Here is a 142655-nt window from a genome sequence, read left to right as displayed (position 1 = left end):
CCCCCTCCTCAGCATGAGAATACCAGTCCCTCTCCTTCTTAGCCCCTGTCCTCCCTCCCCCAATTACAGATACACATTCCTGTGTGGGAGGTAGGATCGTGTGTAATTTGAAAATAGTTTTGGTGATTACCCGTTGTACTTTCATCCCTGTAGAGGACCACTGTTTTCAAGCCTCTAAGAAAAGATGTGCTTTAATACAACATAACTTATTTTATTTCATCCCCAGTTCATTCTTTCCTCCTCCAGAGTCAGTCTGTTCTAGTATTGCTTACCTCCTGCTTGTGGTTTTAGGTCTCCAAGTAGCATCGGAGGCCAAGAAGCCTTCTGATTCTAAGCCAGGCAGGTTGCTCTTTGGATGATGACTTCCATCTTCATCTACCTCTGGAAAATGTGTTTGAAGTACCAGGCTTCTGTTAATTTTCTCAAGCATGTTATGTTTCCTATAGATCCATTTTTAAGACTTCTGAACTCTGACCTATGTTACTTATTCGCTATGCTGAGAATAACCTAGTTGCCAAAGCAGCTATATATGTACTCTCAAGATGACTTCATTTTCCAGTGACGTCTGTATTTTTGACAAAGAATATAGAGTAAGAGCTAGACAGGATCCTCATGTCATCATGCAAACTAGTTTTAGAATGACTCCAGTGTCTAAATAGGTTGTGATTATTTCAGTGGTTTGAGATTTAAATTGAGATCATGAAGTAGTTTTGTCAGTTGTTTAGAGTATGAAAAGTGTCCTGCAACTATGTAGGCAATTCTTATCGCTAGTATGTAATAATCAGAGCAGTAACCTGAAGTGTTTCAACCAAAGGAAAGGGCATCTGGAGGTCCTAGTGGTCATCTCAGTCTAGCTTGGTGACCATGGTGCTCAATTGCTGTTGGGTTTACTTTCTTCATTTTTGTAATGATTCCTTCCCACTATGTAATTTTGTGCCTCTCTCATTAAGCTTACCATTAGTTCACCGGCAGTGCTTTGGGATGCTAACATTAATGTCCCTGTGCCTCTCCTGTCCCCTCTCCTTTTTTTTATTTAATAAATTTTATTTTTCAAAGTGTACAGTTGGTGGGACCTGTTTATGCATCTTTACTAGCAGTAGGGGTATCTCCACCTTTGGTATTTCTGGCGTAAATCACTTGAACACCGTGTTTTGAAAACAGCTTAAGGAGTCCTTTACTACGGAGTTCCTGAAGGGGGCTGCCCTGGCCAGGGAATTGTGAATCTTCAGTTTCTCAGAGACAACAACTGAGGTTACTAGCTTATAGATGGGACCTTCCATGTAGAGTTTGTCATATGGGGCCCTTGTCAAACAAGACCGGGTTATTATTGATCTTAGGTTCCAAAATCTGCCTTTGGACTGTTCCTATTTGGTTTTGGCCCCAGATATGTTCACTGGGTCTTTATCTTTCTTGGCTGACTTTCCTGCGTCTGTTTTCTTCTTGTCGTCCTTGGGTGACATCAGGAAGCTCGGAGAGCAGTTGTTACCCCTGCAGCCTCGCTAAGATGATGGACAAAAAGGATGACCACCAGCAGCCATAGAGTCCCTAACATTACTTAGTTTCTTGTGTACATTCAAGATGTTTTTCTTGTGAGGTTCTAATTGTTGAGCTTGGGCAACTAAGAGAAAATGAAGGTTAAATAGATAGAATGCCAAGTCATCTCTCTTTATTCCTGACATTTTAAAAAATATGATAATTATACTGCTTCTTGAAATTATAAAGCTGATTTTATATATATATATATATATACATATATATATAGTGTGTGTGTATATATGTGTGTGTGTATATATGTATATATATATGAATAAAACCAATTATAATGTATTTTTTAAGTGTGTTTAATTTGTATTCTTAGCATGATTAGTTAATTTCAAAGTCTATAAACCATTTTAGAGTAGATGGTATCATAGTAACTTAACATTTTTATTTCCGGATATTTTATCTTGGATCTTGAAAAATCATCTTATTCTAATTTCTGACTGCTGCCTATTGTCATCAGGTTGGCTGGCTTTAGGATTGGCTATCTTTGCTCAGGTGATTCTCAGATAAGATTGCTGATAATTAACACAGTTTGGATTAGAGTGAAAGAGCTTCTGGTTGAGCTATAGTAAGTAGCTTCACTTATAAAGGTGCCGTGATTTATGTCAAATCTTTGGAGTCCTCTATTTTATTTCTAAATGTCTTTATAGATAAAATTACTAATATCCACATCTGTGTTACACATACATTAATAATAGCGTATGTACAGTATATTTCTGTTGTGGATGACAGTTTTCTGTATTGCTCCAGCACTGTACATGATGTTTTAATGCCAACTTGCTCTTACGTCACAGCTGCTGCTGCGAGCCAATGTACATTCATGTTAAAATGAAGACTGTTAAGAAAGAGGAGAGTAGAGTGGAGGACTGTGTAGTGAGTAGCCGCCGTGTAGTTGTGTTGAAATTTAGTGCACTTACAGCTGAGAATGCCCGGTGGTGCAGCCCTTGTCTCCTGTGAACTAACAGCCAGATTGTTTGTAATTTCCCGTGCTATTTAAAACAGGGTTCTCATGTATCAGCCATCTTCTGTAAGGGTGCCCAGTGTGACTTCGGTTGATCCTGCTGCTATTCCGCCTTCATTAACAGACTACTCAGTACCATTCCACCACACGCCAATATCAAGCATGTCATCAGATTTGCCAGGTATGTGAAGAGTTCTTGTACTTTGTTACCAAGTTTTATTTACTTTTAATCTGTGGAGCAAATGTAGTGTCAAAATTTAAACAGAAATACTAAGGAAATTTGAAGGCTTCATTTAAAGGTAGTATCTGTTTCAATGCATCACGTTCAATTCCTATCATTTTAACTACAGACCAATCTATAGATTCCTGATGATTGGAAATATAGTAGGATAGTAGGAAAATTTTATGGACTTTACTCTCCCTCCTAAGGAATATTTTCTTTATCATAGAAGCTTCACAGGTTCAGGAGATTATTTTCTCATGATCTTCTTGGTAGTCCGTCACAGCTTCAGAACGTAGTGCTGTAGAATGGGGTTAACATTACCCATAGCTTTACCCTGTGGGCTTTTATCCCTCTGTAAAAACAGGATCTACCAGCTGTTTCCTTAGAGCACTGCTTAATATTTAGGGATATCTCTTAGGTGTATATTAACATTTGAAAAGTTCAGTGCTGCTTGAATTACCTTAGAACCAAGGCCATATTATAAAATTTGGAAACCCCCTCAGCCTGTGCCCCCCACTTTTCTTCCCTCCGTAGCCGTTGTTTTGGTAGACATTTTTTGTCAATCAGATTTGAGCAAGCTGAAACCAGTGCCTCTTGTATTCATGACTTCCCTTTTTTCTGAGGGGCCCTTTTGATGGAATACAGTTCCCTCCTCCTGTTCTTAATTTTCTTTTCTAGATTTGTGAAGTTAATTTTGACCTACAATTTATTTTTCTTACCCTCTTAATGAGGTCTTTATTTTAAGCACAGTGTATATTCTGTTGGGCAAAATTTGTGTTGTTGAAACAGTCGATAGTTGTGTTATTTGGCCTAGTGTAATCTTGCCACTTGAAATTTATTTGGATTATTCGAATAAAATTTAATCAAGACAAATAGACCAATAATAGTATCTATCAAAAATTTTCAAAAAGCCAACTTAACTGTGTTTACTCCATATGTACTTAGGAAATTGGTATTTTAAAACATTGTTAAGCCCAGTCGGCACCAATTAAAACTTATTTGTTGTGTACAAAACTTGATGCCAAGATACAGGGGAGGTTTCATGGTCCATAAGACTGACAGAACTCAGAGATACTTAATTCCTAACTGCCATGTTTTCCTTTAACTTTGTCTAGTTTTAAATGAGGTTGTAGAGTGTCCACATATCGTCTTAGTATGTGTTATAAATAAGCATTCCTGAAGAATTTGTGTTCCTAAAAACCTTGAAATACAAATTAATGCTGAAAAACCTTTTTGTTTACTAAAGCGACCCTGGCCATCTAGGAATAGAACAGCCACAATTTATGAATCACTTGCTCTGTTTTCAAATTATGTGAGTCTTGAGAGAATTTTTAATTTTAGGGAATTTACGTTAATTCAGAATTTGGGCATAAAGTGAGACTATTTATAAAATGTGCAGATTTAAGAAGCAATAAGTTATGTTAACTGTGTATTTCGTAAAATACATTTCAAGTTGGTATTAAGGACCTAAGACTAATATGCAGGGCTGATATTTGGCCGGTATAAACCAGTATGGGGATACTGGTTATTGAGGTGTTGAAGTGCTTTCTTACCAGTTGATAAATTGATCAGAATAGGATCTATTGTATTTTAGAAAAATTACCAGTTTAACGTCATCTATGAATTATGTAGCAATTACTATATCTAAATAGTTCAGTTTTTACTTTGGTTTTATATGTTAATGTGCTCTTTTGTAGTTAGCAATTATTTTGGGGTTTTTGTGCATAATTTTTATGTAATTAGTCCTATTGTGCAAAGTTTTGATATTTATAAATTTAATAATTTATAATAAAATATTAAATAGAACATCAAGAATGGAGAGATGACAAAGTTTTAATACATTTCTTAACATTCCTTTTAAACATCATAAACATGAATCTTCTGAATCTGCAGGAGAACAAAGAAGAAATGATATTAATAATGAACTGCAGCTTGGAACACCTCCTGATACTGTGCAACAATGAATGCAAAATAAAACAAATAATTTGTATTTATGGAATGGAAAACAGCTTGATTATTTCAAGAAAAAATATGACTGCCTTATTATTACTAGTGCCATATTGTCAGGTGCGAATGGTGCTCAAAAGTTGTATCATTAAAATTGGAAAGTGCTAAACATTTACATATTTAATCATGTAGCAATCATGTTTTGTTAAAGTTCATGGCTCAAGGAAAATGTGGTGTTATTAATAAGACATGTAGAGTCAGTTTGACATAAGCACTTAAAATCTAAAAACTACAATTTTATCAGTGTTAATAAAACAATATTTAGAATGTACCGTCAGAATTTTAACACTGCCTGCTTTTTAGTTAAAAATAATTGAGCATTTTCAACCATGAAATACTTAGGTGGGCATAAAAATGTATCAGTACAACATGCTGCAGTTGAAACTTACGGTGAAATAAGAAAACAGCATTTTACTAAACTACAAAACAGGGCAGTAACATTTTAATCCATATTCATGAAACTATCTATTTCATATAGGAGTTTTAATAAGTATACTTAAAATGTGAGATGCAAGACTTTGATGATAGTTTAAAGTTTCTTGTCAGAAGAAATGACATCTGAAATACTGTATCAAACTTCAGTGTTAGTGTTTGAGAAAAATGGTTTCAGTGAGAAATATTTGACTTAAAATATTGACTTTGTGTGGAGAACACCTGTGTAATGCTAGGGACACAGTCAAGAGTTTCAACCAATATTAGAAACATTTCTAGTTGTTTTATTATGGCATATTATAAGTCACCGTATTCCGTTATCCTTGGATAAGGTGTCAAAAGATACAGATGAAGTAAATGTCTTAAATCTTTTATCAGTATATATTGACTGGCACACATGAAATGATCATCAAAGAGAATTAAAGTACATCTGAAGAGCTGGAAATTGAAATAATGAAAATACGAAGAATCTTTGCACCTTGATGGGCAGCCTCCAGTGCTGGAGCTGCACAGTTTGAAAATTGTATCCGGCCTGTATATTTATTTAAATTGCAGTTATGAAGTGGGGATAGTTAAACATTTAGAAAATGCGTATTTTTGAGTGATTTGGCTTTCATACACAATATTGCAAGAGGTAATACTTTCTTCAGCTTTATAAGAAAGGTTTAAGTTATTCAAATGGACCGAGTGATTCAACAAACATTAAAAGTGATTGAACATATAAAATTAAGTAGGCTGTAAAAAGCAGAAGCTATTATAAAAAGAAAAATGTTACACCATTTGAAGCAAAACCAAATTAATAAAATTAAGCCAATTAAAGGACATGCTAATAAACTATCTTTGTGACTTAGTCAATAATATAAATGTTGAATATATAACATTCAGAAGGTATTTTAAGGGCTAGACAGATTTTGAATTATTGTTCAGCAGAAGCAGAGGATTTACTGAATAATATCAGTGAGAAGAGAAACTCTCAGCTGACTGAGATAATGTCATCTACTGATTATGAGTATAATGGGGAAGTCATTGGAAAAATTGTGATCCCCTTTGTCCAGTGTTGGCTCAGACTCCCTTGTGTCATACAGCTAGTGACAGCATATGGAGTGAAAAGCCGTATCAACAGTTTTTAAAAATGTTTTAGAAACTGATTTCTTTCAAATGACTGGTGCTATAGCTTGTATCACTTGATAAGCCTTTTTATCATATCCTTACAGATTATAAGGGAATAAATAGACTTTAAAAGAGGTATAAATTACTCATACTGGTTATTAAATATTTTAAATATCATTTCCACAAATTTCTCTATTTTGAGTAACAGTCTAATATCAGACTTTTATTCTGTTTGATTGTTATATTTGAGGTGACATTGAATGCCAGCATATAAAAGTTCATAGAGAATTAAACAGAAATTGGCCTGTCTCACTGACCTATACCTAGTAATTTTTTTTTAATGTTTTAAAATTCAGTCAGAGAGGTTTAGGGGGACTGATTTTGAAGTTTATTGCTAGACTTTTCAGAGCTGAAATTTTTTTTATTATTTATTGTTATAATTTTAATACTTCAAAATTGTATTACTGGGCAAACTTTTCCACATTCCTGTTTCTAAAGCATAATTGGAGAATCCCAGATCTTTGGTTTAGAAAACTGCATTAGCTTATAACCCAGTAAACCCTACTAAGATTTGACTTGTTAGTGAGCAGCAGGTAACCAAGTGCTTGCTTTGTGCAGAGCGTTGAACTGTGTACGACTCTTGATGTGGGGACAAGGTGACAGAGAGCGATCCATGAAACAGACATCTGTTTGAGAAGTGCTATTTTAGATGAAGCTCAATGTGGTGTATTTCTAAAAAATAAATGTGAAGTATCTTAAGAGCCTAAGTATGTTTTTTTTAATGGTCCGAATCCAGATCATTCTCTCATCATTTTTATTGCTTCTCATTCTGTTAAGTGATGAAGGGGAAAAATTTGCTTTGACTACTCTTATTTCTTTGGAAATTTTTGGACTGGACCCTTAAGTCTCTGGGAGGTGGTTTTTCCAGTTGTGTTGTGAGGGAATATGTTCATTTTGGCGTTTTATGCACTTTAAATATCACTGATTGTGGTATTGAACTTCTCTATGGTAGAATGGTAAGCACTTACCCAAATGTTTAATGACTCATGATAAAGACAAAATGGTTTTGGGAAATAATTCTTGTCTCCAAAATATGAGACAACTATTAACAAAGCATTTTTGTTTTAGGTTTGGATTTTCTTTCCCTTATTCCAGTTGATCCCCAGGTATGTATCCTGAATTTAAGCAACTAATTTGTATTTGATTGTTGGTTATGTCATACTAACTAAAAATGACCAGTTGCATAAAATCAGGACAGTCAACTTTCAGTTAACTTGATGGAAAGGAATTGCTATATAAATATTTCACAATTTTATTTGGAGGAATAAAGTTGCTGTTTCTAAATTTATGATATTTTGACTTAATACCTGAATTTTTAATTATATTTTATTTAGTTTAATATAATCAGTTGGCATTTTTTACAAATGCTTGAGTGATTAAAATGAGGGGAAGCAGTGATGCGCAGAAGTTAAAACTTCACAGAGATTATTTGTGAAACACTCGTTCTATATGTAGAAAAGAGCGGAAGCTGGTTCAACAGGCTTGAATCATTAGTTTGATTCTTCCTTGTGTTTAGAGGCAGTCAGATTCAGACTTTGGGGATGCCTCAATCTAAAGTTCCTATAAACCAGTCATTCCTGTTTTTCTGCCAGCCATAAGAAACTCGGTAGCCCAGAGTCCCAACATGAAGACCTGCAGTAAGCCTGGACTGACAGGCATATAGCAGAGGCAGAGCAGAGGAGGGAAAGGCACGGGAGAAGCAGAGGGGGAAAGGGCACCAGAGAGACTTGGAGAGAATTGCCAAGGGTAGGGAGGGCCGGAAGAAGACCCACAGACCACTGCTTCGTAGGCCACAGAGGTTGCTAAATCTCTTGTCGACCTCCTATGTCAGGGTTCTGTATCTCATCACCAAAACAGCACTGGAAATTTGGGCCTAGGGTAACACGTATAGAATGAGGAATTTCTTCTCACCTCGAGTTGACTTTGTTACATCAGTAGATTCTATAGCAGAGGTAGCTATATGTTTTTCTGGGAAATGGAATCTTCAGGCTTAAAATATTACTGATTTTTATGAGAATCATCCTTTAAAAAAGTGACATTGGAACCCAGAGGGTTTTGATTTCATAGTGCTATTTGGCATACTTAGTGTCAGGCTAACTTCTTTGTTAAGCCAGTGGAAGGGTGAGGTGGTGCCTTCAGTTTTCCTGAGAATCCTTAGATTTGTTCTCCTTACCTCCATAGTGCCCCCTTAAGCCCTCTTACCTTCGTGCTGTTATGTGCCAATTACGCATGAAGACTACAGAGTTGGAGGTGAATTGGCTGCAACTTGAGTATTATAACTTACAGGGCCTATCGGTAGCAGTACTGTGGTGTCTAGCATTCGTCTTATAAATAAGAGAGTACCTTTTTATTACCAGGCAGTCAAAAATGGCCTGAGAGGAAATAGAGATAAAACGTAAGTTTCTGGGCTTTTTTCCAGACTGTTTCCTCAGTATTAGTGGAAAATTAGAATTGATCTGATTTGAAAATAGTTTAGTGCCTTACGATTCTTCGAACTTTAGAGCTTCTCAGAAGCTTTTTAAGAACTATTCCTTCTCCCCCCCCACCCTTAACCAATATCCCTTTGATCTCTTTGTGCATGACGTTCGTTTTATTGATGAACCAAGACCACAATCCATCCTAACCACTAAACTGCTTTTTTTTGGTAAGGCAGCCTGAATGTTAGTTGTTGCTCTTCCACTGACTGGCAGTGTAAGCCTGGGGCTGTCGTTGCCATTTTAAGATCTTTTGGAAAATCATGTAGTTGAAACAGCTTCAGTTTTAAATTCCTGTTTGGTGACTTAGTATGTCTAATGATAGGCTGAAAAGTTTATAGAATTGATGATACTGATAGGATATCTTTACTGATCTTCTTTGATACAGTTAATCTAAAGACATACTTTTAGGACTTCTCCTCTTGTATATATTGGACCCCACTTGCTTTACTGAAGTCAGTGGTGCTGTTTCTCACATAAAATATTCTTTGGTGACATAAAATAAAGCTGTTAGCTCCTGTCTTCTCTACTTCTCTTGGACGACATTAGAGTATTAAACTCAGGTCTGAATTTGGGAGTCAGCGATCAAGATGGTAAAGAAACTTGAAATATGAATTCTTGGAGGGCGGGTATTGAGTCTCACAAGGAAGATTAGATCAGATCTCCTTTAAGATTTATTCCAAAATTTTGTTATTATGTGGGATACACCTTTGTTCTGAACATCCTGTGATAGCTGCCATGAAGTCTCTATTTTAGAATGAATGCTATGCTCCTGATTACACAGGTATCATTTCATGTATGTCCAAAGGATTCAGATGGCACTATTGAGTTGATCAGTCTTAACATTATTCCTAAAGGTTCTGATTGATACTAAATTTTGAAAGAATTATTGAATTTTGCATTGGCATTTTTGCTTAATACCATTGGAAATAAGTATTTGCTAGCCTTTTTGATATGATTTAAACCAAGTGTAAATACATTTAGTGAGCAAATTCTTTTGGAGGTTAAGTATGAGTCATAATTGTGGTGCCAATATTTACTATTAAAAGTTTATTGTTGACATTTTTGTACTTGTACCTATATACTTGGTCAACAAACAAATCCTACAAGATTTGAGAAAATGAAAAATATGCTGCACTCACTAAACAGTAAACTAGCTAACTAAATTCATGCCACCTTCCATCCAAAGATGTGAAGTTTTGAGAAATTTCTAAATCCCACTGGGATTTAAATATGTGGCTATCACTTGTGCATATCTAACAATTTCTAGTCTCTTTATTTAAAATCAATGTAGCCTCTTCCTCATCGGCATCATTGTTTGTTTCAAGCAGTACTGTCCTCCTATGTTTTTGGATAGTCTCACCTCACCCCTAACAGCAAGCAGTACGTCTGTCACCACCACCAGCCCCCATGAAAGCAGTACTCATGTTAGTTCATCCAGCAGCAGGAGTGAGACAGGGGTCATAACCAGCAGTGGAAGTAACATTCCTGACATCATCTCATTGGACTAAAGGAGGACTCACTCGGTTCTAGGAATCATTCATCAAAACTGTTCTTTCTTGGATCTCTGGTCCATGGAAGCTATTTTTTTGGTAACAATTACTTTGATATTTATTGAAACGTCAGATGGATTCTTTTGCTTTCTGAGAGATGAGCACAGATGACTGCAGCAAGAACCAAATGACATGCAAGGATTTTTCTTACTCATGCTGTACTCTGAGCATCAGATACATTCAGCCATAACTGTATCTTCTCCAGAGACGGATTTCAATTTCATATGTTACTGGATGGATTCTATACACATCGGTTAAAATTTTTTTTGTTGTAATAAACAGCAATAAAATTATGTAAATATTCAAGTAAACTTTTTTTCTAACTAAAAGATGTAATCAGTGATTCTAAAATGACAGCAACTTTTGTTTAACCTGATGTGAAGGAAAAAATACATGGAAAGAAGTCATGTTTGCTGAAAGAGTCCTTTCCACGGAGATTTGTCCTGTTTCATCAAGTAACGAAGTCTTGCTAAGTGTCCAGAGCTTGGCTCCACTTTTCTTCCTGCAGTTCCTCTTTTCTTCCTGATTCCATCAAAGAAAAATGGCCTTTGTGTTACTTATTTTTCCCTGGTTGTCATTTACACTTTGATGTTGTTTGCTAGTAGTTGCAGAGGGAAGTTCTGGGATTCGGCTGCTTGGTATCAGTGATTGTGCTGAAGAACACTATGCAGATTCTGCCCTGACATAATGTGTGTTATTTTTGGTAATTGTACATTCTCATTCTAGAGATTTCTACAAAATTGGGCTTGCCTTCTCAAAAAAGAAATTCTGTGCAGCCATTGAATATTGAATGAGATGTTTTTGGAGCAACCTGTGGCTAGAATGTTCATTAGCGTTTTGTTTACACTGACCAGAAACATTGAGAGCTTTGAGGCAGTAGAATAACAGATTTTGGGAAGGTGGGATTAACAAAGTTTAATCTCTCCCTGGAAACTTATTTTGCTCATTTATTTTATAGAATAATATACAAATCTTTGTTGAAATTTTTCACATTTTAGTGACACTAACAAAGTAGATATGATTTAGAACTCTGGTCACATTTCTCACCAGTACAGTCTCAGTGATGATTTTCAAACTTAATTAGAAGACACAAACAACGGCAAGGCACGGGGACTGCATCGGATTTCCTGTTCCTTTTTTTACAAGGAAATCTTTCCTGATACCATGAAGGACATGCAGAGTTAGAAATATGTGAATTTAAAGTAAGGAAGGTCTGGGGAGGATGGGCCTGCAGCCTGTCTTGAAAACCGCTCGCTCAGAGTGTGTTTGATTTTAAATCCCTCAGGAGACCGAGTTTTACCCTTAGAGGAACATTTCTGTCCACATTTTATATTTCCCTTTGTTTCATTTGGCTCCCTAAATTTTTGAGTTCTCAAGGAATTAATACTTCTCTAATGTTTATCTTTCTCTTCCTAACTGTATCTACTTTAAAAATAAAATACCCTTTTAAAGAAGGACTAATCTAACTGATTTCTCAGACTGAAGCGCCTAGATGAAGAATACCAGTTTCAGCTAGAGCAGGGACACATCACATTACTTGAGGGTTGGTGTAACTCCAGGAAGCTGACTTGTCACCGCTTGGGTGGTTTTTGTTTTTAAACACCTTCTCAAGTTTTTATGGCTGCTGTGCTCCTTTTGAACTGATTTAATTTCATGTGATTTTCTACATCATCCCTCCTTTGGCAACATCATCCCTTAAATTAATATATTATTCCTTTTGGAGAGCTGCTTACTATTAAAAACGTGGAAACCGGAATCTTCTTGCAGTAGTTGCACCATCGTTGCCAGTTTTACCTTCTTAGTCATTAGATTTCCAGTCCATGTTACAGGACTTTGGTCCACATAGGGAATTTCCTCCTCGTCAAATTTTATGTTGCTGCTCTAAATACAGATGCAATCTCTGTTAACTCTGTAACCAGATAGAAAACGTAACTCCGATTTGTGTGGTATAATTTGTTAATAAATAAATGATGTATATTTGTTACCATTTTGTTACCCTTTAGATTTTCAGACTCCCCCTCCCCAGTGTAATCAACAAAGTTTTATAAGGTTAAATGAAAATATATTCACAGAAATTATTTACTTGGTTCTTGTAACCGATACCTCTGTGCTTTTATAGTTGTGCTTTGTTTCCTTTTTACTATTTTATGTGAACAGTTTTAGTGTTCATTTGTGGTGCTTTATACTGAAATTACATAAAATTTAATTTATACAGGTGACTAACATTTTTAAAAATACACGTTTAAGTTTGTAATCTTAACATTGGGGTTTTTATGTATGTATCTTTGAAGGTGAGTACTCTTCCTTATGCTTTTGCCTTACAACAGCATGATCATTGAGTCATTATCCTTTTTTTTTTTTTTTAAAGCACAGTCACCAGATACTTCTACTGAGACTGTAACTTTTTAGTAGTTTAGTTTGCTTGCCCAGATTTCTGCTTAACCTAGTGCAATGCAGTTTCAGAGGAGGTGGTCTTAGCGGTTACGTAGATGTCAGCCAACCAGTGATTATGTGGAGTATCTTGTTTAAGGAAAGGAACTGCATACTGCAGCTACTAGTTAAAAACAGAGGCACACTGTGGTTTTGATCCTTATCCGCGCAGAAATGTTAAGGGCTTTCCTTGATTTGGTGACTCCCGCCATAATTGGTGCTGAATATGGCTTCACAGCTAAACTCTGCTTACATTCGCTAGCTTTCTGACCCTTAGGTGAGCCACTTTAGGATTTTGTAATTTCCATTTCTGCCCAGAAGGTAAAAATACTTGGCATCTGTCATAGGATAATTATAAGGCCAAATGAAATAATAGCGTTAAATTTAGGTTATGTGGCATTTATCTTATAATGTGCTTCAGGAAAGCTAGAATGAAAATACTATGATTAGTGGAGGGTTTTAAGTATAAGTAAGTTGAGCCATAACTCTTGACATAAAGCAAGTTTCCCTAGGGTAGAATCTTAAAAAAGTTTGAAGAAAGATTAAAATGTTGGATTTTAGGTGAAGTGGTATTCAACAGAGACTATTCCTGATGTTAGACCTTTCAGGCCTTCTGCCTTCAGGCCAGTCCTGGACACTAGTCACTTATAACCAAGTTTGTTTTTCTTCTGCTAATAAAGTATTTATTAGTTACATTTTGTCTTTTAAAGTAAATTTGATTTTTACAAAGCATTAGTTTAATTCTCAGATATGCTTTTTATTTCTCTTTAGCCCCCAATTGGTACAAAAGCACTTAAACTATGTACTCCCCCCCCCTTTTTAAGTTAGCACTTGTTTTCCTATTTTTTTTCATTTTGAAAAATGCAGAGCTGTGCGCCATTTAAACTTGGGTGTGATGTGTTTTGTGGCCCTGGATCCACGTGCTGTGGGAGCTTATTGTCAGTAAGATCAGTGATTGCTCATTCAGTCTGATTCACCATTTTTTCTGCTGCAGTTCTACATGAATATGGTGAAACTTGTGGAAAACAATTTAAGAATTCCTCTGCTTTTTTAAGAGTCCACTACTCCTGTCAAATGAATGACTGGTTTGTAAGCCCCCCTTTTTTTGTTATTAGGAGCCACGGTCCCAATTCGTAACAGAAACAAATAAAGCTATATAAAAGTGCCCACTCTTCTTTAATGCTTGCCTGATTGAATAATGTTTTTGTTTTTTCTGTTTATGTCAGTAATACATGCTCATTGTGGAAAAATTAGACAATACAGAAAAGTATAAAGAAAAATAATAAGCACTTCGATATTTTTGTGCATATTTCTTGGCTGTCTCTCTGCTCCTTGTGCGTGTTTTTACATAGTTTTATTTATTCTCAATATAATTTGTGTCTCGGTTTTTTTTCTCGGTCTACATGTCAATTAAAAACTGTCAACTTTTATTAATTGCATGATAGTCCATTGTATGGATGTGCCATGATTCGTTTCACCTTTCCCCATTGGACATTTTAGATTGCATCTCATAAAGTTAAAGTGAATGTCTTTGTGTATAAATTATTTCCTTAGGATGGATTACTAGAGATGGAATTTCTGGGTCAAGGATACAAACACTTTTGTAGTTCTTGATTCACTTATCCAGACATGAATTTACTGATTTGTATTCCAACCGTATGCTATGAGAAGAACTCTTTAACCATATTTTCCAAAAATACGTACCTTTCCTCTCTCTGCTGGCATCAGCACTAAGACCCTCTACCCTTCTGACTCTGGTGAGCTGGGCTGATTTGGAAGTACTTGGCAAAGATTTTCCTGGGCTGTCTCAGTTTCAGCTACATCTCTTTGACATGTTCCAGGTACACCTACTTAAGGGTATCCAAATAATTTTTCACATAGTTTTACTAGCCCTGTGAAATAGCCTGTTGTCTATATTTTCTATTTTTAGTTAGAAGATTTTGACTTTTTTTTTTTTTTAAACCATTTGTACCTAGGGCCAGCCCTTAGTAGCCAGCTTTCTTTTTTCCTCTTTCTGTAGGCTCCATTTTGGGCTTTCTGAGCTCCCCACAGCCAGTAGGATCTCCTGAGCCAAAGGCAGTGCACCCAAATGGAAGAGTGGTAAGGCTGACCAACAAAAGCAGGGCTGAGCTTTGCTTGTTTCACTTTGTATTCTTTTGTGTTTCCAGTGACTTGGCATCCTAAGGGCAGCTCTGTGGCAAAAACAAAAAACAGAAAAAAACCCGCAAAAACAGATTGCTATCTCAGATGTTCAGGGTGTATTATTTTTTTGATTGGCATATCAATTTCCCAGACTGCTTTTTATTTCAGAATGGCTTTTAAAGCTTCTTCATTCTGTGTTCTCAAAGCTTAACTCTTTCAAGTGAAGAAGAGAGTTGTGTTATAAAACAGAATATGCCTCTTACTTTGGCCTTCATCAAACTATTCACATGTCTTACAAATGTGTGTGGGATAGAGTAGAATAGAAGATTTGGTCCCAGGCTTCCAAGGGCTCCTAATCAGCTTTTCAAAAATCAAGGATTCTTACCTACTAACAGGCATTGTGCTAAGAATTTTACAAAAATGTCTCATTCTTTACAATTGCCCTACAAAGGAAAGTGGTATAGTTCTCATTTTACAGATGAAGGAACAGATTTAAGTAAGCTTCTTAGTGGACTTGGGAGTCTGAAACAGACCTACCTCAAAAGCCCTCTGACTAAACGGAAGTGATATTAATCAGCTAGGCTATCTAGACCTAAGATTATGAGAACTGATTTTAGGTGATGGCCACAGGAATAAGGAAGGAGTGGACCCTGGAGCCATTCCAGAGGAAGACTCCAGATTCAGTGGTGTGAATAGGTAACAGGAGTGAGGGGCTGAGTCCATTTCTCAAGCCTGGGTAACCAGGATAATGGATATGTTTACAGAGAGAGGATGCAGTTAAAATGGACATTAGTCGTTTAGGAGAGGCAGTGAGGAGTTTGATGTTAAGCATGAGATTTCAAAAGGGAAGGGCCTGTGAAGCTCATGTTTGTTTTTCTGCAGTCTTTTGAAGATGTGCAACCTTCCTTTGTTGTCTGTTTTTGCTTTCACTGGTTCCCATTCTGTAGATCTTCCAGTCCCTCCCAGTTGCCCATCCACTCTCTGCTAAAGCATGCTCGCTGCATCTCCACCTTTTCTCTGGATTTTTCTCTTCCCTGCCTTGTCACCTTAAGTCTGGTCATCCCCTGCACCTCTCACCAGTGTGGCCGTGTTCACATTCCGCATAACTTAACAGGTGGGTGGTTGCTGCCCTTACTCTTGTAATTTCTAAATAATTTCTCCCCAGGCCTCTGACGAAAATCTGCTCCATTTGCAGCACGTTCTACTGTTAGCTGCTTTTACTCTTAACCAAGTAACCTGACCACGTCCTTGGATTTGCTGAAGGCTTCATTCACTTCCTGACTCAGTGTTTCTTGCCATCTCTTAACTTTTTAGTCATTCTCAGTCTTCAGCATTTTGGCAGATGATCCATCCAGCAGTCTAGCTTGTGAGATTTTTGGTTACCTCTGATATTTTCCTGCACTGAAACACCCAATCAATATTTAGCCCCTTGTATTTTCTCTGTACTTCTCGTCCACCTTAGACTGCTCCTCCATTATTACAGCCTCAAAAGTATCCCAGATCCCTCCTCCAGGGTCACCCATCCGTCCTTTGATTTGGCATCAAAAGCTCCTTTTGCCCATTCTTGTTGATTATTACAAATGTTGCTCCTTTTCAAACCACACCTGTCTCCGCAGATGACCTTGCTTCCTAATGCGCTCAGAAGATTCAGTTTGTCAGCATAATTTCTCTCCACGTGTGCCCATCTTCATTCTTCAATCCAGTCTCAGGATGAGGTGGGCCCGAAGGCCAGTTTAGCCCCATGGACTTTTGACTCTTGTCTCCTGCCATCTTCAGGACCTTAATTCATCACGCTCCCTCCTTTCTGAATGTCTTTCACCTCTCTGCTGCTGCTTTTGGCTTACAGAAGTCTTAGTCATCAAATATGAGGTCCTGTGTTACATGCCAGGCATTGTATCAGGCATTCAGAACACAAGGTAGATAAATACCTACCTTCACCAAAGTTGTAATTCAGTAGAATAAAGATGAGTGAAATAGGGAGATGACAGTGCAGTGGTAAAAGGCAAAATAGAGGGTGTTACAGTAGCTCACAGATGAGGCAGCTGATCCCGTGGAGGTGTCCAGTGAGTAGGACCGTGGCAGTTGATTAGTTGTCAAGAGAACTGACAGTGTTCAGAATAGCTGCACATTTGCTAAGGAATAGGAAGAGTGTGAGAAATCATGCAGGGCCTTAGCAGTGAGAAGACACTGAGAAGTTCTCATGATCATTAACCGTTGATGAGCAGCATTGGTTGAGTTTGGTATGATTGTCTCCATTTTACAAATGTGGAAACAGCCTGAGAGGGAGAGTGACTTGCCTGTGGCCATGCAGCTTGTAAGTGGCAAGGTAGGCTTCAAATTCAGCTTTTAACCACCTCAGGCCGCCTGTGGTCATTCTATCTAAAAAGTAGGTATTTCCTAACTACCCTTTATCATGTCACTATTTATATTTCTGTATGGCACTTATCACAACCTGTGTTTATTTTATGTGTTGGCTCACCGTGTATTGTCTGTTTCCCTTACTAGATTGTAAGCTCCATGAGGGCAGGGGTGGTCTCATTCCACATGCATCCCAGAGCCTAACAAACAAGGTGTGTGGTGCATAGTAGGTGCTCAATAAATATTTGTAAATGAAGAAGTGGTGGATAAATGTTTGTATTTGACTTGTGTTGACAGGATAAATAATTTAATACCTGAGAAACAGGCGTTCACCAAGAGAGGAAAACGAGGAGATACATGTTTGGGGCAGATGGTAGAGGTGACACATGCTTGGGATTTGGGGGGAAGTCAGTATACGGACCTAGACTCCAGAATCTTACAGGGACAAGCACCGGGAATGGGGAATTTCAGGGTAGTACACACTGAGGATAATAATGTATAAGTAGGTATTGTATTTAAACCTGAAAGCCTAAATGACCCCCTTACAGACTTGGCCTCCCATGTGCATATATGCCTGGGAAATTCTGTGGGTAATCTATATACATAGGACCACTCATCTGGGTCAGGTACACCACACTGAGTTACACAATACAATTGTAGATGGAATTCTCCTGTATCAGCCTCAGTCTCTCAAGGCTAACAACTTGACCCATGTCGTCATTGGAGTCTGTACTTTGGAACTGGAGCAAGAATTCATTAACGCAGTGTTTCTGGAAATCATGCCCACATGCCATTGGAGGAGCAACAGGCTTATCCTACAACGTATGGGTAGTATTGAACCATGAAAAGGCAAGAGCCCAGCCTGTAAAGTCAGTGAGTGAGAGAAGAGCTAGAAAAGGAGCACAACAAACAGATTGAGAAGGAGCACCTGAGGTAGAATGGAAATCAGGAGTGATCTCACAGAATCCAAAACAGTAGAGCATTCCAAGGAGAAGAGAGTGTCAGTGGATTTAAAAGCTTCTATAATACAAAAAGTATTCATTAAAAGAACTAATTTCAGAAATACCATGTTTGAATCTATACCTGCTTGATTTTAACAGCTTTGTATAAACAAAACCTGCTAATCAAGTTATGACCCATTGTTTTCAGTTGCACTGATTGTAAGATGAAACTCATTAAAATGGGGAGGAGTGAATATGCATCCTGGAATTTAAGAGTTAAAATAATCTGTATCTGCCTTTAGTTTTCTCAACCTCGCCGTATCTAGTAATTTCACCAAGAACAAGTTCAGTGGAATGATGAGGGTAAATCTAGGCTGCAGTGGGATGAGGACTGCAAGTACAGAAATGAAGTGTGCAAATATAGACAACTCAGCTGGCTCAGATGAAGGGTGAGGCTGTAGAAGTAGAAACTCATTATTTTTTTTCAAGATGGGAGAAACTCCAGTCGCATGTTTCAATGCTAATTACACAGATGCAGTCTGTAGGAGAGGGGGAGGTGAATGTGGGTAGTGCAGTAGGGGTTGGCCAAGGTCATTGGTACATTTAGTTCCCTGAGCAAGAGGGGGAACTTGGGATCCATATCAGAGGCAGATGAGGGATGGATATGGACACAGTTGTGTCAGTTAGCTGAGTGTAGTGTTTTCATCTAATGGTTTTGCTTTTATGTTTTTGAGAACCAAGTGAAATGACCAGTTCAAGAAGTGGGAAGGAGATGAGAATTTAGGTACAAAGTCAACAGAGATAGAAATAACAAGTGTTAGGCTGTGGAGAAAGGGAATTTTTGTGCACTGTCTGTGGGAATGTAAGTTGGTGTAGTCACTATGGTAAACTGTATGGAGGGTCCTCAGAAAATTAAAGAGAGACCATATGATCCAGCAATTCCATTTCCGGGTATTTACCTGAAGAAAATGAAAACACAAATTCAAAAAAGTTATATGCACCCCTATGTTTGTTGTAGCATTTGCAATAGCCAAGATATGGAAGCAACCTAAGTGACCTTTGGCAGATTGAATTGATTCAATAGATGAATGGATAAAGATGTGTACACACACAATGGAATACTATGCAGCCGTAACAATGGTGAGATCTTGCCATTTGCAACAAGATGGATGGACCTAGAAGGTATTGTGCTAAGTGAGATAAATACAAATGCCGTATGATTTCATTTGTATATGGAATCTAAAAAACCAAGAAGCAGAAACATATCTATAAATACAGAGAACGGACTTGTGGTTGCCAGAGGGGAGAGGATGCAGGTATGGGCAAAATACGTGAAGAGGATTAAGAGGTACAAACTTTCAGTTATAAGTTAGGGATGAAAAATATGGGGAATATAGTCAGACATACTGCAACAATTTTGTATGGTGACAGATGGTGGCTATACTTATGAGCATTTCATAATATATGTAATTATTAATCACTCATTTTATACCTGAAACTAATATTGTATGTCAACTATACTTCAGTTAGAAATTTAAAAAGAAAAAAAAAAAGACAACAGAGATAGTTTGAAATAGTCTTAGAATGGGAAAGAGAATGATCTAGAACAGCAATGAATTAGACACTATAGACTTAACAATGGCATCCATTTCTCTGTGGGACTTCAGCAGTGCTCATCGGTAAAGTCTACTTATTCAAGGATGGGTTTTTGTAAAGGTGCAACAGAAGAATGACAGGAATGACATCTTGAGGATGCTGGCAAGTAGTTGACACAATGAAAGCTCAGCTGCCATCACACTCCTGAAATTCTTGCTGAAGTCAAAATGTACACATAGATTGTCACGTTCTGTGCACTTGACTTTCAACTTCAACGTCTGCATTTGACACAGTCTCTTCCATTCCTTGCTTTTTATGACAACACAATTCTTTTTCTGACTTCTTCAGGAGCTCCTTTTCTTCTCTCTGCCCTGGAAATGTATATGTAGGTGTAACTTGGCTTGGTTGGCTGCCTTTCCCAGCCACTTCACTCACGTTCCTTGTTATACTCAACTACTCCGCTAGAATATAAGTTCCACGAGGGCTAAGTTCTTTGTTTCTTTTGTTAATCACACTATTGCAAGTGTCTAAAATAGTTTTACTTTTAACCTATGCCATTATATTTGAGGCAACTTTCTTATAAACAGCATATGGTTGGTGGGTTTTTTTGTTTTTTGTTTTTTGGTCGAACCTCTATTGAGCTATAATTCACATATAGTCTTCGTTTGCGAGGGCTGCAGTAAAACCGGTGTCCTCAGGGTTGGTTCCCTGTGAGGGCCTTGAGGAAGATCTATTCCCGGCCTCTCTGGCTTGTAGATAGGTGGTCATCTTCACCCTGTGTCACTTCACATTGTCTTCCCTCTGTGCCTGTCTCTGTGTCCAAGTTTCCTCTTTTAATAAGGTCACTGTTTATATTGGATTAGGGCCCGCCCTAATGACCTCATTTTAACTTGATTGCTTCTAAAGATTCTCCAAATAAGGCCACATTTTGGTGTTAGGACTCCGACATAACTTTTTTTCTGGGGGACACAATTCAACCTATAACACACGTACAGCTCACTCATTCAAAGTGTACAATTCATCGGTTTTTGGTATATTCACAGAGTTGTGAAACCATCACAACTTTTTTAGAACATTATCCTCACCCCCAAAAGAAACTCTGTACCCATTAGCAATCACCCACCCCCGGGTGAAGGAAGAAGTCAAGGCTTTCCACACAACCTTTGCTGATGGGTAGCCATGGTAGCCAGAGTTTTTCCTGTGGTGTTTGACTAGAGTGATTATTGTCTGAAGTATTATTATTTTTTTTAAAGATTTTATTTATTTATCTGACAGAGATAGAGACAGACAGTCAGCGAGAGAGGGAATAGAAGCAGGGGGAGCGGGAGAGGAAGAAGCAGGCTCACAGCGGAGGAGCCTGATGTGGGGCTCGATCCCAGAACGCTGGGACCACGCCCTGAGCCAAAGGCAGACGCTAAACCACTGTGCCATCCAGGCGCCCCTGTCTGAAGTATTATTTAAAAAAAACAAAAAACTAAGATACCAAGAGTGTTTTGTTTTCTCAAAAGGCCATATAGCAAGTGTTGGCTAATAGAAATCTCTGAGGAAAGAGCTGCAAATTGCTAGAACTACTTTTAAGAAACATACAGTTAAAAATGATGGTTAATCTCAGGTTGTGTGAGATGATTCTGTTAATCTGTTCATATGACATTCCTTTTTTTTTTTTTTTTTTTGCAAAGTTCTCTAAATTTCAGTGAGCGCCATGTTGATTACAGACTCAGAATAGATAGATAGTCTTGGTGTGGTTTTGTCATCCCCTTGTCCCTGGCAGCTCTGGCAGAACAATGTCAGAGAAGGATTTCACAGGTGGAGGAGCAGGAGAAAGCAGTATGTGTATATCTTTTCTGAATACAGAAGTAATACTGTTTACCAAAAAAAATCTGAAATTATGATTAAAGAGCTATTTCACCCAGAGAGAATTATATTTTTAGCCTCACATTTGTTTACTTTCAATTTGCTGCCGATTTGTTAACATGAAACCTTCAGTAATAGGCATCTCAAGAGATTATAATTGTTTCAGGCTTAATTGTTTCCTAAATCATATTCCTGTACCTCTCAGGGGAGAAAGGACAAAAAGTCTAGCAGAAGCTCTGGCCACTGGTTTTGGTGATGTGGAAGGCATCAGGGACCCTCACAAAGTTTCAGTAGAGTGGTGGGAACAAGATTCTGACTTGGAGGGGTTCATGAGGCAGCGGGGGAGAGGAAGTGAAGGCAGTTGTTCCTGACCACTTGGGCAAGAGTGCAGTGATTTTTAATCCTGAGGCCTAAATTATGTTTGTAGAAGGGGTGCTGAGGTCAGGGAGGAAAGGCAAGATTATTAGAGGATGTCGAGGAACTGAGAGGCCAGGGTTGGAAGGGCCATCCATGCAGATACTGAGGTCACCAAGAAGTGCAACAGGAGTAGTATTGGGCAGAGGGACTGAGCCAGGGGCTGGCTTCAGAGAGTGTGGTGAGTGACCTGCCGGTCTGTAGATGACTGCACCAAGGAGGGGTGATATCATCTGATCATAGGAGCTGGAGGCTTTCAGGGAGGTGAAAGGGAGACTCATCTGGATGCAGTAATTGGTCTCCTGGTGGGAGGAATGAGAGAAAGTATATCCACTTGAGAGCGTTGCAGGGTAAGCAGGGTCCTCAGGGGAGAGCCAGTGTTCTGCTAGATCAAGACATTGAAGGGAAATTTCAGAGAATGATTGAGAATATAGGGGATTTTGTTGATAATGGATGGACCCTAAGTAGCAGAGGGCACACTGGAAGAGTACAGAGGGTTGAGAAGTAATGGGGGATGTTAGATTGGGAAATATTCAGAGCTTTATGGGATGAGAGTCTAAGTGGATGTGGGATTATCTGGCTTCATGTAATGACATATTAACAAGGATGAGGGCATGATGACATTTTTCTTGCTAGTGTCTTGTGTAGCTTTAAAAAAAACATATATAGCAGCTTTATTGAAATACAATTCATATGCAGTTTACCCATTTAAATTGTACAATTGGTTTCTAGTATATTCAGAGTTGATGTGTAACCATGACTACAATCAATTTCCGAACATTATCTTCACCCCCCAAAAGAAACTCCATACCCGTTAACAATCACCCATCCCCACTTCCCCATTCATCACACCCCCAAGCACTAGGCAAGCACTAATCTACTTTCTTTCTATATATTTGCCTATTCTGGACATAAAATATGTGGTCTTTTGTGACTAATTTCTTTCACTTAGCACCCAGTGTTCTAAAAATTCATCCATGTTGTAACATGTACTACAGTACTTCATTCCTTTTTATGGTTGAATAACATTCCGTTGTATGGACGTATCATACTATATCTGTCCACCAGTTCATCGACATTTGGGTTGTTTCCATCTTTGGCAATTATGAATAGTGGTACTATGAATATTTGTGTATAAGTAGTAATGCGGACATATGTTTTTGTTTCTCCTAGGTACATACCTAGGAGAGGAGTTGCTGGGTCATATGGTAACTCCAGTTTTAACATTTTGAGGAACTGCCAGACCGTTTTCCAAAGTGGCTGCACCATTTTAAATTCCCCCCGACAAAGAAATCAGGGCTCTGATTTCTTCTTATCCTCACCAACATTTGTTTTTTGTTTATTATTTGATTTTTAATTATAGCCTTCCTGGTGGGTTTGATACGTTACCTGATTATGGTTTTGATTTACATTTCTCTAATGATGTTGATGATCTTTTCACATGATGATTGGTTATTTGTATATCTTCTTTAGAGAAATGGCTGTTCAGATCCTTTGCCCATTTTTTTTAAAAGACTTTATTTTTTTTAGGGCAGCTTTAGCATCATAAGAAAATTAAAAGGAAGGTACATGGATTTCTCATATAACCCGTCCTCACATGCATAGCCTCCCCCATTATGAACATCATCCACCAAAGTGGGACATTTGTTAACAATTGATGAACCTATATTGAGATATCATAATCACCCAAAGTCCATGGTTTACGTTAGTGTTCACTCGGTGTTGTGTATTAGATGGGTTTGGAAAAATGTATAATGGTAATGTATTCATTACTGTAGTATCATGCAGAGTATTTTCACTCTCCTAGAAATTCTCTGTACTTCCCCTATTTATCTCTCTCCCCCAGCCCCATCCCTGGCAACCACTGATCTTTTTAACTGTCTCCATAGTTTGCCTTTTTCAGAATGTCATATAGGTTTTTTTTTTAAGATTTTATTTATTTATTTGAGAGCAACGGAAAGAGAGAGAGAGCATGAGAGCGGGGAGGGTCAGAGGGAGACGCAGCCTCCCTGCTGAGCAGGAAACCGGATACAGGACTCGATCCCGGCACTCCAGGATCACGACCTGAGCTGAAGGCAGTTGCTTAACCAACTGAGCCACCCAGGCGCCCAGAATGTCATATAGTTTTGAATCATTCCGTATGCAGCCTTTTCAGATTGATTTCTTTCATTTAGTAATGTGCGCTTAGGGTTCCTCTACTTCATGGTAAGAGTGTGTTCGGTTTTGTAAGCAGCTGTCGAACTGTCTTCCAAAGTGGTTGCACCATTTTGCATTCCCACCAGAGGTGAATTGGAGTTCCCGTGTTCTCTACAGCTTCGTCAGTGTTCGGCATTGTCAGTGTTTTGGATGTTAGCCATTTTAATAGCTATATAGCGTATCTCAGTGTTTTAATTCCCAATTCCCTAATGATGTGTGATCTCAAGTATCATTTCATATGCTTATTTGCCATCTGTACATCTTCCCTGGTGAGATGTCAGTTCAGATCTTTTGCCCGTTTTTAATTGGGTGGTTCATTTTCTTATTGAATTTTGAGTTCTTTGTTTTGGAAACCAGTCTTTTATCAAATACATGTTTTGCAAATATCCTTAATGAGTCTGTGGCTTATCTTCTCATTCTCTTTACAGTGTCTTTTGCAGAGCAAAAGTTTTTAATTTTATTGAAGTCCAGTGTAGTAGTTTTTTTCTTTCATAGATTGTGGGGGTTTTTTTGTTTTGTTTTTAGATTTTATTTATTTATTTGACAGAGAGAGAGAGACAGCCAGCGAGAGAGGGAACACAAGCAGGGGGAGTGGGAGAGGGAGAAGCAGGCTCCCAGCAGGGCAGGGAGCCCGATGCGGGGCTCAATCCCAGAATGCTGGGATCACGCCCTGAGCTGAAGGCAGACGTGACTGAGCCACTCAGCTGCCCCAGATTGTGGTTTCTGTGTTATCTAAAAAGTCATTGCCCAACCCAATGTCATCTAGACTTTCTCCTATGTTACCTTCTATGAGTTTTATACCTTGCATTTCACATTTAGGTCTATGATTCATTTTGAGTTAACTTCTGTCTGGATGGTTTTTTTCTTGTGGATGTCTATTTTAGTACCATCTATTGAAAAGATTATCCTTCCTCCATTGAATTACCTTTGCTCCTTTGCTAAAGATGAGTTGACTATATTTGTGTCAGTCTACATGTAGGCTCCTTATTTTTTCCATTGATCTATTTGCCTATTCTTTTGCCAATACCACGCTATCTTGAGTACTATAGATTTAGTTAGGTCTTGAAGTCAGGTAATATCTGTCTTTGTTCTTCAGTACTGTGTTGGCTGTTCTGGGTCTTCTTCCTCTGTATATAAACTTTAGAATCAGTTTGTCGACATCTACAAATAACTTACTGGGATATATATGAGTCATTATATGTATGTATAGATCATGTTGGAAAAAAACCTGACGTCTTAACAATATAAAGTGTTCATACCCATAAACATGGACTATCTATCCATTTATTTATCTTCTTTGATTTCTTTCATCAGGGTTTTGCAGTTTTCCTTACATAGATTTTATACATAATTTGTTAAATTTATACCTAAATATTTGTTTTCCTTTGGTGTTAATGGTCTTGTATTTTTTTATTTCAAATTCCAATTATTCATTGTTGCTGTATAAGAAAGCAATGGACTTCCACCTCATAGCCTGCAACCTTCCTTAATCACTTATTAGTTCCAGGAGGTTTTTTGTCCACTCTTTCGGATTTTCTACAAAATCATGTCATCTGCAAACAAAGACAGTTGTATTTCTTCTTCCCAATCTGTACACCTCTTACTGTCTTACTGCATTCACTGGGACTTCCAGTATGATACTGAATTGGAGTTTAAGAGGTGATATTCTTGCCTTGTTGTTCCTGATCTTAGTGGAAAGATTGAGTTTCTCATCACTAAGTACAATGTTAACTGTATGTTTTTAGTCAGTGTTCTTTATCAAGTTGAGGAAGTTCTCTCTTCCTAGTTTTCTGAGCATTTTCATCATGAATGGGTCATGGATTTAGGGAAATGCTTTGTCTGCATCTATGGATGTGATCGTTTGTTTTTCTTCTTTAGCCTGTTGATGTGATGGATTATGTTAATTGATTTTTGAATGTTGAGACAGTCTTGCGTACCTCAATAAATTGTACCTGGTCATCGTGTATAATTCTTTTTATACATTGCTGGATTTGATTTGCTAATGTTTTGTTGAGTATTTTTGCAGTTGTGTTCATGAGAGAGATTGGTCTGTAGTTTTCTTGTAATGTTTCTGGTTTTGGTATTAGGGTGATCCTAGCTCATAGAATTGGTTAGGAAGTACTCCCTCTGCTTCTGGTTTTTGGAAGACTTGATAGAGAATTGGTATCATTTCACACTTAAATGTTTGGTAGAATTCAGTGAACCCCTCTGGGCCTGGTGGTTTCTGTTTTGAAAGCTGAATAATTACCATCTCGGGTGTTTTTTGTTTTGTTTTGTTTTGTTTTTTTAGTAGATAAAGGCTTATCCAGGTTATTTATTTCTCCTTGTGTGAATTTTGGTAGTTCAGGAATTGGCTCCTTTCATTTAGGTTATCAGCTTTGTGGGCATGGAATTGTGCATAGAGCTCCTTTATTATCCTTTTAACGTCCGTGGTATCAGAAATGTCCCTCTTTCATTTATGATATTAGTTATTTATATCCTCTCTCCTTTTTTTCTTACTTAGTTTGGCTTCAGGTTTATCAGTTTAACTGATTGGCAGGGGGGCTGTGTTCATTGGTTTTTCTCCTCTGATTTCCTGTTTTCAATTGCATTGAATTCTTCTTTAATTTTTATTATTTCTTTTCTTCTACTCGCTTTGGATTTAATTCGTTCCTCTTTTTCTAGTTTTCTAAAGTGGAAGCTTAGATGATTGATTTTAAATATTTCTTCTTTTCTAATATGTACATTCAGTGATATAAATTTTCCTCCAAGCAGTGCTATTGGCTATATCCCATAAATTTTGATAAGTGGCATTTTCATTTTCATTTAGTTAACAATATTTAAAAATTTCCCTTGAAAATTTCCCTTTTTGGCTTACATGTTATTTAGAAGTATGCTGTCTAATCTCCAAGCATTTGGGGGGTTTCTGCGTTCTCTCTTACTGCTTTCTAATTTAATTCTATTGTAGTCTGAGAGCATATTATATGTTTTCTGTTCTTTTAAACTTGCTAAGATGTGTTTTATGGCCCAGAATGTGGTCACTCTTGATGAGTGTCTGTGTGGGCTTGAGAAGAGTGTTGTTGGATGAGGTGTTCTATAGATGCCCCTTAGATCTGGTGGACAGAGCTTGCTGTTCTTACGTCCTGATTTTGTGCCTGCTGGATCTGCCCATTACTGGTAGGTGTTGAAATTTTCAGCTGTGTGGTGGATGTATCCATGTCTCCTTGAGGTTCTATCTGGTTCTGCCTCAACTATTTTGACTTACTAGTAGGTGCAGACGCATTAAGGACTGCCCTGTCTTCTTGAAGAATCGACCCCATTATCATGTATTGCCTGTCTTTATCCCTGATAGCTTTCCTCCTTCTGAAGTCTTCTTTGCCTGAAATTAATAGAGCTATTCTGGCTTTCTTTGATTAGTGTTAGCATGGTACATCTTTCTCCATTCCTTTACTTTTTATTATCTGTGTCTTTATGTTTAAAGTGGGTTTCTGGTAGACAGCATAGTTTGGTCTTGTTTTTTTTTATTCACTCTGGCAGTCTGTCTTTTAATTGGTGCATTTAGACCATTGACATTTAAAGTGATTTTTGATATAGGTGGGTCAATATGTTCCATATTTTTTCCTACTTTTTGTTTGTTGCCCATGTTATTTGGGTTTTTTTCCTCTTTTTCTGCATTTTATATTCCATTTTTTCTTTACAGTATGTCAATTCTACCTTTTTCAAAAAACTTTTTTTTAGTGGTTGCCCTTGACTTTGCAATATACATTTACAGCTAATCCCTGTCATCTGTCAGGGTACAATACACTGTACTGCTGCACGGGTAATGTAAGTATCTTATACTGAGTATTCCCAATTCCTCCTTCTGTCTCTTATGATACTGCTGTCCTTCAGTGAACTTATCCATAGCTATAATCATGGAATATTTTGCTTCTATTATTCTGAACAAAGTGTTCAAATAAGAAGAATAAATGATTTTATTTTACCTTTGTGTATTCCTCTTCTAAGCAGATCCGAGTTCCTGACCTACGTCATTTTCCTTCTTTCAGAAGAATCTCTTTTAACATTTCTTGCTGGATAAGTCTGCGGTTAACAAATTCCCTTTATTTTTGTTTATCTGAGAGAGTCTTTATTTTGCCTTCACTTTTGAAGGTTAATTTGGCTAGTGACATAATTCTAGGTTGGTAGGTCTTTTTTCCCCACCACTTTAAATATTTCACTCCACTCTCTTTTTGCTTATATGATTTTTGAAGAGAAGTCCAATGTAATTCTTATCATGGATCCTTTGATTTTCTGCAGTTTGAATATGATATGCATGGTATGGGCTTTTAAAATATTTATCCTGCTTGGTGTTCTCAGAGCTTCCTGAGTCTGTGCTTTGGCGTCTCATTAATTTTGGGAAATTCTCTGTGATTATTGTTTCAAATATTTCTTTGGTTCCTTTCTCTTTTTCTTTACCCTCTGGTATTCCTACCAAGTATAACTTACACCTTTACAACTGTCCCACAGTTCTTGGATATCTTGTTCTCTCTCTTTTTTTAATTTTTATTTTTCCTTTCCATTTCCATTTTGGAGGTTTTTATTAACACTTCTTCAAGCTCACTGATTCTTTACTCAGCCATGTCCAATCTGTTGATGAACCCATCAAAGGCATTATTTTTGTGACAGCGTTTTTTTCTAACTTTTATTTTTGATTCTTTCTTAGAATTTTTATCTTTCTGTGTTATCTGTCCTTGTATGGTGTCCTGTTTTTTTTATTGGAGTCCTTACCTTATTAATCTTAAGTTGTTTTAAACCCCGATCTGGTAATTTCAGTGTCTCTGCCATATGTGAGTCTGGTTCTAGTGCTTGTTCTATCTCTTAAAACTTGTGTTTTTGGTTTTTTAGTATGCCTTATAATTTTTTTGTTGGAAGTCAGACATGATATGCTGGGTAACAGGGGCCCACTGTTGGTTCCTGTGATGGTTTCTCCTCTGGTTGCTTGTGACTCTCTGTGTCTGCCTGCCCATCTCTCCAGTTTGGGGGACAGCAGTTTACACTGTGATACTAGTTCTCTGCTGGATCCAGAAGGGTTGTTGGTTTTCAGTTTGAGCTTTCTTCCTGTTGCTAGGGTGGGAGTGACAACTTCCAAGCTCCTCTCATGCTGGACTGGACTCTTCAACTTTTGAAAGGGACTCTTGGCTTCCTCCTGCATTCCCACTGCTTGCCCTGTGGCCTGAAACATAGGGCTCATCTGGCTTGATTCCCCATCTCTCCGATTGCTTTCTTTCATTGCCATACATCCAGTACCTGGGAGAACTATTTTTTCACACATTTTTTCATTGTTTCAGGTAGAGGGGTAACTCTGACTCCTGCTATTCCATCTTGGCCTCAAGCAGAAGCGGCAGGTTTTATTTTCAATAATAATACTTAATGCTGATTTTCCTCCCAAACGTGCTCTCTATATAGCTTTATTTCTTGGGCATGTCTACCACTTTAAGTGAATAAGATGAGGGGTAAAGGAAGCACCACTTTCCCTCCCCAGTAGAGCTGTGGCTAAGCCAAATTTGGCAGCATTTCCCTTGGTCATGCCAGCTTCCCAGCTGTTCTAAACTCTTTTCCTCATTGGTTGTACCTCTTCTTGCCCAGGATGTGAGAGCCCACAGCCTTTTCTCCCCCACACCCTAACCTCTGAGTCAGCCCTTTTCTTTCATGCCATCGATGGTAGCTTGATTCAAAGCATCCCCACTCGTGTCTTCAGTTAAAGAAGTAAAGCTGTAGCAGTAGGATTAGGTCCTTAAAGACATTTTATTTTAATGGGGGAAGACATGGTAGTAATAGCATTCTAACTTAAACATAATGTAGAGTTGTATCTCCCACATCGTTATTTCATCTGAACCTCATAATAACTTTGTACTGCAGATTGGACAGGTTGGACTGTGTGCACGTATTACTCATTTTAAAAGATAAAAGACAACTTTGATCTAAAAAATGTGAACATGAATCAATACTGGCTTCTCGGTGATTAATACAATGATTTGGAGAAACTACATATTTTCAGAGTTGATAGGTTGTCTCTCATTCATAACAGCTGTGTATGAGGGATACAGAAGCCTAGGTTTTTAATTCTTGAGGAAAACTTCCTTCTGTCTCAGCAGGTAATTACACAGTCTGGCTGCATGGCGGGGTGGAGGGGGCGGTCATGCCGCATATATGTCTTTTTCTTACCTGGACTATTGTAATTGTAGGAAGCATGTCTTGTTGCTTTCCTCCTGGCCTTCCTACAGCTATTTCTCATAGCAGCAAATTTGTCTTCTTAAAATACAAATTAAATCCTGTTACCGCTCAGCTTACAACCCTTCAGTGTTTTCCCGGCTCACTCAGGGTAAAACACGACCGTTTTTTACCATGACTTACAAGGCTCCCATTAGTGATTCTAAGCTTTCACTTGTGACCACAGTAAGAAATATATTTTACATTATGTCTTAATCTACACACTTTGTATGTACACATATTTTTTTATTTTATTTTTTTTAAGTAGGTTCCATGCCCAGCATGGAGCCCTATGAAGGACTTGAACTCATGACCCTGAGATTAAGACCTGAGCTGAGATCGAGAGTCAGATGCTCAACCAACTGAGCCACACCCAGGAGCCCCTTACACATATTTTTTTAAAGAAAAGTTTTGAGAAACGTTGTTGGTCCTTAGGTAGCTAAGAAGCATATATGACTTCATTAACATTTAAATACAGCATGAGTGATCATCTGGTAATTTCATTCAGTATATTTTTCATCTCTGAAAGTTCATTTGGATTCTAGTTTTAGTCTCTTCCAAGTTGCTATTCGATTTTTGAGCATATAGAATAAAGTTACAATACCTGTCTTACTGTCCTTATCAGCAAACTCTAATATCTGGGTCGGTTCTGGTTTGGTTTTGATTGATTGATAATTCTCCTCATTATCGGTCATGTTTCCCTGCTTCATTGTACGCCTGGTAGTCTTTGTTTATATGCCAGAGATTGTAAATTTGACCTTGTCAAGTGCTGAATGTATTTGTATTCCTATGAATGTAGTTGAACATTGCTCTGGGATACAGTTTTGTTACTTGGGAACATTTGATCCTTTCAGGTCTTGCTTTTATGATTTGTTAGATACTCCAGAACAGTGCTCTTTCTAGAGCTAACTATTCCCCACTACTGAGGCAAGATCTTCCTGGTTTTTGTACCCAGCGCCTCTTGAATTATGAAGTTTTACACTCCTATATAGGAATAGTACCTATATCCTGACCCTGTGTGAGTGCTAAGCATTGTTCCCCCCTAATTCTTCCAGGTGATTCTTCCACCAATCTCAGATCATTTCCTTACATGCACTTACTGATAACCATCGGGGTGAATTTCTTAGGGAGTGCCTCTCTGTTCAGCTCCTTGTCTCTGGTAGTGTGTCTTGCAAATTCTCACCACCTTGGTCTCTCTGGGCTCTTGGCTCCATTTCCTTAATCCGGGGCTCCACTGGGCTCTGTCTGGGTTCTCTGTGCTGCAGCTTAGAATCTCTCTAGACAGTAGGGCGCACCCCATTTGTTTCCTCGCTCCTGGGGATCACTGTCCTTTGCTGCCTGATGCCCAGTATCTTAGAAGCAATTGTTTTACATATTTTTTGGATATTTTGATTGTTGCAGGCATAAGGATAAATCTAGTCCCTTCTTGGGCAGAAGGGAAGTCACTAAATTTTTTTTTTTTAGTGTTTCAGATTTCTCTCCTGGAATGTAATGAGTAAGAGTTTGTGACAGAAAAATGAGATCTAATACCACCTCTATTTTTATTTCATTCAGACCATTGTCATAAAAACATTCACATTCTTAAGAATGTTAGGAAATATAATAGAGTGATAACTTTTAAGTCTTGTTTTCCATATGAAAAATGCTACATCCTTGATAGTATTCTTTCTAAAAAACGAACTCAACATAATTGAACAACTGTCAGAGTATTGACGTGTTTACCAGCAGTGGATTATAATACCAAGAGTGGAATGTGTTAATATAAAACTTAATACTGGAATGACCCCGCCTGTGCCAGAAAATAAAATGGAGTGCCATTCTACAAAAAGAGGAAGTGACCTATTCCTTCCATTTCATCTGTTCATCACCTGCCCCTCACTATTTTTCCTATACTGTTTGTCTCGGCCATAGTGTTTATTGAGACATGTCTCGTTCCTGGGCTCTCTCCCTCAGGTACTTTCTATTCTAATATCCATTTCAGTAGGTATTTCTGATATTTCTATTTTTAAAAAATTGCTGATTGTGACCCACTGCATCGATTTCCTGACACATGAAACTGTGTCAACCAGCAGTTTAAAAAGCATTGCCTGACAACACTGGATATTGTCCAGTTGGCTGGGTGCAGACAGGTGGCTGGCCAGGTTAGTGCCTCCTGCTAAAACAAGCAGCTTCCAGACTTGTAGGGGGATAAGCAGGATGTAAAATAGTAATACTACTACTACTAGTAGTAATAATAATTCAAATGATAGAAATAAAGGAGAGAAACAGAAACATCAAAATTGTGTGATAAATGGAAAGCCTGTGTCTCAAAAACTACATGAAGTCAGTATGGACTGAATCTCTACTTAGGTGACAAAGACAGTCAGATATGAGAGAATATGCTGTTTACAAAAAAATCTGGAACACAAGTGTGCAGAAATACTGAACTTAAAAAGATAGCAAAATATACACTAGGCAAATTCTAATCCAGAGAACATTGGTGTAGCTGTATTAATATCAGAACAGCCACAAAATTATCAAGATAAAACAATTTTAAAGTTACATGCACTTAGTAACATAGCCAAAATATATATTGCAGAAAATGTCAGAACTGCATAGAGAATAAAAAAATCCAGTTGCTGGGGATAATAATACACCTGTCTTTGTAATGAATAGAACAAGCATATTAAAAAATTAGAAATGCACAGAATTAAATAACATGAAAAACATGGTTAAATGAACATATATAGAATGCTCTTTCAAACAACTGCAGAATACACATTTTTTGGAGCACAGGTGGGACAGGTTATAAAAACTGACCAAAGACTAGGCCATAAATTTCAAATCTCAAAGGGTTGAAATACCAGAAGTATGTTCTCTGACCACAATGCAATTAAGCGAGAAGTCAATGCAAAAAAAATTCTGTGTCTGGAAATTAAGAAACCTACTTGTGAATAACTCCTGAGTTCAAGAAGAAATCATATTAGACATTAGGAAGTATTTAGAGTTGAATGACAATGAAAACATGGTGTATCAAAACTTTTGGGATGCAGCTAGAGTAATACTTGAAGGTTTGTAGCCTCAAAGATGTATATTAGAAAAGCTAAGGGTGCCTGGGTGGCTCAGTCATTAAACATCTGCCTTCTGCTTAGGTCATGATCCCAGAGTCCTGGGATCGAGTCCCGCATTAGGCTCCCTGCTCAGTGGGAAGCCTGCTTCTCCCTCTCCCAGTCCCTCTGCTGGTGTTCCCTCTCTCGCTGTGTCTCTCTCTCTGTCCAATAAATAAATAAAATCTTAAAAAAAAAAAAAAAGCTAAGCTGAAAATGAGACAAACATCCATATAAAGTTAGAATAAGACTAACATCCTAAGTCAAAAAAAAAAACCAAAAACTAAGAAATAAAATAGAAAAATGCAATGGAGTGATCAGTATGTTTTCATTCCATCCGTTCACCCTCTTCACTTTGCTGGCTTACCCTTCAGATTCCAGTTTGGCCATCCCTTTCTCTAGGGCAGTGGTTCTCTAAGTATGTACTCTGGGAATCGGTCAGAACTGGGACTGAACCAAGACTTTGGGGGTGAGGCCTCTGGGGCTCTGCAAACCAAAATGTATTTAAAGGAGTCCTCCAGGCAATTCTGATGCCTGTTTAAGTTTGAGAACCACTGTTCAACCCACTGCTCAAACTTGAGTTTGTGCTAGAATCCCCTGGAAAGCTGGTTTAGTAGATCTGGGATGGGATTTCTAACAAGTCCCCAGGGGATAGGAATGCTGTTCTTTTAGAGGCTGCTCTTTTAGGGGCTCTTTAAAAATTGCCCAAGAGATTCTGATGGATTAGCCTGGGCTGTGGCCTGGACTTGGCAATCTTTTAAAATCTTCCTGGTGTTTCTAATATGCAGCCAGGGTGAAGGGTCACTTCTCCAGGAAAACCCCAACAATCCCTGCCCTTCCAAGCTTTGGGTCCAACTCTCTCTCAGGAGCTCTCCTGGCACCCTGTGCTTCCCTCCTCTGGAGCCATTATCCTGCTGCCAAGGACAGACAACTATCTACCTGTTCTCTCACCAGAAGGTAAACATGTTGCAGGCAAGGATCTTGCCTCCTTTGCTCTTTTACCCTCAGTGCTTTGAAAGGCACTCAGTAAGTGTTTGTTGAATAATTAACACAAAATACCTCTATTAGTAGTGCTCGCCAGCATGGGGAACGATGCTGTCCTTTGACATCAGTAGAAACACAAAGAAAGGCTTGTAGTTTGCGATGAGGTCTCTGCAGAATGGGAGCTGCATGAGATGCTTCCTGTCACTTGGAACTGAGCAGAGTCTGGCCAGATCCTCAGGTAGTGGTGGTAGTGAAGAGCGTCGACTCTGAGGCTCGCCTGGGTTCAAATTCTGTGTCCCTCTCCACCACTCGCTACTTGTATGATCTTGGCAAAGTTACTGAAGTACTGTCTATCCCAACTTCATCCTGTGCAAAACGAGGATGACTCGAGTACTTTACCTTTGAGTTTGTCATTTTGGAGGATTGAAATACAGGTAAAGCCTCAGAGCAAATACCCAGGACCCACTAAGAACTATTATCACTCCCTTTCAGTTTATGGAGGTGAGCGGAATTACCTGATTATTTTAATCTCAGGTTAGAATAAATGGTTCTCATTTGCCAGGCCCCTAATTAAGCCCAAATAGTCACATTTTTTTCCTCCTAAAGAGGACCACAAATGTAAGCAAAATAAGTAACAGTAGTGAAGCAACAAAAGCTGATAAAATTATGAAACCAAAGCCATTCAAAGTATTTGCTAGCATGAGCTCCTGTATTTCAGTTTGGTTCCCTCATTTAAAATCAGTTTGGTTTTAAACCAAATGCTCTTTAGCATATTTTTTAATTGGATATATTTGGATATACTAAGGCTATTGCATTTTTCTTATTTTGTAACTAGGACCAGGCTTACATTTTGTTGCTTTTATTAATCTGGCAAAACCACCACCAGTTTCTTTTCTTTGCAGTTCTCAGAGCTTAGAGGTAAGATTGCTATAAGCTCTGGGGAGAGGTAAAGATATTAAAACATATTTCCTGTGTTAAGGTACTGACTTTATTGGGGATATATAAAAAAATAGCCTTTTCTATAACTTTTTTATCCCCCAAAGGGCTATATCTCATAATCCCATGAGGCATACAGGGTAAAATCTATTTTTTTTTCCCTCTCTCTCATTTTCCAAAGGGAAACTAAACTACAGACAATTCACCAAAGGTCAGACAGGACTCCAAACTGACTTCCAACCCAAGACCTTTCCCATCGGGCCCTGCTGTCCTGGGAGGAGCAGTAACCATCCTACATAGCGCTTGGGAGGAGGTAGTGGCAGGTGGGCACCGAAGGACAGTGCAAGTTCACCCTTTTCATGCACCAGCTCCAACCCTGTGGTTCCCAACCCTGGCTGCACATCGGAGTCTTGGGCAGCGTTTAAGAATTAACCTGTGACTGGCCTCCACCTCTGACCGATTGATTAAGTCAATTTCTGGAGAATGGGGGTCCAGCATGGGCACTTTTTAAAAGCTCCAGGTGGGGGGGGGCAGCAGGTAGAGGGGGGATCCCAAGGGGGCAGCCGGGGCTAAGAACCGTAGTGCCTGGAAGTAGAATAAGTGTCTGGAATGAGTGAGTAGGTGAGTGGACCTGCAGGGTTGAAGGAAGTTGCAGCTCACCGAGGCCCAGTCACCTGCTGTAGGGAAGGTTGATGAGTCCCGGGACCCCCATGTACACGAGAGAGCCCTAGCTGCGGTGGAAAGCCTGCGGCAGCAGGAATGGGGGAGCAGGGGGAGTCCACACTGAAGCTGTAGTTCCTTTTCCTTCTCCCTTTACTCCATCTTTCCGTCACACCGCAGCAGGTGCCAGCCTCTGGGCGTTTGTGCTAAGTTAGGAAGCTACCTAGCCTGCAGCCCTTTGTAGGGACTGTTGCTGCAGGTTCTTGGGGTGGTCAGGATGGTTTTCCCACCCAGACTTAAGACCGCCTTCCAAGCCGGGGAGAGAGGACAGTGGGTTTCTGATGGTGACCCAGTACCCCTTCATGGCTGCTGCCCAAAGGGTCAGGTGGGACTGCCAGGGACCACCAAAGTCATGTCAGGAACTCTTCCCAAGCGTGTCCAACGAGCTTGCACTCTGGAGTACCCACAGGAGCCAGTCACTGGTACCTGGAACCTCTTCTGACCCCAGCACCTCTTGGGTATGGGTGCTGGAGAAGCTCTCCACATGTCTGAGGCTGAATTTCCTACCTGTTCCATGAGTGGGAGTGGGATGGAGGCACAAACAGGATCATATTTATTTAGAGGAAATAAACACAAATACCGGAGTTTGTGAATAGATTTATTCTTTGTTGTGCATGCCACGAAAGAGAAAGGAATTAGCCTTCCTTGAGCATCTAACAGTAGCTCAACATTTACTGACCGCTTACTACGAGCCAGGCACTGGTTAGCTCGCTTAATCAGCACAATGACCCTGTGAGGAAGGCACTGTTGTCTCCATTACACAATGGAGACATTGAGGAGGTGGCCAGAGTCCCGAGCCAGTAGGTGGGGAAACTGACATTCGAGTTCAGGGCACCTTGTTTCAGCCTCGTACTCAGATTGCTGGCTGCGTTTTCATCTGCATCTTCTTACTCTGTGCTCAAGATGGCCTTTCAGGCAAGTGGCACGTCACCCATTTTCCATCAAGGAGAGTGGGACGCTGAGAGAGGTAAACATGCCTGACCCCTCACAGCTGATAAATGGGGGTTGGGGGGGCTCAAGATCTATCTGGTGATAAACACAAATTCTAACTCACCACATTACCTCTGCCAGATCCCTCGACTCATTCTGTCTCCCCTCCCTTCCAGAGGGAATAACGACAGAGCCAGGCCTTGCCCGGCCTAGTGAGGCAGACACACACGCATCTGTAACGTAAGTAATGATGGTATGATGGCATGCGTACTAAAACAGAGTCATGTGTGAGGTGTTAGGGGCATGGCGGAGGGAGGGCAAGGTTCTGGCCCAGAACTAAAGGAAGTAGGAAATTTCCAGGTGCCTTGGCTCAGCTGACTCCTCCCCAAGTGAAGGTGTTCGCATGAGAAAAGGCCCAAGACAGGCGAGAACGAGGACTCAAGGGTAGACCCACATTTTGTAGAGTTTGAACATTATGCAATTTTGGGGTCCCTCTTTGGGAAAATACAATATCAGGAATACAAGATTAGATAGGAAAATAACCATGGAGAATGAAAAAGATCATAGCAGTTGCAAATTCGAAAAGCTGACTGTTGGGGGTCTGCAGGACCACCCCTCGGGCTCCATGATAAGCTAAAAGGACTCAGAAAAGCAGTTATGCTCCTGTTTGTGGTTTATTACAGTGAGAGGGTGCAGATGAAAATCAGCAAAGGGGAAAGGCACGGAGGGTGGGGTCCAGGAGAGACCAGGTGCAGGCTCCTATTCGTCTTCCCCCAGTGGGGTTGCACGGACAGCACCGAATTCTCCCATCCAAGATGCATATCAGCGTCTGCGAAGTGTCACCAACCAAGGGAGCCCTCTTGAGACTTGTGTCCAGGGTTCATATTAGGGGGAAGTGTCAGTCACATGGGCAAGCAGCTCCCATGCAGCTGACCTTAGCTACTCAGTCTCCAACCCCCTAGAGGTCACACTGATAGGGTACGGCCCTGGGCTTTGGACACACAAAAGCAGGCATTCACCATCAGTCTCACTATTAGCCTAAACTATCTGTTCACACTGACAGAATGTGGCCCAAGGCCTCAGGTATTTAAAAACAACCTCTTCTCAGGGTATTCCAAGGCTTAGAATTCTCTCCTAGGAGCGCTTAAAGGGCCAGTCTTTCTTTGGAATGTGCAGGATTTGAACAATCTCAATCTGTTGAGTTAACCCTTTACTGCACACTGATAAATACCATAAAACGTCCAGAAGAAATTTTTTTTATTAACTGCTTGACGTGCCTCTATAAAACATTGTTCCTACATTATTGCATATGCTTGTCTTTTCACAGTTTGTAAGATTTTCTATAGAGAGAACAGAAAGTTCGGTTTTCTAGTAGTTGGTCAGAATTTATTGCTGATAGGATGCAAAAAGATTCAGCTTCACGAACAGACATACCCACTGTAATATTGCTCACTACAGGTTTGTGTTTGAAAAACACTGTTTCTCACAATTCCCATTTAAAAACGTATCATGCATTTATAATTGCATAGGTTGCATTATCTGCAAATCTTACAAATACCTGTGATGGGTGAACACATGACTAGGGCCCTCGTGGGGCCTTTAAAGGGGTCCCGGGAGCTTATGGGTCTTCAGCTTCATAATAAAGCCGCCTCTGGGTTAGAGAATTAGTCACTGGCAGCCTCGCCTGTACCCAACAAGGTGCTGAGTTTCACGGGGGCACGTGAGAAGGGGCTGCCCTGGTCCCTGCTCACGAGTGTGCACAGGCCTGTTAGGGAGAGTAAGGTGTAAACTGCACAAATGAGGAACGTGGACACAGTCTCAAAATTGACATCCGGGCCTAGGAGAACTTAGGCGGTGTCTTAGTTTGGGCTGAATGAACAAAGTAGCAATGACTGGGTGGCTTACAGACAACAATGTGCATTTCTCACCGTTCTAGAGGCCGGAAGTCTGAGATCAGGGCGACAGCACGGCTGGGTTCTGGTGAGGGGACACTTCAGTCTTGCAGACCGTTGACTTTTCATTGTAGCATGCGGTGCAAAGAGAGAGCTCTGGTCTCTTCGTCCCCTTATAAGGACCCTAATCCCATTCTTGAGGGCTTCAGCCTCATGACCTCATCGCCTCCCGAAGGCCCCACGTCCCAATACCATCACATGGGGGGGGGGGTGGTTTCAACATTGGAATTCTGGGGGGACACAAACATTCAGTCTAGAGCAGAAAGTCTGGGAAGCTTTGTCCTTGAGGGCCCCTGCCCTGGGGTCCCAATCTTCAGATTTAGCTCTGACCCAGGACCACGGAGGACCAAAGGGCAGACTGGGGATAATTGAATAAAGTGACGAATTGGGAAACTGCTTTATTACTAACAGTGAGTTTTCTAAGAGATTCAAATCTAATCGCCTCCTTCATTTAGCATATGTGGTAGTTTTTAACCAAAATTATTTAATAAGTAAGATTGAAACTTATAAAATTCAGTGTATAATTGACCACTGGTTTATTTGTATTTAACGGGTAAATGAAACAAATTATGGATACCAAAGTCGACTATTATGAAAAAGCTTTCAACAATAACAACAGAACCAAAAAACTGACATGTGAACTACTGAATAAAAATAAAGGGCTTATATATTTTTAAAAGTTTTTATTTTAATTCCAGTGAACGTACAGTGTAGTATTAGTTTCAGGCATACAATATAGTGATTCAGCACTTCCATACAGCACCCAGTGCTCATCACAAGTGCCCTCCTTAATCCCCATCACCTCTTTCACCCATGCCCACACCCCGTCCCCTCTGGTGACCAGCAGTTTGTTCTCAATACTTAAGACTCTGTTTCCTTGTCTCTCTTTCTCTCTTTTCCCCCTGCTCATTTGTTTTGTTTTTTAATTCCACACATGAGTGAAATCAAATGGTATTTGTCTTTCTCTGACTGACTTATTTCACTTGGCGTTATACTCTCTAGCTCCATCCATGTCATTGTAAATGGCAAGATTTCATTCTTTTTTACGGCTGAGTAATATTCCATTGTATATACGCCACGTCTTCTTTATCCATTCATCTATCGATGGACGCTTGGGCTGCTCCCAAATCCTTGCCATTGTAAATAACACTGCTATGAACATAGGTGCATTAAAGTGCTTATATATGTATGCATTTTTATAGATTTTATTTGAGAGAGGAGAGCAGAGAGTGTGGAAAACTACAACATATTACCAAGTTGGCTGCAAAGAAAGTTTTAAGAGTTGCCTCACAAGGCAGTGTGAACAGCTAAGTGGTGTTTCCGGCACTAAGACACAGGGGTGGGGCGGGTGGCTAGTCACAGGCAGTGTCCACCTGTGCTCTGCGGGGAGGGACAGTCCTGGAGGAGGAAAGAGGCAGTAACAACACTCAGACTCAGGCTGGGCAGCAGGGACGCCTGCTTGGCTCACGAAGCCCGCTCACCTGAGCTGCCACTGGGGATCGGCGGCAGCCTCTGCCATTGGCCACAATGGAGTTGTTAGGAAAAAAACACGGCCGAGGTCGATCCACCTGAAATCAACGTTGGTAACCAAAGGCCAGTCCTGCACACGTGTCACCCAGCACAATGTGTCCCTGAACAGCAGCGACAATGTGAGCATCGAAGAGGCTGAGAGCCTCCTCTCCTCAGCCCATGGGCCCCATCCTGAAGGTTCTGATGACGCCAGTGGATGCCAGTTAGGTAGTGACGTAGCTTCCAAGTGCTTCCACATATATCCTCTTATTTAATCACGCATCATCCGAGAATGATTTACCACGCTTTATGGAAAGAAAGATAACCTTACAATTTAAAGCGGTCATTCTCAACTCTGGCTACACACTTGAAACACCTGGGAAGTTTTAAAAATCTGTGGTGACCCCACGGCACTCCAGGCCAACCAGAAGTTAGAGGCTGGGAGCCGGGCAGAGCGGTCACTGCACAGGAGAGCTGCTTTCTGCTTTAACGTGTATCTGGGCCTTGGCCTGCGTGAGGGTTGGGAAGGGCCTCTGGCCTCCGAAGATGCTCCGCTTCACTGCCCAGAACAGCTGTCCCCACAGTGGGAGGGACGTGGAGCCTGAGGCAGGAGGGCCAGAATGGGGCAGCTTTGAAGGACTTTTGGGTGAACGGAGATTTAATGAACCAGGAACTCAGCCTGCTGTCCAGCTGCCCCAAATCATCTGACTTGAGAAAGGAAGACACGATTACGGCAAGTGCTCTATTTTATTTTAGCGCAGGCAAACCCGACACCATGGGTAGAAGGAGAAAAAATAAAGGCCCCACTCAGAGCATAATTCTTCCAAGAAGTCAGGAGATTTCTCATTTGTCTCCCTGTCAAGGATCATTTCATAACTCAGAGCAGCAGTTTTTCTTTCGTAAGCCATCTTCGTTTCTTACCAAACGGCTGTGCATGTTTTGGTCCATTTCTGTACTTTCGATTCTGTTCTTTTAGTAATGTGTCCCCTCAAGAATCACTGCCATACTGTTTTAATTATCAAGGCTTTGTAATGCATTTAGTATCTGGTCAAACCATTTCCCTCTTATTGTGCTGCTTTTGTTTCAGGGTTGGAGAAAAAAGTTTGATCCAAGTCACCTGTTTATCTAGCCTAGATTTAATCTTTCATGTCAGTGATTTGCAGATTCCTTCCCTCCTTGCCTCTGGTCCCTCTTCTCTTTTCTTCATCTTCGGTGAAACTTTCTTTCTAATTAAATCTTGTAGGTAGATGAGGAGGAGTGCCTCAGGTAGAATGGGGGTGGTGGGGCCCTGGAAGCATTGCCACAGAAACCCATGTTTTGAAGAAGGGTCTAAAAATCACTGACTTATGTACTTATGGTGCTGCATGATAATCTGCTAGAAATGGCAAGCAGTTCTACTAAGTAACTGTAATTAGTATCATTTTTATATTGACAGCTCATTAAATTTTTTTTTCTCTTCTCACTGTGTAAACACTCCAATCTTTTAACTATTAATAGTATTCTCTTAGCTGATGTCTCTGTCTTGTGCACGCACATATATATATATATCTATCTCAGGGGATGGACCCAGACCTTGCCCCATATCCCCAGGACTAGTGTTAGGCATGGCATGATTTCAGGGCAACATTCTCTTAACATCCTTCTTTGTCTACTTATTAATGCCCCTCATTTCCTTTGTAAGAGAAGAATCCTTTCATGACATAAAAGAAACTGGCGGTCATTATTGTAAATAAGCTCTATTCCAAACACGTATGAATTTTTTTCTTTTTTGGACAGCTACCAAGCAAAAAGATGAGGAAACCATGGAGGCCACTGTGTGTCAAGGTCATAGGAAAGGGAGGGTGGGTCTACAGAAGGCTCCGGGGACTTCACAGTTTTGTTGTGGCTGCTAGTCATTATCTTTCTACCCGCATGTGTACAGTGAGAACGGTGGGCCCATGAGAGCTGGGGCCAGAAAGATAGTGTAGCCTCTAATTATGGATCCTTCATTTTTTCCTTATTGGTAAACCAGCCTGTTCAGCCATCATCCTGTTGAGTGTCTACTGTGTGCAAGGTGCTGTGGAGAATACAGAGATTTAAAACCTCAACGTTTTTATGATTTCTTGGGGAAATAGGCAACGCAACCTCACAGAAATAGAAGCAAGTGACAGATTTGCTGGATGATAACACGGGTGAAAATCTGCATGATCTTGGGTATGATGATGACTTTTTACATACAACATCAAAGGTAAAATCCACAAAAGAAATAATTGATAAACTGCACTTAATTAAAACTAAAAACTCCTATTCTGAAAACTTAGAACACTTGTGAAAGAAATTGAAGATGACACAGAAATGGAAAAACGTTCCGTGATCATGGATTGGAAGAACATTGTTCAACTGTCTATACTACCCCAAAGCAATCTACACATTTAATGCAATCCCCATCAAAATACCACGAGCATTTTTCACAGAGCAAGAACAAACAATCCTAAAATTTATATGGAACCACAAAAGACCCCGAATAGCCAAAGCAATCCTGAAAAAGAAAAACAAAGCTGGAGGCATGATTCTGGACTTTAAGTAAGCTATATTCCAAAGGTGTAGTCATCAAGTGAGTATAGTACTGGCATAAAAACACAGATAGATCAATGGAACAGAATAGAAAACCCAGAAATGGACCCACAACTTTATGGTCAACTAATCTTTGACAAAGCAGGAAAGGATATCCAATGGAAAAAAGTCTCTTCAACAAAGGGTGTTGGGAAAACTGGACAGCCACGTGCAGAAGAATGAAGCTGGACCACTTTCTTACACCATACACAAAAATAAATCCAAAATGGATGAAAGACCTAAATGTGAGACAGGAAAACATCAAAATCTTAGAGGAGAACACAGGCAGCAACCACTTTGACCTCGGCTCTAGCAACTTCTTACTAGACACATCTCTGGAGACAAGGGAAACAAAAGCAAAAATGGACTGGGACTTCATCAAGATAAAAAACTTCTGCACAGCGAAGGAAACAATCAACAAAACTAAAAGACAGCCTACAGAATGGGAGGAGATATTTGCAAATGACATATCTGATAAAGGGTTAGTATCCTAAATCTATAAAGAACTTATCAAACTCAACACCCCAAAAAACAAATAATCTAATTAAGAAATGGGCAGAAGACATGGATAGACATTTTCCAAAGAAGACATCCAAACGGCTAACAGGCACACGAAGAGATGCTCAGCATCACGCATCATCAGGGAAATACAAATCAAAACCACGATGAGGTATCACCTCACACCTGTCAGAATGGCTAAAATTAGGGGCGCCTGGGTGGCAGAGCGGTTAAGCGTCTGCCTTCAGCTCAGGGCGTGATCCTGGCGTTATGGGATCGAGCCCCACGTCAGGCTCCTCTGCTATGAGCCTGCTTTTTCCTCTCCCACTCCCCCTGCTTGTGTTCCCTCTCTCGCTGGCTGTCTCTATCTCTGTCTTATAAATAAATAAAAAATCTTAAAAAAAAAAAAAAAAGAATGGCTAAAATTAACAACACAGGAAACAACAGATGTTGGCGAGGACGTGGAGAAGGGGGAGCCCTCTTACACTGTTGGTGGGAATGCAAGCTGGTGCAGCCACTCTGAAAAACAGTATGGAGGTTCCTCAAAAAAAGTTAACAATAGAACTACCCTATGATCTAACAATTGCACTACTAGATATTTACCCAAAGGATACAAAAATACAGATTCGAAGGGGCACATGCACCCCGGTGTTTATAGCAGCATTATCAACAATAGCCAAACTATGGAAAGAGCCCAAATGTCCATCATCTGATTAATGGATAAAGAAGATGTGGTATACACACACACACACACACACACACACACACACACACACACACACTGGAATGTTAGCCATCAAAATGAATGAAATTTTGCCATTTGCCATGACATGGATGGAGCTAGAGTGTATTATTCTAAGTGAAATAAGTCCGAGAAAGAAATATACTATATGATTTTACTCATATGTAGAATTTAAGAAACAAAACAGATGGACATATAGAAAGGGAAAAAAAAGAGAGGCAAACCATAAGGGACTCTTAACTATAGAGAACAAACTGAGGGTTGATGGAGGGTGGTGGGCACTAAGGAGGGCTCTTGTTATGATGAGCACTGAGTTTTATTATGTAAGTGATGAATCACTGAATTCTACTCCTGAAATCAATATTACACTATATGTTAATTAATTAGAATTTAAATAAAATTTTGAAAAACTAAAAACTCCTGCTCTGTGGAAGACATTGTAAAGAAAACAAGATGAGACACAAGGAGAAAATATTTGCAGAAGACATTTCTGATAAAGGATCATTATTCTAAATATACAAAGACCTCTTAAAACTTAACAAGAAAACAAACAACTCCATTTAAAAATGGGCAAAAGAAAAAGAAAAAACAGGCAAAAAGCCAGACACCTTACCAAAGAAGCTATACAGATGGCAAGTAAGTATACGAAAAGATGCTCAAATGAGAGGTCATTATGGACGTGCAAATTAAAACAACCCATTAGAATGGCCCAAATCCAAAACACTGGTGACGCCAAAGGGTGGCCAGGATGTGGAGCAACAGGAGCTCTCAGTCACTGCTGGTACGGCCACATTGGAAGCCAGATTGACAACTTCTTACAAAATTAAACATCCTCTTATCATATGATCCAGCACTCATGCTCCTTGGTCTTTACCCAGAGGAGTTGAAAGCTTGTGTCTGCACACACACCTGCACATTGATGTTTATAGCAGCTTTAGTCATGATAGCCCAAACTTGGAATCAATAAAGATGTCCTTCACTAGGGGAATGGATAAACCATGCACATCCGCATAATGGAATGGTTACTCAGCACTGATAAGAAATGAGCTATCAAGCCATGAAAAGACATGGAGGAATCTTAGATGCCTGTTACTAAGTGAAGAAAAAAACAATCTGCAAAGGCTACATATTGTGTGCTTCCAACTATATGACATTCTGGAATAGGCAAAAGTATGGAGACAGTAAAAAGCTCAGGGGTTGATAAAGGTGGGGGTGGGGGAGGAGAGATAAATAGGCAGAGCACAGAGGAATTTTAGGGCAGTGAAACTACTCTGTAAAATACTATAAGGGTGGATCCATGTCATTATACGTTTGTCCAAACCCATCTAATGTACAACACCAAGTGAAGTGTAATATGAACCGTGGACTCCACATGATAATGATGTGCCCATGCAGGTTCATTGATTGTTACACATTTCCTGCTCTGGTAGGGGATGGGGCGGCTGTGCATGTGAGGAGGGAGTGGGCTGGGGGTACATGGGACCATTGTACTTTCTGCTCAATTTTGCTGTAAACCTAAAACTGCTCTGAAAAATTAAGTTGTGTGTGTTTGTTTAAAGGCAGTCTACACAAGCACTTTGAACTTCCTCAGCTCAAAAAAACTGCATAGAAATGTCAACTACCAAGAGTTGCCTCTAAACAAAGGAATTATTGGTTAAGAAAAAGTGAGTCCCAGGGGCGCCTGGGTGGCTTAGTCGGCTGAGTGTCCAACTCTTGTTTTCAGCTTATGTTATGATCTCAGGGTTGTGAGATCGAGCCTCAAGTTAGGTCTGAAGATTCTTTCTCTCCCTGCCACCTTGTACTCTCTCTCTCTCAAAAAGAAAGAGAGAGAGAGAGAGAAAGAAAAGAAAGAAAAGAAAAGAAAAAATGAGTCCCAGACCTAAATGTAATTCCTGAAGCTGTGAAACTTACAGAAGGAAACAGGGAGAGCATCTTTATGATCTTGTGTTAGGCAGTGACTTCTTAGTCAACACCATAAACACTCACTAGGAACAAAGATACTCTGAACTTCACTAAAATAAAGTTCTGTTTTTTCAAAGCACACTTGAAAAAATTAAAAGAAGAGTTGCCGACTGGAAGAAAATACTTGCAAAAGACACATCTGTATCTGGAAGAAAATATGTATGTGTAAAAATTTAATCAAGAATAAGAAAACAGGGGCGCCTGGGTGGCACAGCGGTTTGGGCGTCTGCCTTCGGCTCAGGGCATGGTCCCGGCGTTATGGGATCGAGCCCCACATCAGGCTCCTCTGCTGTGAGCCTGCTTCTTCCTCTCCCACTCCCCCTGCTTGTGTTCCCTCTCTCGCTGGCTGTCTCTATCTCTGTCAAATAAATAAATAAAATCTTTAAAAAAAAAAAAAAAAAAAAAAAAAAAAAAAAAAAAAAAAAAAAAAAAAAAAGAATAAGAAAACAAACAACCCAATTATTAAATGGGCAAAACATTTGAACAGAAATTTCACCAAAGAATAGACGTGGATGGCAAATGATGTATACATTAGCACAGCTGTAGAGGTGGAATAAATCAATGGGGGAGAACAGATAGATTGCCCATGGAGATGAGTTCCAAATAATTTATACTCTACCCTAAAAGATGTGGCACATAACTCTCCACTCGTTAAGTGGGGCTACAAATAGTGATGACTTCTTTCCAAAGGGTATAGGATGGAGAGGGGAGAAAAGTAACTTTGCAGTGGAGAAGGCTGACAAACAGTGCCTCAGCCAGATGACCAAGGTGAAAATCAACAGTGATTAGTTGTGCTCTTGACATGATATGAGGAAAATGGCACTTTACCTCTGTGGTCTTCTTGCCAAAAACCAAAGCTCAGTCTAATCACGAGAGAAACCTCAGACGAACCCCACTGAAGGGCATTCTACAAAATACTTCCTCAAAACTGTCATCACAGACAAGGAAACTCTGAGAAACTGTTACAGTCCAAAGGAGCCTAAAGACACATGACGACTAAATGTAATGTGGTGTTCAGGATGGGATCTTGGAACAGAAAAGGGAGTTTAGGTAAAAACTAAGGAAATAATAGACGCTGGACTCTGGTTAAGAACATCATATCAGTAGTCATAAATTGCGACAAATGCACCACAGTAATGTAATTTGTTGACAATAGGACAAACTAAGTGTGGGATTTTTAGGAACTCTCTGTACTACCTTTACAATGTTTCTTTAAATCTATAAACTGTGTTTTTTTTTTAAGTAGGCTCCATGCCCAGTGTGGAGCCCAGTGTGGGGCTTGAACTCACAACCCTGAGATCAAGATCTGAGCTGAGATCAACAGTCAAATGCTTAACTGACTGAGCCACCCAGATGCCCCAAATCTAAAACAGTTCTAAAAAATAGTTTATTTTTAAAATGCTATTTACAATAACATCAAAAAACATAAAATACTTAGGAAGAGATTTAACAAAAGATGTGGGAGGCCTGTGTGCTGAAAACTACAGAATGGAGCTGAGAGAAACTCAATAAGATATGAATAAATGGAGATGTATTCTGCGTTCATAGATTTGAAGACTTAATTTGGTCCAGATGTCATATTGTTAAGATGCTAGCCCAATTATAATCCCATTAGACTTTCTGCAGAAATTGAAAAGCTTATTCTAAAATGTACACGAAATTGCAAAAGGACCTAGAATAAGCAAAACTGTCTTAAAGATTGAAGTTGGAGAATTTATACTGCCAGATTTCAAGATGCACTATGAAATTATAATAGATAGGACGATATGGTATTGGCATATGGATAACTAAATAGATCAGTGGAATAGAATATCAAATCTAGACGTAAACCCATAGAGTATAACTTGATTTTTAACAAAAGCACTAAATGAATTTAATGGGGAAAGGAATGTCTTTTCCAAATATGGGACTGGAGCACTGAATGTCCTTATGGAACATAAATGAACCTTGACCTCTACCTCACACCATACAAAGATTAATTTGAAATAAATAATAAATTTAAGGTAAATCCATAAAGCTTCTAGAGAAAACATTCTTGGAACACATAAGTCCCTAATCATAGCAGAAAAAAAGGGGTAGATTTGACTTCATCAGAATTAAAAATTTCTACTAATCAAAAAAAATTTCTACTAATCACTTAAGAAATAAAAACACAGACCACAATCCAGGAGGAAATGCTTATAAGCCACTTATATTTGACCAAGAACCTGTACCCAGAATATATTTTGAAAACGTCCTACAAATCGATAATAAAAGAAAACAGCATTATGAAAAGGACAAAAGACCTATGCAGGTTCTTCATAAGGAAAGAAATAAAAATGGCTAATAAGCATATGAAAAAGCTACCCATTTTTCTTCCTCCTCTTTCTACACCTTCTTTAGCCACAGGTATCAGATAAGTGGAGATGGCGGCAGTGGGGGGAGGGGGGTGGAATCATTCACTCTGTGTATTAGGGTTCTCCAGAGAAACAGAGCCAATAGGGTGTGTGTGTGTGTGTGTGTGTGTGTCTGTGTGTGTGGAGAGAGAGAGAATGTTTAAGAAATTGTCTCTCATGATTGTGGGAGTTAGTAAATCCTAAATCTGCAGGGCAGTCTGGCAGGCTGGAGACCCAGGGAAGAGCTGATCTTGCAACTCTAGTCTCAAAGCAGTCCAAATGTAGAATTTCCCCTCCCTTGAGGGGAGGTTGATCTTTTCTCTTCCAGCACCTTCACCTGATTGGATGAGGCCCACCCACATTATGAAGAGCAATCTGCTTAATTCAGAGTCTTCTGGTTTAAATGTTAATCTCATCTAAAAATGCCTTCACTGAAGCATGTAGAATAGCGTTGGACCAAATGTTGGGTACTGGCCCTAGCCAAGTTGACACATAAAAGTGACCATCACCCTGAGCAAACACAGCTTCCCTCAGTATGCCCATTGGCAATACAGCAATGAAGGAGAGGCTGCTGTTCTCCGCTCTCTCCCAGTCTGGTGGGTTTAGCAGCCTGCACACACACAGGGAGAGGCAATGAACTCACCCTGCCAGTGGGCATGAAGGAGTGGAGTGCGGGAAAGCTTTTCAAGGGAGATGACGTTTAAACTGACTCTTGAAGGTTTATTGCTGTTATCTGAGCTCCTAGAACAGGCTTGGCACAGAGCAGGTGCTCAATAAATATTTGTGAATGAGGTCAGAAGCTATGGAAAGAGAATAGAGTGGGACAGTGATAATCCTTGCAGGCCTGGCTAAGGAGTCGAACGCAGTGGAGAGCTTCGGATGGGTTTTAAACAGTGCCTGAGAGCAGCGTTGAGAAGTCTGGTGGCAGTGTGGAGAACAGACTCTGGAGGCTGGCAGGGAGGTTGGAAGAACAGTCCAGAGTGTGCTACATTAGACCATGCACGACATGGATAGGCAGCTAACTAAGGCATTGGCAAACCTAATTGGTGAGGGATGGAAAAGGGAGATTTAGGGGCCAGGACTGGACGCTGGAGAGGCTCTGGGCAGAAACCCAGCACAGGACAGGCCCTCACACACCCTTATTTTACAGATGAGGAGTCTGAGACCCAGAGAGGGGATGCAGCTTGCCTATGGCCACACAGCATGCTGAGAGAATGTATTAGACCAGAACCCAGGTCCTGTCTCTGGTCAGGTGCTCCTTCCATGCTGGATGGACCGTGTCCTGCTCTCTCTTGCTCTCCTAGTGAACCTTGTCCTCAGGGAAGTTTCCAGTGTCGTCGGAGCCTCCGCAGTGGGAGGTGAGTCCCCAGGCGGCCTCACTCAGCACTGCCTCTGGCTGTGGCAGAAAAGGCCACGGTGCTGTTGGGAAGCTGGGGAGTGTGGGGGATGGTGATGGGGGCAGGGGTCACCTGAGGCTTCTTCCGGGCACAGTCCTTATCCCCGAGCACCTCCCTCATCATGGCTGAGGCTGACCCTGAGTGGCGGCTGTTATTTTAAGTAATTCACGTTGGAGGGAGGAAGTGAGGGAAATGTGAAAATGAGTAGCTATTGCAAGATGTGTGTGATAAATGAAACAGGGAACATAAAGACAGACGAAGAGGCACATCTGTTATTTTTGCTCCTTTTTATAGCAACCTGTAAGGCAGACTTTTCACACTAAGTAGGAACCCCTTAGCTCCTGAGCAGTCTCCTGGCCCCAGCCCTCATTAGCCCCAGCGGGAGCAGCAGAAGAGAGTGGTTGCTGCCAGAGCCCCGAGAACCAGCATGAGACCCCAGAGCGGCACCCCCACTCCAGGCCCTCCCAGCGCGGCAGAAACCAAGGGTTTGTAAGGGAGCGGGTTGAAGGATGGGGTGGCTCCCTCAGCCAGTCCCTAAACCCAGGGACATCTGCTCCAGACTGCTCCTTACAAGCAGCTGGGAACACAAGGGGGACGTTTTCATAAGAATATAGACGTGGTTCCCTTAGCATGGGGAAATACTGACATTCTCTCTCTCAAGTCACTTTGCCTCTTTTTAGAGGTGGATGGTGTGCCCAGTGCCCCCGTGCTGGACCAGCGTGGGTGTCATAGAGGCTGAGGCCCACGGAGCCAGAGGATGCTGAGCTTTCTTCAGGGGGCACTTTTCTCTGTTCCAAGGCCCGCCAGCCACTGTGAGGGAGGATGGAAGGGCTGCTGGGGGGAGCAGGGCCCCTGAAACAAGCCAAGTCAGCCTGCTTGGGGCCTCCGACTTCCCCTGGGAGCCTCCTTTGGAGTGAATCATCGATTCTGCGGTTGAAACAAATCACCCTGGGAGAGCACCTAGGTGAGGCTGTTAGGCATTAGGGCCTCAGCTCTCATCAGGGCCTTTCTGCTGGTTGTAGGATTCAAGGGAAAGAGCAGGTCCACTCCTTCCTGGGTGGCAGTCACCCCTGAGGGGAGCTGGAGCAGCTTCAAGCAATGAAAAGGACATCTAAAGACAGAGGAGAGGGAAGAAGGGAGGGAGCATTTCAGGAGAGTGGCAGGATACTTGGAATGACTACCAGGAGACAGGCAAAAGAGAGGGGAAAGGCCTCATCCAGGAGTGTGGGGGGCTCAGTGGGGCTGGAAGCCACTGCCTCCAGAGGTACCTGTGAGCATGACTGTGTTATTCTCCAGCAGCAGGCCAGCCTTGAAGCGGGAGTGGGTGGTGAAATTACCACCGGCTGGGGATTGGGCCAGAGGGATACAGCGGGACAACGGTCCTCCCTCCTCCTCCCTCTTATTTGGGGCAGGAAGTAAGCAGTGACTGGGTGAGGCTATGTGACTGGGTTCTGGGTGTTGGGATGTAAGAGGAACGTGTTGGATGGAGAGGCTCTCTTCCTCCATTGTGCTTTCTGGAATGTAGACACCATGGCTGGAGCTCCAACAGCCATTTTGGACTCTGAGACCATGTGCTAAAACATAAGTGAACAGCAAGAGAAGAGGAGAATTGTCACTCAGAGCTACCATCCCACCTCTGAGCTAACTACATCTGGATTTCTTTTATGTGAGAGAGAAATAGACTCCTAACGATTTTAAGGATGGCTATTTTGGGTTTTCTATTATATACCACTGAACCTAATCCTGATAGAAACAGACCAAGCATGAGGAAATTGTGGGTAATTATAAGAATGTCAGTAAAGTGATTGACCATGGGGTTTTATTTAATGAAGCAAGAAAGGACAGGAAGCCAGGAGGTGGCCCATGCACCGGAGAATGGGGACTGCAGCCCTGAGTGCACTAACACAGCAGAGTAGGCTAGTGGGGGCCAAAGATCTTTAAGAACGGAAACTGGGAAGTTGGTTAGAAAGTAGAATTTTTGACTTTATGGTTTCAGAATGTGCTTGACAAGATGCGGTCCCAGTACGTGCTAACATGGCCAGAATGCTTCCCCTGCAGCTGGCTGCCGTTTAAGTGGGTAAGGATGTGCTCGATCTCAGTCCCCAGCATAACTCCAGAAGGTAGTTTCTTTTATTTTTTTTTAAAATTTTTTAAATATTTTATTTATTTATTTGACAGAGGTAGAGACAGCCAGCGAGAGAGGGAACACAAGCAGGGGGAGTGGGAGAGGAAGAAGCAGGCTTATAGCGGAGGAGCCTGATGTGGGGCTCGATCCCATAACGCCGGGATCACGCCCTGAGCCGAAGGCAGACGCTTAACGACTGCGCCACCCAGGCGCCCCGGTAATCTCTTTTATTAAACTGTTTCATAAAGAAACTGAGGCTCAGAGAGGTCAAGAAATTTTCCCAGGGGGACAAAATGCAACTGGCTGGGTCGCCATTAGAACCCAGGCAGCCTGACTGCAGAGCCCAGGCGCTTGGCCAGGCTACTCCTCCACCAGCACTGGGGGCTCCCTGGGGGAGAGAGGAGAACCGTGCAGGTGCGGGGAGGTGGAGGCTTGTGAGGCTGGCTCCTGGTCGCATCTTCTGGATGGCCACCCCAACCCCCCAGCCTGGAGGTGGGAGGCCAGGGGAAGGGGAAGGCAGCCAGCTTCAGTACCAAACACTACGTTTACAGAACAGGCTGAGGAGAGGGTGGGTCATTGGTGATGGGAGCCTGAGAAGCGTGTGAAGGGCTCAGATCTGGCCACCCAGGAGCAAACTGACCCTGTCCTGGGCCCTAGGGTTGTGGCTTGGGAGAGAACACAGGAGTCTAGGGGAACGTGCACCCTGCAGTCAGAAGTGGAAGGGTGGGCTCCAGGACCTGGTGGCCTGGGTGCAGACCCCACTCCCACCTCTTCCTAGCTCCAGCGGCACCTTGGACAGTTACTGAACCTTTTGTGCCACTTTGGTAGCAGTTCCTCCCCTTCATCAACCTTCTTCAAGGGAGATTACATGCTTTCAGAGCAAGGAAGCGCCCTGAAGAGTGCCTAGCACACAGTGAGCGCTCAGTGCTGCCCCTGCCGTGGAGAAGGGAAGGAGCTGTGACACAGTGAGCAAGCAGAGGACAGGCTTCTAGAGTGGACAAAGAGAAACCACAAGGCTTGGCTCTCATTCTTGTGCTCCGTACATCACCTGGGACACATCCCTAGGCTTCCTCTCCTAGGGTTACTTGCTTGTCAGTGTTCTGTCTCTCATAGAAGGAAAGATCTGGCCCTTTCTAAATGAATGTCTGAACACCTTAGGGAGGGGTGAGGAGTTTTCCTTTGAGCCCCCAAACCACACAGATGCATATGTCGCCCAGCACCTGTCCCAGGGGCATTATCCAGGAGTAGCTGTTGGATAATGGCAGGAACAGCCCCAGGTGCTGCCAACATAGCTAGGCCAGGGGCCTGACTTTGGTTCACTGTCCTCCTCCTCCCGCCAGCTGCCCTGCTTGCCAGCTCCTGGCCCTGCCCCTGTCCTGGGCGCAGACACTGCCTTGACCCTGACCGCTCCACATTCTGTCTGTTCCTGGAGGGTCCCACACACTCTTTGCATGGCCGGCTATTTACTCCTTCGTGTCTGCAGTTATTATTAGACACCACCGGAACCCAATCCTGCCGAGGAAGGTTTTATTAGCAAGTGTTGTAAGGTTGGCATTTGTGTGTCTGTTGAGGAAACCTTCTGGCAGGGTGGAGACAAGTATGAAGGTGACAGTGAATTGGTTAAAGAACCAGGCACCCCAGGCCAAACAAGCGTCTGGACGGCCAGGGGCCTGTGGGCAGGTCCAAATTGCCTGCCTGGTCTCAGCCCTTCTGGGCTCCAGGTCACATGCTGGCGCAGCCTCAGAGCTCAGAGGCTGGCCTTTCCTCAGCTGCCGACCCACCATGCAGGGTTGGGCAAGTCATTTTGCCTCAGTGGACGTCTCAGGACCTATCTGTGAAATAGAAATACTGAGTGCTTCACAGGGCTTTTAAAAGGCCCACCCGAAGGAATAACAATGAAAATGCAGTGACCGTCATGTGTGGGCCATCATGCACGGAGTGGCCAGCATGTGGCCGGACGGTGCTCTGCCCCACAGCACAGTGCTTGGGTATTAGAGAGATTATGTCTCTTGCTCAGATTCACAAAGCTCGTGAGCAGAGGAGCTAAGACCTGGATCTTGGCAAGTCTGGCTCCACGGGTCATGCTGTGGCCACGTGCTATGTGCCAGAAGGCAAAACAGCCTCAAAATATTCCCCCCCCACCACCACCACCCCTGCCCCTGGGGTTTCTGAGAGGCCTGGGACGTGAGGGGAGCAGAAGGGAAGGCAAGGATAGGACAGAGGATGAGAAGAAAAGAAGAGAAGAGGACAGGGCACATTGGATTGGGAGGAGCACAGGGCAGGTTCCAGGGGCTGGTGGTTTCCTTCTTTCTTTTATCTTAGTGGTGGCTTGATGGGTGTCTTCTCTTTATGGTAATTCATGGGGCCATACACACAAAGTCCGATCTGAGTACTTTTCAGTACATACATTATACTTCTTAAAAAGGTGAAAAAGAAAATAAGAACTTTGTAGCATATAGTTATTGAGTACAAATGTATTTTAAAGTTCATACACTCTATTACTTATGCAGCTCTAATCTGCATCTAGTCAAATGACATTAAAAGTTATGTTGAAGAATCTGACGGTATTCCAGTAAAATTCTCAAGTGTCGGGGCCAATGCATAGGTCCCAGAACTGAAATTCTGGGAACTGTTGACCCCTGCCTTGTGGCTAACTCCTGACGTGGAACCCACCATCGGTCATGGGTTCTCCTTCCTTGGAATAATAGAGTAATGAGCTAGAGGGAGCCTGGATATCCAAACACTTTTTTGAATTGACCCACTCTCTGAGCCTTGGATTGCTCACCTCTGAATGTCTGTTATGTCACAGGAAAAAAAATATGTGTTATTAAGTCTTGTCATTTGGGGGATTTCTATACCCAGAGCTGAACCTGATTGTAACTCATCCCCCTCCCCGTCCTGCCCCATGAAAGACACGAGGACTTTCCTTGTCCTCCCTGGGCTTCGTGGTTAGCCGTAGAGCTGATGGGAGCCCATCCTTTTTGTCAGGTCCCAAATTGGGAAGCCAACAGGTCACTCACCACCCTGAAAAATGCCATTAATTGCTTCAAAATTAGGCCCTGCTGAAAGCTGAATGGATAACCCAGGTTGAGTGATTTTAGGGGATCCAGGGAGTCTCTCCACTACCCCTCTCACATACATGGTGCCTGAAATTCTATATTTGTTAATTCATAAGAGTATGCATCTTTGAGAATTCCTACTTAAATACAAATGATTCTAGGTGTGGGAACCGTATAATATTACGTCTCACATTAGCATGAAGTCATTTATCTTAGAAGTGGAAACTGAGTTAGAAAATTGTAGAGATGAATGGGCCCTTGAGGGATCATTTAGCTCAGTGGTTTTCAAAATACGCTTCAGCAAAGCCCTTGCATTTTTATGATGGTAGCTCTGGGCTGCCATTCAGGCTGAGAAGGGCAGGAGGGGAGGGTGGAGGGCACGGAGCATCGTTGTGCTTCGAAGCCACGTTTCCATGCTGGAGAAAGTTTTAAAAACAACAACTCTCTTTTATTGTATAGGCTCGAAGTCCAAGGTTGCCACTAGGTTAATGTAGCCTGAATTCAGAGGGCTAGCTGGTGGCAGAGCCGGGCCTAGAATTCTGGATTCTGACTCTTAGGACAGTGCTCTCCACCACTCCGTACTTCCTTAGGTGAGTTGCAGATATGTGTTAAGGAGATGGGATAGTGAGAGCCGAGATGGGTAAGTTCTGGTGGGAGGAGAGCGAAGGGGGCAGATCCAGGTTTGGGCTTCAGCGGGGATGCTGCGGAGTTACGGGCAGTAGACAGTGCTGGGCACTTGGAGTGGTCAGTGGATGGGGAGGAGGGAGGCCGCAGAGGACACCTGACCCCCTTCACAAATCTGTTGAGGCTCAACATTTGTGAAATCTCTCTATCTCGGGTCATTGCAAATAATGCTGTTTATCTTAGAGTTGTATAGCTTTATAGTTTACAAAATGCTTTTCTAGTTTTATATTCAATCTTCAAAAACTCCTACTTTGAGCAATAGATATTATATTTTCCAGTTTCCATATGAGGACACCAGTAGGTTAGAGAAGGCAGGTGTCTCTCCTGAGCTTCTAGGGCTATGACCTAAAGCATGTCTCCTCTGACTCCCCCTCCTGAGCTCCTTCCTACCATCCTGTAACACCTCCCCACCCCCACATTGGCAGCTACTTTCCGCAGCCTGTCACTGTCTTTGCAGCCAAACACCAAGGCATTCAGACATAAACATAATCTGTTTCCACACTTGTAATTTGGCTGACCTGTTGCCTGGCTTCCTTCTTTTACTACGAGCTTGGTGAGTATAGTCTTAGGTGCTACCGTCAGTGAACCAGGAACATGTCTGTGTTTGGGGAAATGGGCAGGAGACAGGCGCCCATGACATCGCCACAGGTGATGTTCTTCATGGTTCTGAAACAACATTTCTGGGACATTGGAGGGACACCTTATCTCACTCTCTTGTTTGTCTGTCATCAACACTAATCAATGACAGCAATAGTGCTCCATCAAAAGGAAGAAGGGAAACGTAAGTGGAAAAACTGCTGCTCTTGATGATGTTGGGTTGACTCTCCAACATCCGTTCCATCTCCATCTGTGTAAGCAGCCATGTGGTTTCTGGAATTGACCCTGGCTCCTGCGGAGCGTTCTTTAGTAGATGAAACCAACTAGGATAATATCCTCCCCTTGTCAGTGATTGGTTCAGGGACCCAGTGTAACTCATTCAGTGCGTGGCATCCCTCTGGTGATTATTACTGGTCCTAGGTTGGAGGAGTCTGTCTGTCTCTCTCTCTCTCTCTCCCCTGCTATCCTCCCAATTACTAATAAGCTCTCATATAACCATGAGGACAGCCACTTTTAAGAAGAAGCCTGTAATTTCGATGGTGGAGCAGAGGATGGGAAGAACCTGGGTTCTAGAAAGATTGATTAGCCAATTGTGGAGCCCACCCCACCTCCAGTTTTTCTGATATGTGAGATAATACATTTCTCTATGGTCTTTGTTACTTTAGCCAAAAGGTCCTAACTGACCTTTAGGACACACGAATGTATTGTTTCCGGAAGTGAGATTGAGTCTGACCAAGCAATCCATATTTGTGCTCAGGAGGCCCCGGTGACCAGGGACATATGTTTATGAAACAGATGGTCCAAGCTAGGGAGCACTTTCTGCATGGAAATGTCATCCCATGATCTCCAGGCTGTACTTCAAGGGTAATTGAATCTGTGCAAACATGTCGACGGTGGATAAGGGATTAACATGTTATAATTTATCAGGCCTTTGTAGACATAGTGCCTGAACATGGGGGAATGCCTTCCACAGTGATTCTCTAGTTCAGTGGGGTGGGACTTTTGCATGGGGCTCCACAAATCACATGGTGTGGCCCCGGGCGGGGCAGCAAACCGTAACCTGTGGACCAACTCTGGTCACATTCGTGTGTTTCTGTATCGTTTATTCTTTCACACTACAACAACGGAGTTCTGTGCAAAAACTGCGTGGGCCACAAAGCCCTTTCAGTTTGCTGACCCCTGGTATACAGCGCTGTCCACTTGGCCTGTAAGTAGTGGCCATGTAGGCAAATCCACAACACAGCTGGGCGAGGGCTGTCATACCGGTGACCACACTTATGAACGGTGATCTGTTTTCAGGGTGATCGGGCAGAATACATCAGTCCTGTTGTTCTTCCAACATAAGTACTGATGTGGTTAGATGACAAGAAATTTCCTTCAGAAACAAATCCTATTTCCACTAATCCCTGTTTATAATACCAGGTATGTAGTCCTCTAGAAAACCTCTCCCTGGTAGACTGCACTGGGAATGTCTGAGGATGTGGTTATGGTGATGGTCACCCGTAGGTCTCTTCATAGGGCTCTGAGTGCAGTTCTAATAGGACATCACCTTTATTACAGGCACAGAAGATACTTCGGGTTATGTTTCTCCCCATCAGGAACATAAGGATATAAATGAAAGCTATCAGAGCCTTTCCCAAGGGCAGGGTTTTCAAAAGGAGGAGGAAGAGAGTGTTTTTGCCCCCAGGAACTTGCGGAGCAGAGGGAACCCCAGAATGTGGCAAAAAGGGTGTCCTGGCAACACACTCTGCGAATGTACCAGTGTGCAGTGGACCGGCCCCAACCACGCTTCACCAGTTTCCATGAGCACCAAATAAGAGGGCTGGTGAAGCACTTCATACAGCGACAGCGTTCGTATATGAGGCAGCAAGCCTGTGCCTCGACTCCCTGCCCGCTCCCCTGGAAGGGCAGAGAATTCCTTCTCTAGTTGGCACAGCAAGGAGAGGAGTTGGGGGGGGGCTGCCAGCCCCTGGGGGTGGGGGTGGGTGAGGCTGCAGCGGTGGGGAGGAGTCTGGTGCTGTCAGCAAAAAGAGAAGAGGCTGTCTCGTCCATGCCTTTTCAGGCATTTCTCCCTCCAACTGCTCTCTACCAACCCAGAGATTGATTTAACCAAAATGCAAATCTGATCATATTATTCTCCTACTTAAAATCTTGCAGTAGTTCCATGAATAAAATCCCAACTCCTGTGCTCTGGCTCCTGCCCACTCCTCCAGCCTCTTCTCTCCAGCCACCCTCAGCCAACTGGACCATATCTCCTCCTGCCAGGCTTTGTCTGCGTTGCCCCCTGCCCCACTCTTTGACCTGCCTAATCATCCTTCCCCAGCACAATTCAGGTCAAAAATCCCACCTCGTCTAGACTCCTTCCTTGCCATTCCACGCCCTCCCCACATCCCCACCCTGCAACCCCCCATTTGGGTTAGAGGCTTACGTCTCCTACTAGAGGGTACTGTCTTCTTCACTGCCACATAAATTCCTTTAAGGGCACAGACTATGACTTACAGATTCTCATTTGCCTGGCTCGTCACGCAATATCTACCACATAGTAGACACTCCCACCACAGGCACCGAAAGCCTGGAGCTTTTAGAACCTAGGACAGAGGTTAAGTGACACATACTTTGCTGTGACCATGGCATTAGGGCTGGGAGTCTCCTCTGGTGTTCTAGAAATGGAAGATCATAGTGGGACACGCATCCCTTTTCTCTTTTCAGGTACCCAAGGAACATTAGACATTTCTAAGCAGCTGTATGCCCAGGGCATTCTCTTGAAATTTTAGCATTATACAGACCACCAACTAAACGTGTCAAGGAGCCTGCCCTAGACTGGAAATGCAAAACATTCTCTCAGCCGAATTTGTCAGAGCACCTCCTCAAAGGGCAGAACCTGATCCCAGGGTTTCTACCCCAGGGCTTGGCCTTGAAGATACCATGTCATCTAAATGTGTCCTGAGTGACCTCATTATGAAGAGTGTAGCTGTTTCTGGCTCCCCATGAGAGTGTGACATCCCCGAGGGGGAACTGGGTCTTCTCTGCGACGCAGGAACCATTGTGGATTAATAACAAGGAGCGCGTCTCTGCCTTTGGAAACAAACTGGATCCACTGGGGGCAGAGACAGCTGAAGAATCCCCAGGGGGTGGTGCTAGGACAAAAAGAAGTTGTCTCTCAGGTTGGAGATGCGAAGGCTACAATGTGACTTCAGAGCCTTGTTCAGGATTATTTAATAAGTTATTTCGAACACAGCTCATACATTATAAGGGAACTAAACCAGGGGTTTAAATTCTAGTTCTATTCTACAATAATAATAATAACTTATTGAAAACCAGTAGAATCCAGTGTCTGCAGATGACCAAGCAATGGCGAGCCCTGGCTCTCTAGATCCCGACGTTATCACTGGGCATTTCTGCTCAGTGGCTGCGAGACACGCTAGGCACAGACAAAGTGTCCCCAAACCAGGAATCAGCCTCTTGGAGCCTGCCTTGTTAACACAAATATAAAGAGGCACAAGAACAGCATGTACTTATCACAAACTCCGTGAACACATGGGTGGAATGTCACTTACATAATCTGGCAGGTTGCAGTTGTGCCGTAATGTTACAAACCCCGGCTTTCTTAAACCAGTAGAAATCTCTAAGGTCTTTTTTTAAAAAAAGGAGTCTTTCCGTTTTCTGTTGGAGACAATGCTCACAGCATGAGTAATGCCCATCAGTTATCAGTAATTTAGCAGATTGTGCCAAGTGTTGACATTTGTTCTTGGCTTAATTGTGCGTGCGTGTGTGTTTTAAACAATGATGCAGCTGTCCCCATTGCTGGCAATTAGGATATAAAAATGGTGTTCACTGAATCTGGCATAGTGATCAGCTATCCATGTGTTTACTCTTTTGTTTGCAAGGCCTTCCGAGTGTTTGCTGCAATTCCACAATCAGAATATAGATTCGGCTTAAAATGGAACCTAGGTCCATATATTAATAGCAACAACAGGGACTGCAGACCTCCGCGTTTCGAGATCTTTGGTCTCTGACTCCACTGACGATGCTTGTGTCTGTGTGTATGTGAAAGGTACCTCCCGACCAGATGTGAAGGTGGTCAGATTTAAGACACTGTTAGGACAGCCCTGTCAGCAGAGGTGCCCTGGGCTATTGCTGATCATCTGCAGGATATCAAGGGACCCAAACACACTGCACATAGAAGACTACCCTGGAGTTCCAGCTGTGGCCAAGCATTGGCCCTCACTGCTGATTCCTGCAGGCCACCTGGCCACTGAGGAGGTTCTCTGGAACCCAGCGTTAAGTAATTCCTTTCTCTGGACTATTCTGGCTCTTAGCTTGGTGGGTTTTTCGTTATTAGATTAGCTGGTTAATGTGAAGTGTCAGCTAGGGTGGGGACCAGTTCCCACTGGGACGTGGCAAGTTTGAATCAAATACCTATGAAAAGAATAACCTGGCCCTTTGGAAAACTGTTTGGCAGGAATCACTAAAGCTGAAACTTCTGTGATCCAGCAGGTGCTCCTCTAAACACCGCTACCCTGCAGAGAAGCATGCGTATATATACCAAAAGACATACACGGGGAGGCTCACGGAGTCTGTCAACAGTAGACTGGATAAGCAGGTTGTGCTACAGTCCAGCCAGGACATACTATACAGGAAAGAGATCGAACACACTAGAACCGTATCCGTAAACTCTCTAAACCATAGCATGCGAAGTGTTCGCTTTCTGGCCCTGGGAAACAAATGAGCACCAACTTAGTGGCTGAAAACAACACACTCTTACCAGCTCATAGCGTGTAGGTCTTAAATCTGGCTTCCCCTCGGAGGGCCTCACAGGCTGGCAGCTCAGCACCATCTTCCCAGTTCATTCAGGTTGTTGGCGGAATTCAGGGTCTTTCTTGTGAGTGGAGAACTGAGGTCCCCCATTTCTTTATGGCCTGTGAGCCAGGAACCAGTCTCAGCTGTCAGAGGCCATCGATAGCCCTTGCCATGTGGACTCCTCTGTCACCAAAGCCAACAATGAAGAGCTTCCCTTGAGTCCATCTGTCTCATGCTTAAAAATCTCTTTCACCAGGAAGGGCTTAGTCCCTTTTAAGGGCTCATGTGATCAGGCCCACTGAGAATAGTCTCCTTATATTCAAGCCAACTGATTTGGGCCTTCATGACATCACAAAATCCCTTTATAGCAGCACTTAGATTGGTGTTCAATTGAATGACTGGGAGAAAGTGCGAGTACCAGAGAGGATGAGGAATCTCGGGGGCATCTTAGAATTCTTCCCACCATGCACAACGACATAGAGGAAACTTCCAGCCGATGGTGAGCAAAAGAAGTCAGAAATGAAAGAATGTATAAGGTGTGATTCTGTTTGTATAAAATTCAAGAATGGGAAGCCCTGATCTTTGTGTTAAAAGTCAGAATAATGGTTACTCTTGAGTACAAAGTAACTGGAAAGGAGCAGGTGAAGGGTCTTGGGGGGGACTGGTAATGTGTTTGTTTCTTGATCTGTGTGCTGGATACACGAGTGTGTTCAGCTTATGGAAACTCAGCAAGCTGTACATTTTTAGAATAATTTAGATTTCTTATTTTAAAATAGATCCGTTTTGTTTTTCCAAGGCACTATGCCTTCAAAGACAACTATCAGAGAGGGTACTTGATGGGGTGGGGAGTCAGCAGGAAAAGAAAGGAAAGGAGAGTGCCTCGCCAGCTTCTAAATACCGCTACTTTTATTTAGAAGTGGCAGTGATGGTGATGGTACCTCATGAACTCTTCAGGGGAGGGCCAGCTAAGTGAAAAATTAGACTCTATCAACTTGGACCATTGTGCAGGACCCACCACATAATCTGTGTGGCTCAGTGCAAAGTGCAGGGCCTCCTAGTTCAAAAATTATTAAGAAGTTAAAGACAACAAGAGTGGAACATTATGCCAAGTGTGGGGGTGGGGGCAGGGCACGGGTCCCCCCCACCCGTGAAGCCAGCCCTACCTCTGTGGGAGAAAATGCCACATCTCCCATTCCAAAGACTTCTTGTTAGGTGAGTTACTTTGGGCAACTAGAGCTTTGATCCTTTTGATTGTAAAGTGGGTTAGCTAGAGGCTAGCAGGCCCTAATTCAATTAGTATTTGCAAGAGCAAGCACTTTTTGATGCATAAAACAACAAATAAATATAGGGATTATTATAATAACGGACCATCTAAATGTTTATGTGTTCTTTCTTTAATTGACCTCATAGATATTTTGGTACGTAAACTCTGTACAGACAGGACAGGGTCCACTGCCCCCTTGTGCATTAACACCAGTTCCAAGCTTATTGGTGAATCCCTAATCATGAGATTTGCCTCTGCCTGCCTTGGTCTTTCCAGCTCGAAGAGCAAACTAGGAAAGGGTAAGGCTGGAGCATTGGAGTCTGGACGCTACCTCATCAAAGTCATTTTTCTTGCTGCAAATTGGAGTTTCAGTCTAGTTGGGAGCTGAATCCTTGCCCTGACTCCAGAACCTCCCCAGTGGCTGTGGGGCCCATGGAAGGGGAGCCCTGAAATCATCCAGCGAAGGCTCAGTGGGGAACGCCACGGGCACGTGACTCTCCAGGCCTCGGGAGACTGCAGTCTCAGGATGACAGGGCTGGCACCTGGCTTGCGGGGCGGGGGATTAGGAAAAGGGCAACGCATTTAGGGGCTTGGATTTCTGAAGAGGCACGACTTTGGCATTGCGTTTCTGTGTTTATTTTCCCTGGCGTGCCCCCTGAAGCACAAACCTTTCCAGACTTACTGACTTGCTAAAGCTTTTGGGCACCGTGGAACCCTAAGGCGGCCGGCTGCCTGACCTAAGATTTATGAGCGGCTCCAAGGATGAGACAAGGTCCTAGTGTCTCGGTGACAACAAGGTCTTTGACGAACAGCCGCGGGCTGCAGCTGGGGAGAGGGAGGAGGCCTGTGGTCGGGGTGTAGAGCCTCCGAATTTTCTCTCTGCAGGAGTTGGGTGCCCGGAGCGCGGGCGGGCAGCCCCGCAGGCCATCAGCATGCAAGAGCCGCGCGCGCTGTCCTTGAAGGGTTGCCCGCTGACCTTGCTCCGCTTTCTCCGGAGAAATCTCCCGAGCGCGAGGACGCGGCCACCGCGGTGACTCAGTGCCCTGCGCGCCGCAAGCAAACGCTCCCTTCCAGCATGCCCAGCTCCGCAGCCGCGGCTTCCCCTTCCTGCCCCCGTTTTTAATTCCACGATTCAAACCCGGCGTTTTCCGCTCCACCCCTCCCCCTCTCCGCCGCCCGCCTGTCATTTGCCAGCCTGTCCGGGTGTTTGGTCCCCCACCTCCCATCCGCAGAACTGAAGGCCAACCTTCGCGCTGCCTCGCTGCGGGCCCGGGAATCGGACGTAGCCCGCCGGGGCAGGGCACCGCTCTGGGTGACCGCGATCCGGAGCCCGACCGGAGGGGGCGGTGCGCCGCGCTCTCGGGTGCACGGGCGGACGGCGCCCGGGCCCCGCTCCCCATTGGTCGTCACCTCGGCGGGGAGGGGCCGCCCCGGGCCCGGGGCACCTGGAGTCGCCTCTCCGCAGGGAAATCGGCGGCTGGAGGGCACGGGCGCCCAGAGATAAAGGCGTCCGGAGGAAAGGCCCGGGGCCGCTGCCGAGCTCTCCGCGACCGGCTCTGCCCTGTCCGCCGCCCCGGCGCCGGCCACGCTCGGATGCCCCCTGCGCCCGACCCGCCAGGCGGAAACTTTGCCCCGCCAAGTCCCCCGCCCGCCTAACAGCGCAGAGAGGCGCCTGGTCGACCGCGTGCCCCGCCGGGGCCCCGAAAACCCGCGCGTGATTGCGGGGGCCCCCCGGCGACCGGCCCCCGCGGCGCCCCGCCGTGCGCGAGCGGCCGCCAGAATGCGCTACGCGGACCCCTCGGCGAACCGGGATTTGTTGGGGAACCGAACTTTACTCTTCATTTTCATCTGCGCCTTTGCCTTGGTGACCTTGCTGCAACAGATCTTGTACGGCAGAAACTACATCAAGAGGTAAGAAAGTCCGAGCGCAGGTGGGGGTGCACGGAGCTCTCGGGCTAGCCCCCTAGTGGTGGCCGCAGCGTCGGCCCGGGCGTCCCGGGGGTGAGTGACCCCGGGGTCGGCACTTAGCCGCGAGGACGGCCGCGTTAGGTTTGGGTCATGGCGTTCCGAAGCGCATCTCTCCTCCCAGCGGCAGGAGAGCGCCTGCCCTGCGTGGACCGGAGGGGCCCGACAACTTTGTTCTCTTGTGAAAACGGGGGACGTGTTGGAATTCCGAGCGGCCACGCTGATGACAAATCCATGTGAATAACCCCGAGGGGCCACAGCGGCCAGATCCGTGTCCCCCAAATCTACAGTGCCATGGCCATTTGGTTGGAGGGGATGCTCCTGGGAGTGGAGAGCTCAAAACCGAATAGGATTACCCTGTGAGTCCAGAACTTTTGTGGGGGCTCTTCGGGGGCGGCGTGACCCCCGCCGTGAGCGCCAGGTTATGTGGGGAGTGGTAGTGGGCTGGGACTGAGACATGGATCGTCAGTTTTCATAAACCAGTAACCACTGGGTGTGTGAAACCCACAACCTGGTCCCTCCTGAAACAGATGGTTCTTTCTCATCCTTACAGAGAAGGTCAGAGCTGCAGCAGAAGTTAACTGGCCCCTGGTTGGGCGCTCTTCCCACCCCACCCTATCCACGTGCCAGCTCTTTTAAGAGAGCAGTAGGAGGTGTCACAGCCCGGGTCCCTGTGTGTGCAAAAATGCTGGCCGTTTCCTTTTGCTGGCGAGGAGAAAGGCTTCGGGGTACTCTGCCTAGTTGCAGAGCTTGGGGATAACGCTCACCCTAGTATACTCCCACATCAGAGCCTCTTTTGGAAATAGCCGATCTTAGCCGATCTCTCCTTTTGCCTGGAGGTTTGTTCTTTGTGGCAGTTAGGCTACTTCCCCTTCCAGTCCCAGAGCTGGGGAGTATGAGGCCCCTTACTGGGGACATTTGTTTTTAGCCTGCCATGGTCCCTGACCTTCCCAGACAGCATTCTTCCCTGGCAGAAGGCAGCTGATGAGCTTTGCATGGCACTGGTGGCTTTAAAGGACATTTTCAGAGTCTTCTGGCTTGCTTGGGTCTGCCTCCCCTTCTGGCTCCTTCTGCCCCTCCAAGATAACCCCATTCCAGGACTGCTGGGCCCCAGATGGCCTGCGTCAGCCCTGTTGGCCTCCACCTGCTGCACTTGTCCCTCCTCAGCAGGCCGACTCTAGGTTCCTGCCCCCTGTTGGCACCTACTCCGAGCTGCTGGGGCTGCTGGGATCCCTGCTGCCCTGCTGTCTTGTCAACAGTGGGAAAACATCAGTGCTCATGCTGAATGCCAGCGCAGCTACTGACTGCTTGCCCTGGCAAGCCCTCCCTGGTCTTGGGTGGATGTGCAAGCCGTCCAGAGTTCAGCAGGCATGCCAGTTGCCCCCCATCCTCCCTCATACAGAGATCCTGACTCCCTGAACCTCAGATGCCACCTCTCTGGCCTCACTCCAGGGACGTGGGTTAATCTAGTCACACATGCAAAACTGGCCTCTCCTTGATCCTGGAAGAATGCTGTGGGGTCTGTGAAGAAGCAGATGGTGTGGTCCTGGTGTTCAGGAAGCTGGAAATCTCTTGGGGGGAACAAATGACTGCAGATGAGATAGTTAAGTAGTCAGTGTTAACTTGTCTAGGGAAGGAGGTACCAATGGGCTGGAGTAGTTAGGGAAGACTGCCTGGAGGAGGTAGAACCTGAGTGGACCCTTAAAGGAAGGGTGAGATTTAGAGGGGTGTGGGGGGGGGGAATTTGCACATCCAGACCTGAAGAGTGTGTGAGCAAAGATGCGTGTGTGCAGAGATGGGGCACCACATCTTTTCCCCTCTCCCGTGCCAGGACTACCCACTCGTGCATTCATCTATCTTATTTCCTATACATACAATTGTAGTGAACTGACCTGATGTGATTATTGGTCTGGGTCCTTTCTAGAAACACTCGAGTGTTCCCCAGACAGAGGTCTTGGGACAGCCTCATGAGAATCACCTGCAGGGCCAATGATCTGCGGATGCTTGGGCTCAGAATCGGACTCTCTGGGGATGGATCCAGGACGTGCTTGTTACCAGGACCCTACATGGCTCCTAACAAGCTCCCCCTCCTGCTCTAGACCCGCAGTTGTCAAGGGGGAACAAAGTAACCCCCAGGCGATATTTGGAAACATGTCTGGTTGTCACAGTGGGAGAGGAGAGTGCTACTGGTGTCTTATGGGTAGAGGCTGGGGATGCTGTTAACGCTCCTGCACTGTGTCGTCTGCCTCCCGCAGAAAGCGTTACCCAGCCCCAAATATCAGTAGGGCTGAAGTGGAGAAACCCTGCTCGGGACTGAAAGCTCCAGGAGGCAGGCAGTCACTCTGTTTTGGTCCCACCTGCGCCCTGAGCACCAGATCTGGTGCTGGCATGTAGGAAGCTCTATAAATACTGGATAATGAAGAAATGATTGAGGGTGGTGTGTGTGTGTGTGTGTGTGTGTGCATGTGTCTGTGCACCTGTTGGCCCACATGTGCCCAGGGGAACTGGAAGACACAGTGGGGAAATGGATCTGACTGGTATAAGGGAGAATGTGGAGAATGGGGACAGTCGTAACGTTGGGTGAGTAGCTTCAGTGAGGTGCTTTGTGGATTGGGAAGGACGGTTGAACTGGGGTCATTCCGTCATTGGGAGCCGCATGTGGGCTTTGAGTAGGGTAATGATATGATAAAAGCCACCAGGAAGGAAGGTTATTCGGGCTTCGTAAGGAGAGGTTGGCAATGGGGAGAGGCTGGGAGGCTCTTGCTACAGCCTGGTCCACAGAGAGGAGAATCTGGCGCAGGGAGCAGAGCCACGTTAGACCTTGGAGGATTCCTGAAGGCTGCCATTCTTTGCTTCTGTGCTGAGCTGGGTTGATGATGTGTTCAGCAAAGCCTCCATTGTTTGCCACCTCGCAAAGAGCTCAGGGGCACAAAGATGACAGGCTGTTTCAGTGAGAATTAGGGATGGACTTCGCCAGAAGGGAGTGGGGGATGTGAGGCGGTATGTGTTCTTTCCTTGGACCCCTGGCCTCTGCTTATGCTGTGCAGTGGCCACCTCCGGGGGTGCCCATTGGAGTGAGATCTGGACTCTGGGGGCCCATCTTGCAAACACTTCTGGTACTCAGGAGGGGAGAAGGTGGGCAGTGCAGATGGCTCAGGGGGCCTAGTGTCTCTGTGGAGAAAGTGCACGCTCTGTGCATTGAGAAGAAAGAGCATGAGACAGAGTTGTGAAGTTTGCCGTTGATGTTCTTGGCTTCCTCCTCTCTGCACTTGATCGAACACATACTTAATGAAGATTTGCTATATGCTGAACACCACACTAAGTGCTGAGGACAATGGTGTGCCAGACAGACACAGTCCAGGGGCTCCGGGGAGCTTGCAGTCTATTAGGAAGACAGACAGGCACGTAATACATACATAAGCCAAATCGGAGGTGTGAGCAACAGACTCCAAAAATGAGGAGGGAGCCATAGCGGATCAGGATGGCTTCAAGGTGCTTGGAGGCATTTGAAGGGGGTCTTAAAGAAAGGAAAATGATCCGTAAGTATGGGGAAGGAGACGGTGGGGAGGGGGGGACGTGAAAGCAGTTTGAATAAGGATAGCAAACTGCAGGGGAGAGCTAAGTAATTCTGCATAACTCAGATATCACAGCTGTGTACCTGGGGGCAACGTGAGGCAGGCAGGGCCTGATTATAGAGAATCAACTAGGAAATGTGCGAGAAGAAGCAGGTCTGGAGGAAAGAGGGTAACAAATTTGAAGGTGGATCTGTTAGGACACTCGCTGCAAGGAGATCCACATGGAGCTATCTAGCAGCTCCTTGGAAATGAGCTCCAAACTGTGGTTGGAGAAGAGCCAGGCGAGTAATGGAGATTATTTAGTCACCATCAAAATCAGTGTTTTCCCAACTTTCGTAATTGTTAGCCACAGGAAGAACTGTGTTAGACCCAGGGATCTAGAATGCGCTCACATACACTTCCGTCTGAAACAGCCATTTTGCGAAACAGTATTTGGCCTTATTATAAGAAATGTGCTTTAATATTTTCTATTACACTTCATTTAAAAAATAAATTCAGGGGCGCCTGAGTGGCGAAGTCGTTGGGCGTCTGCCTTCAGCTCAGGGCGTCATCCCGGCGTTGTGGGATCGAGCCCCACATCGGGCTCCTCCGCTGGGAGCCTGCTTCTTCCTCTCCCACTCCCCCTGCTTGTGTTCCCTCTCTCGCTGGCTGTCTCTATCTCTGTCAAATAAATAAATAAAATCTTTAAAAAAAAATAAAAAAAATAAAAAATAAATTCAGCCTTAAAAAGGAAGGGAAATCTGATACATAACATGGATGAATCTTTTTTTTTTCTCAACATGGATGAATCTTGAAAATGTTTTGCTAAAATAAACCAGGCACAAAATGACGGATATTGTATGGTTCCACTTATATGAGGTAACTAGATTAGTCAATTCATAGACACAGAAAGTAGAATGGTGGTTGCCAGAGGCTGGAGGTGGGGTGGGAGTTAGCGTTTAATGGGTACAGAGTTTCAGTTGGGGAAGATGAAAACGTTTTGGAGGTGGATGGTGGTGACGGGTGCGTAACAGGTACGCTTAATGCCACTGAACTGTAGACTTAAAAATAGTTAAAATGGTAAATTTCTGTTATGTGTATTTTGCCACAGTACAAAAGTTTTAAAAATTCTAGGCATAAACTACCAAGTTGATTTTATAACTTGTTGGTTTGAAACCCTTAGAAAAACAATGGTCCCCGTGATAAGGTTGAATGAAATCACCCGGGAGAGAGCAGAGTGAAGGGTGGTGAAGGTCAGGGCACAAAGGAGAGCCTTGAGGAATGCCTGCATCTAAGGGTCCAGAGAGGAGAACTGGCTCTGGAAGCTGAGGCTGCAGAGAGGTAGAGGGGAACAGGTGTTAAGGAAACCAAGGGGGTAATGGTGCCAGGCAGAGAGCGGTCGCCTGTGACACACACTGCAGAGGGATCGGGTAGGATAAGACCTACCGGATTTGGCTATATGGGCAAGGACAGTTCCGGGGGCAATGGGTCAAAAGAAGGATTTTCTAGAATCAGGGGCATGGAAATTGTACCCTCTTCCTTTAAGCCCTCCACTGCCCCCAAGCTCCTTCACTTGTGCTAAAATCTTCACATAAACTTGCGTCCCTAGAGTGCTGAAGACTAAAAGTACTTACACTTTAACAGAGGGGCAGGGAAAGGTAAGTAGTTTTGTTGTTGTTGTTGTTTCTCTTTTAGTTAGAAGGAAAGGTCATTGTAGATTTTTTTTTTTTTTACAATTCTGTCTCAACCTGCCTTTTAAGCTTAATCTCAGAGGAAGACCAGATAGGCATGGGCTTTGCATGTCCTCCTTTTGTGACTTTCAATGAGGCTTTATAATTCTTCATAAAGAATTTGAACATTGGTAGGCCTGTTTCTAGCTACATAAGTTTTACCGCTTTGTAAAAATTTATTTTTAAAAATTATATTTTCTTTTTTTTTTTTAAAGATTTTATTTATTTATTTGACAGAGAGAGACAGCCAGCGAGAGAGGGAACACAAGCAGGGGGAGTGGGAGAGAAAGAAGCAGGCTTCCAGCAGAGGAGCCCGATGTGGGACTCGATCCCAGAACGCCGGGATCACGCCCTGAGCCGAAGGAAGACACTTAACGACTGCGCTACCCAGGCGCCCCTAAAAATTATATTTTCTAAGCATTTATATATAGTATGTATATACAGTATATACAGTATTTGTATAGCATTTGTAGCTGATATATAGAAATAAATTTGATTTTATTGTGTATTAATTTTATAACCAGCAACCCAGATAATGTGTATGTAATGACCATAATTTATCTGTAGAGTCTTCTGGGATTTCTACACATTTTTTTTTTTATCACAACCCTGTACCTTAATTATTTTTCTTGTCTTATTGAGCTGGCTAGGACCTTTGATATAAGGTTCAATAAAAATGTCATAGTGAATATCCTGGCCTTAATCCTGATTTTCTTTTCTTTTTTAACTTTCTTTTTAAATAGCTTTATCCAAATATAATTTGCCCATTTAAAGTGTACAGTTAAATGACTTTTGGTATATTCATGCCATTGTGCATCCATCACCACAATTGATTTTAGAACATTTTCATTACCCCAAAAAGAAACTGTAGTCCTTAACCATCATCCCCCAGTACTCCCATTTCTCCTAGCTGTAGGGGTGCACACACACACTAGTGTATCTTCTGTCTTCATAGGTTTGTCTGTTCTGGACATTTCATACAGATGGAATCATATGATATGTGGTCCAATATGACTGTCATCTTTCATTAAGCATAATGTTTTCAAGGTTCATCCATGTTATGGCATGTGTCGGTACTTTTTCTTTCTTTTATTTTTTAAGATTATTTGAGAGAAAGAGTGAGCATGTGAACAAGAGCCAGGGGAGGGACAGAGGGGGAGAGAATTTCTAGCAGACTCCGTGCTAAGTGTGGAGCGTGACTTGGGGCTTGATCTCAAGACCCTGAGGTCGTGACCTGAGCCAAAATCAAGAGTTGGCCACCTAACCAACTGAGCCACCCAGATGCCCCAATACTTCGTTTCTTTTTGTTGATGAATAATATTCCATTTATAAATATACCAAATTTTGTCTGTCTGTTCTTCAGTGGTGGAAACTGGGTTCTTGTTTTTGCTATTATGAATAATGCTGTGATGAGCATTTGTGTCCAGGTTTTTGTGTGGACGTGCATTTTCATTTTTATTGGGTATATACCTACAAGTGGAATTGCTGGGTCATATGGTAACTCCATGTTTTACCATTTGAGAAATTGCCAGACTCTTTTCCAAAGTGGTTATGCCATTTTATACTCCCTCCAAGCAGTTCATGAGGGCTCCAATTTTCCCATATTTTTTAAAACACTCATTATTATCTGTCCTTTCAGTCATAGCCATCTTTGTGGTTTTGAAGTGATATTCCATTGTGGGTTTGATTTTATATTTCTCTGATGACTAATGATGTGGAACACACTTTCATGTGCTTACTGGCCATTTGTATGTTTTCTTTGGAGAAATGTCTGTTCACGTCCTTTGCCCATTTAAATTGGAGGATTTGTCTTTTTATGATTGAGTTGTGAGGGTTCTTTATTGCTTCTAAATATAAGTCCCTTATCAGATATATGATTTGCAAAATGTTTCTCTTAGTCTAGTGGTTGTCTTTTTACTTTCTTGATGATATCCTTTGAAACTTTTTAATTTTGATGTATTTTAATTCATATGTATTTTGTTGTTGTTGTTGGTTTCTCGTACTTTAGGTGCTGTTATCTATTAAATCACTGCCTATGTACACTGTCCAGTGTCACAAAGGTTTACCCCTGTGTTTTCTTCTAAGAGTTTTATAATTTTAGCTCTTATGTTGAGGTCTTTGCTCCATTTTGAGTTATTTTTTTGTATATTGTATGGTTAAACCTGATTTTAAAAAGAATTATGGTACAGGTGTCTCCATTGAGTATATCTGCTTAAATTTTTGGTTTTGTTTTTTTGTAGACAACCTCTAAGAGATTAAGACTCCCATGTGGAGTATGCTAACAAGTTTTGTTTACTTGTCTTACCGTGTTTGGACATTCATTTTATCAGATGCTTTTTCTACCTCTATTGGGTGATATGCAGTTTTTGGCCTTTCATCTTTTGATGTGATAAATTACATTAATAGATGTTAAGCTTCTAATTTGGGGGATAAACCCAGCTTGTTCTTGGTGTATTATTTACTTTCTATGATGTGAGATTTTTTTGGCCAGTATTTTTATTTAAAATATTATATCTCATGTTAGTGAATGGTACTGGCATGTCATTTTCTTATAGAATGCTGTCTCTGGTCTTAAAACCAGTCTTGTAAAAGAAGTTGGGAATATTCCCTCTTTATTCTGAGGGATGATTTATGCAGGTTTGAGTTCATCTATTCTTTGACAGTTTGGTAGAACTCGCCCGTACAGCCATCCACACCTAACGTTTTCCTTGTGGGAAGACTGTAGGTTACTAATTCCATTTCCTTACTGGTTAAAGATGATTTCTTCGACCACACAGGAGCAGAGGCTGGGCTATTTTGTCCTGCCTCTTGTAGAGAAGACTCTTCTCTATGCTGTCTTTCCTCCAGCCTTGCTCTCTCTTGCGCTTGGAAGGTGCAGATCTGGGCTGCCTGCATGTGGCTGGTGCAGACCTGAGACCTGAGCATATGAAACTGGGTCAAGGAAAAGCACAGCCTGACTCCGAGCTGTATCTGAAGTGTGCATTCGAAGGCTCTCCTCGTGCAACCACCCCTCCTTCTGTTCGACCGCCCTGAGAAACAGACACAGCCTAGGAGATGGGACCACAGGGGTAGGAGCGTCAATCCAGGGGCTGGTTCTGGATGGGGCAGGCGACTTGCAGGGACCTGGTGGAAACAGATGGCCTTCCAGAGAGGAGAAGGGATGCTGAGCTGACCGGCACCAGGGTGTGTGCTGGGCCGGCAGGATGACCTTCTTGTATTGCTGATCAGAGCAAGCTTGTCTTGAGCGCCTGATGCAGGGCTGGGATTATGGTGAGGGAAGCCTGGCACCCAGGGAACAGGTCTCGAGGAGGCCTCCCTCTCAGGGGTCCACCGTGCACCTGCCTTCAATTTTGGGCCCTGGGAGCCTTGCTTGTTCACTCCAATCCTGACCCTGATCTGCTGTGTGCCCAGGCTGCATTTTGGTCTCTGTGTCAGCTGCCTGTCCCTTCCCCAGATGTTCCCCAGATGTTCCCAGTGCTGTCCTCTCACTCTTCTCCCTACCCCTCTCCTGGTCCCATTCTTTTCTTTTTGACATTTGTACTTTTCAGGGAAATTGTACCTCTTAGAGGATTAACATCTCTTCTGTGACTTATCTGGACCCACTTGCTTCTTCTCTAATACCCTCTCATCCAGAATTTCTCAAGTTTAGCCCTTAACCCTATGTGTAGGGACCACTGCCCCCACCCTACCACACACAGTGAAGGATTCATCAGGTAATGATATTAATTATTAACATTTCTTAAGGGTTCATGAGCCAGGCTCTGACCTAAGGAGATAATCCTAAATGAGGATTATTGCATTTAATCCTTACAATAGTCCTGTGAAACAGATACAATCATCCTCATTTAATACTCACTCAGAGAGGTGAGTAACTTGTATAAGGTCACATAGCTTGCAAGACCCTTAAATGAACCACAAGAGACTATGGAGTCCGGGAAACAAACTGAGGGTTTTAGAGGGGAGGGGGGTGGGGGGATGGGCTAGCCCAGTGAAGGGTATTAAGGAGGGCACGTATTGCATGGAGCACTGGGTGTTATAACCGAACAATGAATCACAGAACACTACATCAAAAACTAATGATGTCCTGTATGGTGACTAACATATCATAAAAAAAAAAAAAGGAACACATACCAAAAAAAGAGAGAGAGAGAGAGTGAGAGAGATATGTGTTTTATCCATCTCTGAATTCCCAGGACTCAGCACAGTGCCTGCCATTAATTACTGAACCAATGGATGAATACAAAGGGAACCTCTAGGGGTGCCTGGGTGGCTCAGGTGATTAAGCATCTGACACTTGATTTTGGCTCAGGTCATGATCTCAAGGTCGTGAGATCGAGCCCCACTTCAGGCTCCATGAGTCTGCTTGTCCCTCTCCCTCTGCCCCTCCCCCCAGCTCTCTAAACAAACAAAAAAACAAACAAATAAGTAAATATCTTAAAAAAAAAAGAACCCCTAAACTTTTCCTAATAATTGTCAAACATCAATTAAACAGGCACTCAGCTTTGTACTGGGGGGAGAGGGGGTGTTACTAAAGAATTATTAGATATGATACATGTTCTTAAGGAACTTAGAGCACACATAAAGAGACAAATGTGAAAAATATGTGAAACTGTATAAATAGACTTGCAGTTGTGTGGCATAGGTGATGAAGCTCGTAGGTTTCAAAGGAGACAGCAATTGGCTGATGAGTAGCCCGGCAGGACCTGATGTGGGCTTTGGAGTGCTAGTGCATTTCAGGGGATGATTCTGGGAGACGGCCTGGGGCGTTGAGGCTGCAGGTTCAGGGATGAAAGTCACAGAAGGCTTTTGAATTTCTTTTTATTCCCTGATGCTCTGTGAGGTGGATGGCCTCTCTGGTCTCAGTTTCGTATTCTGCAATGTGAGAGGATGACCAGGAAGGCTGTTCTCTTTCCCAGCTCTGATGAGGGGGCCAGCCCTTCAGCACAAAGGCTTGGGCCAGGCTTTGCCAGTCCTGTCTGTGAGGGACCCACAGGTCCTGCAGAGATGGGAGATGGGAGTGAGGCTGGTAAGCCAGGAGATGTGGGTGGGGCACCATGCATCGGGGGTGCCAAGGTTATTGGGAGAATAAAATGCGTTTGTGCTCACTCCAGCCTGAGATTGTATCTGATTGTGTCGTTCCTGTTGAGCCTCTGAGCAAAGGAACCCAAGCCTTCCCCGCCTCCCCCAGTACGCCAGTTCTCCACTCTTCCTCAGCCCATCAGGCCGAGGATCAGTATTTCTGGGATCAACACTGCTCTTTCCCCAGAAATAAATTACAACCCCCCAGAAGAAGGCTTACAGGACTCAAGCTCCCCCAGTGTTTTCTCTTTCTTACAGTGTCAGGCTGGGGTGCTGTCCTGACACAAGTTCATTACTCTGGGTCCTCTTCCCACCACCAATGCTTGCAGAGCTGTGTTCCCGCCCCTGTGGACTCCCACCCAGTGCACTCCAGCTGGTGGAGGTGCCATTCTGCATGTCCAGTCCCAGCCTCATCTTGGTTAAGGTTGATTGATTGGTTCATTCATTCATTCATTCATCTGTTTGTTCATCCAGCAGGCATAACTCTCATGCCCTTTATGTACCAGCCCTTTGGTGTCCAGTGTAATAGCTACTCGCCATGTGTGGCTATGGAACACTGGGAACATGACTAGTCTAAACTAAGATGTGCCGTAAGTATAAGATACATACGAGATTTCAAAGACATAATATGAAAAAAGATAGAACCTATCCCATTAATTTTTAAATTGATTATATGTTTAAATGACAATATTTTAGATGTGTTAGGTTAAGTAAAATATATTATTAAACTTAATTTCACCTTTTTTTTTTAACTTCTTAGAAACCTTTTTATTTTGAGAGTTGTAGATTCACATGTAAGAAATAATACAGAGAATCTGCATTCCCTACTCCTGTTTCCCTGGACAGTAACATCTTGCAAAATTATAGTATAATGTTACAACCAGGAAATTCACATTGATCTAATCCATCAACCTTACTCAGATTACTAGTTTTACATGCACTCATTTGTGTGTCTGTGTGTAGCTTGTTCTATGGAATTTTATGATGTGTTTGATGTATTTTTTATTTTTTTATAATTTGGCTACAGAACATTCTAGATTACATCTGTGGCTCTTGGTGTATTTCTGTTGGATAGTACTGCTCTAGTCTCTGGTTTCCCAGATGTATGAAATAGGTTTCCTCTCAAGGAGCTCTTAGGAGAGAAGGACCAAGCACTCGTGAGAAGTTTACAAACGCTGCTACGTACTAAGTGCCAAGCGAGCTGGGGTTCCAGGGCAGAGACACTCCTAGGGCCTCGGACTGTGCAGAAGCCTGTGTCTTAAATGGAGAAAGGAGGGTCCTCATTTGACACAGAGTGGGGGCTTCAATCCCACCCACCCGGCTCCCTCTTCCTCAACCCCGCCCTCTGCCATGTCCCCTCGGTCCTCTGCAGTCACAGAGGGTACCCCGGTGCCGCAGAGCCAAGCTGGGGAACTGCTGGCCACGGCTGGCTGAGCATCTGAATGGAGTCTCGAAGGAGGAGGAAGGTCTTGCCCTGGAGGATTAGAGAGGGACCCAGTGTGTTGTCTGGTAGGGCAGCTGTAACAGTACCAGGAGCTGGGTGCTTCAGCTCAAGGTTGCTGTCACACAGTTCTGGAGCCTGGATGCCTAAGATGAAGGTGTCAGCAGGGTTGGTTCCTTCTGAGGGCTGTGAGGGAGACTCTGTTCCATGCCTGTCCCGTAACTTCTACTGGCTTGCCTGTAATCTTTGGCCTTCCTTGGCTCACTGATCTCTCCCTTCATCTGGACATGGCATTCTCCCTGTGTACATGCCTTTGTCCAAACTTCCCCTTTTTATAAGGACACACTCATATTGGATTAGGGGCCCACCCTACTTCGGCATGACCTCATCCTAATTTAACTAATTACATCTGCAGTGACCCTATATCACAGGTACTGGGGGTAAGGACTTCAACATAGGAATTTCGGAGGAACACAGTTCAATCCATAAGAATCATAGGAACGAGCAGGAGCAAAGGCGGGTGCAGGAATGAAATGATTGGAGAACTTCAGCTGGATGGGGTTCCCCAGGTTTGGGGGAGAGTGTGAGCTGCTGACCTCAGAGAACCTGGGACATGTCATAAGACGGAGAAGATAGAATTCGTGGGAGCTCTTAAAAGAGAGTGGTTGGAGTGAATGCATGCGTGAGCGTTTGGGGGGACCCCCCGTCCACATCACTCCACTGCCTGCAAGGAGACAGGGGGTCCCCACTCTGCTCACTGTGGGCCCGGGGTCCTCACTGGGGGCCTTAGTGCTGGAGGACAGCTGGAAGGCTGCGTGTGTACCCCCAACCCCTCCTCAGCCCGTGCTCCTCCTGCAGCAGCCCCTCATGGAAGGGGAGGTCTGGAGCGCCAGCCCAGGGAGTGCGACGTTTGCATGGGGGCCTGGGGGGCCCAGCTCCTCTGTGGTGCATAGACTGGGGGTGGCAAGGTGGTCTCAGAATTGTACCTGGAGCTTGTCTGGTTTCTTTCTGTGGACCCCTCCCACAGCTGGGTGTCCCCGTGTACACCCCCGACCCCCGTCCCTGCCCTAGCACTATCAATACTGAGACACCTGGGCCCTGGCCCAGTGGCTCCTTAGCCAGAGGCCTCTGAAGGGCCATGGATGGTCTTTGAATCCAGGAGCCTCTGTCTGCTCCCAGGAACCATAGGTTTCAGGCCTGGGGGCTCTCAAGGAGGCCAACCCTCTGCCGCCTCTGGGCAGTGCCTCTGGGGAGGACAGCCCCCACTCACTCCTCTCTTCCCTCAGGAAGCCCCCACCTCCAGCAGCTTTTCTGTTGCCTCAAATGAGAGTCCCCACAGGTGAACCCTGGGGATGAGTCCACTTCCCTTTCCCTCTGAGGTTCTTCTGGGGCGAATGTTACCATCCGGCTCTTCACAGAGAAATACCATGAGTCACTAGTGAGTCAGGAGTAGGGATGGGTAAGGGAGCATGTGGAACCTGATAATTATGCCCATTAATCCCATTGAAAAGGCTTCCCAGCTGGCAGGCACTTCCGCTTGGATCTGGGTGAGAAGGTCCTGGCACCTTCTCGGAGAGGCCTTTTCTGACCAGCTCCTTCTTGTAGACCCAGAGGGATGGGAGGTGGGGGAGGGCCTAGCACTCGCAGACTCCCCGGTGGCCCAGCGGAGTTCTTGAACCCCAGCCACCCAGCCTGGCAGGACTGTCCGATAAATATAGAATAATATAATAAATATTTGAAATATATCTACATATATAATAAAAATAGCTTGAAGATGAAGGAAAAATATCCTCAGTCAGCTGTGGGGTACGACACACGCAACTTGCTGATGAATGATGGAAAAGTGGTTGTAACTTTTATTTTATGAACTTGGTGTGAAAGGAAGAGTTCATTCCCTTTTCTTCTTTTAATTGAGCCTTTTCCACCACCTGGTGGGAAACTGAGTCTGTCATCCTTGAGGGGCCTTCCATCCACCCTCCGCCTACCCCTGCCCCAGGTTTGTGTGGAACAAAGCAGTTGGGGGCTCCCAGGACCACCCTGGCCTTGGTCAGTCTGCTCACTGCTCTCTGGAGGCTCCTGGAGCCCTGGGTCCAGCCTCCAGGGGTGCCTCGAGCTGTGGTCTTTCTGAGGCCCCGCTGTCTGTTTAGAAGGGGATGTGGTGGGGGAACCCCAAAGCCAGGAAGCAGGCTTCCTCGACTTGAGGAGTCTTTTCCAGCCACCCCTCCTAGACCAGAAGGCCGTGCCCTCCCCTCCTGGCCGCCTTGCACAGTTTCTCCAGGGAGCTGGGAAGCTTTCAGCCCCCACAACCCACAGGGCCCTAAAGTAAGAGGAGAAAAAGCCCAGCTCCCTTCTTGGAATGGGGGAGGGAATAAATAACTCAAGAAAATCCTCCCACGAAAGTTAAGTACTGATGTTTTCTGAATGACTTTCTTCTTTTATAATTTTTTTCCACATAGAGTTAACTCACGGTTAGCAGGTCAGGCATTTACATTCCTACTGCTTGCTTTGACAGTGGGGGAGGGGGGGAAGGGGTAGTCACGGGCTCTGGGAACCGCACTCCCCTGGGCTTCCTCCGTGGGCGCCCCTCGCGGTGGTGAGCTTGGCTGTTGTGCATGAGGCCAGAGACAGGGTGGCTGAGCCAGCCCCCAGGATGGAAGACCCTCGGGTGTGCTGCGGCAGCAGACTCCTGGAATGGGACCCAGGACATCGGTGGCACGAGGACTGAAGTGGGAGTCACGACTCCTCTGAGCTCCGGGTCAAGCTTTGTCACCAGCCGGCTGAGAGGTCACTTCTCACACTGTGCCTCTGTGTTCTGAGCTGTGACAGATGATGCACGCTGTCTCCCTCCGTGGACAGGGGCCTCCAGGGGTGGAGGGGGTCCCCAGATTGCATCCAGAATGCAACATGGTGTATTTTGGTCTGCACAGTGTTTCCACTTGGACAGCACTTAAACATTGGGGCAACCTAGCCTCCCATGGAGGGAGCTGGGTGGGCATCAGGGAGACAGCTCAATTCCATGGTACTTTGGTCAAGGACTCTGGAGACATCCGAGACAGCTCTCCTTGCCTGAAAGATGGGAACAGAGTCATGAGGATTTGCCTAAGGTCGCTTGGCTCATTAGTGGCGGATCCGGGTTGGCCAGACAGCAGCTCCGACAACCATCACTGTCCCGTCTCCTCAGCTTAGAGGCTATTTATTATCAAGGGTTTTATTAAAAATTTGTTTCTCCTGGGGCGCCTGGGTGGCATGGCGGTTAAGCGTCTGCCTTCGGCTCAGGGCGTGATCCCGGCGTTATGGGATCGAGCCCCACATCAGGCTCCTCCGCTATGAGCCTGCTTCTTCCTCTCCCACTCCCCCTGCTTGTGTTCCCTCTCTCGCTGGCTGTCTCTATCTCTGTCAAATAAATAAATAAAATCTTTAAAAAAAAATTTGTTTCTCCTTTCATTTGTCTCTCTTCCCCTGAGTTTTCCCCCTTTTTTGCTGTTTGTTTTGTTCTCTGACTTTGAAGTTAAAGCTTTTCTTGCATGCTGGTTGGTGGCCTTTCATTGCCTGTTCGTATCTCAGGGCAAGCCAGTCTCCAGAAGGTTCACTGGAGCTCTGCCAGATGGGCATGGCCTTCAGACAGGGGTTCTCAGCTGGGGGGATTTGGTCCCTCCCAGGGGATGCTTGGCAAGCTCTGGAGACATTTTCAGTCATCCCAGTGGGAGGGTGGGGGATGCGGTGCTCCTGGCATCTAGAGGGTGGAGACTGAGGGGTGCAGCACCCAGCAGCGCACAGGACAGCCCGACAACACAGAATGACCCAGCCCCAAACGTCAGCAGTGCCAGGTGGAGAACCCTGCGCTAGGGTGATCAGGTGACACAGCCCAGTTCCTCCATAGCCCCTGCGTGCTTTGTTTTTCTTGAACTGGTCTGGTTCCCTCCAATCCACCCTTGCCCCCTGTGAGGCAGGGTGTGGAGTGGGTGGGTTGCAGATTGGTGTCTCTGTGTACGAGGAAAACTGCAGAACTCCTGTGGGTCAGTTCCCCGGAGCACAGCCTCCTGCCATCTGTGGGGCAGGCAGGTTGCATGTCCACACTGCATGGGCTTAAGGAGGGGAGCCGGTGTTGGGGGGGGGGTGTCCAGCTGCCCCTCATACAAACCCAAACCAGTCCTCCCACTTTCAGCCCCACTCTGCACTCCTGCCCTCAGTGGCCCTGGACCCCCAATTTCAGAGCCTTCTTGAGCTGTGCACAGGGAATAGATTGGCTCTCCATAGACGGTCGGGGCTCTACTCTTTCCCGTCTAGGGGAATTAATTACCCATCTGCTTGTCATCTTCCACGGCGTTGTCACTGGCCCCCCTCCATCTCCTCGTCTCCATGCTCACATCCTTATTTATTCCTTTGCTATCATTTCGGTCGGGGTGGGGAGGGAGCAGAGATGACCATGGGTGTTGAGTCCCTCGTCTTAAACCAGGAGGTGTATCCTTATGCTCTGGAGAGCTGGATTTCTTTAAAAGCTTTGCAGTGTGGCCTCTTAGGACGGCAACGTGCTGGTCTAAGTCTCTGGTGGTGGGGGTGGAGGGACGCGCCACATAGGAGGTGGCCGAGCTCTATGACCCTGACCTCGCTAATGCTCAGTTTCCCTGTGTTTATAGTGCGCAGCCTCAGCTCTGCTGGTAGAGGCGGAAGGAGGCGATGGATGTAAATGATCAGGGAACACGGTACCGGGCCGTGGTTTATTATTGCCATCCTCATGGGTGGGCATCACCGACATGTCACTCGGCACAACGACCGAAAGAAGCTCTGTGGTTAGGTGGGTTTAAGCCAGCATGTGAGCGTTGAGTACCGACTGCCTCGTTTTCTTGCCAGAGGCCTCCAGTTTGGTTGGCAGAGTGGCGACCAGCTGGCCAATTGGACGGGGCTCTTTAATGTCACGGACGACCCAGCAGTACAGAGCGGCAGTGACTCCAGCTCCAGGTACAGACCCCCGACGAATGACCAGGGAGGGGGGAGCCCATCCTGAGGCGGCCTCATACCCCTGCCCCATGGCCCACCCCCAGAGCTACCCTGGGGGAAGAAGCAGGCTCGGCACAGTAGCTCAAAGCTCACTGCGTTTTGGCATCCCGCCTCGTCTCCTCTGACACGAGGGTTGAGGGCTGGGAACAACCCCAGCAAAGCAGGCACTCACTGGGCCCTCTTGGTCAGGGAGGGGGGAGCTGGAAGGGGTGCGGAGTCTGGGTCTCAAGCTTTCCCTGGCGCTGGGCTTTCACTCCGTCCCTGCTGCAAGGCTTTCGGGAGTCGGCCCACAGGTGTGTGTAGGTTCGTGTGTGGGTTTGTGTGCGGGGGGCGTCAGGTGGGCGTCGGGTGGGCGTCGGGCACAGGCTCTGCTCCTTGGATGTCCCACGGTGTGGGCAGGTCCTATTCTGCCCCCAGGCGGGGCTGACCTTGGCTGAGGAAGGACCATTCCCATCAAGATGGTGCTAAGATTTGACATTCATACCATTGCATGGTTCTTCCTTCCCGCTCTGCTGTCGTGTTGGGTGTGAAATCAGTAACGAGGGGCACTCTGTACACTCAGGAGCCGGGCACTCGTTGAATGCATGAAATGCAGGACACTCCAGTGGGGGGCACTCACGGCAGGGAGGGCGTCATGGGGAAGTCCTGCAGACAAGGCAGAGCGCTTTCTCTGGGTGTGGCTGGAACTTGCCAGCTAAGGGTTTCCAGGGGCCAATTAAGTTGCTTGGTCCCTTAATTTTTGCATTTCTAAGTACGCGCCCTCAGGTCTGTTTCCCTGGGAAAGAGCCCTGAGTTTTTTGCTGTTGTTAGTTTTGACACCAAAACATTAAATTGACCACAGAGGGTAATAGGTTTTTTCAGGGACTCCCCCACCCCTGATATGTATGATTCTGTTGATGGCTTTGAAAAAGTAAAGATGCGGTTCCAATGTCAGAAGAATGTGAGCGGGGGCAGTGTTCACAGACAGGCCTTAGGGTGTGGCCAGCCTCAGGGACCTGGGTCTTCTTCTGGCTAGTTCTTTCCATATACGTGTGGTAGAGCTCCGGCCAGCCGCTGGGCCCCTGGGACGTCACCCAATAAGAGTGGGGCATCCAGAGCTGTCCCTTCTAGGTATTGAACCTCCAGAGTTGGCCTTTCTGCTGCGTGACTCGCCCACTCAGATGGGGGGTGGTCTAGGTAAGTCCGCAGGTGTCTGCCTTCCTGGGAAGGACTCTTTGAAGAACTCACTGAGAGGTTTAATTAGAAGATGCCAATCAACTGAGCAAGACAGATGGGACAGGCCCCTGGGAGCCATCTCTAGGGGGAAACCCCAGCAAGAGCTCTACTTGCACCTTTTCCTGTTGCCAGCAGCCTTTCCCTCTCCTTCTCTCTCTGCATTTTGTTGCTGATTTCTCTGTCTCTCTGCCCGACCTCTTCTCCCCTCTTTCTTCCTGCTACCCTTTATTGCTCCCTAGTTCCTACTTCCCTCCCACCTCCGTTCTTCACTACTCCCTGCTTCACCTCCCCTCCCTTTGATTTTCTCCCCTCCCCAGTGACTCTGGACAGCCCTCCCCCTTGCCTGTCACCCAGGATCCCCCAGGGTCAGAGCCACCACTGGCTTTTAACCATTTGGTTTTAGAACTAAGGCACCCCTTCTTCAGCCTGCTTCCCAGTTGAGTTGACTTCCTTCCGGAGAGCTGCCGCTTGACCCAGAGCCCCCTTAGTCATGGAATAAATGTGAGGAGCACATAGCCCAACTTCTTCTGGGACAATTCCAATGTCAGTTTGCAATTTCTGGTTGGCCCCCCAAAGTGCTATTACATATGTGAGAAACCATATTATGTATAGTTCCCATGGGTGGGAAATAATGGTTAATGTAATCAGAACCGAACCGTATGTTGGAGATGTTTTTTTACCTTGGCTTAGGACTAGCTTCTGCCCTCTTCATCATGGGAAGGTCAGCTCCTGGCAACAGATTTGCCGGGCCTGGGGGTGGGGGCGGTTTCCATGCCACTGTGGAGACTGCTCTTTGGGGTGAAAGCACATCGTCCCGGTGAACAGCTCTCCCCGTCTGGAATATGTGACGCACTTTGTGGCATTATTCCCCTACCGAATAATTCAGTGCATGCTGTATTTTGCTCTCTAGAGTAGTGTGGTGTGTCGTGGTGTGGTAAAGCGTGTTATTTATTATTAACATGGTTGGAGGGAAAGTCAGGTACCATATATAACCAGAGGATAAAGAGAGGCAGAAAAAGCGAATGACTCATAAATTGTATATTTAAACAGGAGCCACGGGAGAAGGAGCAGGTCCAAGCAATCGGTCTGGAAAACTCCAAATAAGACCACAAAGAAAATCCAGGCCAGGGGGTGCTCAGAATGGCTGCAGTCAGGTCTTCTCATTGGACACGAGCTAGGGCAAGTCCAGGCCGAATTCGAAAGTGTGTGAGTTATAAAATATACGTCGGTATATAGCGTTATTAATTTCAAGTGCGGGTCTAAAAGTGTCCAGTGAGAGTCCTCGGGGGAACTAGTTGTTTTAGTGAGCAGGTAGGAATCATTCTGAACCAGCAAATGCTGCTATTTAAGCGGGCGGCTTGAACCAACGGGAAGGTCTTTGAAGACAGTGTTCATCGTGGTCGGGTTATGTTTGTGTTTCTGTGTCCCGCACGAGGCAGTGACTGTGCTCCCTTCGAACCTTCAGCGCCCGCTCTGGCACCTAGCATGTAGAAGGAGCTCGGTACATGTTAATGGAATAAAAGAATGAATTAAGCAGGCACATAGTAAAGGCTGTTGGTAAAAAAAAAAAAAAAAAGCAAACTTACATTTCAGGGTTCCCGAATTCTCCCTTAGAGATGTATTCCTTTGAATAAATCCGTCTCTGGCACTGTCTTTGAAAATTAATCCCCAGAGGGGAAACACTTTGAATCATAAACTCCTTCGCAGTTCGGAATGATCAGAGAACATTCTCTGGAGAAGAGCAGGGAGTAGGACCATGCGAGCATTCTGGGCAGCTGGGTGGGGAAAGGGAGCCTGTGGGAGGGGGAGGGGGCTGGCTCAGAAGGAGAGAGAAGGCAGTGAAGGCAGACTATACACTCCTGTAATAACAGACTGAGAAGCCCTCCCAGACGCCGCCCACAGAACATCAGTGTGGTTCTGGAAGGGTAGATGAGCAAGGGGGGAGAGCCCATGTCGTCCTCGGCCAGCTCAGTGCCTCCAGCCCTCTGTTTGGGCCCCACTGCCTGCCTTCGCAGGGATGGCCCAGAGGGCAGGGGGGAGGCAGTAGCGCCCCTGGCAGTCATGGTCCTGCAGGCTGGGCAGCGTTGTATTAACGGCCTGAGCATGTCCCGGGGAAAGGTCCGAGTCAGAGGGGCTGAGGGCAGTTGCGCCAGGAGTCCCCTCCGGGTGCTGACTCTGAGCCAGGCCTGTAGCCACAGCACAAAGGGCTTCACTCAGCTTCTGCCACCTGGGCCCTGCTCCACATCAAGTTCTTATCATCCTGCCACTATCACCTCCCACTCCACCTCCTCCTTGAAGCCTTCCTGGGCAACCCCCTCAGCTGTACATTCTGTGAGAAGTGTCTGCACGGAGGGCTGTTTCTGTCATTTCACCCACAGTCAGCTTTCCAGCAAGCGCACATGAACTGCTCCGTGTTTGCTCCTGCATTCCCCAGACCCCGAGGACTGGCCTGGGCCGCCTGTGCAGGCATCTCCAGGGCCCTGCAGACCCTCCAGCTCCAGACACGGCCCCAGGCGGCCTGGCTGGTCGGTCTCATGAGCCTCTCTCCCAGATTCTGTACAGCCTCGGCCCTCCTGGACTGCGATGGGACGGCAAGAGGTGGTGGGCAGACAACCCTCTCTGATGTCTGCGGCAAAGCTGGCCCAGGCTTCCGTCCATCCAAGCTGCCCGCTCCTGGGACAGCATTCTGCCCGTGTTGCTGGGCTTCCAGGCTGGGGTGCAGGGGACTTCTCGAGGGGGAGAATAGCACCAGCCGTGGGAGAAAAGGGCCAGCCCCAAACTGATGACACGGGAGATTCTGGGGCACAGAAGAGTGAACTGGGGGAGGGTCGAGGGCCTGGGCCGGAGCCCTTCACTCCGGGGTGCAATCTGCATGTGTGTCTAGCAGGGCCTGTGCAATGTGGGCTTTGGGATGGTCCTAGTTCAGAGCTGCGATTCAATTTAGCATTTTATTTTGCTGTATTCTGTTGTTCCCTAATTGTTTCAAGATGGTGTATAATTAGGTAATAAGTTGCGTGGCACAGACGGTGAGTGTGCGGAGAGCTCAGCGTGGAGGTCAGAGGTGCTTCCGTGCAGGGGCAGGACGCGGCTGGGATCTCGGCAGGCGATGGCCACGGCCAAGTGCTGTAAGGGTGTCATGACTGTGTGCCAGGCACTGTGCTGGGCGCCTGCACTTGTTCCTGCACTCAGTCCTCATCCTCCAGTGTTTGAGATGGGTCTTGTCATTGCCCTCATTTTCCAGATGAGGAAACTGAGTCACCGCTTAGGGGTGGTGGCCGACGGAGCTGGCACACACCACATCCTCCGTTCCAGAGTCTCAGGACTGAGAGGGCTAGGCAGAGGGCTTCTTCTTCCTGGGCTGTGGGCGGGTCCTCCTGGGGAGGGTTGGGTGTCCCGCTCCAACGTTAGGGTCTCTCATCTCCGCACCCCTCCATCTTCTGTGTCATTCTCCTACCCCGCCCCCCACCGTGCTTAGTGCTTTCTTGATTGTTGCCCCTGACAAGTGCTTCCTTCTACCTGCTTCTGGATGTTCCACATTTCAGCAAGGAGCCGCTGGGGGCAAGGCTACCGCAGGGGAAAGAATTGTCCATGCTGGGCTTGCAGGTGTGGTAACTGTTGAGGGCTGGCCCCTGCGCATCTGACTTGTGGGTGCGGGCTGGCTGAGACGAGCCTCTGTGGTCGATTTTTAAGTCTGTGGGAAAGGATAAAAATAAATAAATAAAAAGAGGGATGGAGATCTCGGGCTCCATCCAACGGGGCAGAATTTGGACAATCAGGCTTGGCAGAGTGTTCTGGGCTGCACGCTGGAAAAGCAAAGCAAAGATGCAGCATCTCCGCCCACGTACCTGACGGGGCCTCTGGTGGCCAACAGGCAGGAGGCTGTCTGTGGAGGCCAGGTTGTGGGTGTCCTGGGACTGGTCCAGTGGTCTTGTCCCATGAGTCCCCCTGGCCCTCGAGTTTTGCAGCCCTTGGTTGAGTCTGACTGAATCTCTTGGACAAATAACCGCTTAGCTGAATAGTAGCTGAATGGTTCTGTGCCCCCGTTTCCCATCTGGCAAGCGCCCGCCTTGCTCAGTCACTAGTGGGGTCCCCGGAGAGGACCTTCTAGGTAGAGCCAGGCCCCAGCTTTGCCCTGACTCACGGCTGGGTATGAGGACTTTCCTCTCTGGGCCTCATTTCCAGATCAGGTGACCAAGGGTGCCTGCCAGGGCCTCGCCCCAGGTCAGCTCCCAGAATGGAAAGAAAAAGGGGGCTGGGGTCAGGCCAGAGGACCCAGCATCCACCTGATAAGCAGTTTAGGGGGTGCCCAGAGGGTGAGGTACAAGCGGCTGCCCCAGTTTTTCTCTCTGTGCAGCCATGCATAGCCTGCACCCCTACATCGAGGGCCATAAAGATTGTGCTGGGGAGGGGGCGATGGGGTGCACAGAGGCTGTCCTTCCCATGCAGGCCTCCTCACGTGGAGTGTACACCTTCCCTCCCTCACCCTCCACTGGGGCCTCCAGAGCCTCAGAGAACACTGGGGTGTGTTCCTTCTAACTCTGGCTGGTTCTTCCCACGTTGGGGGAAACGCCATCCCTCCCACCTCAGCCGGAACCGAGTCTTCACGCGCTCCCTGTCCTGGTGCGGGCGGGCACGGCCACAAAGGAGCACAGGTCTGGGTGGCTATAAGCAACGGCCTGTCTCTGACAGTTCTGGAGGCTGCATGTTGGAGATCGGGGTGCCAGCACGGTTGGGTTCTGGTGGGAGCCCGCTCTGGTGTGCACATTGTCATCTTCTTGTGGTGCCCTCACGTGGTGGGAAGAGGGTGGGGGAGCTTGCTGGCATCCCTTTTATAAAGACCCTTGTCCCATTCATGAAAGCTGTACCCTCATGACCTAATCACCTCCCAAAGACCTCACCTCCGAATACCATCTCTTGGGGGTTAGGATTTCAGCCTGTGAATTTCGGGGGGACACAGACATTCAGTCCCCGGCACCCAGCACTCACCACACAGACCTCCGCCATCTCCATCCCCAGCACCTCCCACTTCTGTTCTCACCTCAACCCATGCCAGTAGGGCTAGTGCCTCCCTGCTCCTCTGAATCTGCTCTTGTCAGGGTCGCTGGTGACCGCCTCGCTGCTAGGTCAGTGGGACCTTCTCTTCTCTCCTCTTCCTTGGCATCTGTTAGCTCTGGACAGAGCTGACCCTCTGTCCTGGAAATGCTCTCTGCTCCTGGCTTTCGTGTCATTGGGCTCTCCAGATTTTCCTCGTTCCCACAGCTCTCCTTCTCAGACTCCTTTGGTGGCCCGTCTCCCCTGCCATCATCCGAGTGACTGTCAGAGCTGACCACAGGCTTGCCTTCTGCCCTCCGCCCTCCCCTGAGGTCTCGCTACGTCCTTTGTCCCTTGACTCTGGAACATGTATGTCTGGCCCTGACCTCTGCACTGGGCTGCAGACGTGTGACTCTGACTGCCTACCTGTGATCTCCTCTTGAATGTCCAAGAGTCCCAGCAAGCTTCATGTGGCCCGAGAACCTTTGAATCAGACCCACGCTGCTCATCTCCACCGTTCCCTCCTTGTTCAATGGCTCTGGGATCCAACTAGCTGTCCAAGCTAAAATCTTAGGAGTTACTGTTGATTTCTCTCTTTCTTTTTCATCTTTGCAGTCTTGCCATCAGCACATCCTGCTGGTTCTATCCTTAACCCGTGTCCTGCTCTGTCTCCTCGCACCTCTTTGCCGCCACTTGGCACAACCCACGGTCTCACACTGCAGCGGTCTCGTCGGCCTGTCTGCTCTGGCTGACAGCACGGCCCCCTACGGTGGCCAGAGGGAACTTTCACATCAGGCCGTGCTGTTCGTCTGCTTCAGCGTGCTGCTCTATCGGGCGGAACCCAAGCCCGGCTCGACCCAGTGCCGCTCGCCCCCGGGCCTCAATTCCTCTCACCGCCCACCACGCCCACAGCCCTGTCCCCCGCTGGCTTTGTCCGGCCTCAGAGCGTTTGTACTTACTTGCCCTTCCCTCTCTAGAATGCTCTTCCTGCACCCCTGCTGAAGGCTCCATCTCTCTTAGTCCAGAGAGGCCTTCCTTGACCTCCTACCACCCTTCCAGGTACCCTCCAGCCCCCTCGCCTGCTTTACTTTTATAACGCTCATCCCTTCCTGGCCCTATGTTGCATTCGTATTTCATTTGTCTCCCGTGCTGAAGTCCGTGCAGGTGGGGGTTTTATCTGGCCTGGTCATCACAGCATCCTGGCCTAAACCGGTACCTGGCATATAGTGGTGGGTCAGCAAATCTTCGGAGAGTGGAAGAGGAGAAGAGCCATCCACTGACGGGCCTGGCCTGGCGATGGGGGTGTTGTGCCGAGTGTAGTGTAATAAGGGCTGCGCTGGGGGCGCCTGGGTGGCACAGCGGTTAAGCGTCTGCCTTCGGCTCAGGGCGTGATCCCGGCGTTATGGGATCGAGCCCCACATCAGGCTCTTCCTCTATGAGCCTGCTTCTTCCTCTCCCACTCCCCCTGCTTGTGTTCCCTCTCTCTCTGGCTGTATCTCTCTGTTGAATAAAGAAATTTAAAAATCTTAAAAAAAAAAAACTATATATAAAAAAAAATAAGGGCTGCGCTGGAGTGTGCTGGGGGCTGTGGGCGCAGAGAGGGAAGGTAGGGGAGGCTCTGACGGGTAAGCAGATCGCAACTAGCAAGACACAGAGTGTTCCAGACAGAGACACCCCCCGGGGGAAAGAGGACTGACACATGCCCCTTGTGCTGGGAGGGAGAAAGAGGACTGACACATGCCCCTTGTGCTGGGAGGGAGAAAGAGGACTGACACATGCCCCTTGTGCTGGGAGGGAGAGAAGGGCCCCCGAGGGAGCAGAAGTGACCAGGTGGGTGGGAGGTGCAGGACGAGGAGGCCAGGAGGATGCCGTTTGTGGCATGGGTCCCTGGGGGCAGGCTGGTGAAGCGTGACAGGAGCCGCAGTTGACAGGAGCTAGTTCAGACACCGGGAGGTGGGCTGGATTTAACACAGGGGAGTTTTTTTGGGGCTCCCTGGTCCGGCCCAGAAGGGAAGGCCACCGCACATGTCCTCTTGCATGGGATGTCTAGACACTGAATCTGGGGCCCCTGCAGAACCGCTGGCTGCAGGGGGGAGGAGGGGCAATAGGCTTTGCCCCCCAACCCCCGCCCTGTGCCAGGAATGACACGCCAGTGAGGTTCCCACCGGGCGCAGATTAATCACAGGACTCTCAGGGTTGTGCTCAGAGCATGGGCTTTTTTGGCTTCCGGCTCTAATACTTCAGATACCTCTACAGATTCCTGTGGACGGAGGGGGAAATCGTGGCCCAGAGAGAGCCAGCATCTAGTCAAGGGTCTGAGCCAGGTCTCTCCACCCCCCGGGAGGGGAGTGTCTCCCCCTGGCAGCTGTGACCTCAGGCACTGACAGCCAAGCCCTTCTCACTTCTCTCGGTACCTATTCGGAAAGACACTGCAGTCCTTCGAATTGTCAGGCTGCAGTTTGCAGACTCTGGCCTCTGTGCATTTGCTCTGACAGGTGGTGTGCTGTCCCGAGACGGCAGGTGCTCCGGCTCTGAAATAGCACTGAACTCCCTGATGCGGAGGGGGCTGCTCACTAAGAACCACTCCCCGACCCCAGCTGTGGCTCGTCAGAATCAGGGAGAGTGTGTGCACCGCAGCGATTCAAGAACATGGTTCTGGCCTCTTGAAAGCCCTAGGTCCTCTTTCCAGCCCCCTCATTTACTAGCTGAATGACTTTGGGCAAGTTGCTTTACCGCTTGCTGTCTGAATCTTGGGTATAAAACGGGAGAAACAATGCCTGCTTGATAGGGCTGTTGGGAGGGTTAAACAAGACAAAGTTAAAGAGTCCAGTATCAGGCTGCCACAGATGGTTGTGCAGGGTGGGCACTGCACAAAGATACCCAGTCAACAGGTCAGGCAGGGTGGACATCCAGCTCATTCTCCCTTGATAAACCATGTGACTGGCATGTGGCTTAATTCACCTGGAGAAAAAGGTACTTTTTCCTAATTTGCACAGAGGTGTCATACCCTCACTGGGTTCCTACCCAGTGTGGACCAAATAAACCACTCTGTGGTCCTCTGAGACTCCGCACCGCATTTGAGAGGAGCCCAGGGGTTCTGATGGCTGAGCTCGGGCTGCTTGCCTGCTCTCTGGGCTGGTGGAAGCTCTTGCAGGACGTCGGGACCTCTATGGGCTCCTGTTCTCTTGAACACCATCAGCCCCTAGGGAGGAAGGGTAGTGTTAGCTAGGAAGCTGAACGCATGAGCCTTGTACCTGCCAGTGGTGCTGGGACTCAAAGTACAGTGGCCTCCAAGAAAGACCCCATACCCCGATGAAGCTCTGGAGGGGGTTCAGGCCAACAGGAGAGCCCGCCGAGGGGCAGGCTTGCGGAGAAAGGCTGGCAGGGATGCACGTGGGCCCCTGGGCTCTCTGAAATGAGGCCTGCTCAGCCTGCAAAGCCGGAGCCCAAGTCTGGGAGGAGGAGGACCTTGGTGGTCACCTCTGCCCTAGTCTTCTCACTTAGGGGAGTCTGTCACCTGCTGGTCAGGCAGCCGGGGCTGCCCTGCCCCCAACAGTCCCTGAGGGCACTGAGGAGGGGCAGGACGGATGCAGCTTGGTGCCAGCGTCAGACGTGGCTGCCGGAAGCCAAGTGGCATCTGAGATGAGCTGGGCGGCGGGGCTGACCGGCTGAGACTATTTATACCTGCGAGGTGCCAGATGTGTTGCTGGGCCCCTCCCCTCTGAGCTGCGCAGAGATTGTCTTTCGAGAACTGGAAGAAGAGACAGTGACTAACTCACCTTGAGAGGCTAATGGAGTTGAGAAGGTTGGAGAAACCGCTTTTCTCAATCTTGTAGCAGATTAAGGGGAAGCTTGAGCTATTTCGAGGGAGATCTAAGACTTCAATAAAAGGGCATTTATTGGTGATTTCCAATAACGCAAAAATCATAACCCCATTACAGAAAACATAAAAATACAGAAAAGTATTTTAAAAATCGTTCATTGTCCCATTACTCAAAGCAGCGCACTGTTAGTGCCTTGTTAGGGCCCTTCCCTTTGCCCCATGCATTCACATACGTATGTCGCATTCTTCTGGGAGATCACAGTTTTGCAGCTTGCATTTTCCACTCAGCATTGTCATGCGAGCATCTTCCCATGTCATTCCACAAAGAAACTGGAAGCCTCGTTTTTGACACCTCCGCAAAAGTCTGTGTCCAGGCCAAACAAGGTTACCACGGCTTTTCCCAGAATGCCGTCCTCGGGGGTCCCGTCAGAAGCAGAATGCAGGGGTCGCTTGTCAGCGCTTGTTACGAACTCATTTCCTCAAGTTAGTTATCTTTAGAGACTGGGACAGAGCAGTGCAGCCCAGAGAAGCAAAGCCCGGGTAGGATGGAAACGTCCGCAAGAGCTCTTAGCTCCATTTTCAGATGGGAAGCCCCCAGCTTTAGCCCCAGGCAGGGCATGGTTTTGATGGCTTGGCTGAGGTACGACGTGGAGTGTTTTCAGGGTGGTGGGGCTTTGTTATGGTCATGCGTGGTAAAACACCCAGACGTGGACGTCACTGCCAGGAAGGAAGAGAGTTTTATACTCACAGATGCCCAAAGGCAGGAGGCATGCCACACCGTACATAGGGGAGCACTGGGGTGGGGTGAGGGGTGGGCAAGACCCTCTACTGTGGTTTCTATGGAAGAAACAAGTGAGACACCTACACAGGCGTGGGAGTCAGTCTGAATAATTTCAGTCACTCTGGGGCATAAGGCGCTGCGCCTAGCTGTCTGGCACCTGGCCCTGGAATAATTAGGCCAGGGGGAAGGGGGCCCCAATGCGAAGTGGTGGGAGGGGGGTTGTGAGCTCTGGATTGGTTTGTTTGCATTCGAAAGGTATGCTGACAGGTGCTTACTGTCTCAAGGAACTGGCTAGCCCTGGGAGGGGCAGTCTCCCCAGGGTCAGCAAGGCCCAGATGTTAAAGCCTCAGAAACACACAGTTTATCCATGCAGTCTGCAGCAGAGACCGGTGATCGGGGACATCCCCGCGTTCAGAACACAGCATGGGCTCTATCTGCAGGGTGGCTGCGGAGGGGTTTGCTGGTAGCAGCCGAAGGAGAATGCCAGCCAGTCCAGATGGCAGAGAAACTTCCTGAGGTTACCTGTGCCTGACAGCTCTCTGCTGCCACAACCAGCCGAGGGGCCATATGCAAGTCGCTGACTCTCGGCAACTCTTGCCTTTTAATGGCAGGACAAAGGAGAAAGAAAGGACCGGACATTTCTTGGGCACTTACTGGGTGCTAGGTACTGTCCTGGGACTTTGCCTGAATTTCTCATCAATAACTTCTCTCAACCCTGCCGCACATGTTCTGCACTTTTGTGTGTGTGGATTTTACAGATGAGGAAACTAAGGCTCACAAAAGTGATAGGCCTAGGGTGGCTTATGGGGGGCAGGGAAGGAACGTGGCCCCGTTCTGAAAGCCTGGCCACCTAATAGCCACCAAACACACAGCACGAGACCATTTGGAATCACTGTACTGGCCAGTTCCCTGTATGGGTGAGGTTGGGGATTCAGGAGAGAGGGAGGCCGAGTGGAGGCTGGCAGAGGTAAGGTGGGGATGGCCTTCCAGAGGCCGTGGAGGGGCTGACTGATGACAGGGAGGTGCTGCCTGGTGTTGACGAGTTTCTTCCTCGTCTTTGTAGATCATCAACCCACAGTCACATTCTGGCTTGGTTAGTGAGTGGGGGATACTGAGGGATCGTATTGTAGTGCTTGGCTATCCTTTAGTTCAAACAGATTGTTTTAAAGAGGAGAAGGAAGAGGCCCAGAGAGGGCAAGTGATTGACCAAAGTCACACAGCTGGTTTAGAGGCATAACAAAAGATGTGTCTGCAAGACTCCCAGCCCCCCCGAGACCCCTGGGGTAAGTCTCTCTAAATAACTCCTGCACCTTGTGAATCTGGAGCTTTTCTTAGTAGCAGCCTGAGATCCTGGCTTCAGATGACCCAGTGGATTCCGAAGGACTTAGTGCCAATGGCTCTGGTTGCAAACGTTGATCTTTGTGATAAGACACCAGACACCAGACCTCACTTACTGTTCTATGACTGGAAAATGATGTGAGTTACAGCCAAGGTCATGGACTTTTCCATGAGGTCGTGGCCTCATGCTGACCCCATGCTCTTAATTGTAAGTAACAGAATCCATTGAGCTAGTGAAAGCAAAAAGGGATTTATTTAGGGGAAAGAATATAATGTATAATATATAATAATAATAATAAATATATTTATATAGAGATATAATAATGAGGGTGCTGCTACCACTGCAGTCTCCAAGAGCCACGCCTCTTCTGCCACATTCTGCACCAGCAAAACAGTGCCTGGAGCCTCGTCATTCTCTAGGTGTCACACAGCTCTGAATCAGTCTCATGCAAATGCTTCTGACTGGTGGAACCTAAACGGCATCCATACCCATAGCTGCAAGGGAGTTTGGAAAATGTCGTTTTTAGTTTTCTGGCATCTGGAGTACAGAAGGTATAGAGGTAACAAAGACAGAGCCCCTGTGTTTGAGATATTCACAACACAGTTTGGAAGGGGAAACAGATACATAAACAGACTGTTATAATACAATGTTATTTGCTCTAATTAAGAGACTAAGAGAGACCCCAGGAGTAAGGGTCAGAGAAGGCTTTATAGAAGTAGGGGCATTTGAGCTGGGTACCGAAGGATCCATTTGGGTTTTCCAGATGAGAAAGACAGACAAAGGAGTTCTGAAACACAGGGAAACAGAAAAAGGTGAGTGTGATATTTTGGGAATCTGCAGTGCCTAGTTCTTAAGAACTCCGCCTCAGTTCTTTCATGACATGAGAACAAGGAGTCAATTTCATTTTGTCAACAGGAGCCAATTTGTCATATAAAATGTTTTAATATTTAAAATATTAGTTAAAACTACTTAAAAATATAACTTTAACGCTTAACCATTAAATTATATGAAAATTAAGAACAAATATTTTAAAATATATATTTTAAAGTATTAAATACGACACCAAAAATACAGGTATTTTAAGAAGAAGCCACTTTATTGGGTAAAATGCCTTTCTGTGTGTAAAGCAGCACATCCGTGACACAGAAATGAGGCGTGTGAGAACACATGGGAAGCAACTGCCTCCACATGTCAGGAAGGTCTCTAGAAAATGCTCGAGGAATGACTTCAATCCTCGGTCACGGCCCACAGGGCCCAGGAGCAGCTCTGGGGAACCACTTCCAGTTCTGATTCTCCAGCGCTACCTGTCGCCTGGCCACTGACCCCACGTTAAGAGTGGCTCGACCCTCTGGGCTTCTGGATTCTCTGGTGTCGAGCTGTTCTGGGATCTGACCCCCTCCCCCAGCCTTTTCTGAACAACCTCCAGAGAGAGAGGCCACAAGACAGGCCCCATCCTGCCTCCATGGCTGAGCTCAGCAGTGAACTGTGCTTTATGTCTGCAGGAACCCTCCACCCACCCGCCGTCAGGCTGGTGCTCTTCCTTTTCTGGGCTGGTGGGAACTTCAGGTGTGAGAAGGGGTGGCTTTAAAATTCTCCTCATCCAGTAGCTGTGGGAGGCCACAGGGCCCTCTTCAGGGGACACCAGCAGTCGTTATACGTGAGTGGACAAGAGCAGCCTCCAGTCAACGTGCAGGCTCATGTCCCAGCTTTGCCACCTACCGTCTGTGTGGCTCTGGGCGAGTGAGTGAACTCCAGAGCTCATTCCAGAGGCTTATGCTGGTCACTGTCCTCATAGGCTAGTTTTAAAAATGAAAAGTGGACGCATCCACATCAAGCGCTTGGCCCGAGGTAAGGGCTCAGCAAGCACTGGCTGGAACTGGATTCTGCGTGGAGCTGCAGAAGGGACCGTGATGGGGCTCTGGCACGCCTGGAGCCAGCCGGCATTGGAAAGGGCTTGGGCTCCCCTGTGGTGGGACCCAGCCCCAGCCTGGTCCTGTCCTACTACTCGTGGGACCGGAGCTCCATCTCCTTAGCCTCAGCTTTCTCAGCTGCCAAATGGGGAGAAAAATGTCAGCCTCACCTCGTCACAACGTGAGTGTGAGGGTCAAGTGAGCTACTGATGCATAGAAAAAGCAGCAGATCTTACCTGTGCTTGTGTCCCAAGGGGAGGAGAAAGGGGCAAGGAAGGGCAAGACTGGTCGAAAGTCTGGATCTCACCGCCCCAGCTCCCAGTGCTGCCTCCGTCAGGGACCGATCACTAGAAGCTCAAGAATGAGACCTGTGCCTAGGGCATCCTCCCCCTTCCCTTCTCTTTTGCAGCCACTAATTTGGAACCAAACCTGCTTCTGAATGTCATGATTTGCTCAGATGAGCTCATGGCTTGTAAAAGCTTACAGTCCTGGGGTAGTGGGGCGCTGTGAGTAATCAGCCACCCAGGAATCATGCCAGAGAACCCCACAGGTCATCTGCTGGGGTGGGGCTGGGCTGCTCTATTTATTTGACCAGGAGAGACCCACTCCCACCAAGAGCCCCGCAGGCCCCCCAAAAGGCTGGCTGGCTTCTTTGCATAGTAACCGCTGTCCTGTTGGTTCCCAGGTACTTTGAATTTTACGAGGGCCCGTTTGAATATAACTCCACAAGATGCCTGGAGCTGAGGCACGAAATCTTGGAAGTGAAGGTGCTGTCCATGTGAGTGTGGCCAGGGTGGCTGGTGGGGGACGGTGCATGTGGATGGGGCAGGACCTGGGGGGGCAGGGCCGGGCAGGGACACCACAGATTGAGAATGAGATCCTCTTCCTCCCGGCCTCTGGCATTTGGAGAGCAGGGATAATTGTGCATTTCATGAAAAAAGGTGAAGTTTGCAAGGTCACCTCTGGTGACTCGGGGGATTCAGTCCCTGTCTCAATTACCAGTCTCCGTGATATCGTCCCTGGCCGCCTCCTGTTCGGAAGCCAAAGAGACCACAGGAGCATCTTACCTGAAATTCAGGACTCTGAGTGGAGGGCTCAGCAGTGCCTTCGTGCTATTACCTTTTCAAAATTTTATAGTCATTAAATTAAACTTTTTTTATTATTTAAATGATACAGCATTCAAATGGTACAAAAAGATGTATAGTGGAAATTCCCCCCTCACAGCCCCTCGGTTCTCCTCCGAGGCAAGCCAGGTGTCCTTGTGCATCTCCCCGGAGAGTCTGCATAAACCAGCACCCGGGCGCGGATATGCTTTATTTTGTATTTTCCCACAAATCATGAAAGAGTCATACTTTCTCCTCGTCACTCAACATCACGACACCCATGGCTCTTTTACAAGCTCTGGGAGGAAAAGCACATCCCACGCTGCACGTTTCAGCGAGTGTGAGCTTATGCCACCCTTCTCTCCCACACGGGACCACCACGAACTCATCAGCCCCCTGAAAGGAATGTCGTGCTCACCCTGATATTTGGTTTCAAGGAAAATTCATATGTATTTGAAAACAGTTCCATCTGGATGTGGAAGGGCTATAGTTTATTCAGATTTAGGTCATTTGGGGGCTCTTGGGGACTCATGGGTCCCTCACACAATCCCTGGGATCACAGTCCATGGCCCACAGGCAGGAGCCACTGTGCCTTTCGCCGTTTGACGACGATTCCCGTGTCGTGTGGGCTCTGCATCTTTATACAAATTACTTGACCTCTCTGAGCCTTTCCTTACCTATAAAAATTGGGACACTATTGCCTAGCCTTTAAGGGTTACCACAGAGACTAGAAGTAACGTATGTGAGAGCAGATAGGCCCGCAGTCAACGTCCATAGTAACACACGTAATAGGTGCTCAGTAAACGTTCACGTGCCTCTCTCTCTTTTCTTCCCCTTCTGGAACCACTGTCAGCCACAGCAGCAGCTTCCCGGGGCCGTCATTCAGAATCCATAAGTCGAGTAGCTATAGGAAAGCTCCCAGGATGCATCCAGCTGGGATTAGGGGCGCTATGGTCCCTGTACTAACCAAAGGTCTCTGGACCCTCTCCAGAGGTGAGCGTGTGAGGCAGCTCACCCTCCCGTCAACCCTCCACAGCCCCAGACCGAGCACACACCGTGGTCCTGCCCTCATGGAGCTCACAGCCCAGCAGGGAAGCAGACATTAATACCCAATTACCCTAGGGAGACAAGGGGATGGCAGGGAACTGGACTTGGGCTGTGGCAGAGAGGGGATTGTCAGGCAAAGCGTCTCTGAGGAAGGGATGCTGGCACTCTTGTTGGAAGGGTGATAGGAGGTAAGTAGGCCAGGAAGGTTCCAGACTGAGGCAACAGTCTGTGCAAAGGCCCTGTGCCAGGAGGAAGCCCGCTGTGTCCCGGCTCTGAAGGGTCAGGGCAGCTTGCATGCCAGTGTGAGGCGGGGACACGGGAGCCATGTTGCTGGAGGGGCAGACCGGGCCCGACCTGGCGAGGCCTTGCAGTGCGGACCAGGATTCAGAGTCTTGCGCTATCTGAAGGGCGCGGGAACCCATGGGAAGGCTTTAAGCAGGTGGCCGGTGGCGTGTGTGTGATGTAATCCGTGAGGAGCGGGGATTTAGTGGCAAACGTGGCCATCCGGACCTCAGGCACAAGCCAAATTCATCAGCTGCTGAGCAGAGATCCTTTGTCTTTTCCTGGAATTCGAAGGCCTCAGGCCCTTAGAGGACGTTAGATCCCACAGCTCCGGCGGCAGAAGTCTGAGAACGAGGCGCTGGCAGGGGTGGCTGCTGAGGCCTCTCTGCTTGGCTTGCAGATGGCCGCGTCCTCCCTCTGTCTTCACATGGGCTTCCTTCTGTACCTGTCTGTGTCCTCATTTCCTCCTCTAATAAGGACAGCAGTCATACTGGATGCGGGCCCACCCTAATGGCCTCATTTCAACTTAACCACCTCCTTAAAGACCTTGTCTCCAAAGAGTCACATTGTGAGATCTCAGGGGTTAGGACTGCAACATGGGAGTTTTGAGGGAGAAGTGATTCAGCCCGTAAGAGTCCCTATCCCAGCTTCCACCGGGCCCCGCATCATGACGGTGTGGGGTGGGGTGAGGAACTTCAGCTTTCCCGTGATCGGCGCCCACCTTTGACCCTGGTCAGGGACGCAGGTTTGGTGCCCTGCGTGTTAGTCTTGAGCTCTTATCTCTGCTTTGGGGCACCCGCTCTGGTCTCCCGAGCTGAGCAGCCATCCCAGCGGGTGACCCCTGGGCCTTGCACCACCCTGTTTCCTTCACCTCTGGTGGTCCCCAGACCCCGGGAATCTGGGCCCTGGTGGCCCCGGGGCTCTGAGAGGAGAGGAAAGGCAGACGCTGTTTGCAGAGCGTGGGTGTGAGGCTGTCTCCTTTCCTGGGTCTGCAAGCTGAGGCTCGGTGGGAACTCCAGGGTTGACATCAGAGAGCCCGGAGGCCAGCCTCGCACTCAGATGGTCCTCGCATCACCTGGGCACCCGTGGGCTTCACTGTGCTCTGGCCGGGGGGCCGTGAGCGCTGCTCCCAGGGGAGACTCTGAGTCATCAGGGAAGGGTTAAGTTGCCATCTGTGCGTGGAGGGGGATGTGCCGCTGGGCTATGGGGCCCTCAAGGCGTAAGAATGTCAGCTGGCATTCTGAGGAGACAGGGAGGGGTGTGATTCATCTGGGAATGATTCTGATCCAAAATCGCTCCAAACACTGGTAGAAACCAGTCAGCCGGAACATTCCCACACGGAGGCGGCCTCGGTCCCTGACGATGGCAGACGCAGGAGCAGTTACTCGATGGGGATTTATTGTGAAACACATCTTCACTAACACTTGTACACATTATTTGTTCGAAGGTAGTCATTCTAGAGTCTCTTGGTTTTTGAGCCATTTACTGCCAGGTGGGGTGGTGCCTGGGATGTCACCCTGGGGCCTCTCCTGCCACCCCTCCCTATCTTACGGGGCAGGGAGGCCTGCGCTGCACCCGGGCGCAGAGGCTGGGAGCCAGGGCTGTCCGGTCTGGGAGGCCCCTTCGTGCCCAGGCATCTCTGAGCCCCCGAGTGTGACCCTGCACGGGCTCAGGACGTGGCCTTCACACGAATGAGTGGGGGGGGGGGCACGTACACAAGAGCTGGGTGGGAAGAGAGGAGGCCAGCAGAGGAAAGGGGGAGAAAGAAGAACCAAGACGGTCATGATCACCTCCTTATCCTCACCATCTCTTGCACACGGCAGGAAAAATCAAGTAGGGTAGAGAAGCTGCTAATGATAAGCCACAGCCCCTGCCCCGCGCCTTCGCCCCCCAGCCCTGCTCCTTTCGGCTCTGGCTGTTTCTTCTGGTCATTACCTCCATGCCTCTCAGTAACATGCACCTGCCGTTGTTTCTCGACTCACCGTGGTGTGCACGGACGTCCTGCCTCGGTGGGTGAGGATTCAGCCCCCTTACACCACCCCCACCCCCTCCGCACTCTTCTGGGTTGGGAGATATTGCTGTTTTTAGTTCTGTCTGTGGATTGCCTGAGTAACTTGTTTCTGGTTCTACCAAATACTGGCAGTATTTCCTGAGCCTGTACTTTGTAAGATGGGGCTATTAAAATCATCCCTGTGTTTTGGTTCCCGTCATCCGTGTATTTACCTTTAAAAGGTCAAGGCTGGTAACATTTACATTCTGTTGATACCCATAAAGAGCTTTTTTTGAGGTTTCCTCTATGGATTGACTCTAAAATTCAAGTAGCGATTCTACTCCCTTTCTTATATGTCCTCCCCCTCCTTTCTTTCCTGGAGCTTCTACTCATCTTTTCCCTCTTGAACTCTTTGTCTCTGTTATGCCCTATTTGGGGTTTCTGCCTGCGTCTCCATCAACCAGGCCTTCCCCTCAGAGTTTCTCTTTATCCTCGTGCCCCACCGTGGGTGGACAGGCTGCTCTCTGGGTGGGTCACACGCTTTCGTCCTGGGAACTCCCCTTCCCTGCCTCCTTAGGTTGGATTCACTTTTGCGGAGAACGCATAGCTGCTTCTTGTTTACTCCTTCATTTTGCTTCTACCCATCTTCCAGTCATTTCCCAAAAAATGATGGGTAGGGGGTCAGATTTTGAGTTCTGTGTCTAAATGACTTAATTCTTCCCTCCATTTTTGGTTTGGTGCGGTTGGAATTTTAGGAGGAAATCACTTCCCCCCAGAATGTTGAGGACGTTCCTCATCGCCTTCTAGTCCAGGGCTATGGGAGCATGACGCTAGAGGTGACCTGTTTTCTTCTCCCTGGAGTGTTTCCGGATCCTGTGGTTCTGAAATGTCTGGACGAGGTGCTTCAGGATAGACACCTGTTGGACCTCTTCACCTGGGGCTTATGTCCAAAGTCTTGAACGTTCTTTTGGATTTTTAAAAATATTTCCTTCTCTCCATCCATTCTTCTCTACTTCCTCTTTCTAGTCCTTCTAAGAGTTGTACACCGGACCTTCTGGAATGCTCGTGTAATGCTCTCTGTTTGATGTCATCTTTTCTGTCTCTGCCCATTGCTTCCACTTTCTGAAAAAAGTCCTTGACTTCATTTTCCAGCTCTTTCAGCAAACTCTTCTCCACCCCAGAGCTCTTTCTCTGTCCTCAGAGCAATCTATTCCTACCTTTAAGGGTGTCATGTCTTCTAGACTATCTCTGGAGACACTAAGTAGAATATTTTAAAGTTGTATTTTGTTCCTCCAGCATTTTTCTCTTTGGATATTTTAACTGATGGCTTGTCTGTTTCCTTCTGGTTGACAAGAGAGCCTCTTGGCTATCTATTCATATTTAAGTTTAGAACAATAAAAAGCTGATAGGAACTCTGTAGGAGAGCAGGCTTTCCTCAAGAGTCATTGTTGGAGATGCTACTCCTTTTTCTGCTAGAATATTGAAAGAAATCTTTTCACTGGGGATGGTAATTTGTTTTTGTTTTTGCTTTTTTGGTAGAAACTGATAATCCCTCCCCTCCCTCTGCTGGCCACAGACTATTTGGCTGCTGTGGGCGTGGGTTTGATGGTTCTGGATACAGACTTACAACAGATGCTCATTTTCAGCACAATACCCCATCCCCACCCTCCACCCTCTTTAAAAATGTCCCCTGAGGTTGGACTCTGTCTCTGGGCCGTGCCACCTTTCCTTACGTCCCTGCTACTTCTTCCGCACACTTGTTGAAATCTCTCTTCCACTGAACCCCCCCAACCCCATCATTCTATTCAACTGGTAGGTCTATACCTTTTTTATTCCTCTTCTGGAATGTTAGTGGTGTCTGGGGAGAAAGGAGATAAGAGCCTGAAATCAACCCCTCATCTTTAAAGTAAAGGTGATCTCTACATTTGTAAAGCAATTTATAGAATGGTTGTGTGCATATTGTCTCATTGATCTTTCCGATAACCCTGGAGATGAGCGGGGCAGAGGTTATGATATCCATTGTACAGATGAAGCACCCAAATCTCAGAGAGATTCAATGACTTGTCCGAGGTCACACTGTAAATTAGGGATGGAGCCAGGACTCAAGCTTGTGTGTGCGGGGCCCCAGCCTTGGTCCAGTGTGAGGTTTTGGAGGCACAGAGAATGGGACCCAGATGCTGGTAACAGTTGGACTTGGGACCCTGGCCTGCAGTCCTGAGAGGACTGTGTTTCCAGGAGGCGTCCGAGGCACTCGCCATGTCGGGTGCTGCTCTAGGGACCTCTGGATTGCAGAGAGCAAGGAAGGGAAGCAGTGGGTGAGGCAGGGGTTGCTGCGTGATGCCTCTCCTGTGATGTTGCATTAGTCTGAGAGGTGAGGGCCACTGTTTTGGGAAGCCAGAGGAAGGCATGAGGATGGAAGGGGAGGGTTCCTTCCAGCTCCTTAAAGGTGCCAACTAAGTTCCCGCCCCACTGCCTTTATACTCACTTTCCTCTTTGCCGGGCATACTCCTTCCCCAGATGTTTGCATGGCTCACTCCCAACCATTTCAGTTCTTTGTGCAAAGTTCTCATCAGGGAAGTCTTCCCTGACCAACCCTTCTGAAACAGTCACTGTTTGGTTCCTTTACCTTGCTTCATTTTTCTTCACAGCACTCACCTCTCCCTGATGTGGCATTGTTATCTGTTTTCTTTCTCTTAGTTGGGCTAAGAACACCTGACCTGAGATCTGCCCTCGGAACCCATTCTTTTTTTTTTTTTTTTTTAAAGATTTTATTTACTTATTTGACAGAGAGAGAGACAGCCAGCGAGAGAGGGAACACAAGCAGGGGGAGTGGGAGAGGAAGAAGCAGGCTCATAGTGGAGGAGCCTGATGTGGGGCCTCGATCCCAGAACGCCGGGATCATGCCCTGAGCCGAAGGCAGACGCTTAACCGCTGTGCCACCCAGGCGCCCCTCGGAACCCATTCTTAAGCCTATAACTCAGTACCGTTAAATGTCGCGCTATGCTGTAAGCAGATCTCTAGCACCTGTCCGTCTCACGTACCCGACACTTTAGATCGTCAGCAGCAAGCAGCTCACCCTTTCTCCTTCCCAGAGCCTCGAGCAACCACCATGCTACTCTCTTTCCTCTAGATCGACCGTTTAGATGCTTCATGAGTGGAATCATGGCATGGACGTCCTTCCGTGACTGCCTTATTTCACGCAGCATGACGTCCTCCGGATTCACCCAGCTTGTCACCTATGACAGATTTCCTTCTCGTTAAAGGCTGAATAGTGTTCCACTGTATGTCCGTAGCACATTTCCTTCATCCATTCACTCATCAGGGGACGTTTACCTTGTTTCCATACCCTGCTTACTACTGAATAATGCCGCAGTGAACACGGGAGTGCACCTAGTTCTTTCCCATCCTGATGGCAAGTCCTTCAGATATATACCCCGAAGTGGAATTGCTGGATCACAGGGTAGTTCTATTTTTAATTTTTGGAGGAACCTCCATACTGTTTTCCATGCTGGCTGCCCCAGTGTGCAATCCCACCAGCACTGTGCCAGGCTTCCCTTTTCTCCATGTCTTTGCCAACGCTTGTGATCTCTTGTTTCCTTGCTATTAGCCATCCTAACAGGTGGGAGGTGACATTTCGTTGTGGTTTCGATTTGCCTTTCCCTGATGATGAGTAATGTTGAGCCCCTTTTCACGTACCTGTTGTCCGTCTGGATGTCTTCTTTGGAGAAACGTCTGTTCAGGTCTTCTGCCTATTTTAAAATCCGGTTCTTTGGTCTTCTGCTGTTGAGCTGGAGGAGTTCCTTATCTATTTTGGATATTAACCCCATATCGGATCTATGTCTGCAAATACTCTCTCCCGTTCTGTATGTTGACTTTTCGCTCTGTTGTGGTCCTTTGCCATACAGAAGCTTTTTAGTTTGACGTGGTCCCGCTTGTCTGTTTTTCCTTTTGTTGTCATATGCATACATACCTGTTTTCTGTTTTGCCTCCTTATTAGTATTTAAGCTCCGTGGGAGCAGTGGGCTGTTTTGTTCTCTGCCCTATCCCCAGCTCCTGCCACATAGAGTTCAATCAGTAATTATAGACTCTATTTGAACTCAGACTTATGGGTTCATTCACTAATTTATTGATATGCTCAGCACCTATTTCCCACACATCAGCCGTGTTCCTTAGCCCTGGATTTATGGGGGTGAACGCAGGCATAACCCCCTGCCCCCACAGTATTTACTATTTTGTGGGAAGGATCAGGAGTGAGTAGGGACGGGTTACAGGTTTTACAAAAGGGAAAAGTCCAGGGGATCGTGAGCAAGCATCATCAAGACAGTGCAGTTTAATCATAAAAATAACTTACCTCTCTCAGGAAATTTCCATGCACACTTCTCATGCCTAGTCCTTTATTGTATCCCTTTATTTAATAATCTTAACAAATCTGGGACTGTGAGTGATAATCCATTATTATGCCCATTATATAGATGAAGCTCCGAGAGGCCAAATAACCTGTCTGAGTTCCCATAGTTAGGAGGTGTCGGAACTCAGTCTGAGGCCCAGCTTCTCTTCTGACTCCAAAACCCACACACTTCTGCAGTCACCCCTCCCCCCACCAGTCATGTATGTGTTCCTTTGTGGGGGGCAGGCTTCCCCGTTTGGGAGCAGCTGTTTCCCCTCCAAATAAACACAGGGGATCCAACTCTGCAGAATGAACCTCACTTACAGGTAAGTGAGTATTTGCCCTGTTTTTGGAATCAAAGACCTCTTTGGGAAGCCAGTGAAAGTTTCCGATTCTTGCCAAGATATGCACATGGGCAGACAGGGGATTTGGCCTCTAATTCGGAGCGTTCCTGAGTTCCCTTAAGGCTGGAGGCTCAGTTGACAAAGTTGATGAGCGTGCAGGCTCGGGGCTGGTTGGTCGACAGGTGGAGGGCATGCTTGCAGGAGAGCGGTTGGCTGTCTCCAGGCGTGAGCAAGGCCCCGGATGCCAGAGCATCCAGAATGGCCAGAATAAGAAAACAGCTCGTGTAAAGGACCGCACCAGGAATCGGCATCCGGGGAGCAGGTAGGGAGGTTTGGGAATGCCGACACTGTCCAGCCTGGTGCGTTCACGTGCTCTCTGTCCTCCACTCCCACAGGGTGAAGCAGTCGGAGCTGTTCGACAGGTGGAAGAGCCTGCAGATGTGCAGATGGGCGATGAATATCTCGGAAGCCAACCAGTTCAAGTATCTGTGATTTGTCTGCCCTTCCCAGCCCTTCCGTTGGTGCCGTTCTCCTTCCTGCCGCCCCGTCCCGCAGGGCCCAGCCCCGGGCTCATCTTCCCCAGAGCTGGCCCCCTGTCTGGGCTTTGGGATCTGGGCCATGGGGAGGTTCTCACTCAGTGCACAGGCTGAGGCGGGCACCTTGCTGGCTGCTGTCCCCCACTTTCTGGCCCACCGTCCTCACGGCAGCCCTGCAGGGCCGGGGTCATTGTCTCCATGACAGCCCCGTCCCAGTGCCGTGCTGGGCTCCAGGTCTCCAGCAGGCCTGAGCGCGAAGGCGCACTGAGCGTCTCCTCTGGCTGCACCTTGTCGCCACCCCTTCATGGGGCAGCCTGCACCACATGCGTGAGGCCTGCTGCAGACTCATTTCTAACTGCTTTCTAACCCAAGGCGATAGATTCTAAGTGCCCAGAGAGGCAAGAGCCGTGACTTAAGGTTCTCCTGTCTGCGAGAACTAAGCAGCTGGCAGATGTCACAAGTTCCTTTTGGGTCATGTGAACTGTAGGGTTCTCTCCATCGCCAAACTTCCTCGAGCTCACAGTATTGTTTTAGCGCAGACAGAGCTCACCGAGTGGAGTTGGTGGGATCCTGGGAATGTGCATGAACCGGATGCAGGCAAGTCAGGGTGTAGTTGCAAGTCAGGCGCCGTCAGCATGCAGCCATCCTACCCGGGAGGCTGCGAAAAGCAAGTGACACTAAGCATTTTGTCTTTTCCTTCTAAGTCATTTGTCCTGGGCCCTGTCCAGAGACCGAGTCGTGGTTTTAAGCGGCACATTTTCAGAAATGTGGATGTTTAACGTGATAACCCCTGAAGAGCAGGTGCTAGCAGCCACGACCAGAGGCCTCTGTGAGACTACGAATTCCCAGCTAAGGCCCCACAGGTCTGCGGAGACCCCACCCCCCATCATAAAGGTCGAACATGAACTTGAGCCCGGTGCCGGGAGGTGGGAACAGGTCCAAGATCCGTGCGGCAGGTGCCACCCCAAATCCGCTGCTTAGCAAGAGGTGTCACTGTGGGCACCACATGGGTGGACACCACCAGGGGTGGGCGAGACCTGAGCGTCCTGGCCATGTGGCTCGTGAACACCCAGCCTAGACAAGGGCAGTGAGATGCAAAAGGATGTTGTCCGGGCTGAGAGCGGCACTGAAGTCTCCTTGGTGGGATTCACATAGCTAAGGAAACAGTGAAGCAACGGGAAGATGATGCGGCCAGAGAAAAACAAGGATGAGTGTGGGGACCGTCAGCAGGGATCAGTTGGCACTATCCCGGGGAGACTGTTCTGGGAGTGGGGGTGGGTGAGTAGTTTCAGGTGTGGAAAAGAGAGATGACATCTGGTCCTGCTAGGCTCTAAATGGAAAAACCTTCAAGGCCAGTGGGTTGCTTCCCTTTGCTCATTGAATGGTGATGAGATTCTTAACTCAGGCTTGTAAGAGCCTGGCACTATGAAATGGACAGGGTGGAAGCAGTGTGCTAGGAGACGGACATGAGCTTTCCAGTTGTAAGAGAGGGGTCCTGTAACTGAGGCCTTCCCCCACCCTACTGCCTACAAACAGACACATTGGCATTCTGGTTTATATATCAGTCACTCATGAGCTTGGTTAATGGGAGTCAGTCTCCCTCCATGGAGTGCTCTCCAGCAGGCTGACAAGATTGAGTTTTTGGACCAGCAAAGCTAAATGGGCCAATGCTGATCCATGGCCTCAGCCTGGCCCCCACTCTGGGAGGCCTTAGTCATATTCTGAACAACAACACTCCACAGGAAAGACCTCTCTCTCTGACCAGAAGCCAGCTGAGCTCCCCAGTGAAATCCCTGCAAGAGAGAAAGTCTTAAAAAACAACTTTATAACCTTCCTGGCTTTGGCACCCTACTGTCACGGAATTACAGAGGGTCAGAGGTGGAAGAGCCAAGGCTGCATTCTGTAGACGAGAAAGCCGAGGTCCAGCCTGGGGAAGACACCTGCCCAGGGCCCCCCCGCTGGTGGGAGCTGAGCAGAAACTAGAACCACTAGAACCCAGGCCTCTTGACACCAGGGTGGCAACCCCAAGTTTCCATCCCAGACCTGGGAGGGGGACTTTCCAGAAAGCTCCTCCAACGGTGGTGGTGGTCATCATCCTGCCTCCGTGGAGATGGTGTCCCATCCCTCCTGGGGCCACCTGGGCACTGCATGGGACCGTGCCTGGAGCCAGTGTTGGGGGGAGGAGGCCGACGTGGACTCGGCACCCCACTGCTGCTTCTGGAGGAAACGGAGCCTTGTGGGCTCAAAGCCCCCATGTGAGAGCAGCAGCTGGCCTGCTTTGTTAGGTGTAGCCCCTGGGCAGCCAGGGCGGATGGCTTTGGGCCCCGAGGGCAGGGGAGGGCGGTGCCTGGGGCCTGACCCCTCGCCAGGCCTCGGAGAGCGAGTGACCAGGCCGAGCACCAGCTGAGGCAGAGGGACTACTCGCGGGTCCGCTCCCGGGTCTGCCTCAGCAGCCGCCTTCTGCCCAGAGGGGTTTATTATTTTTATTTTTTATTTTTGTAAAGCCTGCTTGCAGAAGCTTGTGTTTGAGTGTTTTTACAAGTGAAAGCCACGGTGAGGGGGCTTTTTATTTATTTTTTGTAGAAACAGTGAACTCCTGAGAACCTATTCTGGAAGTCAGTGCGACGACTCCTTCCGCAGGAAGGGTCCCGCAGCAGCCCGCCAGCCCACTCTCTGACCACCCCTCCTAATGCACTTCCTCAATGACTGAAATTGCACGTTTCTGTTGACAGTCTGGTCTTGGGCTTTTGCCCCTACGAGGCAGGGTTGCCTTGTTTACGGTCTGACAGGGGCCTGGAACCCAAGGACGAGCTCCGTATCCCCGGATGTCCATCAAGGCTGGAGAAATAGCGTTTCCAGCGAGTCTGCTTAATGGATCTTGATGAATGCCCGAGTGAGGCATGGCTCGTCCCGGGACTGGCCAGCAGCTGGCTGTCGACACTCGTGTGACTCACACCGAGCAGGGCCCGGAGAGGCAGGGTCCCTGCCGTCAAGGGGCTTCCGTTCAGGCGGGGAGGGAGTTGGTAGGCGATGAAGTGGATAGCATCCAGTCTGTGCTCCAGGTCTGCGGAGGCCAGTGAGGTCCATGGGGTGGGCAGCTGGGAGCTCACGGGGAGCAAGGCCAGTGTGAGGAGAGGAGGCATTGGGAGGTGTGTTGAAGGCAAGGGAACAGCATGAGCAGAGGTGTGGGGTGAGGGGTGGGTGTGGGAAGGGGTGGGTGGGAGAGCACGGTGCTCCCTGGTCATCTGGAGGGGCCTCAGTTCCATGACCCCTCTGTTCTTCCAGAGGCTTGGCTCTGCCCCGTGTCACCTGTCTCTCCCGCTCTGTCTCCTGCCTGGCAGGTCCACTCTGTCCAGGTGCTGCAATGCCCCCTCCTTCCTCTTCACCACCCAGAAGAACACACCCCTGGGGACAAAGCTCAAGTATGAAGTGGACACCAGCGGCATCTACCACATCAACCAGGAGGTCTTCCGAATGTTCCCAAAGGTGCTGCTTGGGGCAGGGCCGCCTGGGCGGGGCCAGGGGTGACCCCACGTGGCCCTGTGTGGCCTTGTGCAGGGAGTGTGACATCCCTCTGCTGTGCCCTCTGCACCCACTGTCCTGGCTCTGGTTGGCTCAGTAGACTGAGCACGGTGAATGCCAACTGGCTACTCTCTGAGTAACTTTGGTGAGAGTGCTTGTCAAAGTTTGGTTATTGTGTTACTCGCAGGGGACATCCTGAAGCCATCTGGGAGAGGGATTAAGCATTTGTCCCCCACTGGAGACAGGTGCAGGAGCAAAAACATTCATGCAAAGGTTGTGTGCCCAAGAAATCACAAACCAGTAGAAAGCAAAGTGAGAAAGATTGACCTCATGTTGGCTGATCTTGGATGGTTAGGATGTCTTCCAAGGCCTCAGTCTCCCTGTCCGTAACACTGGAGTCTGGGCTAGGAACAGGTGTGGCTGCTCGTTACTGAAAATCTCACTGAAACAAGATAGATGTTAGTTGTTCTCCTTCCACATTAAAGGAGTCTGGACGTAGGTTGTTTTTTAGGGCTGGCACAGTGGCTCCCTGGTCACAGGGGGGACCCCAGGGTAAGTGATCCCCCTGAGTGAACAGCTCAGGTCACTGAAGCCTGGGCATATGCACTCACCTGTGGCCTGATCGCGGCATCAGACTCTCAGAGAAGGGGCCCTGGAACCTGCATTTTCAGCTCATTCTGATGGTTCCCATCTGAAGAGGAGGAAGATTTCACCGGATGTGTGCATAACCACCTCCTGGAGAGTGCTGGGTCCAGAACAGGACTTAGTGGGTCCAGGGTGTAGACCTGCTGAATGGGGGTGTGTTCAGGTCTTCCCAGATGGAAATCCAAGGGTCTAGGCTGCCCTGCTTCCACGGGAGAGGTCACAAAACAAAGCCCAGGGCTCCCTGTGTTCTGGTACTTGCACAGAGGGCACCGGTAACATTGGGGGTGGCGGGGAGGAGCCGGAGCGGGAGACGTGTCATACAGACACCACACTGGAGGGTGATGGATACAAGCCACCTTTACAAGGGTCTTGCAAGGCCTGGGACAGGAGGCTGGGGACAGCAGGTGGATTTGCATCTCACGTGGGTCGTGCCGGTGGGTCACACACAGCTCACACAGTTATGACATATGGGTCCACGGAAGGCCATGGGTTTGGATTGCCGAGGCCCAGGGAGTTCGAGCACGGTTGCCAAACGTTCTCTGGAAAGGGCCAGAGAGTAAACATTTTAAGCTTTAAGGGCCATATGGTCTGTGTCACAGCTATTCACCTTTTTGGCACCCGCACAAAGCAGCCACAGACCTTCTGAGCAAACGAGCGTGGCCGGGCTCCAGCAACACTCTAGCTCCTATTAGGCTCTGAAACGGGAACTTCACCGAATTTTTACACGTCACAGCATCTTCTTCTTTTGATTTTCCCCCCAACCATTTACAAAGATAAAATCCACGCTTAGCCTGTGGGGCGTACAGAAACAGGCCGAAGGTGTGATGTGGCCCGCAGGCCGCAATGAGCCCCTGCAACCCCCCCCCCCGAATTAGAGCCTGTGACATAGAGTATTGCCTCAGGGTAAGTCTTTCTTTGGGTTTGTATAAAATACAGCTTCTCGGTCTCCTACCCCCGCCTTGGAGATGCTGATTCCGTGGTTCTGGGATGGAGCCCAGGAGTTTCTATTTTCAGAAAGTACTCCAGGTTGTTTCTGATGTACAGAAGTTTGGGAAACACTGACATAGAACATAAAGGCCTCTATCTCTCCAAAGATAACTTTCGGTTTTTTCCTTTCCCTGGTAGAAGTCAAACAGTGCAGTTTTCCCCACCGGCTCTGAGATACCCTTGTTTCCCCTCCTGGTCCCTGGGCCCGTCTCTCCAGGGAAAATGGGCCTTGAGGGACAGCTTCCCACAGACAGACGCAGCCTCTCCTGCAGATTTAGCCTCCTTCCTGAACGTCCGCTGCACTGTGATTTTCCATGGCCCCACCCGGCAGTGGGCCCCACCAGAAGCCCAGGGTGCCGCAGGGCCACTGTCATCCAGGGCTGGCCCGCCGATGTGTGCTAGGAGGGGTGCTGCCCCACAGGCTCCTGGGCGGGGGAGCTCTGGGGCCCAATGACAGTAGTAACAACCTGGTTCCCTTGCAGATATACCGTGGGTCCAGTACCGCGCTGGGTAGGCTTCTCGTTTATACCCGTGGTTCTGCACCATGGGAACTTTGGCAATGTTCGGAGACATTTGGCTGTCATGATTGGGAGACACCCTTGACCTCGAGTGGGGAGAGGCCAGGAATGCTGCTAAACGTTGTGCAGCGCACGGGTCAGGGCCCCACAACGACTAATGATCTGGCCCAACGTGTCAGCAAGCGCCAAGCTGAGCACCTGTCCTCTGCAGCATCGCACTGAAAAGCGTGACACTCGCATGGTGCTATCCAAATTCTGCAGATGGAAAAACAGAGTTGCTGAGAGCCCAGAGCACTTGTCCATGGTTCCTTCATCTCATGATGGGGCAAAACCAGGGCTCGCCTTGGGGCTTTTGCCTCGGGCACCCAATCTGGTTGGCCCCGGACTCTTCTGGTTTGAGCCAAGCAAAGTCCTGCATCCTAGGCAAAGCTCCCCCGTCCTGGGCACGCTGGGGTGGTTGGTCACCCTGCCCTTGACTCCAGGTCTGTGCTTCTGCCTGTGCCCTGCATGTGGCTGCTGGGCTCCGTCTGCCTCCCGTTGCCCAGGAGGGGATTATGACCTAGAGCAGGGATGTGGCAGAACCAGGACTCTTAATCCTCAGGCCAGCCAGCGTTTGCTTTTTCCTGCCAATTTGCCTGTGGTCTCCTGGAGGACATGCCCAGGGAGCCTTTGTGGGCAGGCAGTGCCCAGACTGAGCTAACCCCAGCAGTCAGGATACGACAAGGTCAAAGTGCTATGAGATGGTCACTCCCAGGGCTCCTGTGAGTGCCACTGTCACTGGGGGGTGAGACCCGGGCTCTCCTGCACTCAGAGCTCTTTCTTTGCACAGATTTGAGGGGTTCCAGGCTCTCACTGATCCCCTGTGGTGGCCTTGCTTACTCAGCCCTTAGTCTCTCGTCCCTGCTGCTGCCAAGTCGCAGCATCTGTCCCAGTCCATATGACCTTTGTGTCCCAGGCCTGTGTCCTCCCTGTGTACCTGGACCTGAGCTGAAAGGGGTGAAGGCCAGGTTTAGGGCCCTGTCCCCATCTCTGCTGCTGTCATACCCCAGCACATCTGCATGAACCAATAAAATATACATCTTGGAAGTCATAAACAAGGTGAGCTTCCAAACACTGGGAAAAGCAAAAGCAAGCAGGACTGGCCATAACCTGTAATCTCTTCTTTCTGGAAACCTGGGGCATCCCAGGGCTTGCTGAAAAAGGCTGTGGAGACCTGGCTTCTCTTCCAGCTCATTCGTAATTGCCAGCAGGACTGCGAACAAGTCTCCTGACCTCTCTTCTCATCTGCAAAGTGGAATAGCCACTTTCCCTCCACAGTCCCTGCAAGGCTGGCTTGTAGAGGTGGCCGGGGGTACAGGGGTGAGGGCAGCGGAAGAAGGCAGGGAGGGCCTTGCCTCTGACAGCTGTGCCCCCGGCCTCCCCAGGACATGCCCTACTACCGGTCTCAGTTTAAGAAGTGTGCAGTGGTGGGCAACGGAGGCATCCTGAAGAACAGCCGCTGTGGGAAGGAGATCAACAGTGCGGACTTCGTCTTCCGGTAAAAGAGCCGCCGGGGCTCAGCACCTGTGGCTTCTACCCCCTGGCGCTCCCACTCCCTGCCCCTCCCTCTGGCGGCGCAGCAGCCCCGTGCCCTCACGCTGTCCTTCAGGTGATCGGTCTGCGCTCCCCACCCCTGCACACCTTTACCCTCTGGCTTGTTCCTTCCCTTCGCCAGCCCTGTCCCTTGGGGCCAGCGGCTGAACCTGTCAGGGCTCCAGTCTCCACATCTGCAGAATGGCAGGTGCCTAAAGAGCACGGCAGGTCCGAGGACCCTGAAGACTCACGGGGGCTGTGCAGATCCGCTGGTGAGGCCATCTGGGTGGCCACCTCCCTGGTTGAGTTCTGCTCTTCCAGAAGCAGTGCTTGGAATCAGTCCTTGTGGCCACCGCCAATGTTGACTTAGCCCTGGCTTTAAGCTGCAGACTGGTCCTTGTACTTCTTCCTTAGGTAGAGCCCCCTCTCATCTCTTTGGTGATCCTCGCTTACAATCTTTAGCCTGGATCAAGACGATGCGTTGAAAAGAAAAGCTTAGAGCAAAGGGATTGGGGTTGAGGTTGTAGTGGGATCTCATGGGTCATGGATCTATAATCACCGTGCCACTCAGGGTGGGAGGGGGAAGGAGTTAAACTTGCCCCTCTGTGCGCGGGCTACCCAGATCCCACCCCGCTGGCTGCCCCTCCACCCCTCTGCCTGTAGGAGCACCACCCTGCCTTCCCCACCCCCTCACGCCGCCCGCGCTCCAGCTCGCTCTGGATGAGTGAGTGCCTGTGGCCAGGCTGCCTGTGTCTTTCGCAGGTGCAACCTACCCCCCATCTCGGAGAAGTACACCATGGATGTGGGCGTGAAGACGGATGTGGTCACTGTGAACCCCAGCATCATCACAGAGAGGTCAGTGAGCCTGCTACGGACTCGTGCTGTCCGGTAGAGCAGCTGTGAGTGTCGCGTGTGGCTACCAGCCACTGGGAGTGTGGCATCCAGATTGACACGTGCTGTCTGTAGCGTGAGACACACACCTGATTCCAGAGACTTACCATGAAAAAGACGATGGGCCACAGCTCATCAGTTGTTTATATTGATTACATGTTGAAATAGTAGTATTTGGGGTATATCAAGTTAAATAAAACGTTGTGAGCTTTCGATAGAATATGATAAAAATTAATTTCACCCATGTCTTTCTACTTATTTAAATTGTGATCATTAGAACATTTAAAATTACATATGTGGCCTACATGATATTTCCCTTGGACAGTGCTGGTCTAGACAGTCTTCACCTAGATGGGCCATAAAGCTTCCCAGTGGGCGATGGGGGCAGGCAGCTTCTGATGCTGGCGTATCCAGGCGGCTCTGGGGAGAAGCTGCACTCAAAGATCTCAGTCCCCACTGAGTTCCCCTCCTGGGGTCTGTGTGGAAGGCCTTGGGGAATGGGGTTCCTGGGTTAAAACTCCAGTGAGGGGCACAGTCACACCATCCAGGTCAGACCAGGGGCAAGAGGGAGGACAGCCAGAGACCAGAGATTGGGGAGTTGGTAAATCGGGTGAGATGCCCAGGGACACTTACAGAGTCAGCCAAGTGAAGGAGCACTGGAGAGGAGGGAGATGAGCCCATGGGGAGGGGGGAGGGGCTTTAATGTGAAGAAGAAGGTGTGTGAGGGGCTGTGGGCGAGGAGGGGCGCAGAGGGCAGGCAGACTCTTTTGGCGGACTTCACTGGGGATCTTGGGAAAGAAAGTACAGGTGAATGGCCTGAGGACTCCAGGGAAAGCCTCCACTTCCTCACCCCTTTCCCACCGAATCCACCCTGGGATGCCCCCATCCCTTGGGGTGAAGCACCTCCCTCCCTACACTGTTGTCCCTTTGGTCCCACTTCTACAAATAACAGCTGTCCCCGAGAAAGGCAGGGCGTTCATCTTGAGTCCCCTGCGGCCTCCGGAGAGGCCCCCGGGTGCCGGGTGGGGGCACAGGTCTGGGGAGCGGGCTGCCCACCCTCTCGCTCTGGCCCCGCCCAGGTTCCACAAGCTGGAGAAGTGGCGGCGGCCCTTCTACCGGGTGCTGCAGGTGTACGAGAACGCGTCGGTGCTGCTGCCTGCCTTCTACAACACGCGCAACACCGACGTGTCCATCCGCGTCAAGTATGTGCTGGACGACTTCGAGTCGCCGCAGGCCGTGTACTACTTCCACCCGCAGTACCTGGTCAACGTGTCGCGCTACTGGCTCAGCCTGGGGGTGCGCGCCAAGCGCATCAGCACCGGCCTCATCCTGGCCACGGCGGCGCTCGAGCTCTGCGAGGAGGTGCACCTGTTCGGCTTCTGGGCCTTCCCCATGAACCCCTCGGGCCTCTACATCACGCACCACTACTATGACAACGTCAAACCCCGCCCCGGCTTCCACGCCATGCCCTCCGAGATCTTCAACTTCCTGCATCTGCACAGCCGGGGCATCCTGCGCGTGCACACGGGCACCTGCAACTGCTGCTGAGGGCGGCTGCGCGGGCTGGCCGGCCCCCCGGAGAGCAGAGCCCCGCTGCCCCTCTCCCGCCTGCGCCGCGCGGTGCGGGGGGGCCTGGCGGTCAGGCTGTCACTACCTCGGGCGTTCAGCTTCCTGCGTGGGGGGGGTGTGGGCCAGGAGACAGGGACGGGGCCCCCGGGGGGGGGGCGACTGTGTGCTAAGCCTTGGTCAGGGCCCCGTGTCCCCACCCTGCCCGCAGGTAGCATGCTGCCGAGCCACTCCTCAAGATCAGGGGCCTTGGGGGATTGCAAGAGAATAAAGCACATTTGCACTCAATTTTAGCATTCGGGAGAGCACCCACTGCAGTGGCCTTGTCGCAGCTGAAGGAAAGCCCTCCAGAACGGAATCGGGGGAGACCAGACATGTGAGCATGGTCAAGATTTAATTCAGATTTTGGCTTCCCGAGTTTTATACCGCGGCCTCAAGCCAGGAATTGCCATCTAGAATCTCGGATCTTACAGATGAACCCAGCTGCCAGAACTTCCTGTGAAGACAGAGTGGCTCAGGGAGATCCAGGGTCTTAACCACGGTCACTCCAACTGATTTGAGTCCCTTAAGTGACACCATGAGAGTTAACTCAAACCCTGTGTCTTAGCATCTTTGCCGTGACACTGGCAGCTGAGAGCCGTGCTCTTTCACACAATTCAGGCACACACAGAGCCTCAGCGCCTCCAGGTCCAATCCTGCGTGTGATCTTCCGATGAGAAGGACCAGCCACTTGCATGAAGGTTTTCAAGCCAATGGTATTGACTCAACCCATGCTTCGCAATCTGCTTCCTCTCCTGTCTCCTTATTTTCAGCTCTGTTTTAACCAGGAGTTATTTATAAGATCCCTTCCTGGTTCTGTTCCTGAATCCTGAGGAATCCTGCTGCATTGTGTTCCCGCACTGGAACTGTGGGCTCTGGGCTGGAAAGCACAGAGATGGAACTGACAAGCTCTGCGGATGGAAGTGCGTCATGGCCTCCGACACCAGCATCACTGAGGCCCCATTGTGAAGGCAGGACTTCCCACACCCCACAGCCTGGTGGCCTTCGCGCACACGGACCCACAGCCTGTGCTTTGGGAAGTTAACTGGGCCTGGGCCGAAAGGGGTTCACATGGCATTTCACCTCTGAAGTTCATTCCCTTTCCTCCCCCCATGGTGTTTCTGCCATCAGCGTGGTCCTACCCACAAGACACCTGCGGTGACTTGCCTTAGAACCTAGCTTTGTGGACTCGTGGAATGTTAGTTCTGGAGGGACTTGAGGCCCCTTCCTCCCACTCCCCCCCTTTTTCCAGAAGCCTATTCTTCTTAGGTCTGGGGGTGGGCTTGGGAAGACAGGGTGACGAATAGAGGCAGAGTCACTTTCTACTAGGGATGGAGGGTAGACAGTACACAGACACCACCCAGCCCAGCCTGCTGGGTGCCCTGAGGAGGGTGGATAGCTTCGAGGTTTCATCAGGGAGGGGAGCCCGCCATCCGATGACCTCCTTTTACAGGCAGAGCAGCAGGCCCAGCCAGTGAGAGACAGGAGAACGCGGGCTCAGCCCCGGGCCTCCAGGCTCCTGTCCAGGGCTCCTTCCTTGGCAAAACCACATTGTTTGGGCTTGTGTTTCACATTGGTGGGCTGCTGTGGAGCGCGCTGTTCTAAATGCTGACCTTCCGCCTTCGTTCTGAGCCCTGGCCCTGACTGGGCAAGCCTCGGGCCGCTTGTCTGTAGAGCAGGGAAGCAGCCAATGAGACGACATAGACCTTAGCGAGCCCCGTGAGCTGGGAAACACTGTGCAAGGGCAGTGGACGACCAGGCTTCCTGGGGTTCTGCCCGTTCCTCCCAAGGAAGGTATTTCCGGGGAAGTTTCCAGTTAGCCAAGCTTTCCAGCCCCGTGTTAGTGGTCACTGAGCCCAGTTCTTGAAACCGTGGAATGTCAGGGCTGTGAGACTTCTAAAGACCATTCTGTCCCATTTAAGGAAACAGGACTACAAGGGGGAGATGGCCTGGGTCAGATCGTGCCTGGGGCTCTACTGAATGCCTGCTGTGGACGGAGCCCCCTGGGTAACACTTCCGTTCCAGGGAGGGCTGTGGGGCGGGCAGGAGCCGTGGCCAATCAGACATCAGGGTTCCCATCACTTGAGGGCGCCACGGGTTGGCATTTGCCCAGCAAGGCCCTCGTGGGGGGAGGGGGGGTTAGAATGCAATGATCCACCCTGTAGAGGAATCAGGACTCACGGTCCCATTTTCTTAGGGTGAGTCTCTTCTCTCCCCACAGATCTGTTTCTTCATCTCTACAATTAGAGGCTTAGGAAAGATCTCTAGGGTCTTTACAATCTCTAATTTGTTTTTGGAGGTATTCCTGATGTACGGATCCGAGCCACATTACTATTATAATAGCTAACATCTAGTGTGTGCTCATGGTGTCAGGCCCTGCACGGAGCACTGTCTTTGCAATTACCTCCCGAGATCACCCCAAGACCCCCTTAGGTAGGAAGGCTCCCAGGGGGCAGGTGAGAAGGAGGCTCAGAGTGATTTAGTGACTTGCCCATGGTCAGGCACCCAACGGAGGAAACCGCGCCCAGGTTTGTGGAACCTCAAAGCCTATGCTCCGGACCTCCATCTTAGCGGCTTCTCAGCCAGTGTCACAGGGGCTGGAACGAGAGGGATCCTGACGAAGGTGCCACTGCAGGGCGGGACTGGGCCCTGCTCCAGGGACAAATGCTCTGGGAGGCTGTCGTGAGTCCAGAAGGCAGTCTCTGCTTGGAGGTGTCCCCTGCCACCACGTGCTGTGGCAGCGCTCACCCCCACCCCCCAAGCCCCTGTGGTAGAATGGGTGCCATTCTGGCGCTGGAGGGAGTTGAGGTCGTCTCTACATCTTGCAGATGAGAGCTGCCCCGAAAGAGTGCATGGTAAGTGACAGCATGTTGAGTGACTTGCCCAAGGCCCCATGGCCAGCCGGTGCCTCCACTGGGACTCACCCAGTCTCCTGACTTCCAGGCCATTCTGGTTCTCCAGCAGTCGGTGTTTGTGGGAGAAACGTTGTTTCCAAAGGCTCACTGTTTCCTGGGCATTGACTCAGGAAGCCCCTACCGTGTTCCCCGCAGCCCCGACACCAACCCACGGTGCAGTGCAGATTCCCAGTTCAATTCTTATTAAGGGAAATCGATTCCCCACAAATAAAACAACCCTCCTGTCTTCCTTTGTGCTAAACCCACTGCTCCAGGGTTGAAAGGCAGCAAAAACAAGTTAATGACTCAGTGCTTAGCCAAGCAGAACGGAAGGTGGCTTAAGGTCAGATGCAACCTTGGAGACTCAGCAGTGCTGCGAGTCAGCTCCGTCCGCTCATCACCTGGTGCTGTGGAGAGCAGAGAGCCTCAGGGCCCCTCCACTCTGCGGAGTGGGGGGGCAGGGGCCGCACTTCCACCAGTGGAGGGAAGGCACAGGGCTGGCCTCAGCCGGGCCTTCAACAAGGAATTATTGAGCACTCGCTTTAGGCGGGGGCGTTGTGCTCGGTACCGGGGACCAACGATCACATCATAGCCCCTGCCCTCCCGGGGCGTGTCCAGACGCTGCACCGAGAGCCCACATGCTACACGGGAGCTGTACTGGGAGTTGGCAAGTCTGGGCTCGGGGACAGTTGTCAGGGGAAGAGGACAGGACATGCCAGCGTTCTTGCCTCCCAGCAGGGGCTGCTTCTCCGGCCTCATCCCTGACATTCATGTGACAGGTGGCAGGGATGGCTTCGCCTTCCTTTTGAGTCCTCTCCTCTTTTGTTTCCTATCCAACCACCCTCCCCTGACGTTCCTCCTATCTCTGAATGTTCCTTCTCAGGCCCCTTTGTTGATTCACCTTCCGTGAGGCTTCCTCAGGGCTTGCTTCTTGCAGCAGGAGTGCTCCTGCAGAAATCTCATCTCTTCACAGCCCGGCCGACCTGTCCCTGCGTCTCAGCCCCCTTACCCGCAGGCGGGTTCTCCCTCCGAGCGCCAGTCAGCACGCTCACCGTGGCCTCCTGACCGTCTGTACGCATCCTGCACCTCCAACCTCATCGTGTCCTAACGGGCATAGTTGAAAGGACAACCTGGCTTCAAGGTTGCCTCTTACCACTTGCTAGCTGGGTGGCCTTGAGGGGGCTGCCGAAGTCCCTGGAGGCTCTGATTCTTTATCTGAGGGGCGAGGCCAGGACACCTCTCCGGCTGTGGCGAGGGTTAAGTGAAATAGGGGTGCACAATGCCTAACACAGAGCCCGGCACAGACTAGACACTCAGCCAGTGCAGCTTCCCTTGCTTGGTGAATGGCTCTCCTGCTCTCCCCCCAGAAACCTGGGTCACCCTGGGGTCTTCCTTCTCTTTCACCTTTGACGTCAGCACAACTGCTGGAGAACCGCACCCCGCGATGCCTGCCGTTCAGTGGTTGCCGCCAGGTGAGGGGTCTGGCTTGAAATTCAGACCGGGGTCTTGGGTGAGAGAAGAGTGAAAGTAAAAATCTGGCACACAACCCAACTCCTGCACTTTCTATAAATATGAATATAAAATATAACCCACTATTAAACTAGCAACAAAAAAATAATTGGGAATCTAAAACGTTTATGAAATCTCTTTTGGCCTTGACACTATCAGATTTCTTTGTCTTTCTATTTTTGATTGTGATAAAATACACAAGACATACAATTTTAAGTGTACATTTCAGTGGTGTTTTAAGTACATTCACGTTGTTGTGCGACCGATCTCCAGAATACTTCTCATGTCACAGAACAAACTCCTTACCCACCAGAGGACGACTCCTACTACCCCTCCCCCAGCCCCTGGCAGCCACCGCTCTGCTTTCTATCTCTCTGAATTTGACTATTCTAGGTGCTTTGTACAAGTGGAATCATATGGCATCTGTCCTTTTGTGACTCGTTTATTTCATACAGAATCATTTAGGTAGGTACAGGCTGTTCTCAAATGTCATTAACTGTTTTAAGTGTTTCTGTAATAGAATTCTGATTTTCCTTTTTGTCTGGAGCAGTTGTCCTGGTCCGGTCTGTCTGTGTCCGGCTTCTTGGTCTGTCCCCGGCTTCTGATGATCTTGGCACCTTTGCTGCGGCTCAGAGCGGACCTGGTCTGCTTTGCCGGCTGGGCTCGGCTGTCCTGGCCAGACAGGGTCCTGAGACACAGCAGCTCTGCCCGTCATTTTGAAGTCTTTAGTTTTTTTCCCCTGCCTAGTCTCTTCTGTGAACACCCTCCCCCCTTTTTTTTTCATTTCAAAAAACGACGGAGAGGGAGGGCAAGAGAGAAATCTACACTTCAGTCAGTGATTTAGCTCTTGGCACAAAAGCCAGAAATCAGTGACTTTCTTTCCATTCGGGGGATGGTTCCCTTGGCAACTAAGTAACTCATTTCCTTCAACAAAATGACTTGCTCAGCTTTGGGGTAAAAGTTTTATTTTCTCTGGTATTGTGGTTCTCAGCCTTGTGTGCACATTAGAATCAACGGGGGATCTTTATAAAACAACCGCCCCCACCCGCCCCGCCACGTCCTCACCCTCCCAGAGAATCGATTCAGTTGGCTTAGGGATAGGGCCTCCTATCTTTATTTTTTAAAAATCTTCTGTGACTCAGGGGCACGGTGGTTAAGATTCATGGCCCTAAGGCAGAGGGGCTCCCCCTGGCTGCTCCGGAGTCACCTAAGAAGCTTTGAGAAATACCCCTGCCTAGACCCCGCCCGCCCGCAGAGGCTCCCATCCAGTTGGTCGGAGGGAGGACCAAGGTACTAGCCTTTCAGCTCTCTTGATGATTCTAATATGCGGCCGGGGTTGGGAACCGCTGTTGCGGCTCTTCAACCTGAACCCCGTCAGCGTCCGAATCACCTGGAGAGTTCGGGGGGCTCCTGGGCCCCACCCTGGGGTCTCTGATTTGGGGAGCTGGTGTGGGGCCTTTCGTAGCCAAGCTCCCAAGCGGTGGTGATGCTGGTCCCCGGCCACTTGGTCTAGAGGGTCTTGCCAACTAGCTTGACCCTGTTCTCCTGCATTTTTTCCCCTGTTGGGGGGTGGGAAAAGCTGATTCAAGCCTGAGGCTTCTTAAAGGTACCAAATAGCTTTTCTTTTTCCGAACATTTTAAACATTGGAATAAACATTGAGAAATATTTTTGAAGCAAGGGTACACAGATTTCTTCTCCCGGGTTAGATGGCTCAGAGTGTTCCTGAATTGAGAACTTATTTGTGCCTGGGAATAGGATACATTTGTGATCAGAGCTAAGGGGCTGGTGTCCCTGGAGGGGGGACCACCAGCCTGTGACCAGGTGAAGGTCATTTTCTGACTGGTGCTGGAAAGTGGGTAGGATCCGTGCATCACACTGCACTCCCAGCGCAGAGAGTTCCTGGGCCCCTGGGCAGGGAAGATGGGGCAGTGATCTGTCCCCGCCCCCACGGCACCCATGGAAAACCAGGTAGTGAGGAGGAGACTTCCTACAGAAATGGCCTGTGTGACCCAGGGAGGCAAGAACCCTGCCCCTTCCCTCTGCAGAACCGCCCCCCCACCCCCGCCACAGCGTGGTCCGGGAGAACTTTATCTGCCCAGCAGCTCAGAATCCTGCATTCAGCCTCAAAGTTTACAAGACCCCCTGAACTCACCTTGAAGACCTGTTAAGGGAGAATATGGTTACCAGCTTACAGAAACAAGGTCAAAGCACACCCCCCTCCCCAGGACCACTTACCCCAGCAAGCTCACTCAGCCCTTAGGTCGCTGGGGACTCAGATGAAGGAAAATTAATTTTGAGCCCCTGAAATAGATGCTTTAAAGTTCTGCACTGAAGACCAAACATCTTGCTAACAGCAGATCCCTCGTGGCGTTCACTTTAATTTTAAATTCAATTCTAGGGAACTTGATTCTGGTTTCTCATAACAAAGTGAACGAAGAGAATGACAACAGGGGCTGGATCCAGCGAGAAGCGGCAGCTAATAGCCTCACAGTAATGGCATTAAAAGGACCAAAACTCTACGTGTCAGAAAACACCATGTGATCTGAAGCCATTTAGCAGAAGGGCAAACATGTTGTCACAACCAGAGGGCAACGCAGCGTTTTCTGATCTCACCCTGCGATGTCCGCAACCACACAGGTACGGAAACAAACCGCGTTCAGTATACTGTGTTTCAGAAGGTGGAGGAGCTGCTGATGCATTTTGGAGTTATGTCCATCCCCAAAACACTTAAAACAGCATCGTAGAAATCTTGGTGCTTAAAAGGTTAGCCCTCAGTTTTCTTGAAGTTCAGGTAGTTGCAATAGTTCATTATCTGATAACGTAGGATACACGAGGTGGGCAGCGTCACTCCTTTGGACTCACGTGTTCCCTCTGACACTTGCTACCCCTTCCCCCAAGAAAAAAAGGCGAGGAGAAGGGGGGCTGCACCCCTCCACTTGCCCTCCCCCTTGAAGGGAACTGCAGCGTGGTGGATGGGGAAGGGGGCAGGGAATTCTCTTTCTGCATCTCTGCCACTTGAGGTGGCTTTGTTGCACTGGGACCAGGGCAGGCTCTGTGGTGACCTGGGCCTGAATTTATCTGTGAATTTAAGAATATGACTCCCCCCTCCCCCCGCAGACTCCCCTACCCCCGTCCTGCCCAGGTTTCTACTTTCCAAACACCTTCATCATCGATTTCCCACCAGGACTGGCTGGGTTCCTATGAGAAGGCTGGGGCAGTTAGGGACGTCCCTACCTGACTGAGGCCCGGAAAGATGATGGTGGCATGCCCCAGCTCACATGGGACTGGCCGGGGGTTCTGGTGTTGGGTGCCCACGCTTCCCGAGCCGTGGGAGGGGCCCCTGCTCGAGCCTCTGGGGCTTTTCTGCTCTCTTCCCTCCGAGGTGCTCAGGCTGATTGGCGTCTGGTCCAGGCCTGGCCTTCCCCCCTGGCCTCACGCCCTGCCCAGCTCTGGGGAGGGCCCTCTTCGGTATTCATTCCTCTCTACGTCCTGCGCTCAGGGTACCCAGAGCCAGAAGGCTCGGTACCCGGGGGGCTGGGAGTGGAGGCAGTTGACCTTGGCAGACAGTCACCCAAGGCCACGAGCCTGAACAAAGTGGGCTTGTGGAGGGAGGTGGCGTCAGACCCGGTGTGCAGCCCCCTGGCGCTGTGGCTGTTTGGGAGGAGGCTGGGGGTCCCAAGCGACAGATCCTGCCAGCCCAACCAGGAGCCAGCTCAACTGTGCCCTTCCTTCTTCAGCAGGACCCTTGACTCTCACGGCAGCTGCCCTTGGAGAATGTCCTTCTGCCCCAGGTTGCTTTGGGGGACAGCTGATCCTCCCCGGGGCTCCCACATTGTGCACAAATGTTTTAGGGATGCAACAGGGTCTTTTTGGTGGCCTGCAAAAATTTCCTTTCTGGACCCAACTTCCCTCCCTTCAGAAAGCCATAACTCTTCTTCAAAGCTGTATTGTTTGAACTGAAATATATGCATATGTATTATTTCTTTTTTTTTAACCACACTTTAGCTCAATGAGCAGATGCTGGTTTGTTGAGTGTTACAGTTTGGAGTCAGTCCCCTGTCACCTTGCTTCCCAGATGAAGCCAGGACAGACAATGGGGTCCGCAGAGGAGCAGTGGGAACCTTTTGCCCCGCAGCCGTGTGCTCCCGTGTGCTCCCGGGTGCTCCTGGGTGCTCCCTGCCCTGCAGCTGTGTGCGGCTTCAGCCTGGCTCCAGGTCGGTTTACAGAAAGCCCTGCCTCGGGGCACCTGTGAAGGCAAAGGAGTTTGTCCCCGAGGGGTTGGTGGCACTGACTCAACCCCGAGTGGCCTATTGCATGTGACGACCTAAAGTGGCCATGCAGCCATGACCTCCATGTGCGCCTGGGCCCCGTGCCTCTCTTGCTGTCCTCTCTCAGGGGCTGGCTCACACTGCACTGTGCTCCATAGAGCCTTTCCCACTGCAGAAGAAAAGGGAGACCCAGGTGTCATTTGCTGGGACGTGGAGACACTCCATCTGAGTGGAACCGGACTGTTGCTGAAAACCATCCGCTCCGGCTCTCCGGGCTCGCGCCCTCCGCTGCCCTGATCACCCAGCAGAGAAACGTCCTGTGCTGTCGGAGGAGCCGCGGGAGCGGGGGCTGCTGCCCTTCCCTTCTCTTCACACAGCCCGTGCTCAGGAGCGGGGGTCTGCACGCACCCCCCGCAGCCCGGTGCCAGCAGCGCGTGGCTGTCTCTGAGGGATTCGGGAGTGCTGGCTGATCTCTCCTCTGTGTGTAATCAGGGTACTTTCTATCCGTCACTGTGCTTGAAAGGCCCTCCGTTTCCACCCAATAAAGCCAGTCAGACGGTTCGTCTAGCAAAGGCTCTTTGGCTGTGGCCGTGTGTGTGTTTGGGGATCGGGCTCATGCGGCACAGCCCCACGGGAGGAGGCTGCGGGGACTTGCGAGGGACTCCTGCCACCCTGGGCGCATGTTTGGGGGGGCTTGGTCTCCTCATGAGACCTGCCCTTGTCCGAGCAGGGGAGTAGGTGGGCTCCCAGGAAGGCCTCAGAGCCAGATCCAGGCCAAACCAGGTGCAGTGCTGATGCGACACTCTACAGGACACAGGAGGACATGGAGAGGGGACCGCGGGCTGGTGTCCGGGAGAGGCCAGGAGGGCCGGAGGGCTGCCTGAGCAGGTGGCGCCTCAGCTGTGCTTAGACCTGGAAGCTATGCAGACCGACCTCTCTCGAAGCAAGGTCACTGTCAAGGTCTAGAGTCACAGCAAAAGGCATCTGAGCTCTAATTACCTTCTTATAAACATTTTTTAAAAAGTTCTTTCCATGCCAATCTCCATGAGTATGTTTAAAATAGGATTATATATATGTATATATACATATATAAACATATATACAATTTTTAAAATTCATGCGCAGACAGCCTAACTGGGGCTAGCCTGTAGAAAAGACTCCCCACATCTAACCTTGGAAGTCCAAAGCCTTCCCGTGCTTTCCCATCAGAGAAGACAATGCGCGAACTCCCAGAGGCTGGCATTTTCACGGTCCCTCTGCCTTCAGACCCCTGCTGCTCAGTGTGCTTTGGTTTTATGTCCCTTAACCACCTGGATACTAGATGCAGACCGTTCCTTCATATCAATGATCGGATCGTGAATCCCAGAGTGATGCAGGAGGGGAGGGGAAAGGGTTGGAAACCACTTCCAAACATACAACCTCAAATGGAATGTTTGGCATCCCCAGGCTGACATGTCCTTGGCCAGCCCAAGCCAGGGCCAGCCTCCCGGTGTGGACACTCCAGGCCGCCCTAGCCTCAGCCTGCCTCTCTGGCCCCTCCTCTTCCTGACCCTTCTGTGGCTCCCTGTCCCCAGCTCCCCAACTCCCTCCGGCGGAGAACATATCTCTGTGCACTTGGTCTCCTACCTATCCTGGACCTCAGCTCACCTTTAGCCTTCTTCTAGCAAGAATGGATGGGTGCCAGCTGCAAGATGTTTAAATGTTTCTTACTACAATTGTAAAATACCAAACACTCAAGCAAGCAATGTATTCTGGGCACTGGATTTGGGGCGCTGTATTCTAGTCTATCATCGTAGGAAACAAATCTGGGGGTCAGGAAAGCAGGAGTTCGATATATATTTTTGAATGAATGAATGTATGTTTCAGTAAGCTGGGGGATGGAAGTTGAATGTAGTTTATTTGTTTATTTAATAAACACTTATCAGAGGCTCACGATCTGACTTGTTTTTAAGTAAAACCCCTCGGTTGGCTCTGAGCAGAGCGGAATCGGAGGGGGCAGAAGTGGTTGAAGGCAAGGTTTTCTAACACCCCAGGGAGGCTGCAATGGCTGTGGGAACTAACATTTCCGTGAAACAGGAAAACCACCAGCCCACAGCACTGCATCACCCGCCCTGCTTCCAGAATAGGAGGTGGTTCATTTTGAGATGGCAGACTAGCTGGTTATCTTGGGTGAGAAATCGGGGACACACGGTGGTGGTGGGGAGCCGCAGCTGGGGACCAGAGCCTCCAGGACACACACTCACATAGTTCGTACTTACATGTGCTCTCTATACCCCACTCGCCCCAACACACACGCTTGTAACTGGCTCCTTCCTTTAACGTGTCTTCAGGGCCACATTCATACTCTAGGAGGCACTGGGGAGCGCATGACTTCCTTGAAAGGGAGCGCAGGCTGGTGGAAGGGAGAGGGGTGGGTACATTGAATTACTGGTCCCCATTCTTCAGCCCTTGCTGTGTCCATTCCTTTTGCTATAAAATTTTACAGCCCTTGCCTCTGGACTCAGCCACGTGTGTCACTGTGCACAGCTGAAGGATGTTCGCAGATTGGATGCAAGTGGAGGGCCTAAGTGTGCTGGTGGCCTCAGAGTCACCCCCTTGTCCTTCCACCATGGCCACGGGAAGAGCCCAGAGTGANTCCTGTAGCTTGACGCAGAGCTGTGAGCTGAGCCCAGGGTAAGCGAGTCACCCCTGGCCAAGCTCCAGACACGTGAGAAACAATGCCTATGCCACGGAGCGTTTTGTGGTTGCTCGTTATGTAGCAATAGCTGGCTGATACAGCAATGCACTCTCCAGCTCTCATCAGTGAGCTCAGGCTTGCAGAAGGAAAGCACCAGGGATGTCTGTAGTTTAACTACAATGTCAGCTCCCCTAAGGGGGAGGTTGGGTCTGATTATAGAGGGCCTCCAATGTCAGCTAGAGGCACTAGAATTTGTGTCAGGGACATTTGTGATTCTCTTGGCAACCTGGCCTCTGAGCTCCCTTTGTAAGTTTGACGAGAGGACAGCTCCCAGTGGAAGAGTTGAAAATGCCCAATACTGATTTCCCAGCCGCCTTGGCAGGAAGGTGTAGGCTCAAGGCTTAGGCTCAGCCAATCAGGTGTGCAAGCCCCAGACTCGGAACTGGCAGAAGGCGGCAGAGGTTCTTCTGGCCGAGGGGAGGCACGGGGCGGGGGGGGGGGGGCGGCAGAGGCTGGTGCGGAAGCTTGGTGCACATTGCATGCCCAGACCCAGTCCTGGGGGCTCTATGGGCTTTCCCAGATCCGTACAATTCCAGGCCTCCTTTCTAGGGTGCAGCCCCAAAGGCCTCTTGGAAATTCTGAGATCCCCTTCCCCCAACACGAACTTTTCAAACAATAATTTTTCTACTTAAACTGGCCAGTTTCATTTCCGTTGCTTGCAATCCAGAATCTTGGCCGACAAAGTTTGTTTGCGCGGACGTGTAAGGGAAAGGTTTTGAACTGGGAAGTGACAGGACCAAAGGCAAGCTCTGGGAGAACCCATTCAGCAGCAGGAGGATGCACTCGGAGGGCAACGAGGCCGGGCAATGAGATCATTGTGTCTGTGCATGCATTTGTGAGCATATGCAAATGGTCTATGGGATAAACAGCCCCTTCCCTGTAATCAGAGGTTTGGCACTCCTATAATTACCATGTCTGCTTTTTGTGTTTTTATCAGTTTGCAAGAAACTGAGGGGAATCCAAGTATCAGCTTTATCAGTTAGGGTCCATAACCACCCTGCACAGCTTAGACTGGAGGTTGCTAAGCATGGATGGAGGATGTGAGCATGGACCGTGGCCCTGCCTGGGATCAGAGTGGGGGTGCCCTGAGCACCCTTTCCCCAGCCAACCCCCGCAGGGCCCTAACACCACAGAGCTGGGGATGAGGTCAGGTGAGTGGCCAGGCTGCACTGGGGGCCTTATGCAGACAAGCTCTCACCTGGACGTGAAAAGCCAGCAGGTGGGACAGGCCGGTAAGAGAGAGAGGGCGGAGCCCTAGGGCAAAACATTGCCTTTTCAGGCCGTCTTGTTGTCAATCCCTGCCCCCATGCCCGGCCCTGCAACCACCGGTCTGGCTTTACATCTTCCAGAAGGTCACATAACTGTCATCAGACAGAAGGCAGTTTATTCTGACTGGTTCCTTTCGCTTTAATGCTTTTGAGATTCGTCCATGGTCTAGCAGGTGTCACGGCTTCTCCCTTTCTCTGGCCGAGTAGTATTGGCCAGTTGGTGGGCATCCGAGTTGTTTCTGGGGTTTGGCTTTCATGAATAAGGTTTGTAGGAATGTTCACATGCAGCTTTTGTGTGGACGTGTATTTTCATCCCTTTTAGGTAAACACCCAGGAGTGGAATTTCTGGGTTGTGTGGGAAATGTCTGGTGAGCTTTAGAAAAAACAGTGTCAGCTCTTTCCCAAAGTGGCCGTACCACTTCCCACTGCCACCAGCGGTATGAGAGTTCAAGTTGCTCTGTGTCCCTGTCAACATTTGGTACCATTTTGGACCCTGTTCTCTTAATCATTGTGTTTTAATGTTATGAATTCTCTAAAAATATTGATTTCAATTTTTTGAAAAAGCAGTCCAATAAACATTTCCTTGTCTTTTTTTTTTAAAAGATTTTATTTATTTATTTGACAGAGAGATAGCCAGCGAGAGAGGGAACACAGCAGGGGAGTGGGAGAGGAAGAAGCAGGCTCCCAATTGAGGAGCCCGATGTGGGGATGTGGGACTCGATCCCAGAAAGCCGGGATCACGCCCTGAGCCGAAGGCAGACGCTTAACGACTGCGCTACCCAGGCGCCCAACATTTCCTTGTCTTTTATCTGAATCGGCCTTCGTGCAAAATGAACATTTTATTTTTTTGTCTGGACGTATAGTATTTTTCGCAGTAATCCTAATAATTTCTCTCTATTTAAAGTCTCAGAATTAGCAAGAGGTCAAACCACATGCTGCCAGCAGGGGGCGTGCATCACCCACGATTGAACTTCACTTCCTCATTAGGACTTTGAGCTGATTCCAGGGCTGTCCCTCCGCAGAACAGGGGAGGACGGAGGTGAAGTTGATCTTTCCTGGGTGATGACCTTTGGGGTCAGAGATGTCTTCCCCGCGGTGGGGACGCGGGTGGGGCCAGGTGTGAGCGCTGCTGCTGCTCAGATGGCCTGCACCTGCTGGGAGCTTTGAAAACTCCCAATGCCCAGGAGCCGCTGCTGACCCAGACCCGGAAAGTCCGGCGCCTCCAGGGATGGGACCCGGGCATCAGCATTTAAAAACTCTCCGGGCGACTCCTATGTGCATCTCTGGGACAGAAGCTTGCTGAGCCCCTCCCCTTAGTTCAGGTGAACTAATCAAGGGAGTGAGTTCACCTGGGCAGGTGTAGGCCCCTCTTGCTCTCTAATTTTAGAGAGCAAATCTCCACCCTGGCGGAGGAGGGGGCTTGTTGAAACTGAAGATCCCCAAGTTTCATCTTCAAGAGATTTTGACTCGGTAGGTCTGCGGTGGGGGTGAGGGGTCCGAAATCGGCGTTTGGGGAGTTCTGCTGGGCTAATCCAGGCATCCCTGAGATCCCACTTTAGGAAACACTGACCTTGACAGAGAACATCTCGGAGGGAAGAAGCTTTTGAACTGAGAAGGTGAGGCGGTGGCCAGGGTCCTGGGCTTGGGGCTTGGGGCTAAGGGCTCAGTAGCTGGGCTCAGCTCGGATCAGCCAGGTGGTGGGACACAGAGGTGACAAGGGAGGAGTGAGTGAAACGTCTCGTGGTGGCTGCAGGCTAGCTCCCTTCTCCTTTCCAAAGCCCACCGCGCGCCAGGGGCCCCAGTCCTGGCTGACAGAAGCTTTCCTCCTCCAGGTCTGGAGATAAAACCCTTTCTGGCCCTTGTTTTTGCAGCATAGCCTGGAGCTGGCGAGCGCTCTTCCCTGGCCCCTGGCCCACTGCGGCGGCGTCCCCAGTCTGGGTGACCCGTCGTGTTCGTCCACTGTCTGCCTGCACCTGCCGTCCAGCTTCCTAGTGTATCCGCACTACCAGATGGACGGCTGTCCAAGCCGCTGGAGCGCCCCCTGCTGTAGGTTGACAGGCGATGCCATCCGGCCACTGGATGTCACCCTAGGCAGCACTCAGGGTCCCTTCCTTCTTTCTGGGTTGGGTTGAACCCTGCCTGTCTGCAGTCAGAGCCCCCAGTTTGAGACTGCCTTTTCAGGCCCACGGAGTAGCCCAGGGCTTGCTCTAGGGGGCCGTCGTTCACATGGGAGGTGGTGTCCTCCTCTTTAGGCCAAATGTGCTCGGAATGGTGTCTGTTCCTTGCGTTTCCTCGTGCAGACGGTGGGTCTTGTGTTTGCGGCTGCTTCCCAGATGTGCCGGCCGTGTGATAGGTCCTGGGAGCCTAAGGGGAGCAGGGAGTCATGATCTCTGCCCCCCGCAGAGCTGTGGCTGGGAGAGGCAGAGGGGGAGACGGACTATCTTACATGACAGTCCTCCCAGGAACTTGGAAGCACACAGATGATTCAGTGTGTTCACCGGTGGTCTCTGATGTGCTGCTGGGCTGGGTCCCACAGAGGAGGGAGGACGCATGGAGCCAGTCTTTGCAAATGGGACCCAAAGGAGGGCTTCTGGAACAATCTGAGATGATAGCAAAGCATTACCTCCTCCTCCCCCCCACCCCACATCATGCCAAATAAGAGAGAAACCCTGATTAGGAGTCACAGGCATTTAGTAAGCCCCTACTGTGTTCCAGAGGCTTCTGCTTACTGAGTGCTTTCTCCAAATGCTCAATATGCCTTAATGGGTCATTATCCCCCTTCCGCGGATGGAGATCCAGTTCTCGTCCAAGGCCACACAGCCAGGAGGTGGCGAGCAGTTCTAGTTCTGTCCAAAGACCTCATACTGCCAGGACAGAGAGCTAAGAACTCCAAGTAGACTGGAAATTTCTAGCATTTCGGGATTTACACAGAAATCTTGCCACTCAGGTTGTAAGAAATCTTAATAAAATCTTAGTTAAGTGCCTTACTAAAATCTTAACAAAATAAAATAAGCAAGGAAGAGGAGTCTAGTGACCCTAAGGGAAACTTTTCTTGCTGATCGAGGGTGGAGAGGGGCCTCTGGGCCGGGGTTCTCTTGCCCCAGCTCAGAACCCCTGCGAGGGGCTGCAGTGGGAGAAGTAAGGGCCAAGTGGAGTGGGCTCGGAGGGTTTGTACCATTTCATGTGAAAGTGCAGAGAGCAACGTGGGCAAATGGAGAGTTCTTGTTAAAACAGATCCTGGCCTGTCCGGGCATGTGGGGGTCATGCACGATGCAGTGGGCCTCTCCAGCGTCCACGGCCCTGGCCTGGCAATGCTGGTAACTCACGCCTTGGAAAACGCTGTGCGGATTGTCCGAGTGTGGGTCAGAGCAGCGTCTCTGAAGGGCCACAGGTCTCAAATGGCCTCTTCCAGAAGCCAGCAGTCTCAAGGAGACGGAAGCAGAGAGGTGGAACGAGAAGGATCCGTTAAGAACCTTGCCTGCTTTGTAAGGTGAGCAGAGGTCATGAATAATGGAAACAAAAGGAGGCCTCTGAGTCCTGGGAACTCGGGCCCTGCCCTCCGTAGGGAGGCGCCAGGCCCTGGGGACATTGTTCACAGCCCTGGAATGCTGTTAGATTTGGGGGATCTCCATGCGGGAGACCCCCACCTGCCCCTGGGGTGAATTGGCAGGGCCCCATGGGGCCCCCTTTCTGTGAAGCCAGGTGAGAAAAAAGCACCAAGGGCTTGATGTCACCTGATTCTCCATGAAGGGAAGAGAAGGGGTGGGGTAAGGAGGACAGCCTGCTCTCAGTCCCCATGAATAAGAGATGAGGCCCAAGGAGAAACCCCAGGGCAGGTGCACGAGGAGGTGGCTGATGACGGGGGGCAGAGAGAGGGGCCAGGGACAGGAAGGACAGAGATAGGCGCTGAGGCTCTGCTCTGTGGCCGGAGAGGACAGGGGAGCAGGAGCAGGCTGTGGACACAGGGAGTCCAAGTGTGGGCTCTGGACCACCCAGAGGCACAGGAGGTCAGGGAGAAAAGACCTCGGGGCCAAGAAAGTGCGAGGAGGTGGGCGCCGTGACCCCACAAGTGCCAGGAAGGGGCAGCGGGCAAAATGATGCCCCAGAAGAAAAAGAGGAGAAAGAAAGACATTGACTTTCTCGCCTTGTACGAGGAGGAGCTGCTGAACTACGGCTCGGGGGACGACGAGGAGGAGCTGGAGCATGAATACTACAAGGCCAAAGGTGCGGGCGGCGGGCCGGGTGGTGCCCACGGCCATTTCCCCGTGCGTGGAGGAGGGATGGCAGGTTCCGACGCGGCCTCGTGCCCGGGGACTGTCCTGCTGTGTCTGTGCTCCGTCACCTCAGAGTAACAGACGGGCACTCTGCTAGGGTCCCCCCTGTACAGAGTCAAGGCCAGCTGCCCTTAGCCCCAGATCTCAGTGGCACAGAATAGACTGGAACCGCAGTGCCCACACTCTCCAGTCCTATACTTCCCAAAAGCCAAGTTCCAGCCTGGTCTTCACCCTGCAGCCTCATAGCCCAGAGCCCCCTGCTCTGCTCAGGCTGTGGAGAGGCGTGGGGAGGGGGCCTGACCCCTTGCCACCTGCCCAGCTGGGGTGGGGCCTGCTGCCACCATGGCAACGGAGAAGGGGCCTGGGGCCCACGTGGGAAGGGCACTTGCTGCTCTGCACCCCAGGGCTTGTCCTTCCAGGCCCATCCTCGCCTGGGATGGGTGGGGGCTGCTTCAAAGTGGTAACCAGAGAGGGCTGGACTGGGGGTCCAGGAGTTCACTTTGGCCTGCCAAGGGTTTTTGTTTGTTTGGTTTGGTTTGGTTTTGTTGTTTTGCTTTTTTGCCTCTACAATGTTTTGAAAGATTCTGACCGTGAGAGCCTACAGGCTGTGGATGGCCAGTTTGTCACAGTCTCCACCACTCCCTATTGCTCAGACTAGATCTGTTTCACTCACTGATGCTGCCTGCCCCGTCCCTGAAGGCATTACATTCTCAGGGCTTACTCTGAAGTGGCTCACTAGTCCCTGGAAGCTCCAGATTCATTCATTCATTCATTCATTCATTCATTCATTCATTCATTCACTTGTCTGTTCATTTACTCATTCATTCATTTGTCCATCCATCCATCCATCCATCCATCCATCCACCCATCCATCTATCCACCCATCCATCCATTCATTCATTCACCCATTCAGTCACCAGATCTATTGAACACCTGCCCTGTGCCTGCCCATGGGCTTGTTCACCCTGCCCTTTCTCCCTCTTCCTATCTTAACTTTGAAAGCCCAGCTCAGCTCCCCCTCTTCCATGAAGCCTTCCTTAATTCCAGCCCACCATGAGTTCCTTGCTTATATCCACTTCTTCATTGTTCCGTTGCTTCACATAAGCCTGGTGTGTTGGGCTTCTAACTTGAGCCTCAGTCACCCTGCCCCCCCGTGAAGGTGGGGCCCCCCTTTATTTGTCCTCTCTCCTCACCCAGCTCCCGGCACAGACCCAGGCTCAGAGAAGGTTGGTCACCGCATGAAAGCAGTGGCTCTCTGGGGGTCCTTTTCCCAGCATGGTGTCCTGGGTGCCTCTCAGAGTGGAGGTGGGGGTTGTGGGAAGGAAAGGGGGGCCTGGGGCAGGTGGGGCCTTGCTGCCTTCCCCCAGCACAGGGGCTGCCTTCCCCCAGTGTAGGCGCCCCAAATTCAGACCAGCTAGTGGGGAGGGGACTGCGGCTGGAGGTGGGGACAGCACCATCGACAGTTGCTGCGGAGTGCATTCTCAAGCCTCCCGGCAGCCACCACACTGTCCGCTCCTGTGCAGGGGCTCTGCGTGCTTCCCTGTGATTATCTGCTCCCTCGTGTGTTTGCTCTTCTTTTTACCCATCGTAAAGCTCTTTCACTTCCATGCTCACATTCGATCTCGAAGATTCCTGAGAACAGTCATGGCAGGAGCGATTAGTCCTATTTCACAGGTTAAGGACTGAGGCCCTGGGAACTTAAGTGACTTGAGCAAAGTCCCCACTTCACCTCTCAGTGCTGCCATGTAGAACGACACTCGGAGCTCCAGGTACGTGGAGAAGCTCTCCACTCGTACGGACCAATGCCATCTTCACAACCACCCCAGGCACAGGCGGCGTTCTTGTCCTCTTTCTCAAATGAGGAAACTGAGGCATGGCGGAGCTAAGTACCTTGCCCAAGATCACAAAGCTAGTAAGTAGCAGACTCAGGATTTGAATCTAGCTGGTCTGGTTGGTGCTTGCTCTTGACTGTGGTAAAAACACTTGGAGAAGAGCAAGCCGAGGTGGGTGCCATGCTGGCATTTCGCAGAGATGTGGGCCCATGGGCTCTCCAGTCAGGGCAGGACACCAGCAGTAAATGTGAATGACGCTAACAGTAGTCACACACCAAACCCGCGGTGTCACTGCTGCTCTTTAGACTGACATGTTTCCTGCCCCCCTTGAGCTCTGGGTTCTTGCATTACTGGGAGACTCTTGGTGAGTGTGATGAGGAAGAAGAAGAAGGAAAAGGAGAAAGGCCTAGGTTTCCCTCTCTGTTCCTCGGGCCACCCCCAGGCTACGCTGGCGTTCACCAACAGCCGGAGGGAGGAGAGTGGCTCCCTCAGTGCCCTGAGGGAAGGATGAGCCCAGGGCATTGGTCTCTTTCCTGGGTAACACAGGGCCCTGAAGGGAAGAGAGTGACTCATACCAGAACCTGAGATACAAGGGATCTCAGAGGCCATCCTGCACAAGCTTCCAGCCCTGGGACACTCTCCTCTTGTGCATCCCAGACAAGGGTTGCCTAGCACCTGTTGGGGTACAGTACCCAGGGCAGCCTCCCTTAGAATGTTAATGGGGATAATGGCAGGCATGATGATGATGATGTTGATGTTGGCAATGGAGATGTTGATGAGGCTGATGGTGATGATGGTGATGAAGTTGACAATGACCATGAAGCTGATGATGATGATGATGCTAGCCATGACGGTGATGATGGTGATGGCCATGAAGGTGATGATGGTGATGGCCATGAAGGTGATGATGATGATGATGGTGATGGCCATGAAGGTGATGATGGTGATGGCCATGAAGGTGGTGATGGCCATGAAGGTGATGATGGTGATGGCCATGAAGGTGATGATGGTGAGGATGCTGGCCGTCTACCACTTAAGGAATACATATTTTTCATCCAATTGTGGAAGAGTGTTGTAAGATAAGTTCCCAGAAGTGGAAATGCTTAGTCAGTGAGAATGAACATTGAAAATTTTGTTTTATTTGATTTAATCCTTCTCATAATCCTTCAAGGAAGAAATTATTCCTGCTTCAGAGATGAGGAAATTGAAGCTCTGTAGGAAATTTGGTTGAAATCACATAGCCAGTAATGGTAGAATTGGGGTTCAAATATTGGTCAATTTAGTTCCATAGTCTACATTAGTTCCATTGATTGATTCATTCATTCATTTGCTCATTCATTGCCCCAGGTAATTCTTTATTGCGCCCCTCCCGCTAGCCAGGCTCTGTGCTAGGAGCAACACTATGGTACCATCGGTAGTTCTTGGGGCCGACCAGTGCACTTTGGGGTCCTCCCCTCTGGAGCCAAGCAGAATCTTATGGCTTCCATGGGATATTTGTCCTCCACAAGATAGTTCTTCAGCTATCTGAACTGAGTTTTTCATTAAAATTTGTAAATTGAGGAGTAATGTATATACAGTACAAAACTTTCATAAAGCTTCTGCCTGATGACTTTTCATGTATGTGCATGCTTGTGGAATTACCATTCATATCAGGACATGCAACTTTTCCAACTTCCAGAAAGTTCCTTCACTCTCCTTCCCAGAGGTAACCGCTTTCCCAGTTTTGTCAGTATAGATTATTTTTTTCCATTCTTGAACTTCAGATAAACAAAACCATACAGTAGACACATTTTTATGTCTAGCTCCTCTTTCACTCAACATCCTATCTGAGAGATTTACCTGTGTTGGGACTTGCTGTATAGTTTGTTCTTTTTTGAATACTACTGTATTTTATAAATACATCATTTATTTAACCATTCTATTGCTTGTGGGCATTTGGGTTATTTCTCGTTTTTAGCTATCATGCATAAAGCTGCTATGAATCTTGTACACATCTTTTGATGGACACATGCACTCATTTCTTTTGGATTTATAATTAGAAGTAGAATTGCTAAGTCATAGAGTGGGCATATGTTTAGCTTCTGGTGCTTGTACCAATTTACACTCCTACCAACAATGTGGGAGAGTGCTAGTTGCTCCACATTCTTGCTAACATTTAGTATTGTCAGCCTTTTTAATTTTAGCCAGTCTGGTGGGTATATGGTAGTATCTTATTGTAATTTCAATTTACATTTCCCTGATGAATAATGATGCTGAACACTCTTCCATATTCTTATTGGCCACTGGGATATCTTCTAGGACATGCTGTGTAAGTCTTTTGCCCATTTTTCAATTTTTTTGAAATACAATTTTATTATAATATAATTACCTCATAATAAAATGCACTTATTTTAAATGTGCTGTTTGACAGGCATTGAAATATGTAGACATCTGTATAACCATTAGCACAATCTATATATAAAGCATTTAAATTATCCCCCAAAGTTCTGTGCCCCTCCTCAGTCAATTCCTTCTTTTTCCAACCCCAGGGCAACTGTATTCTGCTTCCTGTTAAAATAGATTAGTCTACTAACATTATAGTGCGTAGAGTTTGTGTCTGACTTCTTTTGCTCATCATAACCTGCTGGAGATTCATCGATATCACACATGAGGGTAGTCCATTCCTTTTAGTTGCCGAGTAGTAGCCCGTTGTATGGATATACCACAACTTATTTATCCATTCATCTGTGGTTGGCTATTTATGTTGTTTCCAGTTTAGAGCTATTATGAATAAAGTTGCTGTGAACATTTGTATGCAAGTCTGTCTGTAGACATGCTTTTATTCCCCGTGGGTAAATACCTAAAAGTGGAACGTCTGGGTCTTATGGTAAGTGTGTGTTTATCTTTAAACAATTTGCTGCTCATTAAAAAATAGTGTGGTATCTGTTTTCTTTATTGATTTGTGTGAGTTCTTTACATCTTCTGGGTCCTTTGTTAGATAGATGCATTCCAAGTCTCTTCTAGTTGGTGGCTTGCCTTTTCATTCTCATAATGGGCTTCATCTCAATAACTCCAATCTATCAAATTTTTTTAATGGCCAGTGTGTATTTAAGAAGATGCTGTGTGCCCTTTGAGAGAGTTTCCTCATTCCTCTTGCACCCCAGACCCTCCTTTTCTCCAAACCACACATCTCCAGACCTCTATGTCTTTTCTCACATGTTGTGGTCCTACAATTTTCACCATGCTGCTCATTCTTCTGTGGATATTCAGTTTGGAAAAGCCCCTGTGTATTTGCAAAGCCATATGGGCAACACTTCAGGTCCTGGAGTTGTCCAGGGCTTGTCTACAGATCAGGCACCCCTGCGGTGTAGACGACAAAGAATTAAGGATTTGTTTATCACAAAAGGCGGGAGCTGTGCAAATGTACTGCTTCCCCTCTTCCCTTGCGCTTCCTTGATCGGGATCTTCATCAGAACCAGAGACTTCAGAAGAAAAGGCATCAACAGCAAACAGTAGAAGCTTCTAGCAACCAAAGAGAGGGGAAATCAGTGGCCCTGCCAAGAAAGGAGCCCTGAAAAAGCTCTGCACCCTCGAGCGCAGGCTCCATGGCCTGGAGGGTGCATGGGAGTTTCCCCTGCAGGCCTCCCAGGCCTCCAGGCTGTGACCTCCGGGGGGAGGGAGTGGTAGGGGAGGCCGTGGAGGGGTGGGGCCCCCAGGCCAGGACATCCCCAAACTCTGTGCTTTGCAGACTGACCCGGCCCTGCATCCCAGGTTTACCCTGAGCACATTTAAAATAAGTGCACAAGCCTGCAGGTTCCTTACCTGTCAAATGAGCATGCGGCATTAAATGGGAAGTTTTGGTCTTATGGCAGAACTTGGTGTGGGTCTGACCCTGGCTCAGAGGCTTGTGGGCTACAGTAGGGGTTTATAGAGACCTTTGTGGCTGGGTATCCCTTGCAGAGTTGGCAGGAGCTATGGCTTCTTCAAGCCCATGGAGGATTCTGGTAAGCCTGCAATCTGTCTTCTTTTCTCCTCCAGTGTACGAGGTGGTCACGGCCACGGGGGATGTTCGTGGTGCAGGAACAGATGCGAATGTCTTCATCACCCTTTTTGGAGAGAACGGGGTCTCTCCCAAGCTCCATCTCACCAGCAAGTGAGTACCAACGTGGCCTTGGTGGGATCGTGGCCTTGGTGGGATCGTGGGCTGTTGGTCAGGACTGATGCAGGGAGAAGACCTGTGTGTCCACAGGTGTATTAAGTGGCACAGGGCCTCTGCTAACAATAGACCACGTGTCGAATGGGTCCTTCCCAGTGATCTCCTGTCAACCTGTCTGTTGGTTTTTGTGTGAAGTAATACACTTTGAATCTCGGAATTCCCAAGAACCATATTATCTGCCCCTTGATGTGGGAGAAGACACTCAGGACTGGGAATCCTGGGTCTGGGTCCAGCTTTACCACGTAGTTGCCATGTCACTTTGGCCAAATTTCTTTGCATCCAAGGCCTTGGCTTCCTCGTCTAACATCTGGGAAAGATCATCCTTCTTTCACAAAACTCACAGGGCGGTTAAGAGGAGGAGACAAAATCACACATTCGAAGGAGCCAGGAGTTGAAAACGCTCTGCACCCAGTCTCTCCTAGGGCCCACCATCACACGACACCTGCCTGCCAGCTAACACACACTTGAGTCAGCCACAGGGACTCCTTGTGTGTGTACTTGTGTGTTTGTGTAGATGTGCTGTGTGTGTGTTCGTGTGCATATGCCTGTGTCCTCCGTGTCATTTGTAATCCACTAACAGCAGGGGCTGCTGCTCCTTTGTCTTGATCCTCTCCTCCGACCACACGCGTGCGCACACGGATACACCCAGAGCAAAACATGGGGACGCATTAGCAGAGTTCTAGAATTCCAGAGCTGTCTGCGGGCTGCAGCACTGGGCTCGGTGGCTGGTTTTCCTTCTGTGCTGAATGGAACCAGGATCGGTCTGTCGGTTCTGAGCCCACTGTGGCCCCATCCTTCCTTCCTCCAAAGTAGCTCAATTTATGATTGTTTTGCCCACTGAGTTTCTGAGCCAGATTTTATTTGCGCCAAGAGTTCTATAGCCAAGAAACATGTGAAAATCCACTAAATTTATTTCAACTCATTCATGGGGAAACTGAGGCCTAGAGAGGAGGGGAGGTTAGCTCTGAGTCATGGAGCTTCTAGATGGTAAAGCTGGTCCTCAAACCCCAGATGATGTGGACATTTTCCTCGAGCGCAGGCTCCGTGGCCCGGAGGGTGTGTGGGAGTTTCCCCTGCAGGCCTCCCAGGCCTCCAGGCTGTGACCTCCAGGGGGAGGGAGTGGTAGGGGAGGCCATGGAGGGGTGGGGCCCCCAGGCCAGGACATCCCCAAACTCTGTGCTTTGCAGACTGACCCGGCCCTGCATCCCAGGTTTACCCTGAGCACGGGTTGTGGCCTAAAGGTGGCCCCATTGAGGCCAGCATAACACCCTACTTTGTCCATTTCCGCAGAAAAGGGTACCCGTCTTCTTGTACTGCTTACATTGCAGAGTGACTGGCTTGCGGAAGTCTTTCTCTCCAGTGATGTGGGCACGGTAAAGAGAAGGCATGAAATGTCCATCCTCTTTGCCATGTGACCTCCCCCGAGCGCACCATTCTAGGGAGAAGCCACTAGGCTCTGGGAAATCAGCCAGGGTGGTTCTGGAGTCCCCAGCCTGCCTCTTTTAAACAAAAAGAACCATTTTCTCCTTTCATAATGGTTCCTTGCTGTTTTTCCTATTTTCTTGCTCCAGTACCCTCGCTCTTGCCCCCTCACCGTTTTCATTTGTCAAAACAGCCGCTCGGGAAGGCCCCAGAGTCACCCTTCATAAGCCAGTAGGAAAGTTTGTCACCGAGTCCCCGTTCCCAGGAGCGTGAATTCCAGCCCTCCTCCCCAGTGCGGAAGGGAAGACTGCATCACAGCAGAGAGAGAGACAGGGCAGAGAGGTCTCCAGGTGTCACACGCCGGCCAGCATCTCCACACCAGCCCCATGGACAGAAACCAGCACCCCCTTCCTGTGACTCGGCGGGTCGTGCTCCGGGTTGGGCAGCGGGGCACGGGTCTGGCCAGGACCCCGGTAGGGCTGGTCTGGAACACTCTGCAGGAGCCCAGGGGGAGCGGGTGGTTTCAGAGGTGGGGCTCATTTTGTAGCCTTTGCTGTCTGTCCTGGGAGGCTGGAGAGGGGACGTGCAGAGAGATGCCAGGTGGAGCAGACTGGGAGGGGAGGTCTGCTTCGTCCCTCCAGCCCCTCTCCCAGCTGCTTGCAAACAGCCAGAGCTCAGTAAGTGTTATACCGTCAGCGCGGCTGGAGCGGGACTTTACAGGGAAGGGCAGGTGCTCTGGGCCTCGGGTAGTGAAAAAGACTCCGATGAGAGAGGGGCTGGAGGAGGGTACTTTAGACCATGGGGAACAGCTTGCGGACGCTCGGAGGGAGCAAGGGGATGGGCGAGGAGGACCAGGCTTTAGAAGGCCTTGCTTGCAAGCTGATCAGTGAAGACGTGACTTACAATGTGGCCAAGAAAGATTAAATTGGCCACTGTAAGACCCCGGGGAGGTGTCTGCAGAGAGAATTGCAAAGACACAAACCTCGCCATCTAAGATGCTTTCGGGTCAAGATAGAGACCTTGGGCCTGGGCGGGGAGCACCACTTTCCAAGGAATTCCAGGCTGCTCGAGAAACCCAGATGCTGAGGGCCACAGAGGTCACCTTGCTCTGTGACATTTAGATGCAGGTGTTCCAGGCCACCCTTCACCCCCACCCCTGCCCAGGGGCCTGGCTCCCGATCTCTGATCTCACAGTGGGCTGCTGTCCCCTCCTCGTCACACTGTCTCACACCAGAGCCAACTCCTGTGTCCACTGGAACTCAGCTCCTTTTCCTCGCTTTACACACACACACATGCACGCACACACACACACAAGCACACACATTGAGGCTACAAGGTGTTCTGAGTGTATAGACTGCCCTGATACTTGGAACTAGAGCGAGCTCCCCACACAGCAACACAAACGACTTGAAATGCGATCTTAGGCTCCGCTGTCTGAAGACCAAGCCACTGCCTATCCTGGAATTTCTCCCCGCCTGCTTGGCATCTGGCCGCGCCCCCTCATCCCACCTTCCCCTCCTCCGGCTCCCACACCCTCTCTTTTCTCTCTCCCCTCTGCTCCTGCTCCATCTCCTGCCTTTTTTCCTGTGCCCCAGGACTTCACCTGCCTCCCACCTGGCCTATCAGAATGTTTCTTTCCCAATACAAAATAATTCCGCTGCAATTATTTGGTGCCTGAGGTTAACATGCTGGCTCTTCTGACCCTCATGGTCTGGTGTCTGAGTCCTTGGTACATGCAGGGTCCTCTCTTAGGCAGCAAAGAGTGTGGCACATTCACTTCTATCCCATCAGCTGACCTCCAGCCCGACCCACACCAGTTGAATGCCAACAGCCATGGCCCCCAGAGGAAGGCGTTGTGTTCTGGGTGCCCTTGCCCCTGACCCAGGACCTCCCTCAGTACTGGGTCACATGTTCAGAATATGGCAAAAGGATGGGATCTCATGCATCTTCTGGAACACGGTTCTCCCGTTGAGAATTCACCATCTGAGTGTCAGAGAACGCCTGGCATCTTAGCCCCCTAGCTCTGCCATGTTGGCGGCTAAAATGCCCTGTGCGGCCTTTGCAGGCTCTCCCGGTTGGGGCTCCCTGCTGAGCGGGTGGGCTCGGGCACGGAGGCGGCTGTGTACTGCGTTAGCCTTCATTTGCTGAGCGACTGGCAGCCACGGGGAAGCCATGTACTCCCACAAGGAAACGTGGACAAGTCAGCATTTTTAATGTTTCCTTCGCCAGGGGACCCTCCGTCCTTTGGTACTTCTGTCTCGCCTCCAGTCAGGTTTCTGAAACCAACTGGTATGGCATTCTGACTTCCCAGAAGTGGGGATTTCAGCATCTGACCTGGTGGGTGGTGGCTGGGGCTTGTTTGGAATTATCCTGGCCCCTCCCTGCAAGAAGAGAGTCTGGGTAGGTCTGTCTCTGCAGTCCTTCCCTTCCTTCTACCAGGGCGGCCCCGGGCCGCAGAAGGCCTTCCTCTCCTCTGCCAGGGAGACGTTGGGCCGCCTCGCATGAGCTCTGCGGACAATTGCTCCACGTCCTGTGCTACCCCAGAGCACTCCGCTGGGGTCCTGGGACCCTCTGCCCATCCTGGCAGACCTTTCTCTCTTGGTCTCCCTCCTTCCACCTCGCTTTTTAACATTTGTTTTCTGAATGACAGTAAAGCACCATGGTCAACTGTAACGAACACACTGGGATGTCCAAGTCCACATGCCACCTGGCCAAGGGCACAGTACTTTTCTGAAGGTCAGAGGCAGCTGTCAGAGCTTCTCCAGAAGGGGCTGTGGTCAGAGGCTCCCCAGGATGCCAGCTGCTTTCCTTCCAAATCGCCCCCCTTTCCCCCTGCTCATCGGCACTGGCTGCTTCCCAAATTCCAGGCCCCGCAGCAGATGAAGCCTGACGATCCTCAGACTTGTCCCCGAGGAGCCACGCCAGGCAGCTGCAGGCCGCGGGGGGCGGGGGCTACGGAAACGGGACCGTGCTGTGTTCATGATTACAAATCAAGACGTGCTCCCTTCGGAAAACTTAAAAGAAATCTATACAGACAAGAGTAAATAACCAACACTTCCTAATAGTCTCACCATCTAGACACGAGGTTTTTGTGTAAATCCGTCCACCCCATTGTTTCTCAATGCAGTTGGCATCCTGTTGCATTGGTCGTCTTTCATATGTTCTATTTTTCATCTGCTTTTTCTCATAAGCCTATATTGTAAGCCTGTTTCTGTTCCGTTAACTCT

The 142655-nt window shown here is 47.9% G+C and overlaps 3 protein-coding genes and 1 pseudogene across 14 annotated transcripts in view; 3 read left to right on the top strand and 1 right to left on the bottom strand.

Annotated features, from left to right (window-relative positions):
- Nucleotides 1-17503, top strand: part of PIAS2 (protein inhibitor of activated STAT 2) — a 76943-nt gene extending 59440 nt beyond the window's left edge. For 2 of the 7 annotated variants that reach the window (XM_034643219.1, XM_034643220.1), the window contains exons 12-14: nt 2545-2684; nt 7404-7441; nt 10138-13955. In XM_034643219.1, coding sequence (XP_034499110.1) covers nt 2545-2684; nt 7404-7441; nt 10138-10320 — 361 coding nt within the window. In that variant the 3' untranslated portion in view covers nt 10321-13955. Of the gene's footprint in view, nt 1-2544; nt 2685-4619; nt 4721-7403; nt 7442-10103; nt 13956-14812 lie in introns of those variants that run through there. The other 5 variants (XM_034643224.1, XM_034643223.1, XM_002918124.4 and 2 more) reach the window with 5 other exon arrangements.
- Nucleotides 1078-1460, bottom strand: LOC117796111 (annotated as a pseudogene).
- A 46525-nt stretch (nt 17504-64028) lies between the features above and the next one.
- Nucleotides 64029-124745, top strand: ST8SIA5 (ST8 alpha-N-acetyl-neuraminide alpha-2,8-sialyltransferase 5). Of its 6 annotated transcripts, none has more exons than XR_002142453.2 (9): nt 64493-64644; nt 81354-81461; nt 96285-96377; nt 105148-105234; nt 108630-108774; nt 112385-112497; nt 113295-113387; nt 114503-122069; nt 123508-124745. XR_002142453.2 is itself a non-coding variant. In XM_019798454.2 (8 exons), exons 1-8 carry the CDS (start codon nt 64514-64516, stop codon nt 114969-114971), a joined length of 1239 nt encoding a protein of 412 aa, XP_019654013.1. In that variant the 5' UTR covers nt 64029-64513; the 3' UTR covers nt 114972-124745. The 6 variants fall into 6 exon arrangements, 4 of the variants coding, with proteins under 4 accessions (XP_019654013.1, XP_034498419.1, XP_034498417.1 ...); XR_004620213.1 differs by having other exon boundaries at nt 114503-123646; nt 123828-124745; XM_019798454.2 differs by having other exon boundaries at nt 64029-64644; nt 114503-124745.
- Nucleotides 124746-131799: 7054 nt separating this feature from the next.
- LOXHD1 (lipoxygenase homology domains 1) overlaps nt 131800-142655 on the top strand; it is a 155868-nt gene continuing 145012 nt past the window's right edge. The window contains exons 1-2 of the mRNA XM_002918122.1: nt 131800-131929; nt 137829-137943. Coding sequence (XP_002918168.1) covers nt 131800-131929; nt 137829-137943 — 245 coding nt within the window. The remainder of the gene's footprint in view (nt 131930-137828; nt 137944-142655) is intronic.

This window comes from Ailuropoda melanoleuca, chromosome 14, assembly GCF_002007445.2.
Source record: "Ailuropoda melanoleuca isolate Jingjing chromosome 14, ASM200744v2, whole genome shotgun sequence".
NCBI lineage: Eukaryota > Metazoa > Chordata > Mammalia > Carnivora > Ursidae > Ailuropoda > Ailuropoda melanoleuca.
The sequence above is the reverse complement of the archived record's forward strand: the minus strand, read 5'-3'. Positions and strand labels throughout refer to the sequence as shown.

Coding starts and splice junctions, on each gene's coding strand:
- ST8SIA5 (XM_019798454.2), top strand. CDS start 64,514: ATGCGCTACGCGGACCCCTCGGCGAACCGGGATTTGTTGGGGAACCGA. Junction 81,462..96,284: donor GGCAGTGACTCCAGCTCCAG/GTACAGACCCCC, acceptor GTTGGTTCCCAG/GTACTTTGAATTTTACGAGG. Junction 105,235..108,629: donor TCGGAAGCCAACCAGTTCAA/GTATCTGTGATT, acceptor CCTGCCTGGCAG/GTCCACTCTGTCCAGGTGCT.